At 44.7% G+C, this 121,896-nt stretch overlaps 1 protein-coding gene, 2 long non-coding RNA genes and 1 pseudogene across 6 annotated transcripts; 1 reads left to right on the forward strand and 3 right to left on the reverse strand.

Annotated features, from left to right (window-relative positions):
• Positions 1 to 7,017: 7,017 nt before the first annotated feature.
• Positions 7,018 to 13,241, reverse strand: LOC118613732. The gene is made up of 2 exons (XR_004955765.1): positions 12,994 to 13,241; positions 7,018 to 7,498 (listed from the first exon to the last, which is right to left on the reverse strand). It is a non-coding gene; the product is annotated as an uncharacterized LOC118613732 (long non-coding RNA).
• Positions 13,242 to 15,168: 1,927 nt separating this feature from the next.
• LOC118613972 lies at positions 15,169 to 15,287 on the reverse strand (annotated as a pseudogene).
• Positions 15,288 to 20,085: 4,798 nt separating this feature from the next.
• Positions 20,086 to 107,307, forward strand: MARCHF4 (membrane associated ring-CH-type finger 4). 4 transcript variants are annotated; one of them, XM_036236869.1, is made up of 5 exons: positions 20,086 to 21,588; positions 86,290 to 86,445; positions 91,614 to 91,806; positions 95,892 to 96,048; positions 96,760 to 97,806. In XM_036236869.1, the coding sequence occupies exons 1-4, from the start codon at positions 21,067 to 21,069 to the stop codon at positions 96,032 to 96,034; spliced, it is 1,014 nt and encodes a 337-aa protein (XP_036092762.1). In that variant the 5' UTR covers positions 20,086 to 21,066; the 3' UTR covers positions 96,035 to 96,048; positions 96,760 to 97,806. The 4 variants fall into 4 exon arrangements, with proteins under 4 accessions (XP_036092762.1, XP_016012316.2, XP_016012318.2 ...); XM_016156830.2 differs by lacking the exons at positions 95,892 to 96,048; positions 96,760 to 97,806 and adding an exon at positions 105,428 to 107,307; XM_016156832.2 differs by having other exon boundaries at positions 95,892 to 97,806.
• LOC107516760 lies at positions 51,277 to 88,501 on the reverse strand. The gene is made up of 3 exons (XR_001598370.2): positions 88,281 to 88,501; positions 84,314 to 84,420; positions 51,277 to 52,170 (listed from the first exon to the last, which is right to left on the reverse strand). It is a non-coding gene; the product is annotated as an uncharacterized LOC107516760 (long non-coding RNA).
• Positions 107,308 to 121,896: the final 14,589 nt, after the last annotated feature.

Consider the following 121,896-nt stretch of genomic DNA (forward strand, 5'->3'; position numbering starts at 1 on the left):
TTTTTGTGAATTTGTTCATTCTATCTTTAGGGTCTAGACTATGTCTAGCACACAGAATGCTCTCAAACACAGTTATGTGAATGAATAAATGAATCTACATAGCTTAAAAAATGAAACAGATTTTATCAGTTTCTTGTAGAAAAATTAGAAATTATGGTAAACCTTAGGAATGAAATAAAAACCACCATCCAGAAACGTCCAGTGCTGACATTTGCTATGTACCCTCTTGACAGCTTTCATCAGTGCCCTTTGAGTTGTAAGGAATGGAAATTGGCTCTGTTTGACCCAAACACAAGGATATCATCAAAGGCTGCAGTGAGCTCTGGGGAAAACTGCAGGGCTCAGGGTTTCTCTGGGCTTCAAGGGAACTAAACTCCAACAGATCCCGAAACCGCTCTTTCTGGCTCTGTGGGGCCTTGTGACCTCCCTCCCATGGCAATTCTGCTTCGTCTCTACACCTGCTCCAGTCTGTCTCTTTGAAGACCACTTACCTTTGCTCATTTTTTTGGTTCACATATGGTCCTCCTGTCTGCTCTGGAGCTTCCAAAATGTTTCAGTCTCACTGGCTCAGTCTTTCATTGTTCCATTTCCAAGCTCCAAGAAGATTGATTGTGCCAACGTGGGCCAGGCAGCTACCTTTGGTAGACAGGGTCACAGATCATGTTAGTTTGCTAGGACTCTCATAGCGAAGTACCCTAAACCGGATGGCTTACCCAATATATAGATATTCATTGTCTGACAGTTGTGGAAGCCAGAAGTTTAAGAGCAAGGTGCCAGGAGGGTCGATTCCCTTAGAGGTTTGTGCCTCTCCCTAGCTAACTGGTGGTTTGCTGGAATCCTTGGTTTTCCTTGGCTTCTGCTGCATCACCCCAATCTCTGTCTTTGTTTTTCACATGGTATTCTCTTCGTATGCATGTGTTTGTGCCAAAATTTCCTATTTTGATTAGATTAGGGCCCACCTGAAGGACCTCATCTTAAATTGATCATCTGCAAAAATCCTATTTCTAAATAACTTCACATTCATATTCACAGGTATGGGGGATGGGACTTCAATATCTTGGGGTAACACAAGTCAACCCATGACAGTCACATTGAAATAGTAGATTTTCACTGTTAAGTGGCTGTGAGTAATAGAAGCAGTGGTATTTGGTACCAACATTGTTTTCTATGTAAATACATATATTTTTCCTTGCAAAAAAAAGGAATCATAATGCATCTTTTTCCCTTAACAATATATTGTGAAAATTTTCTCATGTCAATGACATATTATACCCCGTTTTTAATGGCTGCATAGTATTACATTATGCAAATATATCATAATTTATTTAAGCAATTCTTATTGTTAGCTTTTTTAAAATTTTTTTTGTTATGTTGTACAATACTGCAAGGAATATCTCTGTATCTAAATATTTGTGCACTCTAATAATTATTTCTTTAGGATAAATTCCTAGAAGTAGAATTTTGGCTCAAAGAATATGACATTTTAAAAGCTTTTATACATATCATCGAGATGATTTCCAGGAAGTTTGTTGAGAATGCCTGTCTCCCAACATCTTTGCCATTATCCAGTAGAGTATTTTTGGTCAGTATAGTCAAAAAGATTACAAAATACCTTATAGTGGTTTTAATTTCTATTTTTGGACTGCAATTAAATTCTTTCCACATATTAATATGTACATTTTTTGTTTGGGGGAATTGCCCATTCATTTACTTTGCCTAGTTTTCCACTGGACTTTTCTTTTTCTTATTGATTTGTATCAGTTTTCTGCCTTAGAGATGTTAACCTATTATCTATCATAGCTATTTTTCCATTGCTTCAGCTTTATTTTTTATTTCATTTGCAATGTGTTTGAAGCACAGAAATTTGAATCCTTATCAAAATTTTCCTTGTTGGTTTCTTTCAATCTTCTTAAGCTTAGAGAATTTCTCCATCCATAGAGGGGATAAACAATCATGCATATTTCTTTTTATTTCCCCCATCCAATGATTTGCATTGTTTCATTAGAAATGTCGTTTTGTATGCTCTCATCGCCTCTGGTAGATTAAATATGGCAGCGAATTCTTTGCTCCTCTCACCTTTGAGAGGGCGGAGTTTAATTCTCCTCCCCTCGAATCTGGCATTAGTGACTTTCGTTGACCAGTGGAATGTGGTAAGACTGATATCCTGGGAATCCTGAAGCTAGGTTATACTACTTTTGCACAAGATAATGGAGTCTTGAGTCTCCATGTAAGAAGTCTGAATATCTTCAGCCACCATTCTGGAAAGGTTATGCTTTAGCCCTTGACCATCCCAGCTGAGCCCAGAATTTCAGCTGTTTGCATCAATGCAAGCCGAGAATCACCAAGTAACTTATGTCAACACTAAAAAGAGCAGAAAAATGAATGGAGTCTTGCCTAGGTTCTTGACCCATAAACTCATTATATGTAACATGTAAAGCTGCTATTTTAAGCCACTAATTTGTAGGGTAGTTTGTTATGCAATAGTAGATAACCGGAACATTACCCCTTGCCTAAAGTATTATAACAGAAGCTGTGAGAAACAGCAAAAAACCTGGATTTTCAGGGAAATGGAAGAGTCAAGAGCTTCACCAAGAATATTCTCATCAATTGGTAATGACTGATGATATTAAAAGTAGCAAGGTTTACAGTTGACATGTACTTTGAAGCAGAAAAAAGGCAAATCAATCCCAACGCCAGCACATTTTGAGAAAAAGGGTTTTTTTTAAAAAAAAAAATAATTGAAATCTATGGAGTATTTTTAATGTTCCATACACAGTGCTAAGCCCTTGACACAGATTTTTTTCATTTAATCCCCAACAGACACCCCGTGAGTAGCTACTATTATTGCCCCCGCTTATAGATGAGAAAATAGAGCCTGTAAGAGATTCAATAACATGCCCATGGCTGCAGATCCAGAACTAGGATTTGAATCCTTGTGTCTGAGCCTGCACACTTGGCCACAGGACTCGCCTCCTTCTTAGGATGATGGTCTTATATTACTTGCAGAAAGTGTCCCTTTGCCAAGGAATGGGTATGGATGCCCTCTTTCCCACCAGATTTTACCATTTCAATGCCGTTAAGTCTATAGAATCAGAGGGTTGAGCCAGACACTCTCCAACCTTTCTTCCAGATCTTATTAGCCTACGGTTTCAAAAATCAGACGTGGATGACAAAGAAAACGAGTGGTTCCCCCTGAGCCCAGAATTCAGATGCCTTTTCCTGCCCATCTGACCTCTGGTCCAGACACTGGAAAGGATGAACAAAGTCACTTAGGCAGAAAGGTCCCGAGGGGAGGGATCATATCTAATTCATCCCTGTGTCCCTAGAGCCCAACACAATCCCAGGCCCCTTGGGACGTGTCTGACATTATAAAAGAAAGCCCCTCAAACTTCAGCCTGAGCTGAGAACCCAGCCCTCTGAGACCCTCAGACCATTTCGGAGAGCTTCCCAGAGTGCTGCCTTACCCATGTCCAGGAACGATTCCATGAGGATGTTTTTCTCTGCCTTAACCAGGGCCATTGCCCCAGCCATTCGCCCTCATGCTGTTCCTACTGAGGAAGCTGCCCTACGACAGCCATTGGTTCTACTTCTTTAGCTTCAACAAGGGGACGCCGCTCACTGCTCTGCCGATGGGTCTCAAGCAAGTATCAGCTGCTTCTCAGCCACCACAACATTACTGAGACAAGGCTGTAAATCTTGAGGAGACTTTTCTGGAAGTCTGGGATTAACAGAAGAAATTATGAAAACAGAATTATCAAAAACTCTTGCTTCATATCAGGCTATCTTCGGATGTTTCCTTGCTTGGCTCTTGGCTTGCCTCTGTTGACAAAGGGCAGCCTTTCCCCTGCCTCAGCAGACATTCACACCAGAAATATCCTAGGGCTGTTCTTGGCTTTAAGGTGCTAGCAGAAGATACATCCTAATCCCCCAGGAGGTGAGGTGGGGGTGAGGGGAGGATACTTTTTACCTCCCAATGTAAGTCCCTCCTCTTTATATCCTTGTAGCTAGCATCCAATTAAATTTGTGCCAGGATGATTGACAATAGGAGTATCCATTTGCTTCAAGGACAAGCCCGCCCCTATCCTTGCACAGATGTGTCTGGCCCAGATAAGACAATCACAGTCCTATCCATGTGTACTTTGTTAACGAATGAATAAATTATCTGACCCAATTGAGGTATCCACTCTGATTCCAACCAATAAAGCCTACACCAAGTATCTTAAGTATTCAGAGAGCTTCCCCTTCATGCCACAGCCTATAAATTCTTAGCTCAACTCTCTCCCCTATTTGACTGTGTTATGTTGCCTGAACCCAAGATCATTAATCACTCTGCCACCTGCCAGGCTCTTCCTGTCGGCCACTGTTCCCCTCTGACCCTCCCTGTCAATCTCTCTTTCTGTCCAGCCTCTGACCGAGCAGAGCCAAGACTCACACCTGTTGGAATGGAGTAGACAGAATCAATCGACAGGGTCATGAGTCTTTCCCACTGCCCCTCCCTGCACCCCACCATTTCAAACCTTTACTCTCGAGTGCATGCCAGGACCTTTAATTTCCTTCTGGGATTGGCTAAGGGGAAGCGGGGGCAAGAAGAAATGAGAACAACAACGACAGTAATTGGAGAGCTCTGCAGAGCAGGGAAGCACTCTGATGTCTGGCTACAGCAAGCACAAAGAAAAAATTCCTCCAACTTGGACCCAGATTCCCACAGAGAAAAAAAATCTAAATAAGAGTGCAAAGGAGACAGAATGGGATGCTCCGCTTATAGTCTTCGTTTCCTTATTTTCATTAAAGCCTGCTGCCCAATTTCTTCAAGGTCCTGGTCATGTGGGCATGAATGAATCGAGTGACTAGTGTCTCAGTAGGAGGCAAAGTTGTGAAATAGGCCACTTTTGTCTTCTCTGAGCTCCTGGCAGGATTAGCTCTTTGTGCTAAAAGAAGCAGACACAAGGGCCTTCCTTCCACTCCCAGGAAACCGGCTTTCACAGTGACCTTCTGGGACACACACTCCATCCTTTGCCATCTACATCCTTCAGGAGTCCAGTGGTAGGAATTGCAGGCCTGAGAAGAAGGGAGGTTGTCCTAGCCAGGCGGGTAGAGGAGATATTTTTAGGCAACCAGAACCTCAGAGAACCCATCAAATCACAGAGGCTCACCCACTCCACCTGTGTGTCGGCTTTAAATTTGGATTTGGTTTTTGGTGGCACAAAAGATTCGGAGCCTCCTGCTACTGAGAGGGTCCATTCTCCCACTCTGCTGTCTCTGGTTTTTCTGCCCTCGAGCATCCAGCTGGCTCCGACTCAGCCTGAAGGAGAGCAGGCAAAGGGATCAGCCTTGCCAGACTGGCCATCTGTCCTAGCCGAGGGTGAGGGTCCCACCTGTCCCAGAGCTTCTCAAGGCTGCAGACACAGCTGCTCCAGGAAGAAGATTTTAAAGTGTGTGTTCTCATGGGTGCCACTAATAAGATTCAGATACCGGGAGAGTGACTTCTAGCACCTCAGGAAAGCCAGGCCAAAAACCCAATCTCTGCATATACTGATTGAGAAAATGACACCCAATGTCACAGAGGTGAGGTAGGCAAGAATAAACAAGGGTAGAAGAGTTAAGACACACGATTTCTGGTCCTGGCTCTGCCACATCGTAACTATGTGACCTTGGTAGTCATTTCTCCCCCTGGCACTCAGTTTCTTCCTCTGTAAAATGAGAAAGTGGGATAAGACGTATTCAAGTTTTCTTTTAACTCTTTCCTTTTATAGATTCAATACTGTCTAATATAATCAAATATACGTATGGAGCTTACAGGCAAAATCTACAATGAGTCAGTGGAATTTGATATTGTTGACAAGTGTTTATATTTGAAAGCCATATTTTTCTTAATTTCGTTAACATTTTAGCCAGATGTATTTTGTTATATTTGGAAAACATGGGTTGGTATAGACACAGTCAAAGTGTTCAGATTAATTTGGGTGGACTGTCACCCAAAGTATTTATATCTTTTGTCTGCTCTAAGATGACTTTCTGAAGCTGGAGGCTTTATTTCTATTCCATCTGTATCAGTTAGATCACTTATTATTGCAAAGGACAGAAAACCCAAGTCTAATGGACTAAAGGCAAGCCCCCCCCCCAAAAAAAAGTGTTGTCTCATATGTCTGAACGATTGTCACTAAAACACATTTCTTCTCTCTCCTCCAAGTTCTTCATTCTTGGTATTTTCTCAAATGTTAGATAGGATTTTCCTTTGTGATCATAATAACATCCAGAAACTCCCAGGGTTACCTATACTCATGTTGAAGTCTATGTCAGTTGAGATAATTTGAGCTGCAAACAACAGAAAATCTGACTCGAGTTAGATTTTTTAATCAATAAGGAAATTTTTCACCTCACATAGAAAGAAATCCAAAGACATAGTGAGATCCAGATTGGTTAATTAAAGACCTTAACAGTGTCAATCGAACCAAGTTTTTTCTACTTTTTCATTTTCGGTATCAAATTCTTCTTTCAGCATGGCTCCCTTCGTGACGACATATTGGCTATTGAAGTTCAGTGCTGTATCTAGACATTGCAATGTGTATGAAGAAACTAAAATGACTTCTTCCTCCAGCTCTTTCTTCAGAAAAAGGAAACGTTCCGCAGAATCTCCTAAAAGGCTTCTCGTACCCATTCCTCAACTATCCACTGAGAAATGGGATAAGACTACCGTGGTTAGCCGAGACTAGGGTTTTCAACCACGGAAGATGTTGTCTCGGAGGGGCCATTTGACAACATGTAAAGACAAATGTAGTTGGGAGTGCTACAGGCATCTAGTGGATAGAGGACAGGGATATTTGCTAAACATCTTAGTGTGCATGGGACAGCCAGCCCCCAACAACAAAGAACTATCTGGTCCAAAATGCCAGTAGTGCTGAGGTTGTGGACCCCTTGCTTAGACAATCAGTTAGGATGGAATGACTAGCTGAGAGTCAACCAATATGTTTTCTAGAATATTCTATCTAGAAAATAACAATAGTCTTTGTCAAAGTGTTTCTAGCAAAATATCACTATATTTTATTGGTCCAACTGTATCACAAGTCCATCCTTGAACCAATTACTGTGTGCAGGAAAGTGAGAGGCAATGATCGGTTTGAGCCTAGGTCACACGTTCCACCTCTGAGCCAACAATGAGTCAACTTTACTTGAAAACAGGAGCTGAGAGTGGGAAGGAAAGGGTGATATCCCAGAGAGAACTGGGAATGGTAAACAAGATGAGGTGAATAGAGGCCGGGCAGCAAAAACAGCAGATGCCCACACTCCACAGCTCTCACGAACAGACTACAGAGGTAAATCACGTTCGTGCTTGGACTCAAAATAGCAGCAGCAGCAGTGGGAGGTCGATGGACTGTCTAGGAACACTTTGGGCTGGTGCCGGCGAATTGCTCATTCCACATGGTAGGCAGAAAAGTCCTGTGGCTTTAATTACCTCTATCCAGGCAGCACTTTCCACCTAAGGAGATGCTCTGTCAACCTGGAAAGTGAAATCAGGAGGATCAGAGAAGAGGGAGTGGCGGGGGGAGGGGGTGCGGAGGTGGGGGCGGAGGGAGGGGGAGTGGTGCGGGGGTGGAGAGAGAGGGAGGGGAGAGAGATTTGGTTATTCATTCTTCCCGATTCCTCCCTGCTCTGTCATGGTTTGGACAGTATCTGTATCCTACTGTGACTAGCACTTCTTTTGGGTGGTTTGCCTTCCATAGTTCTACTTTCATTCAGGCTCCATACCACTACCTCTTGTCTTTGCCCTTTCAGGCCTAAAGCTGGCACCGATGGGTGACTCTGCATTCCCCATTGGTTCCCTTACTCTTACCTACACATCTGTATATAGTACCTTCATTAGAAAATCTCTGAGCGTGTTGTCCAGTTCCCGCAAGGATCTTGACTGATACAACAGGCAGGTGACAGGTACAAGATCCACTCCTGCCAGGCTGTCATAACAGGGTATCACGAACCTTGATCACATCCAATGTTCCATGGGCCTAAAGAATAGCCACTCACACCTGTTCCTGGGAACCTAGCCTTCTTGGAAAGTCTAAGAGTTAAAATGATGGATTCAAGGGTTATTCTCCCTCTTGCCTTCCAATCTAATTGCTGCCAACCTATTTTCTCTATTGTTTAAGCAAGTAGAAAGTATACCTACCACGCTATATTTGATAATGATGACTGCCATTTCTTGAATGCTTATAATATGCATAAATTATGCCACACACTTTATATGCTTTATTTTGTTTATCTCCACAAGAAACTTATGGTTCAGATACTATTGCTTTTCCAATTTTATAGAAGAGGAAACTGAGGCTCAGAAAGTTAAGTAATTTGCCCAACATCAAACCGCTGGTATGTCGCTATGGTGGTTAATACCAGTGGCTACCAATATTTCTGATTCTATTCTCCTCCCTAGGTACATGGAAAACTATATTTCCCATCTCTCTTTGTAATTGGAAAGAGACTTATGACTAGTGTTGCCAATGGGGTGTGACTTTAAGTGACAAGGTACTCCTGGGCTGACACATTTCAGAGCTGGCATGTGATCTTCAATGTTTGATTCCTCTATCACTGAAGTCACATGAGCATACATTAAGATGGTGGGGGAGGTGTGCCATAAAATTGAAGCAGATTGGACTGCTGAACCCCTACATGAAGGCAGCTGCCTTGCAGAGTCTCTCAGACTTGCACTGACTTGGTGGAAAGACAAAATAAACTTTTACTGTGTCAAGAAATGGAAAATGTTAAATGTTGTACTGTTTGTTGCTGCAGCATAACCTATCCTGTCTGAGATAGTGGAGGAGCTGGGATCAAAACCAAATTTTTTTGAACTAGAAGTCACTGTCCTTAACCCCTGGACAATACTGCTTCTCTATGGCTCATTACCAAGAAGACTTCTTGGATAAAATTGTGGCCCCAAAAAGATGAGAGAAAAGGAATCTAAGAAAGAAAAGTAATATGTATCAGGACTCTTATTAGAGAAATAAAAGAACTAGGAAAGAGATTGATAGAAAATCATACCTATCTTTCCTTTGGTCACCATATCAATCAATAAAAAAAAAAAGATTCTTTAGAAAACTTTATAGATAAGGCCTCCAGGACTTTTGCTCGTGGCCAAGGAATTAATTGTGGCTGCTCCTTATCAAAAATAATTTTGCAGCCCATCTCTAGGGCAACATAAATGAGAAGGCTCTCTGCTTTGGAAGAGAAGCTCCAAGCTATGACCCTTCTGCTCACAAGCAGGACAGAATCTTCACGTGGGTCACTGTCTCCCTGTGTGGCTTATCTTTTTCATGGTTCGATAAAAACAATTTGTTGGTTTAAGACTGTTTATTAATCTTAATCACCTTCTCCTTTCAGCCTTCTATCACCAATCCCTCCCAAATCCCAAGGATCGACAGGCCACGTCTTTGTAGCTAAGTTTGGAAAGAACCCAGGTAATGAGGTCAGTGTCCTTGTATCTAAAAGCACTTTGTGTAATAAATCACAGTCCCCCAAGGTTAGTAGGAAACCTGAGTTTAAAGGGATAGCATTGGAAACCAATGTGCTACAATGACCTAATTTTCTTTACTGGAGAAGATAATACTTTCTACTGAAAAAAGAAAGATAGACAACGAAGGTGGCACCTATTGCTCATACATCTGTACACCTGCGGATGAGAACAGTATCTGGTGTTACCCAGATTCCCAAGCATGTGTACATGGGTCCCCAAACCAGTAACAGCTATGAGAGAGTTTCTAATTAGCATCGTGTTTACACGTTTATTGTCCACTATAATTACTTGTTTATTAAAACAGATTTATTATAGTCCTTATGGTCTGTCATTAAGAGATAATGTTCCTGAATTTCACGAGTATGGGCGAATTGCACAAATCTTGCCCACCCTAACTAGGACCAACTCTCAATGAAAATGTTCAGACAAGATAAGTCTCAAGGAGGCATGAAGTTTTATTTCAGTTAATAAGGATTTATCCTGCCCAACAGAACTGCAGTCATTCTCCCAAGCAAGGACTCTGCAGCAAATTCCTTCTTTCTTAAACACTAGTCCATGTTTCTTTATGCGAGGGACTTGCTTGGTATGTGCATCCTCATTCCATTTTACCCACAAGGGTCTAAGGGTCTCATTTTCTAGACAAGGAAACCAAGGTTCAGAGAGGTCGGGACACTTGCATTGAGGGGTATTCCTAGGCTTCATAATCCAGGCCTTTCTTTCTACAAAGCCCCTACTTTGTTCATTCTGTACACGCACACTCACATACCCGCTTACATGTCCATCCCCGACATCAATGAATTGGAAGAGAACACTGACTGGGCTAGTTTTGGGGGAGTGCGTACCTGCAAGGGATGCTGGGAGAAACAGGACCAGGACCAGGGGGTAGAATCTGGAGTTGAGAGGAGGAGAGCAGACGTATGACAGAGTGTTGGGTGCGGACACCGGTGGTGGGAAGAGGGTGCGTTGCTTGCCGAGGAAGTTAGAAAACAACGGTGCCTAGCTGGGGATTGGGATAACCGAATTTGTTTGTTCGGCTGTCACGGATGAGGTTGGACCAGCGAGACACTGAAAACCTTTCATTCAATATAATCAAGACACAGACGTCTGATTACATATAATCTTTCTGCTTTTGCAGATGCTTTGGAGGGCGGAGTTTGTGGCATATATATGATGCTGTGGTGCATAAATGACCCTCGGCGAGGAGCTGGGCGTTGCCGTGATCACAGTGGGAACAGCCAACTATTTCTGAAAGTTGATTATGTGACAGATACCATGTATAGGGCTTTACACTAATTTTCTCATTTAATCTTTATGTCTCTCTACGAGGTTGGCTTTATTTTGTCTGCAGATGAAGAAACAGACACAGAGAGGTTCAGGAAAACGGCCGAGGTCACATAACCATGAACTGGCAGAACCAGACCTCAACGTCCCTCCCACCTTATCCCGATGAACAGAATTCTCAGACACACCCACGACTCAAGTACCCTTTTTTATCTGGGTTCCAGTTTATGGGAATACATCCCGGATTTCAAGAGGCAACTTCTTATTTTCATACGGTTTTATATTGAGGTATTTACATATATATAGTAAAGTACACAAATATTAAGTGGATAGCTTCATGGATTTTCATGCAATGACATACTTATGTATCATCCCTCTATATTCATAACCATGTGAATCTGAAAAGGTAGAAATGATAAACATTGCAGGAAAGCGTAGGCAGAAATGATAAACATTGCAGGAAGTGTAGGTACGATTTTAAAAAAATGTCTCCAGGTAATATTATTTAGAATATCATGCACCTGGGTGGCATTACGGACATCTCGTCATAATTCATAGAACCCGAGTCTCTCCTGTTTTTGAGGGTATGTGAATTTAGATCAGAGTGTATGAGATACGAGGTGGCATAAGCCGGGATGCTTTGGGGGCTTTATACCGCACACACAAATAGACTTTCATGCTTTCCACACAGGAGAGACTTGACAGATCCTGGGAATGTCCCAGGAGAAGGAAGGTATAGAAATTCAAGGTTTTATTATTGCTATGTATGTATCTCAAAATCAATATTTCTATCTGTCTGGCTATCGATCTACATGGGCACATTAGGTAGCCATTTAAAACAGGCTCTTTTTAAAGCCACGTTGCATTAAGCGGCCTCTGTTAAAATGGGTTATGTGTACATGGCTAGAGTTTGCAGGGTGTGGGTATCAATGTACGCATGTGAACTGGGGGAGTTTGTGGCATAAATAAAGATTACATTTCTCTCCTGGCTACATATGTATGTGTACAAATGGATCAGAGACACCTGTAATTCTATGATTAGTCACATTTCACTGGAAAAAGATGATTTGTTACCAAAGAGGGTTGGTCAGTGGAGGACTGTGTCCCCATGACAGACAAAAGCCCTTATCTTCTGGGACCAGATGTGGGATGAACACATCAGAGGCACATCCAGAAGAGCCTGAGGAATCCTCAGCTAACACCATCTCCCCCTGCGTCGCAGCCAGACTCTGAGCAGGCAACTGCCCTCTCAGCACACTGAGAAGCCGACTCTGTCTTTCATGTCCGCTGCTTCATTGCAGGCTTTTTGAATATTTAATAATACTATTTGCCTTCCCAGAAAAAGAGCCCGGAAAAGCCTGCGCAGTCACGGGTACAGGAGGTGGGCAGCAGGGCTGCAGCTGATGCAGGGCAAGCTGGCCAGTCATTCCCCTCTGGGAGCATCCCCCAACTGAAAACCCCAACAGATGACTTCGGGATGAGGATGTGGCTGAGAGAAGAGGACACGCAGGTGCTTTCAGGCACCAGTCAGGAGCCACAGGGAGGAAGAGGAAGTGCTGAGAGGGTATCAAGGGACCAGGGCATGTGGTGAGAGGAAAAGCAGAGACTATTTTCCATTCACATGTGAGATTTTGGCTCGAATTCAGGCAACTGCTATGTATTTTATAGAATGGTAAAGCTAGCAGGAACTACATTGCTCTTCCGATCACAAGCATTTTACAAACTGGGAAACTGACGCCCAGATTATAACAATCCCTAAAGTCATACAGCCGATTAGTGGCCAAGCTGTTTGTATAACCCAAGACTCTGTTTCTATTCTTGGAATGGTTAGGTTATGCTGCAGTAATAAATAGCACCACATTTTCAGTTTCTTAACACAGTAAAACAGAATAAAAGTTTATTTTGCCTTTCCTCACTACCTATTTCAACACGTGTGCTATTGGGTCATTTCCTATCACAGTACCCTGTTTAGTTTCTTTATAGCACTTATCACCACATGAGATTAACTTATTTATTTGCCCACTTATCTGTTTTCCACACCAGGATTTGAACCTTGTGAGGGCAAAGCCTCCATTTGTCTTGCTCCCTGCTGAATCCCTATCACCAAAAATAGTCCAGACTCCAGTGGTGACTGTACAAATCTCTCTCTGCACCTTTTCCATGTCACTATGTTGCTCTTTTCGATATTGATTTGAAACTTGCTCTTTACTCACTCATGTGTGGAGAAGAATATCAACTCGTAACACTGCTTGTGTGGTGCCTGATGACTGGAGGGTGAGGTCCTGGCTTTGAACTTTATCTTCTAAGCCAGTGTTCTCCATGGTGGAGCTCCAGTGCCACCTGTTACGAAATCGCCCAAGAAATTAGACAGAAAAACTAGATCCCAAGGCCTATGCTAGGCAAATAAGTCAGAATCTCTGGAGGTAAGAATCTATCTGGGAATCTGCACCTTTAACAAGAATCAAGGTGATCTTAAAGGTGCATTAGGCTTAAGAGGAGCTCTCCTAGGTCTTAAGTTCAGCCCAGGAGTTAAGCATAGCAGAATTCTTCTTCTTCTTCTTCTTCTTCTTCTTCTTCTTCTTCTTCTTCTTCTTCTTCTTTTTTTTTTTTTTCTGGTGAGCACTCACATTTACACTTGCATTGTCTTGTGAATGATCAAACTCTGTCTGAGGTCAGAATAGAGTATCTTGGGGCACAGAAAGCACAGACACAGTGACTGATGTTCTCAGTGCCACCAGTTGCTGGGAGTCACCAATTGCTGTGTAACAAATTGCCCCCAAACACAGTGTGCTTCTTACCTTTGGGGACACTTTTATGCTCACGAGAAATTTTTCAAGAAGGGTGAGTCAGGAGCAGAAATAAAAGAGGAATTAAAATATATTTCAAATGACTCCTTATTAGTGGCTCAGCGAAAGGCTTGTATAAAGAGGAGGCTGGGATATTCGTTAAGATAAGGCTATAAAATTCCTCTAGATTCTTTTGCTCCACTGTTGAAAGTTTATGGCTCGAAGTAATGATAACTGTGGTGATGACGGTGGTGGTCATAATCCATACAGCAAGTATGTATTGAGTACCTACTTCTCGCCATCAGTGATCTAAGTACATGGGGTCAAATGGACCAAAAGATAAAAAATCTCTGCCACATGAAAATTAAATTCTAGAAGAGAAAATAGAAGGAAATAATGCAAGTGTCTCCCTTCTCGTTTGAAACATTTTCTTCTCTAGAGTTCTTAGTCATGAGGGAACTAAGAATACATTCCCAGTTTCAATGAGAGATTCCCAAAACTTTATCCTTTCCAAGGCTTGCAGGTAGATATCTAGTTATACTGCTTATATGTTGTGTAATGGACTTTGGTTGAGATATGGGTATCTCTGTGTATGTGTGTTGGGGTCGGGGTCTATGATAATGCACAGAGTCCTTAAAACAACTGCATTTATCTCAATGTTTCTGTAGGTCAGAAATTCAGGCACAGCTTAGGTGGGTCCTCTGGCTCAGGTTCTTTCATGAGGCTGCAATCAAGATGTCAGCCAGAGATACAGTCATCTCAAAGCTCAACTGGGGAAGGATTTGCTTCCAGGCTCACTCATGTTGTTGGCAAAATTTAGTTCCTTGAGGGTTGTTGGACTAAGGGCCTTGGTTCCTCGCTGGCTGTTGGCTGGAGACTGACTGCCTTTAGTTCCTTACTACCTGGGCTTCTTTGTAGCTCACAGCATGGCATCTGATTTCCATCAGAATGAGCAAGTGAGAAGAGAGAGAGAGAGAGAGAGAGAGAGAGAGAGAGAGAGAGAGAGAGAGAGAGAGAGAGAGAGAGAGAGAGAGAAACTTAGATAACTTAGATAGAACAAGCTGGAAAGTCAGTCTTTTGTAATCCGATCTCTGAAGGGACACCCCATCCATCGCTTTTGCTGTATTCTGTTTATTAGTAGCAAGCCACTAGGGTTAGTCCACACTCAAAAGGAAGGGGTAGCACAAGAGCATGAATACCAGGAAGTGAGGATTTTAGGAGCTGCTTACCATATTTTAACCTGAATTTTGAACTATCTTTTGACATGAGACATTGTATGGCAGACAGATAATACTTGGGTATTGGTTCTATGTGGTATCTGGAAATTCAATTTAAAAGGCTGTGTTGCATGGTAAGAAGAGCATAAATTTTTGGTTGAGAGTGTTTTCTATTAGAATCTCAGCTTTGGTGTTCACCAACAATATAACCTTAGACTTAGTGTCTCTGGCCTCAGTTTGTTTAATCCAAAAAAAAAAAAAATGTGGAAAATATGTACCACCTAAGGAGTTTTTTTTTTCTTTTTAGGTGAGGCAACCCTTGGTTGACCTCACAGATCGTGAGTACCTTGTCAGTTTACAATCCCTTATTTTTTTTTATTTTTTACACCTACAGCACCTGATCTTCCTAGGTGGTCTCCCATCCAAGTACTAACCAGGCTCAACCCTGCTTAGCTTCTGAGATCAGACGGGATGACTTTTGTTCAGGGTAGCATGACCATAGACCACCTAGGGAGTTTTGAGGATCAAAAAAATCACTTGGGCAAGCCGTGCGTTAAAATGCAGATTTCCAGGTTGTTCCTCAAGAAATTCTTATTTGGTAAACTTGGGGTGGCACGTAGAATTTCTATTTTCAATAAGTGCCTAGTTGTTTCTGAGTACATATGAAAAAGGTGTGTGGCTTAGTATATGGTATATATTAACAAGATTCAGAAGAACAGTAACTCTGCAATTATTCTTGAGAAACTATGTGTTTGAAGAGTCACCTACAATTGAATGGAAAGTAAACTATAGGATTAGAAAATGTATAAGTTCTAGCTTTTGTCTGACACTTACTTTGCTGAAAGGTCTGTGGCACAGAGCCACCTAATCTTTCTGGAGTTTTTTTTTTTGGCCTCTGTAAAATGCCTTCTAGACTAAATATTTTCTGTTTACGTGAGGAAGTAGCAATAGCTGCCTGTATGGGATCTTTTTAGGGTTCCCTTGGTTGGAAAGAGAAGTGCAATGGCCTCCAAAGTAAGTCTTTTCTGAAACTCTCTGTCTCCTGATATTTCTTCCTGAAGACTTTTCCTTGGAGCCTCTCATTCCTCTACTCTTCTAATTCATGTGACCCTAGCAACTCTGTATGTAATGAAAAATGTCTGAAAACAACCTCATCGAAAAGAATAAATCTATTAAGGAGCTGAGAACTTTCTGGTGTGAAATGAAAAATATTGATTGCTTCTCACCAGTTAGCAGTGAAATCCCATCCAGCTAATTAACCTGCTCAGAGATAAAGTTTATTTCTGTCTTTCACTTTCAGCTCCAAATCTTTAAAATCATTAAAACAAATACCCGGTCAATGAATAAATCTTCTCCCAGGATGGCATTCAGAGCCTTTGGTGATCTGGCTCCAGCCTACCTTTTTGACTTCACTTCCAGCTACTTACCTTCAAGTACCTTCCACTCCAGTGAAATGGAAGAACTAAAGCATTCAGCATTCCCACTGCCAGAAATGTGCTTTCCTCCCCTGAACTCTACATACTTTAACTCAATTCAAATGTCACTTCTTGAAAAAGGTTTTCCTGCAGCTCTAGCATCTTCACTTTCCCTCATCTCTCCTAATCACTGCCAAGCCATAGCATTAATTACTATCTTATTCTGAACATTACCAAAACTTTGTATACCATGGTAGCATTTATTATTTCATACCTTCTAGGATGATTATGTACATATTTATAATACTAGACCCATAAGAATGCAATTCCAACTGATACATTATTGTGCCCCCCACATCCTCCAACACAATGCCTGGCCTGTGATTAGTGTTCAGTAAATATTTTTTGAATGCTTAAATGAAGACCTATTGATTGAACATTTGCTTTATTGTGGCATTTATTCTTGGGGCTCACAACTGCTGTTTCATCATCAGCATAAAGAGACTCTAACTCAGTGAGATGTTTTTCAGGATTTACATTGTATTTAAAATAGAACTCTCAAGTCTTTCAGTCTTTCTGATGACAATCTTGTTGTTGCTTCCCATCCTTAGCAACTTTCTGTTTCTAGATATCTTTTTGCTTTCAGTGGAAAGGTTGGGAAAGACGGTCTTCTCATGGAAATCACATCTTTTTATGATTCTGAATATAGGGTTCATATGGCTTTTCTATCTCCTATTCCCATTTACTTGCATGACACACTTGTATGGAACTAGAATTTTATAAGCACAAAACCCTGATACTCAATTTTATGTAAAGTATATATTCGATTATACATGAGACCACTCACATGTATGGGTCAAGCTTGAAGGAGAGAAATATGGTAACTTCATTGAAACAAAAAGTCCATTTATTCATTTAGTGCTCTTTTTTTTTTTTGCTCACCCACTGGATGATACAAATGTAATACTTGCCCCTGCCTTCAAGGAGCTACGAGTCTTGTAAAAGTAGATGAATGTATGATGAGATTATTGTTATCGAGTGTGATTAGCATAATGTCAGAGGCAAGCAGAGTGTATGTGGAACATAGAAAACTTTCTTCGAGAGAGGATGCATTTTTTTTTAAACAAAGGAATTCTTCTTTGCAGCACAATGATCATGCTGATATTAATTATATATATATTATTTTGTAGTTATTAACAGCATCAGTGTCAACTTCAAATCACTCACTTCGGGCCAGGTCTCAACAGCCTTGGTGGGTGCTGAGGCATGATTCAAAAAAAGCAGCCACACTGGGTTAAACAAGAGCTAGACTTAGGTCATTGTTCCTTAGGTCTTGCAAGAATGAATCATTCAAGGATATGGCAGCAAAGAGGTAGTTTTCTTATGATTCACAGTGCTGAACTTCATGCCAATAATATTTTGGTGCAGAGATTTTGTATGCTATTCCATCTATGGTTCCGCCATTTCTAAAGACATTACCACAGCTGTGTGGATGACTCATCGGAATAACTTTTCCAAGTTTGTGATCTTGGAGATAAGTTGTGCGTGTGTGTGTGTGTGTGTGTGTGTGTGTGTGTGTGTGTGTGTGTAAGAGAGGGGGGCATTTATAAGGAAAGGCAAGAAATGCTGCAAACTCTTAAAATTGTACAGACAATTTTAAGGTTTTGTTTCTTGCTCTTTGCATTTAGGCACTAATTTTCTACTAACTTCTTACTTTTCTGCTCACTAGAAGCTCCTTGAGAAGAATAGGGTAGGATGATATGAGTCAGAAGGAGAAATAAGAGAGGAAATTACCATCCATTTCAAATTGCCTCTTATCAGTGGCTCAGTGAAAGGCTAGAAATATTGTTTACGATGAGGCTGTAATATTGCTCTAGATTTTTATGGTCCACAATCGAAAAAGGTCTATGGCTTGGATTAATGATGACTGCGGTGATGGTTGTGATAGTCATAATCCATTCAGCAAGTATGTATTGAGCACCTACTACATGCCATCATTGACCTAGGCACATGGGATCGAAATGGACTCTCTGCAAATCTCTGCCATTTGGAGCTTAAATTCTAGAAGAAATTGGCAAAAATAGTGCTAGCATTACTTTCCTTGTTTGAAATATCATTTTCCTGAGTTCTTAAGTCATGAAGGACTTAGTCTCCATCAAGTCCCAGAATCCGCGTGAGAATCACAAAACTTTATCTGTTCCAAAACTTGCGGACTGACATCTGCCTAAAACGTTTATATGAGCATGGAAATGGACCCTGGTTCAGTTACAGAAGTCTGTATATGTGTGCTGAGGGAGGCGGTGATAGTGTACAGTAGAAATTCTACAACCGTACTATCCATTGATACTTTCCAGCTGGGGGAAATGCACGAGTTAGTACCTGAATTGCTCCCATCCACCCCGCTAGCCTTTCTGCCACTCTCTGCATTTTACTCCCTCCTCCCTTCCTTTCTAAACCCCTCCCTCTCCTCCCTCCTTCCCTTTCCCTTGGTCCCTCCCCATCCCCTTCCCTCGCTCAGTTCTTCTTCTCTCCTTTGGCTCCCTCTCCTTCTAGCCTCTTTTCTTCTCATCCCCATTCCCTCCTCCATCCCTCCGCGGCGTCTGCGTCAGGCCCCCACTTGCGTGACGCGCGGGGTCTGGGTGGGAGCTGTCCACTCGCCCGGGTGCTGAATGCAGCAGAGACGGCGGCGGCGGAGATAGCAGAGAGCTTTCTCCGCTCCAGGAACCTTGCTTCCAGTCCTCGGACGGTCAACTCATAGTCCGCGCCACCTCCCTTCCAGCACCACCCCTTTGGGAACTGAGCTAGGGGGGCAGCAGTTACGGCGGCGGGTGCTGAGCAACCGCGGAAGACGAGACAACACCTGGCAGCAGCCTGGAATCTGATTTGCTTCCCCTCGCCTTTTATAAGAGATACATTTACATACGGTTTTGGGGAGTCGCGAGACAGGACTAAGCCGGAACCAAGTGCTGGCTGCATCCCACCTCCGCCACACAATTTTATTTCCTCCTCCACACCTTCAGCTGGAACCGCAAACAAGCCTTACCTCGTTGCATCTGCGAGGAGAGGTAGCAACAGAGAGCCCAACCAGCCAGAGGCAGCGGAGAGGAGGGAGTGGCGGCAGCGGGGGTGGGGGCGGGGGTTGGGGGGGGGGCGCGGTGAGCCGGCCAAGGCCGCCCTTGATGGGGATTGCGGGGGCAGAGCTGCTGTGAAGACCCGGCAACCGCCCTCTTCCACCCTTACCCCTCCAGGAGCACTCTGCTGATTATTTGAGAACGAAATTCTTCTTCTACTAGTATCATTTCATTTTTTATTACCCACCCCTTCTCACTTCCCAGCCGCCCCCACCCCTACGCCTGCCTCGCCTCTGGTTGCATGGCAGCGGTGCCAGGGCGCGGGGGCTCAGGGCCAGCCCCCCGGGAAGGAGGAGAAGGAGGAGGAGGATCATGAAGGCTGGAGTCGCGGCCGCGCCGGACGGCGAGCAGCAGACAGAGGACGAGCCGGAGCAGCCCCCGCCCCGGAGACACCCGGACGCCGACCGGCAGTCGCCACCGCCTCCACAGCAGCATCGGCGGCCACAGGCAGACGCGGAGCCTGACGAGGGCGACAACCGCCCAGCGGAGGAAGAGGAGGAGAACGAGAGGCCACTCACCCGCTCGGACCTGCCCTTCACCTGGCCCTTGCCTCTCGCCGGAAGGGACCTTTGATGGAGCCGAGGGGAGCCGGCTGTGGATTTACAAACTGTCGCAGGGGTGGGCTGGGGGCTGAGATCCAGTAACTACTCCTTCTCTGGTCCCTTCCTACACGCCCCTCTCCTCTACCCCTTTTCTCTGCTCCACTGCCTCTCGCCCCCCATCACACACACACACACACACACACACACACACACACACACACACACACACACACCCCTTCTAACTAGGATCTTAATGCTCAGGAAGGAGGAGGCTCTGCAAGGATTAAAAGATCTTTTTTCCCTTTCTTTCCCCCTCCTCAGTCCCTTATTTCCCCACCCTATTCTCCTAATTGGCTTTTTTTCTCTTCTGTGTAGCCCTTTGGCTGCTGAGGCAAAGCACAAGCCCTTTGCCCAATTTCACCCACAATCCCCACCCCACCCCCATCCCAACTGCTCTCTTAAAAGCAACTCTGGTGCTTCTGGGGGTTACTTGCCTCTGTTTTCTGGCCAAGAGAATTAAAACTTCTCTCAACCTCTTCTCCTACCCACCTTACCCCACCCCCCAACCAATCTCTTGCTACCTGAGGAAAACAATCTTTTTCTCTCTTGCACATGTAGTCCTCAATTCATCATTGAGCTAGTTTGCCCTAAGCCCAGCTCAGTCCACTCCAAATTTAATTTACAATTTTCCCCACCGTTTTATATAAAATAAAATAATAATAATTAAAAAAAAAAAAAGATTTCCCACTGCCTAGGAATTTGAGAACAGCCCAATAATCCTCTCCTGGGGAACTTTCTAACAAACCTTTACCCCAAGGCCCTAACAACCTATCTCAACATTTTTATTTTCATCCCCCTGCCCCTACCGGTATACCCAGGTGGAAGGTAAAAAGGAGACACCCTGAGCAAAGCCTAAGGTTGGGGTAGAGGTGGGGGTAGGGGGCAAGAAAACCATTTTTTTAAATTGGGCTTTCCAGGATGTTTCAGAATCAGTGACTAGCCGTCCTCAGTCCTGGAAGCAATTTATTTATTTGCTACTCGGAGGGGAGATAAGAGGAACCAGTGAGAAAGCAGACACCCTGTCTAACACAGACACGCTCTGGACACCCTCCACTCTCCCCACAAAAAACCCATTCTGTCTTCTTCTGCAAAGACTCCGGTTGCCCATCCCGGGCTCTCTGCTTCCACTGGGCACATGCTAATGCCCCTGAGCGGGCTGCTGTGGTGGTGGTGCTGCTGCTACTGCTGTGCCTGGTACCGCTGTGGACTGTGCGCCCCGGATCCCCAGATGTTGCGCCACCAGGGTCTCCTCAAGTGCCGCTGCCGCATGCTCTTCAATGACCTGAAGGTTTTCCTACTGCGGCGCCCCCCTCCAGCGCCCCTGCCCATGCACGGAGACCCACAGCCCCCCGGTTTGACGGCCAACAACAATACCCTTCCGGCTCTGGGTGCCGGCGGGTGGGCAGGCTGGAGGGGCCCTCGAGAAGGAGTCGGCAGGGAGACCCCTCCTCTGCCACCCCCACCACCTTTTCCGCCTTCTTCTGTGGAAGATGACTGGGGTGGCCCAGCCACAGAGCCACCTGCCTTGCTGCTCAGCAGTGCCTCCTCAGATGACTTCTGTAAGGGGAAGGCTGAGGATCGCTGCTCGCTGGGCAGCAGCCTGGACAGTGGAATGAGGACACCGCTCTGCCGTATCTGCTTCCAGGGGCCAGAACAGGTGAGACCATTTCCTCCTTTCCTGCTTTCTTGTGGTATCTCCAGACCTTGCAGGTTGTCATTCACCCACTTGCCCTGGGGAACCGTTATGTTGTCTCTAATGTGAGGACTACAAGTTTTAAGTGATATTTCCTGTGGTTAAGTTTGCCCAAGAGGGGTCCGGTTCCTGGTGGAGCCTGTCTGGTGGCTCAGTTGTATCCCAGTTTTTCCATTTTCCTTCCAATGCTTGTATCTTCAATTCCATGCAAAAATCCCATAAGTGACCTCAAAATAGAAAATCCAGGAGACAGAAGCGATGAAATGAAGGAACTTGGTGGTACATTCATGCTCGTTGCCAAGATATCCTTTTATCTAATTTGCTATTAGTGACATTTCCCCTACCTCATCATGAGTCCCAAATTCAAACTCCCTCCTTCTCTGAGAGTGTGTGGATTGTGCGTCCTCTTTCCATATTCGCATAGAAAGAAACCAAACAAGCCTGTGCCTGTTCTTTTACTTTGAGACTCTACTCTCTCGTATTATATGGCATCTTCACAGTGTGTTTTAGTCACTGTAGAGGAAATGAAAAGAGATTCTAAGTCCAAGAAGACTATACATTTTGCTAAGACATTTCTTGGCAGACTCAAGTTTTTCCTAGGTTGAAAGCATGTAGGTAAGTGGGATAAAAGAGAGGTAGAGAAGCTAGTCGGAATCTTGTCATATCTATTCCCCTTCTCAGGCCTGAAGCACATCAACTTAGAATGTCCTTTCAACTCTCCCCATCCCGGATAGGAGATGGCAAGTACCTCATAGAAAAGTCTGAGTGTTCTCCTTGCCTCATTCATTCAGACTTTCACAGACATACTCATCCAGCCCCTTCCAGCTCCACTTCCAATCTAGTGTCTGCAGGACTGGCTAGCAGGTGCACATTCTTCTAGAGTCATGAATTGTGGCAACACTTCCCACGGAATCCCAGGTAGGAAAGGTTCACCTGAAAAGCTGATCTAGTTAGTGATGCCAGAGAAAGAACCTTCGGTTGTACTCTGGGCAGGGTTGTGTGGTCACATGAGTCACTTCTTCACTGGTTTCCCAGAAGTGAAAGGAAGACTTCCGAGTGGTCTTTTAACAAGTGGCAGTGTGGTAGGATGCCATGCTGGTGCTGCCGGGCGGCCCTGGTTCTCGTTGAGGAATTGTTCTGTGGGAGGCAGGCTTAGCTGACATTTTCATTCATTTTATTTCTGTTCTGAATAAGAAAAGTCCTTCAGGGACAGATGATGACTGGGGCCACAGCCTGGGCCATACGAGAGGGAGGTGATGTAGAGCTCTGCATGAATACATGTCTCTGAGAGGCTGGGGACTGAATTCCTCCTTCTTGTGACAAGGGTTGCCTGAAGTCCCAAATGAAATCCTGCCCAGAGTTGAGGACTCCTGTTAGGTGAGAAGGTCCAGGGTCCCTGCTCAGAGCCCTTTTCCAGCCGTTCTCTTCACTTCCAGTGTGGGGCCTGCAGTAGAGACACAAAGTAAAGCGGCTTGGCCGAGAGCAAGAGTGACGCCTCACTTTGGGGTGTGCCTGGTCAGCATCTTGCTCCAATCAGGAGGCTCACCTGTTTCAAAAGTAGCAATTATTTAGCTTCTTAACTTCTTTAGCTATTTCTTTCTTCTCCCATATGGGCTGACTCAGGTCTACATGTCACAGGGAAAGCTGGGAGTATGGCTTCTGGCAAGGACACCCTTATTCATAGAAACAGCAAGACCTGGAGCCTGTTCTGGATGGTATTTTACTTGTTGTGTGAACTTCAAATTGTTTTATGCTTCTAGGCCCCTTTTCCAACTTCCGTAATTTCGAGTCACCTTTTCTGTTCCCCTTCCTTTCTTTATATGTATTGGGAGGATCCAGGCGATATAAAAACATCTTGAAAGGGATTAATATATAACACCATGTATTTCGATCATGGAAAAGCAGTATTTTGTTGAGAAAAGGAAAAAGTATTAAATCATTAGGAATATTGTGAAACACCCTCACGTGATGTAGGGTTTAGTCAGAGGTTGGGAGCTTTTTTCCCTGTTCATTATTTTTATGATGTGTCATAAATAAAGCATTGAATAAAAAAGCTAACACCAATAAAGAAATAGGCTCTATTATTATGTGGGAGAAATAGGATATCATATCAGCATTAAGATTGGATCAAATCAAATCAAGCACTTCCCGCATTTGATTATTATATTTGTGGGGCTGGGGGGTGCTGCTTTATCTGTGCAAGAGCTAGGAGATTATAATGAGGCTGTGTTATAGAAGTAGTTAGAGTAACGTGGGTTAGATGTGAGTAACACATTTCCCCACTTTTGTTCAGTTTTCTCCACAGCATTTCAATGAGGAAGGAAGACAAAAGGGAAGTAATGGGGAAAAACTTTCCAAAGAAGGGAGAGAGGGAGAGAGGGGTGGGGGTGGGGGGCAGAGCATCTGAGATTTTAGTGTCTGAGTCTCTGTTCAGGGAGAGAGCTGTCCAGTCATTGTCTACACGTGGCCCAAAAGGAGTGCAGACAGTCCGATCTCTGGGGCTGAATGTCTTGGTCTTTTCGCTGCCCAAACAAAGGACCCGAACAGCTCCCCAGTTGTTTGCCACTGCTCTAGGGGCTAAAAGACCGTCCACAACAAAGATGTGGTCTCTTCCTGCCAAGGACTTATAATGGATGTGGTGCAAGGCCGCTGAAGCACCCAGCTAGTTCCGCACATCTGTAAAAGACTTGGCATCCGTTCATTCACATGTGCATTTAGCAAATATACCTTGAGCATCTACGCTGCGTTCCACTCAGTGTATCAGGCGGTAGGTATCCAGGAGTGAACAAAATAGATGAGATCTCTGCTCTCCTGAATCTGACGGTCTAGTGCGGATGCAGAAATAGACAAATAAAGTAGTAGATAAATAAAGTGATTTCAGTTGGTGTTGAGTGCCACGACGAAAGTAAAACAGGAAAATGAGCTAGAGAAGAATGACAGTGGGGCTTGGGAAAGATGCAGCTACATTAGCTACAGTGATCAGGGGAGAGGCTTCCTAAGCTTGTGCTGTCTGAGCCCACACCTAGCTGATGAGAAGGACCCAGTGATGGGTCTTAGGGGAGAGCATTCCGGGTGGAGGAAACAGCAGCTTCAAAGGCCTAAGTGTGAACAAACTTAGCAAGTCTGAGAAACAGAAGAAAGGACAGAAGGAGGGCAAGGGATGCGGTGTGAAAGAAACTTCGAGGGCCAACCGGGCTCCATGCTGGAAGCCGACCGATTACACACTGTCTTCTCAGCCATTCATTCAGGCCGAACGGGTGTCAAGGAGCCACGAGAGTGGGGCGAAAGCCCAGCTGGCAACCCTAGTTCACTAGTTCACTAGTTCACTCTGAGCGACCATGTCCCATGGTGGGTAAGCTGAGGTCTCCGAGGCCAGATGGCCCCAGTTTGAGGCCTACATAAGTTGCACAGCCTCGCTGTGACTCAGGTTCCAAATCTGTAAAACTGGGCTCATAATGACAGTCCACAGTCCATATGGTCATTCTGAGCATCCGAGTAGTCGATACGGTTAAAGCAGCATTGTCACAGCATGGTGTAGGAGTAGTAGTAGTAACAGTAATACTAGTAGTAGTTACTGTTGCTGTCTCAGAAGCAAGAGAATGTTTCCTGCCTTGTTTAAAAGGAAAAATGTGCCCTGGTTCCCCGGCTGGCAGGAGGGCAGCTGTGATTGTGGTCTGGCCGTGGTAGTGGATTGTTTCTTGTGCACTCAACAATGCTCTGGGCACAGAGTGCTGCTCCTCTGTTTCCATCATCAAAAGTCTTTATTACATGCCTACCTGTGCCTGCTGCTGTGTTGAGCAGAGTCTGGAGACACATGGCCGGTGTGGCCCTGCCTCCTGGGAGTTTCGCAATCTAACCCAGACATCACACGGGCTGATAGAGATCAAGGACACACAGACAGTGAGTCACTGGTGAGTTACAGTAATATCGGGTACAAGAAAGGGATGCATGTTTAAAAGCGGCTAGCGTGTGGGGTGCCTTTTCAGAGAGGCAAGTGGGAGAATTTGCTACCTTTCCCCCAATTAGTCGAAGAAGGCTTCTCTGTTGCTGCCAAAGACCAAGTGAGGTGAAATATACTGAGGCTGAGTTTAGACAGTTGGAAGCAGAAGAGATGTGAGACTCAAGGATACCTTGACGAAGAAGTGAAACCGCCTCCTAGTCTGGGTCAGCTGTGGAGCGCCTGGAGGTGGGTACAAAGATGAAATCTGCCGTGACAGTGGTGTTGGTGAGGCACCTGTTTTGGACCTAATGGGAAGCAGGAAGTGAGTCTGGAAGAAATTAACAGCCTTGGTCTGCCTCTCCCATTCTTCCTTGGGTTTGTTTCTCTGGAGCTCCATGTTCAGAAGGGACAAGAGTGGTGTGGATGGAATATTTCAGTCAGTGTTTTGGGTTGTTGAAGAGTAACAGGTGGGCTTTGCAGAACTTGAGGGAACCTGGAGACCCCAACATGCAATGAGAACCCTGGGAATGAAGATCAAGCAGAGCATTTAAGAAGAGACCCACATGGCGTATTATTTTCTTAGCACTATGGTTCAGTTTTACGTTTCTTTGTGTGATTATTCAATTAATATCTGTCTTCACAAAGAATAGACCCATCATTAACATGCATAGACCTTAGGGAAAGAGTACAGATGGAGGCTCACATACCATAGGCCAAGACATTTAAAAGTAATAAACCTAGCTAACAAACTATTAAACAAGATGCATTTTTATCCTGCTATCATGACAAATGTATCTTCAAAACATCTTGGAAGACAAGTTTGAATTTAAACTGTTTTGTGCCAGCCTGATGGGGACATCTGTCCTTTGGTATATAGGCCACTCTGATTCTCTTTCCACTGCTGGTTCCATGCTGCAGCATAATGAGCCTTGGACACATGCATGTAGACACTCCAGCTGGCTTGCCCAAGCTCTGTTCGTACTGTCCCCAAACAGCTGCCTCATGCCACTCTCCCTTTGAAACTGAAGAAAAGAAGCCTGAGGCTTCTGGCAGCAGGGGCATGGCTGGATTGGCAGGAATTCTGGAGTCCTAGATAATCAGAGCATGTTCTAAAAGGGGGTGTGGCTCCCTGACCCTGCAGACTCCTCTGCCTATGGGAAGGTTGCAGGTGAAGAAGGGCCAGAATAGAGGAGGCCTCTGCAGCAAGGGACCCTCTTTCCTGGGTCTATCAGAGGCACTACAAAGAGACCGTAAGATCCCTGGAAGCAGCAACTTGTGTATTTGCTTACCATTGGGTCATCAGCTCCAATCTAAGGCCTGGCTCCTGCTTCAGACTCTGTAAGTATTTGTTGAATAAATGAGCCTCTGGAGCTCAACCAGTGGGCAGTTCCACAGGTAGGGAACTGGGGAAAAGAATCAACAAGAGAGAAAAATACCCGCTGGTATCGAATGCTGAAGGTATGCTGTGCAGCAGAAGGGCCAGTCTGCTCTGTGGGATCACAAAGGGCAGTGCCTTGGCCAGTGGCGGAATCTCCAGAGAAGCCTGCTTGGTTCTGCATATTAGAGAGCACTTTCTGTCGAAGCTGTCCCAAGACAGTATAGGCTGCTTTAGAAGGGGGCTCAGATGGGTGACTGGGACTAGTGACCCTCAAGATCCCTTCTGAGTTTGAGAGCTGGGGTCCGTTACAATGAGATTGCTTGGTGCTTCAGAGAGATTTTCAATCTAAGCAGAAAGAAATAAGCCTGTACCCCTTTCCAATTCGAAGGGTCATTGCACCCGGGTTCTAGTCCCAGTGTATAGAGCACATGGCACATGCAAGAGCATCTTCAGCAAAGAGCACAAAGAATAGTCTCCATTCTGCGTTCATAGCGCTCCTAAATTGTTGGCAATCACGTGATTGCTGTAATCATGGATTTATGCTGTGCACATACCATGGTGGGAGAGCAAGTATTTTATGAACAATAGGCAACAGACACCGTCATGGATCTATGGATCCAGAACTATCTCAGAAAAAAGGGAAGCTGGTTACCCCACACCCAGAGTCATGAGTGGGCTATTTTCATTTTCCCATCTGGGTTTTTAAACTGCAGTTTTTCAGTTCTGACTTCAGCCAGTCCTGGTCCTATTTAACCTGGAAACTCCAAGGACCCTTTCCTTACTCAGGGTTCTCACCAGTTCTCTAATTTTGTATCAGGAGGTAGTGTAAGGATGTTCGAATGCCACCATTGGGTCCCTGGATAGTCCCCAGATTTAGCTATCTATTGTTTACATGCACACATGCACATGCAAACACACAAATAAAACATTGAGTGCATCGGTCTCACTTCCACAGACAGAACCAGGGATCGGAGGAGGGCAGACAGCTGGTCTCTGGATAGTTGTGGAGTGATTCTCACCTCAGTTGTCTAGATCCTCTACACAGTGTGCGCTTTGGAGTAATCCTTCACTTGCCAGACTGCATCTGCTTGTGGTGGGTTGGCTAATTTATTGGGTGTGGCTTCTAGCTGAGTCCCCCGTACAGAGAGTTACTTAATAAAGCTGATAGCACAGGAGTGAAATATGCGTTTCAAAAGAGCCTGGGAGAAGAAAAAAGATATATTAGAAATTTCTCAGTCATAATCAATCTCTCTCTCCCTCCTCCTCCCCCCCCTTTCTCTTCTTCCAGCTGGCATGTTGGAGAAGCCCAGCTGTGGCCTGTGAGTTGCGGGAGGGAGATTGTAGGTTTGAGGGGGAAGGGATACTCGAAGGAGCATGGGCATGAGCGAGTTGCTTCTTGTTTGCTGGGAAGGAAGCCAAGTTGGAAGTCAGCCCAGACGTAAAGGAGCTGGCAAGTGAATACTGTGTGGCCTGAGCTGCTCACCATCCCCCTCTGAGATGTATCAAACTTTAAATAGCGTCTACATGTGAACATTACGTTTAGCACACATGTGATACCTCCTTCTGCATAGGTTAAAAGTAAAAATGGGGTGCACATGGACTGGCTGTCTCATAACAAAATAGGCAAAATTAAAGCAGTTACAATTTGAGTTCCAAGTAGACGAAAACTGTCAGGGGCCAAAAAGGGATCTGCACACATGGGCTCTGTCCAACTCTGTGATCCAAGCGCACCAGGAGGACACACGGGCCCCAGTCTCGAACCCAGCTCATTGGCCTCAGGAGGACTTCTCCAGGGCCCATGCTCAGAGATGTTGAGGAGGACAGATCAGATTAACTTCCGTCTTCATGGAAAGGTTGCTTTGGAGGTGGTTGATGCGAATCAACATCAGTTTCTCCAAAGAATCCTCTCAAAGCCACCCTAGTATGTGGCGTAGGGCTCAGTATTTGTGGATTCTTTGCCCTTCCTCCTGGCACATGTTCACTCCGGAAATAATATTTGATGCTGTATTTGGTCCCCAGTGTACATATGGTGGAAAGTATTGTTGCAAGATACTCGGACAGAGAGATGGGTCACTGGGGCAACAAACAAAAAGTAGCATTAATGGTGCCGGCACCCGCTCAGCGGATTCATGGCTGAAGGCTGAGCCTCAGTCATCGCAGTGGAGATTTCCCTTTTATACACGTCTTATACTTCCTCATAGTAAAGTGTATTTTGATTGGTTGGCGAGCCATGAGGCGTGTGACCAACCAGGGCCAGCGGTCTGTGACACGTCAGCTGTGACACTGAAAAGTCCCTTACCTATTATGGGAAGGGACGTGAACAAGCTTCAACCATTATAGGAAATGGTTAGTTTGGCCTCTGCTGCCACAGTATATTTGTGTGTGTACATGTGCGCACATGCGTACGTGTCTGTATAACTGAAAATGCCAAGCAAAGGGGATATAGGGGATCCCTCGAGACAAATTCCACCCTGTCCAGCCTTATTTTCTGATTCTATAATGCCAAATAATGATGCTTCTTGTCCTAGTAATCACTGGAGACCACTTGGCCAGGACCAGAATTTTTCTCATTCTATTGCAGAATAATGGGAAGAACTGCGTCTTTGAAGTCAGAAAGACAGATTTAATTCCCAGCTGAGTGATCTTGGGCAACTTATTTAACCTCCCTGGACCTATATTTCATTGTTTATACAAGAGGAATGAAATACCATGCGTCTACTGTAGGGCATGGGCGTGCTTTATTAAAGTTCTAGGCACACGGCAGATGGGAGCCATATTTATCCTCTTTCTGTCAGCGTGGCTCAGAGACCTGGAGTGGCATCCCCAGATAACACTGCTGCATTTTTCTAGTATCTTCTCTTACAAGAGCCTTAAAAGCTCGGACACTCCAACTAGGACTGTGCTTTGACCACAGCAAGCCCCCAGCTGCCTTTGCGCCTGACGTCAGGGATGCACGGTTAGACCCAGTGTCTGTTCAGCAGATTTTGCCCCTGTACTGCCTGACTCAGCTGAACCTCAGTCCCCTCCTGCCTAGGTCTGTCTTTCCCAACATAGTTGTCTCTATTCATCTCCATCACCACTGGGGGACTGACATATCTTTAATAAGCAGCACTCTCTTCTTGGCAGAAACTGTGCAGAAAGACACTTTCCTGGGCTCCGAGTCCCCAGAGGGCAGGAGCAGACCATGCACCCCGAGGGTCATGTAGAGGAAGTGGTAGGGAAAAAATGCTTGCTCAACATGTGACAGCAAGGTGTTTGCATTCAGGGCCCTTCCTAGACTAGTGTTTCTGGAAGCCTCGGTGGGATGGATAGCCCAGACAGACGCGATGTTAAGTAAAGTTGATCTGTAAGTTAAGAACATTGTTCTCTTTTCAGTTTGCTGTCATCCTTTATGATTATGGCCAGGATAAAAAAAAAAAATTCATTGGAGTGATAACATATCGTTAACACCGTTCTAACGCTTGTCAATCTCCTTTGTAAACAAAGAGAGAAGGTGTCGGGCTCAGTAATATCGAGCTAGAATTTATCTTCTTTTGTTTGTATGTGTGCATCTATTCTTTTTGTTATGAATAGACTTTATTTTCAAAGCAGTTTTGAGTTTGAAGCAAAACTGAGCTGAAAGTGCCCGTACACTCACCTGCTCCCTCCACCCCCTTTCATCCTCTCCTCGACCATCAACATCCTGCACCAGAGTGGTGCATTTGTTACAGTGGTTGAACCAACGTCAACATGTTATCAATCAAAGTCCATAGTTTACATTGGGGTTCACTTTTGATGTTGTATATTTTAAGGATTTTGACAAATGTGTAATGGCGTGAATCTACCATTATGGTATCATACAGAGTAGTTTCATTGCCTTAAAAATGCACCCATTCATCCTTCTGCTCCTATCAGGAACTCCTGGCAATATGGCCTTTCCCAGACTGTTGATAATTGGAATCATACAGTATATAGTCTTCCAGATTGCCTTCCTTCACTTAGTAATATGCATTTACAGTTCTTCCATGTCTTTTCATGGCTTAATAGCTCATTACTTTTTAGTGCTGAATAATATTCTATAGAATAGATGAACATAGCTTATTTATTTTTTTTTTTGGTGAATGAAACTGGTTTTTTACTTGTGATAGTGACAAAAAGTCGCTTTTATAAACAAATGTATTGAAGTAAAAATGTGAGACTTTAGAGAAAAATGTTAAGTATAAAGAAAACAATAGTATAGATGGTACATGAATACGGTGAAAAGTGTGAGTGACCGAAGTTTGGGTAACACTCAGTTGGGCTGCGCACTACAACAGTTCCAAAACATTTGTGGGCAAGAAGTGCCACAGGAAGAGGAAAAATGCGGAGTTGCAGGCCATGGTCCCAGGGTGGTGCCCAGGAATCTGTGTCTGTAATTCAATCTGACAGCTCCGATGTAGATGATTACTTTAGGAGTACTGCGTGTGGGCCAGCAGTTTGAAGCGGCAGCTAAATGGGGGGCAGAAATGAATGCACTAATCCTGAGGTTCCCAGGTGTACAAGAAATGAGGGTGTGGGCACTGGGGGAGGACTTAGTTGGGAAGGCACAGGACCATGTGACTGGGAAGGAGGTGACACATGTCTGTCAGGGCAGAGGCAGGAAGGAATGCCTCTTTCATCTCTCTGTCCCTGCCTCAGTGACCCAAGAGCTCTAAGTCTCAGAGGGGATAGCTGCAAGATGGAAATGTCTAAGCCACACGGGACTGTAACATGAGGGAGAGAGATGCAAGCGTTCCTTGTGTTAGGACACGGTGATTTGGGGGTTCGTCTGTTGCCCTGCTGATGTTAATTCCTCTGGCTCAAACAACCACCAATTCCCACTCCCAAATTATGTTCAGAGGGTACTCTTGAGTGAAGTCAAATCAGCCCCCCCCCCCCCGGGAAACCGACAGAGTCCCAGAGCGGGACAATAGAGCAGGACACAGCTCGCTCTTTTACAGCTCACTGAAGACACACGATGAAGTGCTTCAGGTTAAGAATGGCATCGCTTTTGTCTACAGCACATTGGCTGGATCTAGAAAAATGGCTCTGCCTGATAGCATTAGGGGTGGGGAGAGTCATCCTCCTGGGTGCTTGGAAAGAGAGGAAATCCAGGTATGGATGAGCTCTACAAGAATTTCCCTCAACAGTATTAGCACCTCCTCTTGGGCTGGTTATAAGGGTAAAGTGAGATAACACGTGTCAAGCATTTAGAACACCGCCTGACCTACCGGAAGCAGTTCATAAACAGTAGTTTTGTTACTATTTCCTTATGTGCAAAAGAAGAAGGAATATCCTAGTCCCTTCTTGTTCCGTTGTCCTCTTTTATGCTCTCTCAAGTAGAGGAGCAGTACCTGAGACTGCTCCCACTCCTCTATCTGCTGATAAATGTCTCCCTAGAAGAATGGACTTAAACTGAACCTTAAAGATGGAATCAGAGAAGGAATTTGGAAAATAGGAAATGAAGACTGTTTCAGGCATAGGAACAATGGAAGCAGAGAATCAGAGATGCTTTTAGAGAAAATTAGCAAAGCAGATAAGAATATGGGGCTTTCGTAGCCAAGCAAATACCAATGTTGCTGTGCAATAGGTGTGTGACATTGAGAAAGTCACTTACAGACTCAGTATCGTCATTTCTTCCACTGAGGAATGGAAATGATAGTAATAATATCTGTCTTAGACGTTGCCGTGAGGCCCAAATGATATAATGCATGTAAAACTCTTGGCGTAGTATGAAATGCACACATACCATAAATTCTCAAGCATGCAATAAACATTAGCACTTATCTGACCTCACCAGGTCTTTTATCTTCAAGCTTTCTTTGAGAATGTCTGCCTCGATGTGTGTATGACCATGGGCTGCTGACCTCAGGAGGAATTGCCAATATATCACAGGGGCAGATGAAACTAAATATACCCAAGCATGGCTAGCAGACTAAATAAAAATTATCTCACAGATCTACCTACTATTTTTCAAATGTATATGGAAGCCATTGTGATGAACGAAATCAAGAGCATCCTTCACTCTAGTGTAGCGTCTTGGCAGTAAGTAGGGCATTCTCAATCAACAGATACTTAAAGTGACAATTATTGTCACATGAGGGTTTGTGAAATTTTAAAACTTAAAAGGGATCCATTGAGGGACCTTCTAAAAAAAAAAAAAAGGGCCAGTACTTTTCCGAAGAGTCAAGGTCCTAAAAGATGAAGAATAATGGCAGAAATGTCTTAGATTAGAGGAGTCTAAAGTGATATGACAACTAATTGCACTGTGTGATCTGGATTGGATTCCAGACTAAAGACCATCAATGGGACAGTTGGTGACATTTGGATAAGGTGTGTAAGTTAGTTAATAGCATTATATCAATGCTAAGTTCCTGGCGTTGGTCATCGTACTACAGTTCTGTAAGATGTTTACCTCTGGAGAAGTTAAGTCAAAAGTTTATGGGAACTCTTTGCTATTTTTACAAGTTTGTTTTTTTTAAATGAATCTGAAATTGTTGCAAAATGAGAAGTTAGAAAATAAAAAAATATATATTTAAATGGGAGGTGTGTTATACTTGGGAGATTGGGGAATTATTAGTACAGGAAAAAGAGTATATATTTGGTGGTTAGAAAACTTGGGTTAGAATCCAGGCGCTAGCACTTTTTAGGTGTGTGGTTTTGGACAAATCAGTTAAATCCTCTGAACTTAAATTCTCTGTGCCATGGAATAAATAAAGAAACAGTTATAGAATTGTCGTGAGAATTTAAGTAAACGGCACCCACTACAGAGCATGAAGGGGACTCCCGATACATCAGTTCTCTTTCTGGTCTTCCCCCTCACTCTGAGGATGGTAAGATGCCTCGCCCATTTCCCCAGGTCTAAGTACTATGTGCTAAGCGCTTTAGAATGACACCTGAGCATGAAAAGTGTCGAGTGGGCAGAAAAGTTTCCCCAACATGGGATCTTAAACACATAAACAGAGTTAATCAGCAGCAGCATAAACAGCGTTGCCATTATGCAGTGTTCCTTAACACTTTTTAACCTCACACTTCAAAAGCAGCACTTTGGCACACTGAGTGAGTGTGGGTTGTATATTTTGATTCATCCTGTGGCAATCCCTCTAGGACCCACAGATTTAAGCCTCTGGGGAGCACTGTGTTACTTTAGAAAGAAAAGCCTTCTAGTGCTGCTGGGGCCCTGAGTTCTTAGAGTTTAGAAAACAACTTCCCCAGTGAGGCAGCTGCAGGTGAATGAAGGCAAGTGTGCCTGGGAGTGCGGGGCTGTCTACTCCTGCTGTCTGTGTGTTCGGGGGTGGGAGTGAGCAGGAAGCCTGCGGGGGAAGCTAGTGGGCATGTGTCTGCACAGAATACAACTATTTAATACAGAAGAAAAGGGCGCTAGGGGGTTGCTCCTGCCTTTTGTGCATATTTGTTCCAGAGAGCGCCCAGAGGGTGTAATCTTTGCAAAGTCCGTGCTGACATTTTTGTAATATTTGCTGCTTTGTTTCTTGCTTCTGACATCCATTAAGTGTTTGTCAGCAAAAAACAAAAACATAAAACAAACAAAAACTCCCAACCAACCAAACAAACAAACAAAAACTCAAAACCAAAAACCATACAACCAAATAAAAGCAGTTTGGGCTCTGTCTGGAGGAGTACATAACATGATTTCAAAGATTCTTCCCCTCCCTCCATATAAACACATAGAGAGAGGTTCTTCATGATTTAAATTAATTTTCATCCTTCCTATGAATGCAATTCAAGTAAAAAAGTGTTTGTTTATTTGACATGATAGCTTGAATTTTCTCCCAAATAATCCAATTACAATAGATGATATAGGTCACATGTTTTAAAATGCTGAAATTATCTGATGGGTACATAGCTTATTCTATTATTTTCTCTACTTTTATATGTGTTTGAAGTTTTCATATCAAAAAGGTGTGGCATATTGGTTGGTTAATAAAAATGTTATAAAAACACAGTTATTAAGCAGATTTTACAAAAAGAGTAGATGGAGCTAGCCAAGGGTGGATGAGACAGCTTTGGGCACATTGATGCTATGTCAGAGACACAGAGGACCTGAGTGCATCCCACTAGGCACTTCGTTAGTCTTGCTCAATGAGTAAACTAAATGTGATGACCTCTTAAGGGGTGTTCCATCTCCAAAGGTCATGATTTAGAGGTGAAAATATCTTGTTGTCCATTTATTTTCTGGTCTACCTGGTCTGGTGGCAGCAAAAGAACCATGTGATCATTCTCTCAGCAGCCACTGAGTGAACACAGCTGGGTGCCAGGCCCTGGGAATATGGAGATAAGATGAGGAGTTTAGAGACTAGCGCAAGAGAGAGGTGGGTTAAGAAGCAACCAGAAGACAACACTGAGTTCCTTGGACCAGGGTCGCTGGAACATCGTACTATAGGGCCACATGATAACGTCTGGGGAAGCTGGAGAAGGATCCCCCAGAGAGGCTAACCTTTGAGTGGCCAGGTAGGAGGAATTCTCCAGGTGGAACGTGTGCCAAATGCTGCAATACAAGATCTACCTTCACTCTCATCATCAGAAACATATTCCTTTCCACCCAGCCTAATCCTCTCTCCCTCTCATAGCATTTTCAAATTGCACTGCTATGTTCTAAGACCCAGTATAGCTTTCTTCAGAGAGCTGAGAGGATTAAAATGTGGGCAGGGTGCAGAGAGGGGAGGGTGGCATTTACCCCTCTCTTCCAATTTCCCCCTCCATGCCAATCTCTCTGGGCTTGGTCCTCATGGTCTTTCTGTAATAGGAATCTCATAGTCTGGCTGTGCATGGGGGCCTTAGAACAGAAACTTCACAAAAACCCTCAGCTGACTGAACTGAGTTTTTATCTGGAAGCTTCAGGAAGGTCTGGAAAGACCCTTGTGGGTCTAGGAGCTTCCTTATCCTCCGGCACATGCAGGGGCATTAGTTCATGTTCCTCTAACAAGGAAGAATACACATTATTGTCCTAATTTTTAGAAGTGAGAAACCAGGATCCAGAGAAGTGAGGTGACATACTCGGAATGGGAGGCAAGTTGCTGTTCCCAGACTGGGAAATACCACCGAATACCTTACAGGAGGAAGACATCTGTCCTTCCTCCACTCCTTTTCCAGCCACAGAAATATTCATTCGTTCACTTCCTAGCACATTCATATATTGTAGTAAAGTGTTAATTTACCAAAGTGTTTGGAGAACAGAAGAGGTTAGGGAGGGAGTATGGGGCAGGAATGGCGTAAGCTTATAGTTAATTTAACTTTCTAGTGAGTTGGGGGATAATCTTATAATTTATCTTTCAACTTTATTGTTAAAAATTTATATAAAATATAAGTCCACTTTGCAGTGCATTTGGACGTTATCTCTAATTTCTTTTACGTCGAAAGATTGTTGTTTAAAGTGAGGGTCTGTGGTTATAAAAGGCAAAAGGAAATGAATTTCTAGTTCACAGACCACAAAAGATCTTGTAGAAGTTGTAGGTGGCATATTAGAATTATATGGGAGCATTCTACAGATGCCCAGCCACAAACCCAGACTAATTAAGTCAGTCTCTAGGGGTGGGACCAGGCATTAATATTTTTAGCTCTCCCCAGGCAATTCCAATGTGAAGACAGGATTGTGAATCCTAGGGAGGAAATGAGAGAAAAATACCACTTGATGATAGGGGTGGATTGATTGGTCCAGATGGGCTAGGCTGTGCTGTCAAGAGATTTATTGGAATTGGAATCAGAAACCCAAAAGAAGGAGCTTATTTTGGAAAGCCTAGAGGCAAGATTCTTAAAAAAAAAAAAAAATCAGGACATAATGGTTTGCATTCTTTGGCAGTTTAGTAGGCAATCAACAACATCCCTTGAGCCCTCAGGGTTGTGGAACCCAGTGCTCAATTTTGGGGAGAGAAGGGAGTCGCTGCTGTGGAAGAGTCTTCTAGAAAAGAGCAGAGGTCTTCTGAAACTAGCAAATCTCAGGGTTCACAGGCTGAATCATTTAGATTGATCCCCCAACTACTCAGAATTTCTCTTAACTTCCTTGCTCCTTGATGCTTCCTAGCAGATGTTCAAAACATTTCTCATTCCCATCAAGTACCAACCTCATTCTCAACAGATGACCTTGCCTCTAACTTAACTGAGAAAATTGGGATAAGCCCTTCACGTTCCATCATCTCCCCCCTTCCACCCGACATCATTCCCTCTGCACTTCTGCAAATGTCTGTCTGTACCTAGTCTCTCCCTTCCCTCCTTCCTATTTGTCTCCTTCCCATAGTGACCACACCAGTGCTTTGCAATGGTTCATTTTCCCTAGCATCTTCCATCTCCATGGGAACTTCACTTTGTCCACCTGCACCCATACATATCACTCTCGGACACGTTCCATCATTTCCTCTTTACTGACTCCCTCTCCTCTGCAGACATGTTCAGGTCTTCAAAACACCCTTGAAGGTGCAGTGCTGTCATTCATTGCTGTCTTCTGTTGCGCTGTCTGATTTTCACCTCCACCGCTGACTGAAAATATTCCCTGGGAGGTCCTCGATGACCGAATTTTAGAGACGAGTGGCGTTTTAGAAGCCTGTCCTCCTTGATTCCTCTGCATAGGAGACATACTTGATTCTCCTCTTCTTGCTTGTATGATTTCCTCGCTTGGCTGTGTTTGTGTGAATGTCCATGTGCAGTGAGTATGAGGGCTGGCTGGCTGCTCGAATTCTGTTCTATTTGCTTCCTGTCCCAACTTGGGGGTCATGAAATCAATTGCATGATTGGGTTGCAACCAGCCTTCCCTTTCTCCAGCCCTTGCCTCACCACAAAATATACTAGAATAGAATAGAAAAAAATTTGAGTACATTACATGTCAGAAGGGTAAGTATTGTTAAGTGTGTATTTTTGCTATGGATTAGTAGAAATTCCTGTTCTAGTCCACCTTTCAGTACTGCCAAGCTGGAAAGTGAACACGACATTTCCCATATCGCTGCATTTCCTCTTGCTTCATTTGCAGTTAAGGATATTAGTATTGATACCCAGAGTATTACAACAGGCTCCTAACTAACTGCATGACCTCAGGAATGTTGTTTGACATTTCTGAGCTTCAATATCATTACCTGCAAAGTGGAAATAGTTAATACTTTTCTCAGAGGGCTGTTTTTAAGATTAGTTAAAAGATACATAAAGAACATATATAAAGCTGGACAAAGGGTATATAAAGGGGCTGGTACAACTTAGGAACTCGGATATTAACTTCTAGCCTCCTAATTCATCAGACACCCTGCTACCAAACCTTCTATGGCTCCCTATTGTCAACCGAATAAAATAGCTCAGCTCTGGTTTCAGTGCCCGGAAGGTCCTTCAACTTGGCCACAGCCTTTCACTTAAGCCTCCACTTTCCACCAGTCCCTGCCCTCTGGACAGTGGAGTGACTTGCTGTTTCTCCCTGAAACATGCACATGCCCGTCTCGATCCTCTTTGCCGAGCCAATCCTTCTGCTTGGCTGGTCCTTCTCCTCCATGCCGCCTCTCTTCTAACTTTGCCATTACAGTACAGTCTTGTAAAAGGGGAACACAAGAGTCCATCCACCACCTGGTGGGCCCACCGGAGACCTGTGGAAGCAGACTGGGTTCAAGCCCAGGTGCAGCAAGTATATTCAAGGGTGGGGTGTACTGCTGCGTGTGGTAACCAGCATACACCTCAGATCCACTGCAGAGAAGATGGTGGCATTGGACCTTTACTGCAGGCATGTAGAAAATAAAACGTCAGTCTACCCCCTGACTCCCTTTGCAAGGTCCCTGACTTCCCCTCCATGACCCAAATTTGCTCTTTCCTCTGTCTAGAATACACCCCAGGATCTCTAGAACACTCGCCCCATTTCTACTTCCTCATATAGATTTATACCCCCTTCCTCACAAATCCCATAGCCATTCTAGGCCAGTCATGGCCACCTCCAGCTCCTTTGCTGGTCCCTCTGTAGGGTCTGCCCTGAGCCTTGGCCCATCCATTAACAGGACGGGTCGCTGAATGGAACACCAGGACATTTTTGCATCCAAGGATGTTTTTCCCCTCTTGGAGAAGGCAGTTTTGGTTTCAACCGGCCATATTCTCTTATATCAGACAGGTGCCCTTGTGGGTTCCTGCCACCCCATCGAAAACTCATCTTCGATTTTTCTCATCTGTCAACTGGAGGGAAAAGCATGAACCTTATGGGTGGTTGTGAAGATTCTTAACTGCTGTTTAACCTGTAATGTGCACTGCAGTTCCTGGTATCATAAGGGTAGAGGGCTTAAAACGTGGGCTCTTGGGATTATGGGCAGAGATACTTTTTTTTTTTTGACCCAGTCTGGGTATACAATTTATTTTTAATCAAAAGAGTTCACACATACACACTCCAGAACGGAGTCTTGAAAAACTGGAAGATCCAGGATCTTTGGGCCCTTTCGTCCCATGAGACAGTTATGGGCTCTTGCCAAGTAGTGGTTGGCTCCCTGACTATGTGCAGTTTGCTAAGTCCCTCTCCAACCCCCTAACCTGACCCTCTGTGTATATGGCTGACATTCAATTTTGCTGTAATATTGCAATTCTTCTGTACCAGTGGGCAAGCATCTGCTGTCTGGGCTCTACTTCTCTGAACTCACCATGATCTAGCAATAGAGAAAGGGCTCTGGGATCCTTCTCAGGGATACAGGGCAGCTGATTGGTTGCCATCTGTGCAGCTCCAGTTGTTAAATGTTTTGAATAACATCAATGCCCAGATGTATGGGAATTTGTGTTGTTTGTTGACTGACTGACTGATGACTCTATCTTATGCCTTCAGAAATGTTAGCTTCCTCTCTTTCCCCTTATTCTCTCTACCCTTTGAGGCTAACAGGAAACTGACCCACCCTTTTACTCAGTTCTCCCCCAACTCCTCAATCCACACCCAGTCACTGGGAGCGGGGTAGGATCTGGCGTCCCTGGGCCCAAGCCCCTCAGCAGAAAGGAGGCCTCTTGCAGAAACCAGTGGCAGAGGAATACAGATGGTGCCTTCTGCCTGATGGGCAGCCAAAAGCAGTCATGCATAAAAGACCGTGGGTGTAATCAAAACCATTTTATTTCTCAGACAATAGAAACAAACAGAACAGCAATCTCAGTCAGGACATAGAAGGACCAGCAGGGAGCAGGCAGATTGGAGGAGCTTCCAAATGGTATAAATTAATGAAAATGATTCTGCTGGCACTCCTCACCACCTGCCTATCTCCTTGGAAATGTTCTAGCAACTGCTTTCCTGGGCCCTGGGCTCTTGAGGACCCGACACTGGAGGAGGACAAAGTTGTGGGGATTTGATAGCAGGAGTGTCCTTAGTTCTTTGAGAAAACTAAATGATTCAGAGGTTAATGAGGAGGAGGAAGAGGGAACTGATGACTGTGGAACTGTCCACAGCCTGGAAAGAAATGCGCAGACGTCCAATTCGACGAACCAGGAGGCCTCAAAGTGAGTCCTTGGCTGCTCCTGGCTGCGTGACCTTGGGCAAGCTGTTTCACTTCTCTGGGCCTCACTTTTCATATCACTGGGCAGGCTGGGCTAGCGTAGCTTCCAAGTTCGCGCCAGCCCCAGTATTCGGTGGCTCCAAAAACTCTTTCATGCATCCCCTTTCCTCTGTTGAAATTTGAATTATATATTTCTGTCCTACAGCCAAGAGCTGCTCCTCAAGGCCAAGAATCATTTTCTTTCTCTTTATGGCCACGTGTTCTTCAGAACATTGTAAGTGCAGAGTGTGTGCTGGAGTGATGGAATGTGGGTGGGACCCAGGGATGGCTAAGCCGTGGGGATGGCTCAGGCTGGTGCAGGCAGCAGCCACGTGGCCCGCTTGCAAAAGAAGGGTCAGGGGTATCAGTTGAAATCACTGGCTTTGACCGGATCCGGGTGGAGATTCAGGAGGGGAGGCCCCTCTGCCTCTTTCTCTTCCCTCCCCCAAGACACTGTCAGAGTGAAGGCCGAGGAGGGCATCACGTGCGAGTTCCTGGTCGAAACTGAACGGCCAGCCCTTCAAAATAATTTTGGGTTTTATATTCATGTGTCATCCTACATTAAAACAAACAACGCAGATGGGAAAGATTTCCCCCCAGCCCACCCAGAGGCCCCTCATTTGGGCTGTGAAAACGAAGCATGGTTCCCAGAGCCCAGGCTGCAAAACCGATCTGGCAGCCGGCTTGGTGATGATGCTCTGGGGAAAGATAGATCTGAACAGCCGGCCCCACCCTCTGCACTTCCTGTTTCCTTTGTTTGGGGCGCGGGGTCTGAGGGAAGGCGCTGGAGAAGTGCGGGAAAGAAGGAGGCAGCTTTGGCTGAAAATTCAGCTTCTCCCATCCAAGCGACTCTGAGGGAAAGCGGGAGGATGCTGGGGGCGGAGCCGGCGGCAGCGAGCCAGCTGCGGCCTGATTTAAGGAATTGTTTTCCAATCACTCCAGCAGGAGCCCAGAGAGAGGGTGGAAATTAAATGCACAACTCCCCTCGGGTTCTGTGGTTCCCTGTCGCCCCGGTAGAGTCCTGGGTGATAATGGGGTCTCCTGGAGGGTCTCCATGGGATCCCTCCTGATGCCAGCTTTGTACTTGAGAGGCCCCAATAAAACCCAATTCCCCAGTCAGTGCCCACCCCATAGTGGGCAAATGAATGAACGAATGTGCAGATGGATGAATGACCAGGAGGGCAGGTGAGGGTTTGAAAAGGATTGTAAAACTGCCAGGCTCCCTGTGTTAATGCCACTTTCCCTCTTTTTGAAGAAAAACAAATCTCAGCTGAGCAGCTAAGAGAAAAAAGTGTCCTTAAAAAGGAGGGGGTGGGGTGGGGTGAAAGAATGAATGGATTTTGTGTTTTGACGTATTTACTAAGCTATGTGGAAACTGCTTAGTACCTGCTAATTAGAGTCAGAGCAACCTGAAGTCTCTGCTAGATGTGCAAATGGCAAGGGCACCGGAGCCAGAGGATGGGTGGGTGTTCCGAAGTGGATCATGGGCTTTTCCCAGTTGAAGATGGAGGGCAGGAGAAAGGGAAAGCAGAGGTGAGGAGCTGAGAGAGGTGCTGAGAAGGGTTGAGGAACACTGCACCTTAGATTTCTTGGCATCTTTTCTTCTGTCGGAGGCCGAGCACTTTCTTCTCCCACAGATGATGGAGCTCTTACTGGGGGGCAGGCGGTGGGGGGGGGGCGGGGGGATCGTCAGGGCGGGGTCTTGGTGACTAAGTCTGTCCTTTCAAACTGTAGCTTAGAAACTGCAGCAATGAAGGTCAGAAACTGGTCCAAGGTCACCCTTGTGTTCTTTCTCTGTGCTTAACTCTCACCTTTCTTGAGACTCTCTCCCACCTCCCTACTCTCTGCTGTCCAACCTGGGGTCAGCAGAGAGGTTAGGAACACAAACTCTGGACCCAAACTACCTGAGTCCACCTCTACTGTGTCTTTGGGAGAGTTACTTTACTTTCTATGCCTCAACTTCTTCTCTTGTAAATGGGAGATAAAAATAGCACCCACTTTATAGGGTTGTGAGGATTAAATAGATGATCCATTTAAAGACCTTGGCACTTAGTAGGTACCCAGTGGATGTGGACTATCATCTTTGCAGACTTTGGAGTCTGCGAGCCCTAAGAGTCCTAGCTCAGCCAATGATTAGCTCTGTGGCTATATGGATGAGGGTCTGTTTACGAAAGCAGAGTCCACGCCCTATAGCTCATGGGGGAATTAGTTACAAAGGTTTCAGTGGAGCTGTAAGTCCAAGCAAGAGAAGTTGAGGTAAAACAAAGAAGCAACGTAGTAAGGTGGTGCCATCTCAAAACTAGAGAAACAGAGAAAGGAGGTGGATTATTGCAGCCCGGGAATCCAGGCTTCCTGGTGGGATCTGGGACCACTGAGGTGGGTGGGCTGAAACTAAGAAAGCTAAACAGCTACTGCTGGAGTTGCTACCTGAAGCTGGGAAGGACTGAGGAACTACCCTGGCTTCTCCCTACTTCCCACCCTCCAGCCTTCCACTTCTCTAAACCAACTGGCAATGGAGCCTGGGAATTGTAGTTTTCAAGGGTCATTGTCCTGAGACATGATGCAGAACAGGGCAAGGCAGGAAGTGAACCACCCAGGGACCTGGGGAACATTATTTACACTCTTAAATTGTAGTGTTCTCAACTGCTTAAGAAAACATGAAGAAAGGGAGTGGATGCCTGATGATCGACTGGGTGTGATTGTTGCGAGGTTGATATGAGATAAGGTGCTTAGTTGTAGTAAACATTCCATATCATGGCAAGCCCATGCTGTTCCTCCTGTCAGAGTCTCACCTCTTCTGGAAGTTACCACTGACCTCTGTGAACTTACACCACCTTGCTCATACTTTTAGTAGAGTGTTTATCAATTGCAGTTAAGAGGTCCTAGGAGCATTTCCTCCTCTTGTGTCCTTTGCTCACGAGTGCCTGTCACTTAACAATGATTGGATGAAAGTTCTGTAAGTCAACATGCAACATATAACTGTTCAAAACAGTCTCCAAGCAATGCCAGAGTTCATGAGATATGGATTCCTGGAAGTAGTGACTCACTAACAGAATCTTAGTGAAGGGAAAGGAAAGACCAGGAGAGAGGTGTGAAGTACAAGGAAAAGAAGTGTGAAGGTTTGGAGAGAAGTGTAGGGGCTTTTTCAAGGTTACATACATAGTGAGGACTGTCAGACCTTCTGGCTTCTAAGCTAGGGGATGAATACAAATTTTAACTTTTTCTTTTTATAAAAAGAACACATATTCAGTGTGGAAAATTTAGAAAATTCAGGTAAGCAAAAAAAAAAAAAAAAAAAAAGAAAAAGAAAAAGAAAAATTATCCATCATGCCAACTCCCAAAATAACCACGGTAAATATTTTGGAGTTTATCCACTCACTCATACACATATGGCATTTTTTTTTTTTTCTTACTAGGGTAGTATCAGTCTGTTTCATAACCTATTTTTTTAAACTTAACAATGATTCTTGAACAACTTTCTAAGACATTAAATACTCTTTATAGCGCAAATTATAAAGCTTTATAATAGTCCACTGTATACATTCACTTGATTTATTTAATTAACCCCCTATCGTTTAAATTTCTAGCTTGTCTTTAATATTTACTACACTAGAATATTTTATTATGAAACCCGTGTAACCTAATTGTTTTTGCACATTGTCATTATTTCTTTAGAATAATGTCCTAGAAGTGGAATTACTGGTCAATGAACATGCACATTTTATAGCTTTTAACAAGGATTGCCAAATTGCTTTCTAGAAAGCTTTTTTTAAAAAAAAAATCATGTGCAGTTCCCATTTGCTATAGAGGAAATGGCTCTTACCAACACTGAACTAATCTAATGCTATTTTGCTGAAAATCAATTCATCAAATGACCAATTCATGTAATGGACAGTTAGGAAAATAGATTAGATGGATAGATGCTAGATAGACAGATAGATAGATAGATAGATAGATAGATAGATAGATAGATAATAGATAGATAGATAGAGCCAAAGCCAATTCATTAAATGACCAATTAATAGAATAAATAATTTAACAAATGTCCTGACTAGCACTGCTGTAAAGCAATTTCTGCAGGGAAAGATTTTCTCATGGCTTTTGGAGATGGCAATAGAATTTGAATGGACTGGTTTTTGTTTCATCTTTACAGCAGCAGTTTAAGAATTACTCAGTTGGTTGAAATGTTGGAGTTTTGTGTGAGAGAGTATCATTAGAAACCGAAATGTTGGCATTTTAATGGGAATCCTATTTTTTACTAATTTCTTCGGAATTCTTTTTTACATCATTTTCTGTTGTCACACTTTTAACATTTTAATGAGATTTTAGCTAATTTCTCAATAGTCCCTTTAATTTATTTCTAGCAATTACTAAACAAAATTTAACACGTGATAGGGGTACTATTGTTACTTCTAAGTTTTCCACTTAGATTAAAAACGTTGAGCATTTTTAGAATTAGCAACAAATTTACTTTTCATCCTTCCTCAGTAATTTTATATTGAGGGTTAACGTCCATCAAATCGGAGGCACTCATGATACTGTTCATCATAGTAATCTCTTCTGGATTCTTGTATTCTTTTTCTGCTGCATGCTCCTCCATGTCAAGACTTCTACAAACTTCCACTAAATTATTGTATCCCAATTACTTCTTGTTAGAAACCAAAATGTCAAGATTTCATAAAGATGGGATTGTTTCTTCCGATTTCTTTAGTATGCTGGAGAATATCTTTCATATTTTTTTAATTATATGCATTTGTAGTATTCATTTGCTAATTCCCCAAATTGCATATCAGACTTCATGCATTTCTAGCAGTTAAATTTTTAAATTTCAGCATTTCTCCCATGATAGGTTTATTTTGGACTTTTGTATGTAATTTTATTTATCTGATCTTTAATCATTTGGGGCATTTTTTTTTTATCAGCTCCTCAAATGGCATATCGGCTTTAATTTTGAATTTCCAGAATTAATTGATGTGATTGTTTCTGCTTTTTTCATGCTTAGCCCATCTTCTGGAGCTTATAAAATGTGGTGTCAATTAATGTTTGGGTCTCTCATCAATTATTTCATATGTATGGCTAATGTGTGGCAGATCTCATGATTCTGTTCTGTCGTTGATATCTTTTTTTTTTCTGTTTTGACCAGTTTTACCATTTTTAATATAATAGTTTAAGCTATAAGTAGTAAAACCAAGTTGATATTACTATTTATTTTTCCAACATATAAATCATATATATTACTAGAAGTTCCATCTCCATAACAATCTCCACAGCACTCAGGATCTATAGGTTATTTTCAGGGTGAATTTTGTCAATGTGCTGACTTATTGAATTAACTGGCTATTTGGAAAATCCATGTTTTAGTAGATCCTTTTCTGATAAAACACCTTGCCTCCTTGTGAAAGTCCTGTTTCCTTACATCCTTGCCACTACCCTAGTTTTCAATTGCTGCTGGAACAAATTACCACATATGTAGTAAAAAATAGCACAAATTAATTGTCTTACAGTTATCTATGTGTGAAGTCACCAGACTCAAATCAGGATGTTGGCACTCTGTGATCCTTTCTGGATGCCTGAAGGGAGAATTCGTTTCTGCTCACTCAGGTTGTTGGCAAAAGTCAATTCCTTGTAATTACAGGATGGAAGTCCTTGTTTTCTTGCTGCCTGTCAACTGAGGGCCTTCTTGGCTTCCAGAGGCCAGCACAGTCCTTGGCTTATCACCCCCTTTCTCCACCTTTAAGCCAGCCACAGCAGTCAGTCCTTCTCACACTCTCTCTGATCTGCTCCTCTGCCTTTCTCTTCCACTTTTAAGGGCCTGTGTGATTAGGTGGGGCCCACTTGGATCATCTAGGCTACTCCCTCTAATTTCAGGCCAACTGATTAGGAATCTTAGTTCTCTTTTGTCATGTAATATATTCATGGGCTCTCTAGGATATGGATATGGATATCTTTGGGGTCCGTAGTCTGCCTACCATGCCAACATCAGCTGTTGTTAAAAAAGAAAATCGTTTCAGCAAGGATATTTTAGGCCTAGATTTAGGGGAGTGAGGTAGGGGACCCAATGGAACTGCATCACAGATATGGTCCTACAGTCCTTGTGGGAGTGACTCCAGGTTCAGGTCTGTTCCTGAGGGTGTGGGGAACCCTCTTTACAATTAGCTGGGGAGATGTTCTAGGGACAGGTGTCTCCCAAAGGCCTGCACAAGATAACACGTAGGAGAATGGAAGCTCCCTTCATGGCCCTGTGGGAGAACAGGTGAGAAGAAAGTTAGGGGCTTTTAGAGAAAATGGGGTCCAAAGAATTGATTTTAGAGCAGAAAGAAATGAGTAAAGTGGGAGCAACTGAGGATTTTAGGATTCATGCACCCAGTAATTGCTGGGAAAAGGGGTGTGCATGTTCCACTTGAGCAGAGAATGCCAAGCAAATTTCTATATTTGGTGTACGGATTTATACCCTGCCCCCTGCAGTGCGGATGCTCCATGGCTTCTCCCATACCTGGTCTTTTACAGTTTTAATTTTAACCAATCCAGTGGAGTTACATGGTATCTCACTGTAGCTTCAAATCGATTTTTTTAATGATCACTGAAGCTGAGCATTTTTTCATAAATTTATTGGCCCTTAGGCCATCTTCTTTTGTGAAATACTTGTTCAAGACTTTTACCCATTTTTCTATTAAATTATCTGTCTCTTTCTTTTGGATTTGGAAGAGTTCTTTATGAATTCTGGATTGAAGTCCTTTGTCATATACATGTTGTGCAAATATCTTCTATTCTGGGGCTTGCCTTTTTACTCTCTAAATTAAGTCTCTGGATGAATTAGAGTTCTTAATTTTACCAGTTTTTTTTTTTTTTTTCCGTCTATGGTTAGTGCTCTTTGTGTGTTTTGTCAAAAAAAAGTTCTCCTATCCCAAAGAGCATGAATATATTTGTTTTCTTATAGAAGCTTTATAGATTTTATTTTCACACTTAGAACTATAATGCATCTAGAATTGATTTTTGTGTATTCAAGATTTATTTTTTTTCATATTGATATGCAATCGACACAACACCACTTATTGAGAAGACAGGCTTTCCCCCACTGCCCTACAAATTCATATGTGTCTAGTAATCATGGAATTGTATATATGGGCCTGTTTCTGAGTGCTCTACTCTGTTCCACTAGTTTCGGAATTTGTTCAGTACTAAACTGAATTAAGAACGGTGGCTCTATCCTCTATCATTAGTCTTGATATCAGGTATGCAAACAGCTTTGTTCTTCTTCGAGATTGTATTGGTTCTTCTTGGCTCACATAAATTTTAGAATTGACATGTCAGTTTCCATAGAAAAATGAGATTTTGATTGGTATTGCATTGACTCCATAGATGCATGTAAGGAAATGAACATCTTTCATAAATTTATTTTTAAGTATTAGAAATTCTTGATACTATTCTAAATAATTCCATTTAAAATTAAAATTTACTTTTTGTTTGCCACTAACATATAAATTGGTATTCTATTAGTCATAAAAAAATCAAGAAATTTTGCAAAATCCATTTTTAATTATAATAATCTGTAGATTATTTTGTCCTATGTAAATAATTATATTGACTACAAATAATGGCAATTTTCTTTCCAATTCTTATAAAATTTATATTTTTTCTTGATTTATTGAAGTAGCTAAGACTTCTAGGATGGTTTGAATAGAAATAGATAGTGAGCATCTTTGTCTCATTTCTGATTTTAGAGGTAAATCTTTCAATATTTCTCCAATAAGTATTATTTTTTGCTTTAGATTTTTTATAGTCCATAAAAGATTTGGAAATTCTCTTCCATTTGAACTTCACTGAAAGTTTTAATCATGAATGGGTCTTAAGTTTTATTAAACATTTTTTTCTTCATCTATTAAGATAGTCATGTGATTTTTCTCCTTTATAAATAAACATATTTATTATATTTATGAGGTGAACTACATTGACTGGTTTTTACTTGTTAAATAGTCCCTGCATTTCTGAATACACTTATTTGGCTCTGATGTATTATCCTTTTTAGGTATCACTGAATTTAATTTGCTGATATTTTATTTAGGATTTTTGTGTAATGTTCATAGAAGAATTGGACAGAAATTTTCTTTTTTTAAGAGTCCATGTCAGGTTTTGGTGTCAAAGTTATACTGGCTTTATAGAATGTATTATTCTCTCTCTCTTTTTTTTTTTTTTTGGTGGAGTGATATTGATACTATATATTTCTAACATATTTGGGATAATTTACCAGTGAAGCCATTGGAGCCTGTAGTTTTCTTTGTGTAAAGATTTTTTATTACAAATTTCATCTATTTAGTAGATACAGAGACATTCAGATTTTCTATTTCTTTTATGTTAATTTTGTAAGTTATACTTTTCTAGAGAGTTGTCTATTTCACCTAAATTTTCTAAAAATTTTAGCACAGAGATTTATAATACTCCGTTATCAGTTTTTTAATGTCTTAAAAGTCTATGGTGAATTTTATACATGATATAGGTAATTTGTGTTTTTCCTCTTTTTGTCTTGACATGTCTTGCTAGAGATCTATCAATTTTATTATTCTTTACAAAGATTCAGTTTTTGGCTTTGTTGGTTTTCTCTAATGTGCATTTGTTTTCTACTTCATTAATTTCTGATCTTATTTTCATGATTCCCTTCCTTCTACTTATTTTGGGTCTCATTTGCTGTTATACTTCTAAATTATTCAGATAAATGCTTTGATTGCTGATTTTTTTAGCATTTCTTTTTTGTGATATAAATGTATAAGGCTCTAAGTAAAGCTTTAGTTGCATTACCCTTTTCAATACCTTATTTTTATTATTAAAAGTTGAAATTTCCATTGTGATTTCTTCTTTGACTTGTGGATTATTTAGAAGCTTATTACTTAATCTCAAAAATTTGGTTATAGTCTAGTCATTTTTAAAATTGATTTCTATTCTTATTTGACATATTCAGAGAAAATTCTGATTGATTTCGGTTCTTTACATTTTCTTAGCACTTTCTATTAAACTATAATATACATTCAAATTTGGGAAAGTTCTCATGTATACTTTAAAACAATGTATATTTTATCATCAGTATGAGCAGTGTTTTACCTATATCTGTAAGTGAAATTGGTTTGTCAATTTTGTTTTTCAGATCTTTCGTATCCTTATGGATTTTCTTTTATCTGCTTATTCTATCAATTACTAAGGGAAATCTGTTAAAGTTTTCCTCTGTGATTTTAGCTTTTCCCCTCTTCCTTTAATTCTGTCCATTTTTGCTTTATATTTTTTGAGTTATGTGTAAGTCATATATAAATTAAGAATTATTGTATATTCCTGATAGATTGACCATATTATCATTATAAAATGTCCCTTCTGTCTCTAGTAGTGCTTTATGCTCTAAAGTGTACTTCAACTGATATCAGTATAGCTACATAGTTTTCTTCTGGTTATTGCCTACAAGGTCTATCTTTTTCTATCCTTTACGTTCAATCTTTTATGTCCTTATATTTAAAGAACATATAATTGGATTTTGAAATTTTATCTAATCTGACAATGTTTATATTTTAATTGCAGGATTTAGTCTATTTATATTTAATATAATTACTAATATGATTGGGTTTAGAGCTACCATTTTTCCATTGTTTTCTGTTTGTCCTATCTGATTTACATTTTTTCTCCTTTCTTGCCTTCATTTGTATTAAACCAGTATATTCCCCCTCTATCAGCTTTTTGTATATATTTTTTATTTTCCTAGTGGTCACATTTACATACCATAGACTAATATAAATTGGTAATTTTCCCATTTTTGAGACAATGCTAAGAATTGTTAGACCTTAAAGCATTTAAATTTCTAAACCACTATCTTAATTTGGGCTGCTATAGCAAAGTACCATAAACTGGGTGGCTTATACATGATATAAATTTATTCCTCAAAGTTCTGGAGGCTGAGAGTCTGAGATGGGGTACCCACACAGTCAGATTCTGGTGAGAACCCACTTCTGGGTCACAGACTGCTATCTTCTCATTGATCCTCACATGGCAGAAAGAGGACAAGGGAACTCCTTAGGGTCTCTTTCATAAGGGCATTAATTCCATCCATGAGGGGTCCACTCTCATACCTAATTATCTCCCAAGGCTCCATCCCCTGATATCATCACATTGAGGATTTCAACAGATGAATTTGAAAGGGATACAATCATTCAGTTCGTGGCAACCACTTTTGGCTGTTTTTGTTATTTTTATTATGGATTTAAATTCTATAAGTATCTAAAACCTTGCAAAATATCATCATTATTGTTTTGTGCAATTTTCAGTTCTAGTCACACATCTATTCTCTTAGTTGTTCCTCATTTCTTCATGCATTTTCCGTAAACGACTGATAAACTGTGGGTGATGATGGCCTTCAACCCCTGAGATGTGAACAAGGGCTGCGACGTCCGCGGAACCCACGCTGGGACGTGGCGGGAGAAAGAGTGAAGCGGAACAATCAGAGCCGGGTTCCGCCAGCTGTGTAGCTTGAACAGCTACTCCAGTATTTCTGAGCCCCAGTTTCTTTAGCTCTTAAAAACTGGCTTGTATACCCGCTTGCTTTACTTGTCTTATAGGCACATTCAAGGTTAAATGAGATAGTAAATGTGCAAACACTGTAAATTCTAAAACAGAGATTATAAAGGGCTGCATGCAGGCAGCGAGATATATATATATATATATATATATATATATGCATATGCCTACAGAGTGCTTTCTTTTTTTTCAACCAAGTGAGTATTTTTCAAAAAAAAAATATTTCATATAAAAATACAGATTTCTGCCTTTCCCTCTAAAAAAAAAAAATCCAAAGATGTGGCGGCTGTAGACCTGGCTTCACACACGTGACCCGAGGTGCTGGAGCTGAGCGGTGCTCACTCTCTGCAGCATCACAGCCCAGGTGTGTCCCACATGCTCATTCTCAACGCATACACACGTGCACGCACGTTACCGAGTTTATACATCTCTGCCCATCTCTTATCTATCTGTGGCCCTTCCTAAAGCATGATGTCGATATTAGTTATTATTACTCATTTAAAAATCATAGACACACAAGGGCAGAAATCTCTAGTGTTAAGGGTTGCTAAGCAGTGAAACAGGTGATGAGGGAGGTTGTAGACACAATTTCCCTGGAAACCCCAAAATAAAACAGCCTCTCCTGGATGCAGGAGAAGGGAAAAATGACTGCACCTGAGTTCATTCCAGGTTTCAAACTGAGCTGGGGATGGGGAGGAGCTATCTTAGAGTCTGTATGTCAGAGGGAGAGAGGGTGGAGATTTTATAGATAAATTAGAAATTAATATAATTCAACATTTGGGAACAAAAAAAGTTTCACAATATAGACAGCAGAAAAAGCATGTCACTTTTATCAAAAAGATGCATGAGTTTGTCAAAACTTATTGAACTGTCCACTTAAAGTCTGTGAATTCCACTGTATATAAGTTTTGCCTCAAGTTAAAAAAAAACACAAAGTAAAAATAAAATTTAAAAAGGGAGGCATGAGGTAAATTATAATTCTAACCTGCACTTACATGGATCAGTTGGATTATTTTATCTTCACAGTACCTTCTAAGGTAGGTAATATTATTATTGCCATTTTTGCCAGGTGTTGAAACCAGAATTCAGGGTGATGATACGACCTACCAGTTTCTCCAGCTGGTACCTGGAATTGCCAAATCTTGAACTCAAGATTGAAGGACTTCAGTGCCAAGATTCTCATCCACTGCATTCAATATTCTAATCATCTGGATGATTGCAAAGGAGGAAATTAATTATTATAAACTTGAGGAGGCAGAAATGATATAAATGTAACCTACTGAAGTACCAGTTTAAATATCTGTTGATGAACACACTTTGCTTATTCAGTTTTAGGTACCCTCATTCAGAAAACAAGCCACAGAGAGATTCCATTGGGTTCTTATGGGCAGGATGGGCAAATTCCATCCAAGACCGAAAGACTGAAGCCCCTGTAACTCCTTCTCATGGAAAATTACGGCTTCCTGGCCTTACTAGTAAATAGCTTTGTTTTCTGAAAAGACATCTCATGGCAAGATGTTTCTATCTTTACAGAATACACTCTGGTCCATCCAGACAGGTCAAATGTATATCTTGAAACCAGCAGTTCTTTTTTTTCTTTTTTCCTTCCCCCACCCCCCCCTTTAGTCTCCCAACCCCAAACTTCTACCTCTGTCCTATGGATATTGCCGCTTTCCTTTTTAAGGACTGGATCTCTGAAGGCAGGGCATCTCCTCCCACAAGCTTGCAGCGTGCACCCGGGGCCTGGTCTGTGGCTACACCTGGGGCCTGGTCTGTGGCTACACCTGGGGCGCGAACCCAGGACCTTCTGTGTGTATAGCAGACGTGCTAACCACTACACTATGGAGCCACCTCCATAACAGTAGTTCTTAATTTGAGCATCTGATGCTCAAATCCAAATGCTAAGAACACTCCCCACAGAAAAAATGTTCAGAAACACAGATGTGCTCAATAATACTATAATTCACGAGGTTCAGAGATGCCCTCATCCACGGACCCCACGTTAAAACACTTTGCTCTAAACGAGGATTGGGTCAGATGCCAGGGACCCCAAGCCAAGCTTAACTTCTCTGATTATTCCCGGCACCTCATCATCAGCTACCTATCATCTGGTTTTAGTTTTCTTCTCTCCTAATGTTTTCTTCCTTTTTACTTGTTTCTTGATAAGTTAGTCCTGGGAAACACCTTGCAGGAGAAGCTGGTTCTCATTTCTGCTACTTCCTTTGGACTTCTCTAGCCACTTTTGGTAATTTACACTTATTCACCAGGATACACACACACGCGCGTGCACACACACACATGCACCCCTGAGTACGCATCATTGTGCACAAGATTTTTGATCAGTCTAGTCTTCCTTTTACAGCTCTCAGTTACAGAGACTGTAACAGAGGTCTGTTCACGGGCTCGTCATGTATGGATGTGACAGCTGTCATTGGACACGAGTACCTGGTTTGGGTTGGGGGAGCTGGTTCCTAGGGGTGGAAATCTAGCTCATGCTTTAGTCCTGAAGCCAGGTGTCCTGGCTCAAGGCTGGATCTTCCTGGACAAATGGGCATCTTTTTCCAGCTCACACAAATGCAGTGTATGGGACAGTGGGAGTCCTGCCTGATTAGCAGTGTCACCAAGCAGTCCAGAAGACATAGATCAGAGGACAAAATACCAATGTCCTGATCTTGGTTTTGTATCACTAGTCACCTCATCTCTTCTTTCTCCTCACTGAATAAAACTTTCAGTGTTCCCAGGGCTATATTCTCTTAGAAGAATGAGACCTGAAGGATCTATTTCCTATACTGCCCCATCTCTATTTCACGGGATTCAGGTTTCTGCTATGGCAAGCTGAGAGGGATGGAGGATGGGAATGGCTGGGTAATTCTATTAGTGTTTGCCCTCCTCTCCTTGATTACTTAATTCTTATCCATCATTCATATCTTGGCTCCAGCATCTCTTCTTCAAGGACAGACTAATCCCCTCTTACATTCTCTTAAAGCTCCGCATAGCTCTCTTTTATTGGACTTACCGCCATTGTAATTTAATGTGTATTTTGGATATTGTTGGATGGGTATGTAACATATATAATTGAATATATATTATTAAATATATGTATCCCCCAGAAAACCATAAGCGTCATGAGAGTGGGAAGCATTCCACTAGTACTTATTGTATTCCTATCGCCTGGAACTTGGCAGGTTTTTAACTAAATATTTGTTCGAATGAATGAATGAATGAATAGGAGGTAGGTAGTCCAGATTGCCATTGGCAGGAAGCCTTAGAGTTTTGAATGAGGAGTTAAGGCCCTTCTATGACCAGTAGCAAGCCTATTTCCTAGGCTAAATGACCTTCTTGTCTTACTCCAATCTTTTGTGTTTGAAGTGTATATTACAACTCTGATATTCCAACATAATCATTCCTCTCCAGTCCTACTTAACTTCAGAGGAATTTTTAAAAATCTTATTCAAAAGAAAGATTTCTTACCTGCCCCAAAAGGCTATATAGTGTTAAAAATATGGACTTTGGAATCAGGTTGAATTAGGTTTTAAACCTGGGTTGCCCACTTGCTGGCTATGTGATTTTGAGCAAAAGATTTAACGTCTCTTAGTCTCAGTCACATCAACTTGTAAGCTAGGGGTAATAATATCTTTTTCATAGGATTAAGTGAATTAAGCTATGTGACATGTTTATCAGAGAACCTGACCTATGGTAGATGTTCAATAAATAGACATTGTCTTATTAACTAAGGTGAATGTTCATAGGAAAGGTGGAGCATTAAGCACTCATAAGAAGTGGGCCAAAAAGAGTTAGCAGTGACATCTGCCCTTCTTATATATTTTTCAGAAAATATGAAAGGACGAATACCTTAACAGCTGATAAAATTTAAGGATTAGTTTAACATTGAGTTCTTTGTCCTTCCTGAATCTACCTTTGTGTCTTAATGGTTCTGGGTTCTAAGCAGATTTGTCACCCTCCCTTTGACGGCACCCAGAACCACTGGGGAGATGAAGAAGAACTTGAACAAGGAGTTGTCAGTTTATACACTCATATGGGCTTCCGGATTGGTGCAGCACGTCAGGGGGCAACCAGGCAACAAGCTTGCTGTGATTCCCACAAGGCCAATAAAAGGTCTCGAGCCTCTTAGCTCAAAATCATAGTGCTTCTCTAGCCATCACACTCTCTGCAAAGCATGGCTAATTTGAAAAGCACAAAACTCCGAGGATGAAGTACAGAAACTAAGATTATATTGAGTTGATTCAGGCAGAGCCTGCAGAGGTTCTTATTCTCCTGCTACAGGGAGAACACGTGACCCACATCGAGGGGTTCCATTCGTTGAGTCCACCGGCATCTAAGCATGTCTGACATGCACTAGGTGTAACTCTAAGTACTAAGGACACAGAAGCACCACCTGCCCCTGAGGTGGTGGGTTCATTTTTATAAAAGCATATCCTAGAAGCATTGCAGCAATTGCAAATTCATTTTTTTTTTTAAAAAAAGAAAGTCCATAATCCCACCTCTCTAACATAGACTACACACATTTTTCTGTGTTCCTTTTCCAACATCTCTGTTTTCAACAATCTCTAAAGCAGTAGTAGTAGTAATGATTTTTCCTTAGTCATATCATTAAAGTTTTGGGGAGAAAATTTCTTAAGCTGTAAATTCTTCCCCAGTAGCTATTCCAAGGTCCCACCTGTGATCGACAAGACCCTGCGTGTGGAGCCCCTGGCTGACTCTCTGATTTCATTGCCTGCCGTTCCCCACATTCATGATGACATTCCTGCAGTTTTTGCCCACACCTGCCGGCTCCATCCTCAGGACCTGTGAACTTGCACTCCTCTGTCTGGGACAGTGTTTCCCTTGACAGTCGCACGGCTCACTCCCTCACCTCATTCCTATTGCTGCTCAGATTTCATCTTCTGCGAGGGGCCTTCTTTGATCAGCCTCCAGTAGCTTCTATTGCTCTCTACCCCTTTATCCAGCTTTATTTTCACAGCATCTATTAACCCCTGCCATACATATTTAAAATACTCATTTGTGCTCTCTCTGCTCCCATTGGACTGAATGACTGGGAAGCATGGGTTTTTTCTGGTCTGTTTGCTGCTGCATTTCCAGCACCCAGAGCCGTGGCTGGCCTGAGAGACACTCATCTGACTCCTGAATGATGCTTCTGCTTTGGCTCCTTTCCCCTTACGTTTTGCTCAGTGGAGGTGGTGAGGAGGTAGCCTGCCCCCTTGGTATAACATTCCTTTAGGGATGTGCTGTGCACAGGTGAGAAACCTCAACTGTAAGCCTGCAGAGCCTAGAGATGAAGAACATGGAAACTGCTTGCTTTCTGTGGGTGACTTGTAACGAGCTTCCTGCTGCAAGAAGGAAAGATGTTCCCGTGAGCAACACCCCATCATTTCCACAGCTCCACAGCTTGCCTCTAAGGTCAGCTTGGAAGGGCTGGTTGCATTCGCTCGACAAGAACTCTCCTTTTTCCTGGTAATCATTTTTTTTTTTTTTTGGATTGTAGTAAGAACACTTGACATGAGGTCTGCATTCTTAAATTTTTAAAGGAACAGTGCATTATTGTTAACTACGGGTGCTATGTTGTAGAGCAGATCTCTAAAACTTATTAGTCTTGCATAACTGAAACTATACCCATTGAACAGCAACTCCTCATTTCCCCCTCCTTCTAGCCTGATGACCACCATTCTACTGTCTATTTCTATGGTTTCGACTATTTTAAATATCCTCACATAAGTGGGATCATGCACCATTTGTCCTTCTGTGACTGGCTTATTTCACCTAGCATAATGTCCTCCAGGTTCATCCAGGTTGTCACATATGGCAGGATTTCCTTCTTTTTAAAAGTTGAATAACATCCTACTGTATGTATATATCACGCTTGCTTTATACGTTCATATACATTAGGTGGTTTCCATATCTTGGCTATTGCAAATAATATTGCAACTACTTGACAGTGTCAGAGGCCAGTTCTGGGCTAGCTTGGCCTCAAGAAGCTAGAGGGTTATATAGCCACATCCCTTCCCCTTTCTTAAGACAATCTTCCTCTCCCGCCCCATCGCATCCTTCACTCACTATCCTCTTAGATTCCCCTGATGCGCCAGCAACCAGTCTCCCAAGCGTACCCATCCTTATCCTATTCTTTAGGCTAGGATTCTCAAAGGAGGGTACACAGACAATCTGGCTGCTTCTGGAATGCAGATTTCTGGGCCGCACTCCTGACATGCAGAATTGGTATTTCCGGGCCTGGGGCCAGAAGCACAGAGCTGTTTGAGAACTTCTGCCTTGGGGGTCTTCAGAGTTCATGCTTTATGGCTTTGTGTACTTCTCTATTAGTCCCTTGCTCTAAGGATGTGACTTTGAGGTGTGTCTATTTTTTCTCCTCTGTTCCTCTGACCCCTCTTCTCCCCAGTCCCCACATGCTCCCCAGGGCTGCATATTTCTTTTCTCTACAGATTGTTTCCTTCTTCTACCGTGCAAGGCCCTTTCCTAGAATTTCACCTTTTATCTTTTTCTTGAATCAGAGAGCTGTTCTGATTTGCAGGGTTTTGTAATGCTTGGCATGTTTTTCCCGTGTCTGAGAAGGACTTGGGGGAGGATAGGGCCTCCTTTATTCTATGGGGAGTGAGCAGGCAGGACCCCACAACAGGAAGCACAATTAAGAACGTTCCCAGCGGGAAGCCTGCTCTGCTCGCTAGGAAGCAAAGAGAGTTGTCAGGACAAGTGACCTTTCTAATCACTCTTGACATTTCACAGCCTTGAGGGCGGAAGGGCTGCCCTTATATTGGAGGCGTTGTGTCACACTGTGTCACCCCAGACACCTGCGTCTGAGGTCCGCGTCTGAGTAACTTGGCCTCCAACTGGGCGATGAATCAGAGCACGCAAAGGGCTTTGTTTCTCAGCAAAAGAGAAAACATTGAGCAGAGGGCTTATGTGGATGGGGTGACTGTGTCTAAACCGGGGATGGAAAGGGATTGGAGGAGGATGTTCCCTCCTGGGGGCATTAGTCCTGCTCCTGAGGGCTCAGGCGATGCTGATCCAATAGGTCCACTCCCAGGAAGGGAAATAGCCAGGATCATCTTCTAGTCTCTCTGGCCCAAGGGGACTGTGATGACTCACTTTTTTACCCACCTCAATTTGAAAACAGCTTTATTTTTTATTATAAAAAATAATTTGTGTTCATTCTAAAAAGGTCATACAACATATAAAGGTATAAAGAAGAAAGTAAAAATTACATGTAATGCCATCACTCAGAGATACCTATTAACATGTTAAGGGCGTTTCTATGCACATGCATGATATTTAAAAAAAAAAATACAATCCTATCATAAGTGCCGTTTTGTAACCTGCGTCTTCCACTTACCATCTTGAACACATTTTCATGTCAATAAAACATAAATGTAACGAATCATTCCTAATGATTTCACTGTTGTATTCCATTGTATAATGAAGCTCTTGAGGCCGCCTCCTGGTTTTTCATCATGGTAGAATATATTATAACAAACAGTCTCATAGTTAAACCCTTCTGCAGAACGGGGAGTGTTTCCTTATGATAAATTCCTAGAAGTGGAATTGCAGACTTGAAGAGTGTGCGCATCCTTAAGACTTGCTCTCGGTCCTCTAGAGAAGTTACACCAGCGTCCATTGCGACTAGTGGGGCTGAGAACACCTACTTCTCCTTGTCCTCCTCGATTCTGGGGATTAGAGTCTTCAGTCTTTGCCATTTTCATGAGGGAGCAATGGTTCCTTACAGTTGTTTCAATGAACATTCCTCTATTGACTAGAGGAGTTTAACCATTCTGTTTATTGGCATTTGTATTTCTTAGTTTGTGAATTCCCTCGACCTTCCCCTCTCCCCTCTTGGGAGTGCCAACCTTTCTGATATTTAGTTAGAAGTATTTTCTATACAGTAACATGTTGTCATATAATAAGATGTTGCCATACAAATTATAACGATTTCGCCTACGTTTTCATGTGTCTTTATGTGGTTTCTGTCATGAAGAAGAATTCTGACACAAACAAACTTCCGTGGTTCAAGCTTTTTTGGAACCACATTTAGAAAGAAAGCCCTTCTCTAGTCCATGGAGGAAATATTTATCTGTATTTTCTTCTTGAGTGTTCCAGCTCTCTCAACTCTCATGGTCTTCTGCTTCCTCTGCCTGGGATGCTCCTCCTCCATCCGCAGCTGGGTGGTTGCTTCTCATTCCTCAGGTCTAGCTTAACTACTATCTCCTCAGGGAAGTCTTTCCTGGTTATTTAACCTAAAGAAAATTCTCCCAACCCCTATTTTTCTTTCTCTTAGCACCTTATCATTTTATTTCGTAAGTTTTATCACATAGTAGATAGATGAAAGATATTTGTTAAAAGTTGTTAAATGTTAAATTCATCTAGAATTTGTTTTGGTATGAGGTGTGAACTAGGGATATAATTTAAGTATCTTGTCATTACAACACATAACTATAATGCAGATTAGTTCTCTTATGATCCTCATTTTGCTTGGAACTAACAAATGAAACCTGGGACGTGGGAGGGGGACAGAATCGATGGTTTTCCAGCCCCATCGGTTCCTCCTTCTACCATGACTTCCCTTTCTCTGTTATTGCTTTAGCACTAAGTGCTTCCCATAATGCTTGCTTCAGGGCTTAGCCTAGAGTGGATCCCTAATTAATGGCTGATTCAAATCATTTAAATGGCAGGGGAATCAAATATCTTTGATGTGTTTCATACAATATCCATATCCGCCTTCGGAAGCTTTGAAAAATCGATGCTCCCTCCATAACCCTCAGAAAGTGGATTCCTCTCCATCCTTCCCATATTTAGGGGTCATGTGTACCAGCTATGAATGAAGACCACAGAGATGGAGAGTTAGTCACAGACAGTCAGAAAGAGGAAGATGGCGACAATTGCTTACACGTGCTTTTAATGTCTTCGAGTGCTGCCTTATGCCTCATGCCTTTTGCTTCTTTAGAACAGACCAGTGGAGACCATAACTCTTAGCCTTTAAGATCTGTTATGAAAGTAACGTATAAAATAATAGAGGTCAGAAAAGAATTGATTTTACTCTATTTAAAAACTATTGTAATGAACCTAAAAATGTTCAATTCTATTAATAATCAAGGGAATGCAACTTAAAGGAGCAATTAGATTTCATTTATCTCTAAAAAAAAAAAAGGAAGAAGTTGCAAAAAAGGAACTAATGTTACTCCATTTAAAAAAGAATTTCAACTCTACCAATAATATAACTTAAGACCACAATTAGATACCATTTGCTCCTAATAAATTCATTGTAATATAAGAAATTATAATACATAATGCAGAGCAGCATGTGGTAAAACAAGTGCTTCATACTCTATAGATGGGAGAATAAGTGGATGACATTTCTGGAATGGACTTTGTCAGGAAGAAGCAAGAAACTGACAAATGTACATCCTCCACTGGCTTCTACTCTCACTTCTGGAAATCTCTACTAAAAATACTCATCAGTGGTTCATTAAAGTAAAAATGTAAGAAAACCTTCATGTTTTACAGTAAGAACATGAAAAAATTTAGAATCCAGCCATAGCATGGAGTATTAGGAAATCATTACCAATAACATTTCCATGGATTAATTAATGATGTGGAATGCGCTCCTGAAACTAAGTATTGATTGATTTCAAATTTTAAGATCATATTTATATTTTTATAGAAAAAAGATGAGTTTGATTTTAAATTTTAAGATCATATTTATATTTTTATAGGAAAAATATTAGAAAAGAGATCACAAAGTATTAACAGTGCTTACCTCTAGCTGGTAGGATTATAAGTAATATTTTGTTTCCTACTTAATATTTTCCAAATTCTTTACAATCTGTAATGTTACTGCTTTTATTTAAAAAGTCTTCCTCCCCTCCCCTTCTCCCTTCCCATTCCTTGGTGGTGTTAGTATGGCCTTTGGCTACATTCACTGAAGTTTGCAGCCCAGAAAAGGGAAGCAAGAGCCCTCCTGTATGTTTCTCTTGCCAGCCTAAACCTGTTATGTGCAGGATGAAGCCCTTAAAAGCATATACCTCCAGAAGTGGGTTTAAAAAAAGCGTTACATGATAAAGGCACATAAAACAATGGGGCATGAAAAATGCCTAAAATATACAGGTGAAGCCAGATTGGCTGTTCTTAAGTACCTTAGGTTATTATGAAGCAAAGAGAGCAAGATGTTCTGTTATCCCAGAAAGCAAGACCAGTGGCTGGAAATGACAGAACTTTATTTGGGCTTGTGATGAGAAAGAACGGTCTAATGATTGGACCTGTCCCAAAGTGAAAGGGCAGCCTCAGCGAGGAGGGATACTCATTGCTAAGGTCATGACTAGGTGATGACTTGGTGAAAACTTGAGAGGGGTCTGGCATCACTTGAGTGGCTGTACTGGTTAGGTGCCCTCCAGGGTCTCACGTAGGCCAGCGATTTTATGCTTTGCTCACCATAAAATGAGAGGGGGTGGTTCTGGAGTTATCACTTAGTCATTCTCCCCTCTGCCTACTAGTTCCTCAGTTCTAAGCAGGAAGGCACCAAAGCCATTTGAATCAAGTGGTGTGTGATTGTGGATGGGGTAGGATGGGATGGGATAGGGCTTGGAGATCAAGGAAATGGAGCCGTATCGGTTTGCACACTTGGTGTAAGTGACGGAAAGCCAGCTGAAACTGTATCAAGCAAAATAGAAAGTTTATTAGCCAAAAAACAGGGAAGCCAAAGTGAACGGAACTGGGTGCAATGGGGCTGGAACCAATGGTGCTTATCGCCAGCAATTTCAATTTCAATTAATCTTTAAAATTGCATACAAGTCTCCAATTTCAATTGGTATTCATGGGCTAATTCAAATCATTTAAAGGGCAAGGGGATCAGATTTTAAATTCCATCTCTTGATCCATGTAATGGAGTCTGGCTGCATTACATTAGCCTCTTCATATGAAGCAAGTAGGTCTCTGACAGCCTTGAGTTTATGTTGTACTTATAGCTCATGAACTCAGACTAAGACAGTGTCTTCCTCTAAAACTTAAAATCCTTAGGGCAGATCCCCTTAGATGGTTTGGGTCAAGTGACCCATTCCTAAACCAATCATTGTGTCCTAGGGTAGTTGTCCACTGATTGGTTAGGCTGGGTCATGTACATATACCTGGAACCTGAGTGTGGTGAAGGCGAGTTAGCCTTACACGGACTTTCCTACTTGAGAAGGATATGAAAAGGAAGGTGTCCTCTGTTCACTATTGGGAGTTCTCCCCTATTTAAAAAATATTTTGGAAAAAGAGATGTACCAGCTGCCATAGAAATCTATTTCATGTCCATACCATCTGGTAATTCTGCCTCTCTTCTAACTTGAATTCCTTTTGCTATAATTTCCACCCATTTTGTTCTGTTCCATCTTCAGGGTAGATTTAGATCAAAACCTCTCTCCTCACAGACACACTGTGAGGATTAATTAGGTTTGCCAGAAACCATCTGTAAAGTGCCATGGGATCTTCAGAACCAGATGCTTTGTAAAGATATGTTGCCATTAGAATTGACTCTTCATTTTTTTATGCTCATCGGGGATGAGTGTGAGGATGGATCAAAAGGCCGGGAAATGGAAGTCTACGAATAGTCTTAGGGCTTCATTTTGGCCATGAGAACTACTCTCTTTCCTCTCCAAATATTTTGCCTCTGCTCCTCACAAGGAGAAAACATGAAGAACAGCCCTGGTAGGTTTGAATGTCCACACCCTTCTTCAAAAGGAGTAGGAGAAGTTGGGAGCAGGGTCCAAGAGTGACTAAGCAGGTTGTATAGTCTGAGCCAAACCCGGATCAGGGTCCTGAGGATTGGCAGCCTGATATATTGAGTGGCTTTCATTTTTTAGCTCAGGTTAATGAGCTATGAATGATATATAACTTTCTGGGCAGTATGCAAACCTCATAGTCTGGGCTGCTTTGTCGACCTGTAAGCCCTCTTTCTAAGGACTGTCCGGGACAAAGGCTGGGAAGTGCAGTGTTTGGTGGGAGGGTTGAAAACAGGTTTCAGGAAGCAAAGTGTAGGCCTGGCTCACAAGCCACACCTCGGGGAGGACCAGGCACCCTGTAGGGCTCTCTGGCCCTGTCTGCTTACTTTGCTTCTGTGGGCCCACAATCAGCCCTCAGGGAACTGGTGTCCATGGCTGTCCTAGGTAGTGAGGCCTGGAGTCCAGAACAGGAGCTCTACGTGCCTGACTTCTTGTTCTGAACTTCTAATTTTAGAAACATTCAAACATCCAGAAAAGTTAAAGAATAATACAACAAACACCTGTATATTCTTAATCCAGATTCATCATTTTGACACATTGTGTGCTACCTATCTAGATATGGTGTGTATAGTGTGCGTGTGTGTAGTGTATACATGTATATGCACATATATACTCTATCTATCTATCTATCTATCCATCCATCTATCCATCCATCCATCATCTGTCTATCTTTCTATCTTTCTATACATATACATACATATTGTGTATGCATATATATAATATGTGTATATATGTTTATGTATGGATTTGTGCCTACACACACACACACACACACACACACACACACACACACACATCTGTCTGTCTATCTATCCATCTAGCTAGCTATCGAAAATTTCCCCTAAGCCATTTACGAGTGAGTTGCAGACATAACGATACTTTATCCCTAAATACTTCTTTATGACCCTCCTAAGAGCAAGCATATTTTCCTATATAAGCACAATACGATTATCACCTCCAAGAAATTAGAATTTATACAGTGCTAAAAGCTAACATACAATCTATATTCAAATATCCCCTATTGTAGCCACACTGTCCTTTAGGTTGATTTTTTTTTTTTTTCTATCTAGCACTATTTACTGTTCAGGACATTGACATTTTTGAAGAGTGAAGAGTCCAGCCCAGTTATTTTGCAGACTGTCCCTCAATTTAAATTTATGTGATCACTGCCTCACGATTAGATTTAAGTTCAGTGCATGAATTCTTAGCTGTGTGACCTTTGGCGAGTTAGTCAGTGACACAGAACCTCAATTTACTGATAATATTACATACCTTGTAGGGTCACTGTGAAAACAGTGACCCTACAAGGAGAGAGATATTATCTAAAGTTCTTAGCACAGGAATTGACAAAAATAAGCACCTAAAAACTGTTTGCTCTACGATCAGCACTATCATGGATATCACAGAGCCTGCTAGACTCTCTTCCCAAATAAGTTTTTATCTTTCTTGGAATCTGCTGGAGCCCCTAACCCCATTCTCCTATTTACAAATGAGAAATTGCTCTGAATAACTCACTGGGCTATTGTGAGAATCAAATGAGAAGTGTGATCAACCACACAGTGCAAAGTGGAATGTAATAGGGAAACATAGGGAAGCATCGTTACTATTTTCTGTGCATAGTTTTAAATTGCCCTCTGGCGTAACAGAAAAACCCAAAGTGGGGGTTAAAATGAATTTAGCATCTAACAAAAACCTAATTCCTGTATTTAACTAATGGCAATCGTTTTCAAACTTTTTTTTTTTTATCAGCAGAACTTAATGTTCGTAGGAAATTCACAGAACCCCAATACAAAACGCAGATTAAAACGGAGCTACTCTGAGTGAAGTCTGGGTGGAGATGGAGTACCCAGGGCTCTTGGGTCACTCATGCAGAGCCCCCAGGCTCTGAGGAGCAATATTAGGACACCGAAGACAGGCCCTGGGTACCATGATGGTAGGGCCTTCTCAGGGTTGCCTCAGTTTCCCTATTGGCATGAGCTCGTAAAGCCATGGCATCATTTCTCTTCTCATTCCTGGCCCATGTCTGCCGGGAATGGTAATATCTATCAGCTCCAGTGATGATTTACTCAGTTCATTATTAATCATCATTAATTGCTTATAAACATCCTTTCCTGGAAACTGTGCTAAATGTCTTGCACTCAGAGACAGATCACATAATGAGGCGCCCATGATGTCTTTGACAGAGCAGCCGCTGCTGGGAGCCTCTTGGCATGTCGCATGCACCTGCATGATTCACCCCTGAGCTGGGGCCTCAACATTCCTGTGGCCCTGCCTTGTCTGCAAACCACCAAACCTCACTCTTCAGGGGTAGGACTTGGGTGACAATCCTCTCGGCATTACTTACGTCAGAGCAGGGCCACACAGTAGGACAGAAAAGTGACATAAATGCAGTTCCTGCTGGGTGCCAGCCAAGTCACCTACTTCCCTTTTAACCTTCACAATCAATCCTCCTAGGCAGACAACAAAACCCTCACTTAGGTAAGTTGTCCAAGGTTGCGCTGCTGTGAAAGAGTAGAATTCAAGCCAGGTCCTTCAGACTTTGAAGACTAGGCACTCCTATCCTGAGGGCTGTAGACTGACCTGTTTTCTCAGGACTTCTGGAAACACTGTCTGGACCACACGATATCGATGATTTACTGCTACCGACACCTCCTTTCATCCTTCTAATATCATGTGAGCCAAAGCATTAATAATATTAGCTGATGTTTATTTGTGACCTGCTATGTGCCACGTACTTTCTGTACATTAACTCCTGTAATCCTCCCTATGATCCAATGAGGTAGGTGCCATTTATTTTGAGGGGCTGTGATCCCATCTTTTGGTCAGTCTAAACTCTTAAGACTTGCAGGGTCCAGAATTGCAGTTAACCACACTGGGAGTTGGGGCCACATTTGGAAGTCATCGTCTGATTCTGATCAAGCCTGAATCTGCATGGGGAGGGCAACATGTGGGGCACTGGCGGGACTTCTGGAGGAGGAGGGTCAGCTGGACAGAGAGGATGGCTGCTGGGGCGTCTGGAATTTTCACCAGGCTGGTGAGGGAGACCTTGCTTTTTTTGGTCCTTCTTCCTCAAGTGGCCATCCTTTTAATTGAGACATATATAAGAATGTTTGAAGGAACCCCAAACTAGAATCAGTCCAAATTTTCATCAACTGTAGAGCGGCTACAACATTCTACAGCAATGAGAAAGTTCAAATGACTTGCTGTGTGTAAGAACCTGAGCCCACTGGTGACCATGTTCTGCTAAGTCCCCAACAGGGGCTGGGGTGGGGTGTGGCCAGGAGTGCACCAAGTTGAAGCTGAGTGAGAGGCTGGACCCAGGTGAGAATCAAGCCTGTCAGAACAGAAGCAATCCCTGAGCCAGAAAGGAAAGGCTGACAGGCAAAATCTGGTTAGAGCTATAAAGTCAGGGTGGAATCCAGAGTGGGTGTACAAGGGCCTGACCAGTAGACAAATTGGAACAGATCAAGGCGTCGGCACTGGAGGGACAGAGCAGAGCAGGCAGGGCAGAATGCCTTTGCCACTGACCACTTAGGGAGGTTCGGACAAGACAAGCCCTTTGCAGAGTGTCTGGGGTGAGCACAGGTGGGCAGGGGGGCAGGGTTGCTTTTATAACGGAGCAAATGTGACCTTTAATAATATCCCTAGCTTCCGTCTTAGTCCATTCAGGCTGCTATAACAGAAAACCATAGACCAGGTGGCTTATAAACGATGAACGTTTATTTCTCACAGTTCTAGGGGCTGGAAAGTCCAAGACCAAGAAGCTGACCGATTCAGTGTCTGATGAGAACCTGCTTCCCAGATAACTGTCTCCTTGTCGGGCCCCCACATAGTGGGAGGAGCAGGGGAATTCTCTGGGGTCTCTTTTATAAGGGTGCTAATCCCATTCTTGAGGGTTTTACCCTCATGACCTAATCACCTTCCAAAGCCCCATCTCCAAATACCCCACACTAGGTGGTTAGGACTTCGACATATAAATTTGGGGACACACAGACGTTCAGTGTGCAAGCCGACAGTCTCGGCTAAGTCCAGCTCCTAGGCATTCACGCCAAGGCCCCAGACACGTGAGTGAAGCCATTTTGAACCTTCCAGATGAGCATACCGACAAGTGGCCTCAGGCAATGCCACATGGAGCAGAAGTTCCCAGCCAAGCATTGTCCACGTTTCTGACCCACAAAATCATGAGATTAGTAAACATGGTGGCTGTTTTAAGCCACTGAGTTTAGGAATGGGTGGTTAGGCAGGAACTGATAACAAAAGCCCTTGCTGTGCCCTCTCTTACCACAGGACCCCAGAATTTGCTGTTCTCACATTCCAAAACGCCCTTCCCTCCCCTCTCCATCCAATTAGTGCCTGCTTTCCAGTCCTCAGCTTACATACGGCTTCCTCAGGGCGGCCTCCTGTCAGGCCTTCATGCCCTCTTTTTCACAGCATTTGTCAAAGCTGCAGTTTTACATTTGTTTGCATGGTTGTTTCATAAACGTATGTCTCTACCTTACTAGACCATAGCAGGGACCAGGCTCTGTTTCATCTCCCACAATATCCTGTAGCACATTGCATGGCACTTGGCGCATAATACGCATCGACAAGTATTTCATGAATTAGTGAATGAATGAATGAATGAATACACCCTACTTGACACGTGGGTTCAGCTTATTTCAGTAGCGCTATCACAGTGCAGCTATGTGCATAGCGAAAGGTCAAATGGGTGGGGATCTGGAATCTCCCACCTGTGTCCGTGAACACAGAGCCCCTTTTGTTTGTTTTGACGGTTGGCATTCTTAATGGGATACATTTGAAGAAAAGGTTCCAGCTACCTACAAAGTATGCTTGAAACCCACTCTCCTAGTCCTGCCCCTCCCGTCAGCTACCCTTGCTCCCCATCCTCCTGTCCCTTATTTCTAAACAGAAATTTCCATAGAACTAATGCCTGGCAAGGGTTTAAAAATAAAAACTCCTCTCCCTCCCACCATTTCCTTTCCTTCCCATCCCCCTATAATTTGTTGTAAAAAAAGGAAACTGTCTGGATGTGCTCCATTGAAAAGATTTGCTCTTCTTGACTAAATAAAACACACTGATGTGTTCCCCCTGCCTGGAGGTTGAGCCCCTGTGAGTCACTGTGAGTGGCTGGGCTGAGAGCTCTGGCTTCCTGGGCAGCAGCCTGCTCCCCTGCCCTGGGGGGAGGGGGGGCGGTGCTATTTGCTCACACACCCACATGCATGCACCTGCACATGCACGCACACATGGCCACTTCATTCAGGTCTCCCCTGGAACTTGGAACCTGTGAGGCCCCACCTGAGATGCTGCCAATGGGAGCTGCTCCCAAGAGGTCCCCTGAGACAGAATGTACCAGAGAGGGAGGAGAAAGTGAGTCATGCTGCTCCAGGGTGAGACCTAGCATCAGATGGGAGTCTGGCACACTTTGTCAGAAGTACAAGGGGTGTGTGTGAGTGAGAATGTGTGTGTGTGTGCGTGTGTGTGTGTGTGTGTGTGTGAGAGAGAGAGAGAGAGAGAGAGAACTGGAAATTTATAAGAGCAAGGTAAAAGGTGTCATGAGTTGTGTGTGCAGCCAGTGGATGTAGTATAATTATGAATGAAGAGAGAGACACTGGTACAGTAGAAAAAATGAACGCTTTTAACACTCGGCAGCTTAGTTTTTGATTCCCAGGTCCACCACATAGTCATTGTATGACATTGGGCAAGTGGCGTCACTTCTCTTAGCCTCAGTTCACTTATCTGTAAAATGGGGGTACCACTCACCTCTCGGCACTGTGGCAGACTTAAATGAGGTGATGTGTATTTGATGCCCGCATGCACAAGGCAGCTAATAAAATATCCTTGCTTATGTGCTGGGGCATCTTCACTCTGGTGATGTTTAGAAACATTCAATACAAGAAAACTAATAGTGGCTACCCTCAGCAAAATTTAAATGTATTAAAATGTGACAGAAGACTCATAGCTTCTTGACAGAATTCAGATCTGTAAATTTTAATCCAGAAAAAAATAAAGGCTAGGAAATAAAATTTTCAGTGGCGGAAGTTATAATTAGGGAATTTTAATGCACATTTTATTTATGCACATATTTTATTTATAAAATGATTTAGCCCAATGAAAAGTTTCAATAACATTAAATGAGAAATAGAAAAAAATAGAAACAGTTTAACTCTATATTTAAAGAGATTGATCAAAAGCTAAATTGGCTTAATGAAATTCTCTTTGGAAAATACATTCTCAAGGAGAGTTCATCAATGCTTATGTAATTCCCATTAAAACTTTGCACTTGTAAAACAAGAATAAAAATGCCCTTGAGGTCCAAATGGTGAAATCAAAACAATCTCTACTAGGATGACAATGAGGACAATGACTACTGTAAAAAAAGTTTAGGTAAAAGAAGGGTAGGGTATAGATAGGCAGAGGTCCTGATAAGAAAGTAGAGTGTTTACATATAGGGGATACCAGATAAGATGTGTGCAGCCCCCCTCTGCCTCTTTATTCTTTAGGGTTTATACTGCCTCATTCCTTTATGGGGTGCAGGCTGACAGGAAATGGATGAGTACAGGCAGATGGTTCGCAAGGACCAGACCTTGATTCCTTCCACATGACTGGTCCATCTAGGACAGTCCCCAGCACAAGCTGCTCAGTTTCCTCATGGGCCTCTGATAACTCTGGGCTGAGAGGTCTAAAGATTCATGAGCTAGGAGCCCTTTGCCATAGAGCCTGAGTCTGTATGTGCGGACGTCTGCCAGCTTGGCTGGGGCCATGAGGGGCCTGCCCACCCATCCATTCCACTAGTTTTCCTGGAGAGTCTTTAAACAGCTTTTAAGCACCCCAGTTTGGCTCTTTTAGCCCATGCTCCTTTCATCGTCTTGGCCTATCCTCCATTCTCGCTTCTGACATTTTTGTCTGAGGGTTAGAGTCAAGGCGAGAAAGGTGATGTTCATGGTGAATAGGGATAGGAATTTATTCTAGAGGAGGGAGGTGGGGCAGGCGATGGGATAGACAGTTGCAGAGGTGATGGGAAAGGGCACGCAGGCTATGTACCATGACCACACGAACATTCAGACAAACACGAAATGTACAGCCTTGAACTTACATCTGCCTGTCTTCTTTTCCGGCTCCACATGTATACCATTTTACCAATACGGGTGCACATCATCATATATCTTAATCATCTTCCAATCTTTTGTAGCGCTTCTTCACCATGGATTGCATGCAGCCCTGCTCTCTACAGCTTGCAATCTAATATTAATCATTCCTTCAGCAAGCATTTGCTGATTGAAACTATCTAAAAAGGCAATGGGTAGACAGGTAGTGAGATCCCTGTCACCGACAGGCTGGTGAATGATTAGGAATGGCACCCATGGAATGCTTGCTTGCTGATTTAAATGGTTTCCATGGAATCTTGGAATGTTTTCCACACTGTTCTGGAGTCTAAGACAGATGTGGATTTAAAGATCAAAGACAAAGAAAGAATAAAAACAACAATAAATAGTATTGACTTCACATTATGTATATGTCAGGGGTAATTCATTTCCTTTATTGGATGAGGGTGCATGGAGCAGGAGGAGGAGGGAAAGGGCAATGAACCCGAGAAGGAACTTGCCCCCCACTTTCCTGTAAAGCTGGGTTAAAAGAAGCCATTGTATTTGCCCTTGGTCATTACGTCTCCTTCCTCCACAGCAGAATCTAGGTATTGGATTTGCAAGTCTGGAACCTGGATTTAATGACCTTTTACTCTGAGTGATCATATTCTGAAAAGACATAATTCAGGTTGAGAAAACTTGTAAGAAACCAAGACACAGATCAGAAAGCTGATTTATGTTTATAGTGGAGGACACATCTTTTCAATACCTAGAGTGTTGATATCCCCATGCAAAGGGAGATCATTCTAGGATCTTACATAGATGAGAAGCCAAACAAAAGATAAAAAGCTTGCTTAGTGACATGGGGGCACAAGGAAGTGAATCAGATGTTCTTTAAAAGCAATTTGTGGCAAGCAATAGAAACTTACCCTTCTCCACTCTAGGGAGCAAATCTTTCCAGTACCCTGAGGACTCCTGTGGCTACTTAGCTTTCTTTCTGCTGTGTTGCAGAAGTATAGATCTAAATCGCGTTCTATGGTGCCCTTGCTTCAGGGTTCTGGGATGGACAGGGGTTTCCAGTTAGTGATGCCACTTCCAGTAGACCTCTTCTTCTTCCCATGGAGTGTGCTCGCTTCAGTCACAAAGAGCTCCTGCTTCTATGCTGGCCTAGTTAACCTTCAAACAATTCCTGGAATCGTGTGTTGAGTTGTTTTGCATCTACATCTACAGAACCTTTTTTAATTTGTAGAATCTTAAAAAGCCCCAAACTTTCAGGAATGGGTAGAGATTATTTAATCCAATGCCCTCATTTAAATAATGCAAAAACAGAGGTCTAGAAAGAGATATAGACGTGCCCAAGTGGCAAATGGTGGAGCCAGGGTTCAAAATCAAGCTTTCATCCAATCTGCTCCAAGAGCTTTTACTTTATCCCTGACACCATTAGGACTGCATCCACTCCGGGCATTGCTACTCTCTGGGGGCAATGGCACCGTCACCTGCAGCCTCAACCCCAGTCAAGTGGCCCAGCCATGCTTGTCAGTACCTTGGACAGTAGATAAAAACAAAAACAAAAACAGGATCTGCCACTAGTTGCCCAGCCAATTGATTACAGACACAGGAAAAGTAAGAAAAATCACCCCTTGAAAGAGTGAGCTGATTTGTGTAATCAATTACTTCTCTAAATGGCTGTCCTGTTAATTTCCCAAACATTGATGATCCCAGTTGGGAGAGATTAGCTAGAAAAGACTGCGCAGCCAAGTGTGACCTGGGGATCAAATTTGCAGGGGCAAAGGGCTATTTCCAATAGTGAGAGGACTTTCTGTCTTCTAAGGGTATGAATCAATGCCATCTTTCTTGGGCTCCTTTTCCCAATGGTCAAAGACTTCCCTCTGCTTTTTTTAGGAGATAAAGTTTTCACATTTCAGAGCGGATGCTATGTGTTGGTCACTTCTTTTGTTCTATTTTCATTCCTATGTTCTGAGCTTACACCAGAAAGACATCTTATTCTTAAGTGAGGAGACAGGAGGTATGAATAGACATCTTATTCTTAAGTGAGGAGACAGGAGGTAAGTGAGGAGACAGGAGGTATGAATAGTGAGAGTGGAAGTGGAATTAAGTTGTTTTGTTTTTGTTTTAGAAGCTTGTCTTCATATCTTGATAAATTATAAAATTCCATTTTCGACAGTCTCCTTCAATGCATCTCCCTTTCCCTTACTAAATTTATGATAAACTTCCAATAAAAATTTGATATTAAACATCAAAATCCATAATAAAAACAATACCGTTTAATAGTTACAAGTGATGGTTTATCACTTTAGGTTTTAAAGTATTAATGAAGTAGCATTTCCTTGAAAATTCTGAATTCTTATCAAGTTATAATCTCACGAATTAGTTTTCTGGAAAGCATTGATTTTACTCGTATATTTTTTTGCTTTCTGCTTTGCTTTTGGCCAACAGGTTCATTATACTACGAGGACGACAGAGTACAGTGGGTCAATGACCAGGTCCACCTCCTCTCCACTAGAAGTAATCATGAAAACACATTTATCAAGTCTCTGCATTAGTCTAAGCTCTTTACATCTTATTATTCTTTCCAACAGTCCTATTACCATTGCCCTCATCTTATTGAGGAGGAATCTAAGGTACACAGAGGCTAAATAACTTGCCCAATGGTCTTCAAAAACCACAACATGTATTGTTGTATGTTTATGCTAATAAGCTTACATTGTCTTATTTTTCATAGTCATATCTTATGTGACCTACACATGTCATCCCATGTTATATGTGTGTTCCAGGAATTGCCATTGCAGAAAGAGCACATGCATTGCCACGAGAACATATATTTCCCAAACATTATCACATTAAGTGAAAAAATATTAACATTGCTCCAAAACAAACAGCACAGGAATGCTGTGCCATTGCTTCAAACCACACAAATGGACAAATGGACACATAAACACACACGTATACATACGCGTGCACACTGGTGGTGGGGGGTAACGTTGAGCTTATATTTAGAGAACTCTCTGAGGTAGGGGATACTGTTCTTGGCTATCCAAGTGATAGTAATTACATAGTGCTTTCCTCATAAAAGTCAGAGGAAGCCCAGAGGTAGGAAGGTTCACAGGCTCATAACTCCTGTGCTGACCCCTCTAAGTGCACTGTGTGAGAGGGTCCTTGACCTTGGCTGGAGTCCAGCCCTGGAACTGGAACTGTGGCGTTGCAGCTGGGACAGCCCCTGAATGTGGCCAGTCTTTACTGCCCTGTGCCTCCTCAGGACCTCTCCCTTGAAACTGCTCTCACCTGCTTCAGGGGAGAGGACCAACTCTTTCATGAACCTCCTGCCATTATGCTTTCACAGCTAATTAAAATTCTATTCCATTCTCCGCAAGGGAGCTGGCAGCCTTGGGTTTCCCCAGCAGGATGAACTGGCTGCAATTAATGTCTCTTCTGGAGCCTGATTAGCTAAGGAGAGGCCAGGATACTTATTTTACTCCCAAAGCCACCTTTAAATTCAGAAATGGAGGTTTCCCATCTTGTTGCCTCTATTCGGTCATCAGTTAATGCAAACGTGTTAACCCTTTTTATTTCACTCTCGGTAGTGGAGCTTGATCACAGAGCCCAGAGATTATCTCTCAACTGGACAGTCCCAGGAAGAAAGGGACAAGAGACCCTTTGATTCACTTAGCGTTCAAATTTTAGATTATTAGAATGAATTGAGGGCCTACTCTATTAGGCTTGGAGTTGGGGATTCAAAAGAAGCCACAGGCATAATATATATTGTTATTATGTTGAAGCTTTGAATGTAGAAGATAATGCATAGGAATAATACATTTAAGAAAAAAGGGAAAATCCACAATGATGGAAAAGGAGAAGGAAATGAACACATATGGAATACTTACTATGTGCCAGACAGTCTATATACATTATAGAAAGGAATCCTACAAAAACTCTACATGTTTACAGAGGATGGAATTAAGACTCAGAGAGGTTAAGGAAAGTGTCCAAGGTCATCAGGCTAATGTGATAGATGGACTGTACTAACAGTCCTAGATCTGTATGCTTCTCTATAGTCATTTCCTTTTGATAATGCCTACTCACACTGACTTTGGAATAGCCTACATGTCTTGCTTTGACCAATAGGGTATCAGCAAACTATGTGAAGAGAGGCTTGAAAAGTGCTTGTGATCAGGGTTTGCCCTCTCTTGCTGGTGAGAACTCTTCCACTATGATGTGAACAAGCCTGGGCGAGTCCACTGGATGATAAAAGAGATATGAGCAGAGGTGGACCATCCCATCCTAGATTGGCCAGCTTCTAGCTAGCTAATTCACAGAAACACAACCAAAACCAGCCAATACCAGTTAAATCAGATCAGCAGAATCATTCAGCCAACTTGTAGACCTGTGAAAATAAATGCTTGTTAGTTGAAGCCACTGATTTGGGGGGTACATATGCATGAGCATAGTTCACAGCTAGAACTAATCGATGTAGCTAGTCGATGACAGAGACAGAAGTTGAAGTTGTTTGATCTTAAAGCCTGTGCAATGTCCATTTGTCATGAAAAGACAGAAAAAGGTTGAAATTGTAGTAGGAAAATACAGGTTAGAGTATGATGTTTTTCACAACAAAGTTGCCCAGTCATACAAGGTTATTACTGGGGAAAATGTGGTATTCCATATCTATCTTTAAGAGTAGTGGTGGGCAACTGGCCAGGTCCAGGATGTTTAATGTGGGACCCTTCAGTCCCAGTTGTCTGAGCCAGGTAGTTTGCCATCTCAGAGACTAGGTTATGCTGAGACTCTTGAAGAGAATATTCTGAAACATCCCTTTCATTTATCAGTTCTCTGGGGGAAGAATAAGCCCCCACAGCACTCAGACTAAGATTCTGCAGCCTCTGGCTGGCTAGGTGCCTCCTGGTTCTCTTTCAAAGCTGAGACTCTCCCTCAAGATGGCCTGGGTTGCATTGCTGCAAGTTCCTGACTTAACTCTGCCCTGATTCTACAGCCACCACCTGCTCCTTCTTCACAGTGAAAAGAAAGGTAGAAAGCATCAGACAGCCTACACGTTCTGAGCCTTCCTTCTCAGGATCACAGCTGTGGTACTATTGACAATTGCCCATGAGAATGTAAAGAAAGGGTAAGGCCTTGACTATGGGGGGACAGCAGCAGATATTGACACACTGTAATGATATAGATGGAAACTGGTGTCCTCTTTCTGCGGATCAATTTGGCAACATGTGTATACAGCCCTAAAAATATCCATGCCCATTTGAATGAGTAATTCTATTCTTGGACTGTCTTCTAAGGAAGTAATCATGGCTATGATCCATGAAATCATGGATCACCATGAGAAAATTTTCATGACATAGTATGAATGCAAAAACACAAGTTAAAAATGAGCTGTATATTATATTTCTGATTTAGGAGAAACTGTGTATGTGTGGAGGGGCTACAGTTCTGAGGAAAATTTTGATTTAAAATAAATCTCTGCATATTTTTAAGATATGGTCTTTCCCCCTCAGACTCTGGACATGTAGATTCTTGGCTATCTTGGACAGAGCAGGAAATCTTACCATAAAAATCTAAGAGATTGGTGAAGGTCTAGAAATAAGTGATCGAAATGATGCATGACATGAGAATAGAACCTAAAAATAGGACTTTTCAGTGTGGATAGATGACTGCTGAGGGGAAGATGAATAAATTTTTAAACAATGAAGTATATAAGTGGTTAGAGAACATGGTCTTGGGTTGCCAAATCCCAGAAAATGCTTGAAAACAGCATCTCAATTGCTTGCTTAACCACCTTGTCCTGTGAAAAAGGTTGAAGGCAAATAAAAGGAAGTAATATTTTACATACCAGCCACTAATTAAGTGAAATGCATACCTAAAAACCATGGCACAAGCTGGGAATTGGAAGCGTGTCCTAGCGTGTGAGGGTCTCCTGGCCAGGCACCATCTTGAGTTCTCAACACCAGGGCTGAGAGCCAGTGCTCACCCAAGGGTGCTGAATGGCTGCTAACAGGACACTGTGGGCACCGAACGAAACAGTGCTGGTTCACAAATATCCCCCAATCCTTGAGTGTAGAGGCTCGGGAGGTTCTATGAGCTTTGGCCTTATAGTGCATTGGTTTTCATATATTGATCTGAAAAGGTGAGCATGGGAGCCTATGGGGGCCCCTTTTCCAGCATTATCTCTGTACAAGAGCACCCCATCTGACCAGAGGCTGAGGGATGCAGAAGTGGGCCCTCCTTCGCAGCTCCAGAAGTAAGGAATATGGAATCCTTTCAAACAAAAAATAGAATTGCCAAGATGACAGAAGCTACACTACTTGGAGCAGCTTAGCAGAAGCTTGGAGTCAACAGACCGGAGTCTATTCACATGCCATAGTAATTCACATTCTACTTAGCATGCTTATTCCTGGCAGGGAGTGGAGCCAAGACTTCAGGAATAGTTTGCCTCCTTGAGAGGTGTGAAAAGCACTGGGCTGAGTTTTCAGCAGGTTCTGGGATGGGTATCACCTGGTGAGAGGCATCGGCCCTGCCAGGATGTGTGAGGGACTCTTGGAAGCTCAGAACCCAGAGTGGGTGGGGCCTGTAGTTTTTACCTGTTTCTGCGTTGCCCCACACACTGCTGCACCCTGGGAAAGGCCACTGTGCTCTCGGAGCTTCAGGTTTTCAGCCTAAATGGAGCATAACCTGAACGACGCTCATCATAAGGACGAAATACAAGACCCATACGAAGAAGGAATCGAAAACCATTTCGATGTTTACTGCAATCTTTTCATAAAGCAGAGGAAATTATAGGGAAAGATCTCTTTCTCCCCCTCTTACTTCCCTTTCCTGGCTAAGCTCTTCATTATGAATGTCGTTTTGGCCTCTCTGCCCTCCTTTCTCCTCCCCTCCTTTCTCTCGTACTTTGAAGGGCATCACAAAGCCCTCAGCTGCCCCCCACCCCCGAACACACAAGGTCACAGCCTCACCTGAAAGGGGGAGGTGGAAAGAGTGATGGCCATAAACCCTCACAGCGTGATACCTTTTCATTTACCCCATCACAGGAGAGAGAAAGACATGCATGTGAGAAAAGTAGCCTCGTGGAGGGCGGTTCCTAAGAGGCCGCGAGGCAGCCAGGTCGGTGGCATCTGGGGCATCTGTTTTGTTTGTTTTTTTTCTCCCACTGAAATAACAGGCAGTGAACAGCACACGGAGGCTCCTGGAATTCATCACACACTGTTATCACCTGTACTCATTATCCAGGCGCCCAGGCAGCTTAAGTACTCACAGGCTTCAGACGGATGGGCTTCATTACAAGGTGGTAAAGTGAGGTGCTCGGGAAGACAGCAAACTGCAGAGACCTCTCATTCACAGTGCAAGAGAGCCGCAACCTCTGCCCACCTCCTCTTGACAGGATGTGAAGAGACTCACATCCTATCAAGGGATAGGCGGGCACATGAGAGACGATCAATAATGATCTAAAATGAGTACTCACTATGCGTCAGGCAGGGTTCTAAGAGCTCCTCACTGTGTGTTATCTCATCGAAGCCTCATGAGAACCTGAGGAGGCAGGAAGTATCTCTGGTCCCACTTTACCTCTAAGCAAACTTGCCAAGGTCACAAAGACCCAAGCCAGCCAGTATGGGTCCACTGGCCCCAGCAGCCATGCTATACCACTTGATGCATGCCAAGTGCTTAGAACGACATCTGGTCCCCAGCACATGCTCAGTAGGTGTGAACCCGTAGGGGCCGCCACAGAAGCAGCAACTTTGTAAAACAATCTAGATGCAGATGATGGGGCTGACTCCGAGTGGGTGAGTAACTTGTGCAGTGTTTCTCACTGGGTAAGTGGAAGAACCAGGATTTGAACCCAGCAGTCAAAGCTTGCATGCACAGCCTGGCACATAGTAAGCACTCAATAAGTTTTAGCTATTGGCATTTATTTTTATCTTTGTGTACACAAGAGTCTTAAAGCGAAGTAGGTGATGGAAGGTTTGCTAAAGAGTATCTGGCCCAGAGCTTCACAAAATTAGTTTTAGCCAACCTTGCTTCAAGAGAGGAATAGCGGGTCTACATGGAATCAGAATCTCTGGATCTGAATTCCTAACAAGTTTCCCAGGTGATTCTTATGTATAATAAATCCTGAGAACCAAGAAATCAAGGCTTAGCCTAAACCCAAGGTCACCAGCATGTGGCAGAGCAGGGACTGACACCCAGGAAAAACCCTGCTTTTTTTTTGTTTTGTACGAGTCAGCCGTACATAAAGTTCTAAGTGTCTAGGGCCCTGATTCAGAACATTTGTGAAGTTTAACATGCAATCATAGCTCATTTACACTTGTAACATCTGCTGTATCCCCTAAACACACTGAATGATATATTAATTACAGTGACTGAAAGTTCATTTTTGTAGAATTTCACCGCAGCCCCTTCGAATAACATAAAGGTTTGTTTACACAACCGAAGCTGGGCATTGCTCTGCCAGTGCAAAGGGACTGTGGGGGGCTGACTCAAGGGGGTGACTGAGTATTTGCCCTTAACTTGCCCTTATACCGTTGGCTCGGCCTGACCTGTGGGAAAGAAAGGACACAGTGACCTGGAATCTCTGAAATTTCGCCTGCTGGCCTGAAACCTTGGAAGCAGGCCCAGCCGGCTGCTGTATGCAAATAGCCCAATTCTGGCCAGTCAAGGTTTATTGAAATTATGTTTTTCTATTGAGTCAGGCAGAGGTCTGAGGGCAGAGCAGCCTTTAATTTTAGTTCTTTGGTAATGATGACGATGGTAATGATGAGTAATATAGAAAGACAAACGGACAGTATATTGCATATTTAGGTCATTAGAAATACAGATATGATTATAAATATACACATACAATATGACCTTTCTTTCCACCAGCCCTCAGATCGCTCGGTTTACTTATTATGCAGATCATGTTTGACTTTATGGAATTGAATGTTATTTAAATTCAATTATCGTGAGGTTAAGTTCTTCTTTCTAGTACCAGTTGAGTAAATTTAGAGGCAGTTAGAGAGAATAGGTACATTTGTCTTACACCAGTTAAATTATAGGGAGAAAAACACTGCAGGAAAAAAATAATTATCATGAAAATGAGAAAAACATGGTTTGGTGGGTTTGGTTGGCAACTGTGTGTGCGTTTTTCTTGTCTTTTTACGTATTCCTTTTTAAAAATCTGATGAATAGGAAGGCTGAAAATTTTTCCATGAAGAGGGAAGCAGATTATAGGGGTGTGTGTGTGTGTGTGTGTGTGTGTGTGTGAGAGAGAGAGAGAGAGAGAGAGAGAGAGAGAGAGAGAGAGAGAGAGTGTGAGTGTAAGCTGCTGGTACGAGAGTGAAACTAGAAATAATTATGTAGTTAATTGGATTTAGTGTAGATAACCACAGCTCATTAAGGTCTTAAATCTTTTTTTTTTTTCCTACTTAGTAATAGAGTTCTCTCTTTTTAAAATGAAATTATCCTGCAACAATTCCTTATTTCCTTCTGCCAGTGTTGACACAGTTAGTCTCCTAAGCCAACGTTTGGCCTTGGTACCACAGAGAAGGGAAGTAAGAAGCCTGGCCATGACCTGGCTGGGAAGGGAGCGTGTTAAATGCTATGAATAGATTGGCCTGAAGGTGCTCCAGGCGGAAAACAAAGGCCTGCCCGTGCACTGCCTGACACAATATGCAGAGAAGTGAGAATGTCTTGAGTATAATAACTGATTCTCCAGCCATGGGTATCTTGGAAGGTCATCTTGCCAATCAGCCTGCCTCCCATAGATAAGGGGAAACTTGCTTTCTCATCCTTCATCTCTATATCACAACCTTTGCTGTAAGAAGGTCTTCATGATAGGTCATTTTTCTTGATCCTATTACCAGTATACATTGACCTCTTACGGGTCTGTGGAATCAAGAAGTCATTGCCTGGTATTCTGGAGGAAGAAGACATTTGGAATCTTCTAGGTTTCCTTCAGTTTGCTGGACGCATCTATGCTCCCCCTTTGTCTCCTTCCTCTCCAACTCTCCCCCACCAAACCAGATTCCAGCTACACAAATAGCTGGTCAATGTCATGGATGAGTTTGGTTGTGCCCATAAACTCAGGAGGAAGCGTCACTCATAATCCTTACTGTTAGCCGGTCCCCCAAATATGTGGAGTTCAGAGAGTGATATAAAACAGTTCTTCACGTTCTCTATCAAATCGACTATGCGTCCTCAGAGAGACTACCTGGAATGCACACTGGGGAGTCTTTAGCCTCCTTCTTTATTCTTCTCTACAATCTCAGTGAACTTTTCCTACCCCTCTGCCCATTTTCCCCACTCTAATACACACACAGTTCTGGGTGCACCCAGGAGACATTCTGATTTTAAGGCTTTAGATCCTCTGAATCTTCACAGTAAAAAACCCACAAGGCAACAAGAATCTTCCTTATTAATCTAGACTGCATCTCAAAGAAAACTTTAATGTATTACTATGCTTCCGAAAATCTCTATCTCTTAATTTTGACTTAACAAATGTCTCCCCCCCCACCAAGGGTGGGGGGTGTGAGGAGGGCACAAGGGGAAAGTTGAACCCCATCTTGTTCCCCCCTCCCCCACCAGTACATCAAATTGATACCCAAAGAACACCACCTGGACTTGGGTTCAGAGGAGAGGGGCAAGGGGGAAAAGGGTTTCTGCCTTTGTGTTCATATGTTACTAGGGGAGCTAGCGAGGCCACCCCTCTTATCGTAGCTGGACAGGTAAGGATCTGATGGACAGGTCTGCCGGGGATTGAAGAGACGAAAGGCAGGTGACAGTGGAGAGGGCAGAGATGCTTTGAGCTTAGGCAGCATGACGGATAGAACTGGTTTCAGACCCTTACTCTGCCTTTCTCTTGAGCAAATAACAACCTCTCCAAGTGCGTATCACATACATCGAACAGGAAAATAATTATTAGCCTCACTTAACTATCGAAGCAGTAGATGATAGAACGTCTATAACAGTATTTTTTAGAACTGTGGAATGTTTACAACATTAAGATTATTAATAAAAAGAGAACGTCACGTAAAGGAGGAAGAAAGGAAAGAAGCACATCGACCAGTGTTTGAAGCAGGTGAGAAGGCAGAGGCTAGAGACGAGATCTGCTACAGTGCCTTACATGTCAACCGGCATTGACTGAGAGCTCACTGTGTGCCAGGCATGGTACTGAACACATTCCCTTACTACCCTCCTCCCCTAGGTTCACAGAGAAGCCATTTTATTTTAACAGAAAGAACCCCTAGTGCTGCCAGCAACCACACTTTATTGCTCTAATCACTTAAACTCTCTTGGATGACTATTTCATACCAATTATCAGACCTCCAATACCCCCTCCACCACCTTCGCTTTCGGCCCAAGACTTTACTTCATATTTCCCCTGGAAAATGGAAGAAATCAAAGGAGAACTTGCCAAAGCCACAATTAATTCCCAGTCCACATCCGACTTGACCCACCAGGAGCATTTGACAGGGCAGATCGCTCCCTTTTTTGAAGCACTTCATCTTCCTCTTTAGCTTTTGGAATACCACGTTCCCTTGTCGTCTTAGTGACCTTCCCTCTCGGTCTTTTCTACTGGTTCTTTCCCATCTCCCACGCTCTCACTGACACCTCGGTGTCTGCCAGGGAGCGTCCCTGGTCCCTATCCTCTTTCCCACGTACACTCACTCCTTCGGCGATTTCGCCCAAGCTCATGGCTTTAAACATTGTCTGTATGCCAATGACTCTCAAATTCATAGCTTAGCCTGGACCCCTCCCCTAAGCTCCAGGCTAATAGATACTGCAGTCTCTATTTAATGTCTCCACATAGACATTTAATAGGCATCTCGAAGTTGACATAGCCACACTGAGCTCCCAATCTACCCTCTAAATCCTGCCCTTCGCTCAGTCTTTCCCATCTCAGTGAAGGCAACGCTCTATGCTTCTCATGGCTCAGGCCAAAATCAGCAGCACTCTTGATTTTTTCCTCATTCACCACATCTAATCCATCAGCAAATCCTAACATGTGTATCTTAGAAATATATTCAGAAACTGACCATTTCTCAGAACTTCTACTGTTACTACTCTGGTCCCCAATAGCATCATTGCTTGCCTGGATTACTGCAACGGCCGGCTGTCTCCCTACTCATTCCTTACTTCCCTCTAGTCTACTTTCAACACAGCAGCCATAGAGATCCTGTCAGATGGTACCCATTATGTCTCTGACCTCATCTCCTAGTCCCCTTCCCGTCATTCACTCTACCCCAGTAACGCCAGCCTCTGTGGTGTCTCTAGCATGTGTCGGGCATGTTTTTGCCTCAGGGCCATTGCAGCTTAGAGTGCTCAGTCCCCGGATAGCTGCAAATATTGCTCCCTTACCTTCCTGGGGTCTTCACTCAGATGTCTCTGCGTGGTGAACCCTCCATAGTCGCCCTATTTAGAATTTCAACCTGCCCCCTCCCTGGCATTCCATTTTCCTTTTCCCTGCTCATTTTCCTCCAGAGCATGTGACGGTCCCTGAGGTGCTTATAGTTTACTGATTCATCTTTTTTATTGTGTCTTTTTAATTTAGTTTTGCTTAGTTCCAGTCATTGCTATATTCCTATGACCTAGAACAGAATTTGGAACATATGAGATAAATATTTCATGAATAAAGGAATGATTGAAATAGGCCCAGAGAAGTTAAGCAACTTGCCCAGGGTCACACAGCTTGTAAGGACCCAGCTATACCTGAGTCTGTCTGGGATTAGAGTCCAAGCTCTTATTCCCCATATCAGTCTCAGTAAAGGAAGAGGCTTCTCGACTGCACCCCAAGGCTGATGTTTCTATTGCTCCCTTTGTTTTGATCTCCAGAGCTGTGCACTGCCGGAGGGCTGGGGCTGTTTTGGTTTCATTCGATGGTATTTGTTTCTTTCTGCTCAGTTGCGAGGGTGCCTGATACCTGTGTGATTGAAAGGGGAAGCCTTTGTCTTACCTGCCACTGCCATGGCAACCAGGTAACCTAAGGACTCCAGAGTGAGTCCATTGAGATTGAGGGGAGGAAAAATATAAAGCAAGCTCAGATAAACAGAGAATAACCTGTGAATGGAGAAATGACTGGAGTCTTGTGCCAGCAGCTCGCTGTGCAGCAAGGAGAACCCTTCCTGTTCTCTTCCTACCCACCAGCTCAGCTATAGCCAAGGACAGTGGATCACCTTGTCCAGCCTCCTGCCTCTAGCACGGCCCTGCTAAACCCATCCAGGAGCCCGTGCCCCTCTGTTCAGCATCCCCAGGGAAGGGGGGCCCCCAAATACTTTCAGTGTCCTCATGATATCCCAGAAGATGGCCCTGGGCTCAAAGTCAGGAGACCCATGTTCTGATCTTTTATCCACCTCAGACATACTTTTAGGTAGTTCTTTAATCTCAACCTTTCTCTGGGGCTCAGTTGACCCTTTACATAAGGCATGGCTCCCTTCCTTACCTATCTGATAGTAGGAAGATTAAGTAGAGCTGTAGCAGAAAAAACTATGACATTAAAGTCCTTGTGGGAATGTGAGTTAGAATTGTAATATTTTCCCAAGAGGACTTACATGTGCCGGGCACCGTGTCCAGCATTTTGGGTGCCCAACCTCCCTCAATCCTTATGGCCACCCTTGAAGAAGTGATTGTTGCTCACAATGGAGAGATGAAGAAACAGAGCCTAAGAGAGGTTCAGACACTTGCCCAAGTTTGCACAGCCGATAAATGGCAAGGAGGCATTGAAACCTAAGAAGTCTATTTCCAAAAACCATGTTTCTCTCCCCTCCCCCACACCGTGTCGCGTGGGGGCTGAGGCTTAGAGAAGAGCCTGTTTTTCTCACATTAGTTATTCCCAGGGCAGTCTCTGTGCCCCAAAGATCTAAGCAGATCATTGAGGAAGTGTCTGGTGCCCTTTGCATTTAATAAGCCCCTTTGAACTGTGTAGTTTGCTCAGCTCTCTAGACAAGATCATAATCACCTCCCAGCCCAAAGACTGGAGCCTGGGAGCTGGGTCAGAGGGGTTCAGCCTCTCCCAGACCCCGGTGCCTGTCCAGTCAGTAAATGCACCTTTATTGTGCACCCACAATGTGGCCAGTTCTACGGGGTATGCAGGAGCAGCTCACACCCCAGAACAAATGAAAAATGATTAGGTGCCAAACCATGGACGACGATGCTGGGGACAAGACAGGTCTGTATCTTGGTGGAGGGGCCTGAGCTGGGCCAGGGATGGGGTGGAGTCTAGAAAGGGGAGACAGAGAAGAGACCCCTGGGCACGGGTGTGGGCAGGACATTGGGCACAAGGGTGAGCAGGGGGATGAGCAGAGTGGTGTGGTGAGAAGGCCTGGCTTTGTATTCTGGCCCTGCCACTGGCTGGCCGAGTGACCTTGAGTTGGTCCTTTGACCTTTTTCTTCGATAGAGGTCTCATTATAATCTGAGAGGTGTTTAGCACCTCAGTCTGCGTGTTCCACCATTTTAGCTTTTATCAGCATTTCCTGCAAAGAAAATCAAGTCTAACCTGAATCTGTCCGGCTGCTGGCTCATTTCCTTTCTCTCGTTCTTGAAGAAGCGCAGGTCTGACCAGTCGAAATGGTGAAGTCTTCAGGTGAAGGCCCCTCAGAAACCCTAAACACACAGAAAAATAGTATGGCCTTCCTCCCAAGGTACATAAAAATATACTAACCCATAAAGTATAAAACTTGCATGAATGCCAAGGTTAAAATAGCTCCTTTGTGGATTTATTATTATTGTTGTTGTTTTTTTTTAAGTCTGGTTTGGTTCCTTGATTAAACTTTCTAACAGGACGGTGTCCTTGCTTCCTAATATTTGTGACACCTGAAGAAAGTCCCTATTCCGCCTTGTGGGTTGTCCAGTCTTAAGGGAAAGAGTGAGGGACCAGGAGCTCCGGGGGAGGCGGCACACCGTTGACCTCTTGGCCCCACAGCCGCGCACTGGAACCAGGCCAGGTCATGCTCCCCTTTCTCAGATAAGCATGTTGAGGCTGGGAGCGGGGGCTCCAGTGAGCCCTGATGGTCCCACATCCAGAGGCACGATGGTGGCCCCAGGTCTTGGTATCGGTTGTGCCCCAGCCCTTCTGGCCCTGTCTCGTGGCCGCCGCTTGGGAAGCAAGGAGCACAGCTTTTACTGTCACTTGGCACTATTGTCAGGGGCCAGGAGTAGTGTCTTTTACCTGATTGGTGATTTGACATGGCTGCTTAACAACTCGATTAATCAGACCCAGCTCGTCCTGCTAGAATTAATGAGCCCAGGAAATGCTGCCGTGAATAATGAAGGTTTTTGCCTCTCCCCTAGCACCTCTCCCCACACACCTTTCTATTTCTTTCTCAGAGACACGCAGCAGGTACTCACTGCTGAGGGCCTTTAGGCCTTCATAGAAGGGGTGAGTACCCAATGAGGTGGGCATCTCCTGCCTTCTCTACTCCTCTTCCAGGAGCCACAGCTGCCCACCTGAGCAGGAGGCTGGCCAGGTCCTAAAGGAACAAAACCTCTTGCTCATCAAACAGATATGCATGCATTCCACTGCCAAAGCTGGGTGGAGTGTCTAACTGTTTCAGGTACTATACCAGGTGCTAAGGATGCAAAGATGAATAGGATATTGTCCCTCTGATGTGTCACAGTGTGGGGACCAAAGGACGAATGGGGGAAATGCTATAATGGGGGTACAGAAGGGCCTAGAGCCACCTTGAAGATGGCCTGTCAGTATTGGAGAAGCAGAGTGGGTCCTTTGCCTCCCTGCTTCCAATTCCCCCAGACTGGGCTTCCCAGCCACTCCCAGCAAGGCCCAAGGCTGCCAGGTGGGACCCGGGCTCAACCTCCTAGGTCCCTGCCATTCTTTTTGCCACTTTGGGACCCAGGTGGAGAGGCTTCATAAAGGACACCTGGGTCTCTACATGTTGGCCTGCAGAAGAATGCAAAGGCTCAAGATCAGAGCTCTAAACTTGGGCAAAATGACCTTCACACTGTACTTTTAAACTTGCGCTAGCTGTTAACATTGGACTTGGAGCATTTACATCAAAACTGCCACCCAGAAACCCGCATGTACAGCTGGTTGGAGCTGATGGTAGCTCTCCCTTTAACCCGAGTTTGGCGCCTCCAATTTGCCCTATTCCCTACCATGTGATTTCTGTCACTTGTGTTGCCTGTCTGGCCCTGAGGGCATTTGAGTTTGAGACTTCCAGCTAAGTCTTTAAAGAGAAACCAGTAAGAAGCTCATTTGGATGGCAGAGGGCGTCCACAAAAGTGCATCCCCTCATTTTCACAGAAACCCTAGGACTTGGGCAGCACCGAGTGGGAACCGGGGCTCAGAACTGGTAGTTGAGTTCATTGAAGTTGTTTGGCAGCCACAGTAGGGGTGGGTCTGGTGCCTCCCAACAAAGCCTGTGGCCTCGTTTAAGCGGTGTGGTCTGCCCCACGCAGCCACCTGACTGCCCCCCAGACTCTGGGCTTCACCATCCTCTCCCTCTCTCCCTGCAGGGGGAGCTGCTGAGCCCGTGCCGCTGTGATGGCTCGGTCAAGTGCACGCACCAGCCTTGCCTCATCAAGTGGATCAGTGAGCGGGGCTGCTGGAGCTGTGAGCTGTGCTACTACAAGTACCACGTCATTGCCATAAGCACAAAGAATCCTCTGCAGGTACAGCTGGGGGCTGCATGCTGGCCGGGGGCACTGGGGCCGCTGGGGATGCTGGGGGCACTCGGGCTTGGGTGCTCCCACACCTCTCTCTTTCCTGCTGGAGGATGATTTTACCTAAGAGTCAGGGCAGTTTGGAGAAAAGGAATGGGAGGGGCTAGGTGGAGAAGACCATGACTTGAAGGCAGGAGGGAATGAGATAACTTTTGTGTTTTCTCTTAAGTCTCGGCAAGAAGAGGAGGAAGGGGCGGGGCAAATAGAGAGAGAAATAGATATGGATGTACAATGAGTCAGATGGAAGAGAGAATAAAAGGGTTAATGGATGGATGGCTGGATCGATGGATGGCAGGAAGAAGAAAGGGAGGGACAGGAAGAGGAAAAGGGGAAAAGAAGGTAAGGAAGGAAAGAAAAAAAGAAAGACCAGAGGTCAGAAGAGAGCAGAATGATACAAAGACAGAGGGTGGGAGGGGTGAGGAGAAAGACTGAGATAAAGCTAAGCTTGGGGAAAGAAAAAGTAAGGAGTGAGGAGAGTCAGGGACACTTCCCACAATTGAACGTGCGAGCAGTTCATCTAGAATCTTGTCAAAATGTAGACAATGATTCAGGAGTCCAGGAAGAGGCCTGGGAGTCTGCATTTCTAACTAGCTATCAGGTGATATGGATGTTGCTGGTCCACAGACTGCACTTCTTGTGACAAGGGGTCAGAAAAAAAAAAACAACAAGAAGAAGAAACAGGAGACAGAGTCAGAAGAAAAGAGAACAGGCAATAAGAAGGAAAAGAGGAGAAATCACGAAGAAGCTTACTGTAAAGGGCAAGGGCAGGGAGGGCCAGGGCTGGGGGTGGGGTCTCCCCAGCAGATTCGGACAGAGCTGGACCTGTTAGAGCTGAGGGATCTCCCCTCCCCCCTTCCGCTCTGCCCTGACACATCCATCATCCCAGAGGAACTGGCAGGCCCTGCGTCACCTCATAAATCCCCCCAACTCAATCCTCCCAAGCTTTCCCTGGGAAGCACATCCACATGCAGAGAGTGCTTGGCTTCTGAAAATACCTCCACGTATGCATGGTCAGTCAATTAAGTTGCCACATAATCAATTAGCCAGCAGGCTGTTGAGGTTGGGAGCCTCAGTGGCCTACACCATTGTTTCAGGCCTCCTCCCTGAGGGCGGGGGGGGGGGGTGCGGGGAAGGTCGATCCTGCGAGCCCAGGAGGGCCGTGGTCTGGTAGTGATGGCGAAGTCTCTGCATGGACGGGCGGCTGAAACCTGGAGCTGCAGTGTCTAGGGTGCTTTATTTTAGACGCCATGCAGTTTTACATGGGGAGCTGCCAGGTATGAGTGTGTGTGTGTGGCGGGGCACAGTACCTACATGTGGACTAGGGGGTTATATTTTTCCGGAAGGAGGCATTAAAACCTCCAGGCGCCTCAGTCATCCTGATGGTGTACCAAGGGGTCAGAACAAGAGGCGCCTCTCCCTGCGCTGGCTCCGTCTTTAATCATTCATTTCAAATTTTGCAGTGTCTTAAAATAGCAGCGTCGTGAGACAGCTGATTCCACGCTCTGGGTACATTAACTCTCTCCTTCTTTCTCAGCTGATTCAAAACTCGGAGAAGGGTCAGAGTCCATGCAGGCCCCATCCCAAAGTTCCCCCTTGGCTCATAAACAGGTGTAAGCCTTTGACTCGTAAAATAAAATTAAAAAAAACATTTAGGGATAACTTTTTCCTGGGATTAAAAAAAAAATGTTACTCATCTCAAAAAAAAAAGTTACTCTAATCTCATAAGTACAGTAAGCAAATAGCAGTATAGACAAAATTGGTCTATGAATTTGTTGTTAACTTACTACCATGATTCTGTTGCTCCTGGAGATGCAATGGTGTGTGTGCTCAGTCAGCGCCATTTCACTCTCCGGATAGCACCAGAGGCAGGAAGTAGTTTGCACCCGCAGCAGCCTTGTGTGGTTGTTGCCCACATTGTCCCAATTGTGTGTCCGGGGCTCCTCGGGCCGGCAGAACGTGAGACAGCTGCCCGCTCAGCCACAGCGGGGCTGCTCTACTCCGCAGCGCAGCCCGCCCGCCCGCAGGACAGGATGGAGCAGGCGGCCCCGCCGCCAGTGGGCGGAGCAGCAACGGATGGGGTGCGGGGCTACCTCCACTCCGGACCGGGAAGTTTCTTCCAGGGCTCGGGTCTCTCACCTCTTGGTTCATGCCCCATACAGAGTTGTGAGAAACAATGGTCACCACAGCACATTAGCTCAGGGCCTCGGCAAACTCTGGTTCTCGCAGAAGAGCCACTGAGAAAGGAAGGATTTCAGGCCCTGCGATCTCAAGGCTCCGTGGCTGCTTCTAACCCTCCTGCTCCACCTGAACTGCAATTATCTTAATAACTGTTTAGTTGGTGCATATCAGGAACCTGGCAGTATTCTAAATATTCACATATATTATCTCATTTAACACCCAAAACAACGCAGTGCGTTCTGTTTTATTCCCAATTTACAGATGAGACGATGAAGGCACAGAGAGGTCAGCAACTTGCCACGGTTACCCTGGAGGAGCAGTTGCATCCCAGGGGTCTGCTCCTGAGTCTGCCCTTAATCTCTACCCTATAGTGCCTGGCACAGAGTTTGCTGAGTACACTTAGGAAGCCCCCACCCCGACATGCATGATAACTGTATTTCTGCTAAAACATAATGCGGAATAGGAATGATGATGGCCCATACCCTTCAAAGCACTGATTGAAGAGTTATTTCATTTAACCCTCACAACACTCGAGGAAGTGAGGAGGACTAAATATTTTCATTTTTATAAAAAGGAAACTCGATAGTGTTTAGGATTCATTGACTTCGCCCAGGTCACGTTCCAAAAGTTGGAGCAGACCTTGGAGGAACTGGGTCCCCTGGCCCCGTGCTCAGGGCCCCTTGCTGTTGTTATAAGGGAGGAGGCAGCCAGGCTTGGGCTGTTCCTCCTTTGTCTTTGCAGTCACTGGTGCTACAGACAGGTCAGGGCATGGAGAAGTCTCATGATACTGTGATCAGAATCTCACTTGGAAAGAAGCTCCAGGTGTCTGGCGGTGGCAGAGCCTGGCACCTCTGAAGCCCTTCTGCCCTTCCCAGCCTCCTTCTGAGATGTCAGAGTCTTGTTCCCTGCTTTCTCCTCACAGTCCTGCTCCTGACGCCTCTCATGGAGCCTCACATGGGACAGACAGGACAGCCTTGTCCGTAGCACATCCACATCATTCCATCATGCTTCGAATCGTAGCTGGGGCTCTGTTTAGTTTCCACAGGTGGATTGCGGGGTGGTACGAAGGGGCTTTAGGGATTAAGGAGACCTTTCTGTGCCTCTCTATTTGGGATTTTCAAAGTCTGGAGAAGGAGATGAGCGTTATTGATGACTCGATGGTAGAAACGAAAACCTCAGTCAGGAGCCTTTTTCACAGACAATGGGGCAGGCTCTGGAAAAAAGCATTTGTTGTATATGAGCAAAGTCTGTAGGATCAGGCTATCTTCTGGAAAACTCCCTTGTTTTGTGTAACCCTAGGCTGGAGGAAGCAGTGGAAAATTTAAAGGCCCAATTACCTGGAAGGGGATGCTATCTGTATAATTAAATGTAAAGGCTGATGTCCTACATCCAGACTAGCAAGTGAAATGTTTTCCAATGGTTACAATTCCTTAGGGGCCATTGGTCAGACCAGCTGGAGCCAGAATCAGTGCTCTCATCCAGGCCATTTAACACATGGGGAGGGCTCACCGTTGGCAGCTGGAAGGTAGTCCGCCTTTCCTCCACTTCCTTTCCTCCGCTTCCGGCTGATGGCCTTCTGGGGGTGTTCTCTGCGAGGTGTTATGCAAATTCCTACGTTCAGGAGAGGGTTCTTCCCTCCACCTTTCCAAATCTTATCCTGGTAAAACTGTTCACCTTCCCTGATTAAAAGTGTTCAATACCATCATGTTTACTCTTAGGACGAGGTAAAAAATCCGTGTTTATTCTTCAAGATTCCACAGGGTCTGCCCTTCTTACACTCCCAGCCGTCTCGTCCCACACTCCTTTTTGCTCTTTCTGCTCTACCCACTCTAGTCTTCTTCCAGGTTTTCATACTCGCCGTGCTTTCTTCTGTCACAGGGCCTTTGGACATGCTCTTTCCTCTTCCTAGAGCGCTCTTTCCTCCTCTCTTTCCCTAGTAAACTCTTACTCAACTCAAGCATCACTTCCTCTAGGAAGTCAAATCCCCCTACCATAGGCTTTCACAGTGCCCTGTACCTCCCCTTCTTACTCCTGATGAATTGCAGTTGTAAATAATTATTTGGTTGTCTGTGTTTCTTAGATTGTAAAGTCCATGAGAGCAGAAATCTTGTATGTTTTTGCTTACTACTTCATTGTTGGCACCTAGCCAAGTGGCTGGCCCATGGAGAATATTCACCACATATGTGTTGAATGATAGCATGAATAAATCCCAAACTAAAATCCAACTCTAGGCTCATATAGGCCTCTGCTACCTAGACCAGAATAGTAGAATATCAGAATTGAAACTCACCCACACCTTAACCTTCAACCCATCCATCATTACTGCTATTAGTATAATATTTTTTTCTGTTAAAAAAATGAAATCTCAGTGTTCCTATATAGTCAGTAAATTATTCTGTTCTTATTTCTCCCCAATGTCCTGTGTTTCCTCCTTGTCTGCTGAATTGGTAATCTCCGGCATGTATATTAAATGGCATGCCAGGTGTTGTAAAAAACAAGTACAAAAAAAAAAAAAAAAAAAAAAGGCCTCTGCCCTCTCGCCAGTGTGAAAATAAACAGTGTTGCTCTGAAAAGAATATTCTGGGCCCTGGAACACCACCCACACTAGCTCTGCATTTTCCCTTCTTTCTTCTCATTTCTCTGTCTGTATCATAACGGACCAAAAAGGCCTTCCTTCCGGGCCATGCCCACCCAGAATCCCCTCCTTACAATGGCTTTTGATCACTTGGAGCAATATAGATTTCCTCCACACCAAAGGTACAATGTGAAACACAGAAACTTGCAAGCACGTCCATTGTATTACTGGTTGGAAAGCCCTGGTCTAAATCCTAACCCAGAGGTGAGAGGTTGGGACGACAGAAGGAAGCGGGATGGGAACGGCATGGAAACAAGGTGAGGGCACCTGAGCGACAGCTAACCTACTGTTCTCTCCTCTGCAGTGGCAGGCCATCTCTCTGACCGTCATCGAGAAGGTTCAGATTGCGGCTGCCATCCTGGGTTCCCTGTTCCTCATCGCCAGCATCTCTTGGCTCATCTGGTCGACCTTCAGTCCCTCGGCAAAATGGCAGCGCCAAGACCTCCTCTTCCAGATCTGCTATGGGATGTACGGATTCATGGATGTGGTGTGCATAGGTGGGTCTAGGGGCTTGTTTCTATGGGAAGTGGGGAGCCACATGCAGGTGCGTTAGACAAATCCCTTAGGATCCCACCCTCCGGAAGATCAAAGCAGAGAAGGCACCAGCCTTGGAACCTGTGAGATCGGAGGGGCCAGTGCCTTAGTTTTGAGGGGTGAGTGGCGGGGGCGCGGGGAGGGTGGGAAGGAGGAGCAGGGAAAAGAAGGAAGATCTAATTCGTTCCCAAGCAAATCTGTCTCGCCTGGTTGAAAAGAAGGATAAGGAGGCTTGCCACTAAGAAGATCTGAGAGAGGTCAGTTGGTCCGGCTATCTGCCTCAAGCAGGAGGTGGAAAGCTTCTCTGTTGTGTACCGTGGCTGCCGAGCCAACAAGGGATGCCTGGACACTTCGTGTCATTCTCTTCACAGCAAAATGCCCAGAAACAGCATTGATGTTGCCTGCCCACCCCCCTTTTTTTTCAGCTTTCCATAAGCCAATTCCAATGCCCAAGATTTCTCTAGTCTAATGGTTTTCCAACTGTATGTGGCCCTGGGGTTCCATGCATGGCTACAGGAGCCACCTTTTGCGGGGCGGGGAGGGGATGCTGCCCAGGGAGACTCTGCCTCTTCGTCCCTGCTACTCCCTGAGCTTCCGTACTTTTATCTCTTTATGTATATTTGCATTCTAGGTAAGATTCTGTTTAAAAGGCATCGGTGTTTTAGGAAAAAGTTGGAAATCCATCATTTGAGTTCTTCCGTATCTCATTCCAAAACCTATGTTCCCCTCTCTTCCATCATGTTAGGTTGGTCGATGGAGGGTTGAGTCTTTTTGTTTTTCCCAAGTAACCGAGGAGGTGGGGGGTGGTCCTGGCTTTCTTGGGGTGGCATGAAGCATGCTTAAGCACTGGTTGCACATCCTGCGGGGAACTGTCAGATGACTGCTCCCCACCCCAAGCCATAGTGCTGACGTCATTAGAGTTCCATAGTTGTCCTGTTTGGACATTCATTTGTGTATTATATCAAATATGCTATACTACTCCATTTGGCAGGAAAACCTCCATTAGCTAGAATTTGATTGGGATGATATTAACGTGCGTTTCTCTGGGATCCTTTAATATTAGAATCAGAGATGCTGTAGATTACAGTAGCCAGAGACCGGTGATAGTGGAACTGGTATTCTTGTCTGCATCTTGCTGCATCTCCATGCTAGCTAAACCAATACGTCAGCCCCCAGTTTAAGAGACTTCTAATGTGGCACGCAGGCACTGAAAGGAAGACCGCCCAGGTGTGGAGGGCCGTGGAAGAGAGAAGACTGTTAATGGGAGGAATTTGACTTTGAGGCATTCTAATTTAGTTCCCTCTCCCACAAAACTTGTTTCCTACTCCTGCTGAGGCTTGAGTTGTTGATGCCAGAAACCAGGTGTGTCTCCATATGGAGGCACAGGGCTCTGGCATGGAAGGGGAGGAGGTGCAGGGCCTTCCTGTAGGGGCCCCTCCAGCTGCCCTTCATTCTCCTTCAGGCAAGTTTTTGATCTGTCCCTGATGTGAGCTCCTATGAGACATGCTTTCCTGTCACATGGTATATTACTCCGCTTTGGCTGCAGTAACAGTAACAAACAACTCCAAAATTGCAGGGCCTTATAACAACAAGCATTAATTTCCCATTCATGGGTCTGTGAGATGGCTGTGGCTCTGCCAGGCTTGGCCGGGCTTAGCTTCTGACTGTGTACTGGGTTTGAGCTTGCTGAGTGTCTCTTCGTGCTTTAACCAAGGCTAAGGAAGCAGAGGGTGTACTCTTCTCCTAGCCCAGTGCAGGAGCACAAGAGGGCTGGTTGAAGCTTGAGAAGCTTCTCAAAGCTTCTGGTCAGGACAGGCACACTGCTGCTTCTGCCCACAGGCGTTGGCCAGTGCGAGTCACCAGCAAGCCCCACATCAAAGAGGTGATGGGCAGGGAGGTATACTCCTCCTCCCCTGGTGGGAGCACAGGTGGGAGCATAAATACTATCTATCATTCAGGGCTCCATAGAGTTGAAGACGGAGAGAACCGAACACAGAAGAAATCATCCAATCGAGCAGTACAACTTCCTTGTTTTGCAGTTGAGAGAACTGGGTCCCAGAAAAGGGAAGTCATCTGCTCAAGGTTGCCCAGCTGGGATTAGAAGCAAGTTCTCATTCCATCAGTCAAGTGCTCTTTCCCTGAGCCCTCTGGCATCGGCTAGCAGAAGTCCCGCAGTGTCACTTGTGGGATACCTACAGATGCCACCTGTGACTGGCACACCTGGGCCCACTTACAGGAGGGGCCCTCACAAACAGGCCTAACCCCTGTGGCTCTCGGCCCCTAGCAGCCCTGCTCCGGCCTGCCTGCTGCTCTGGCATCTGCTCACAGTGTCTCCTCCTGAGTAGGGCTCCATGGCACCGTCTACTCCAACGTCTCTTCCTTTGCTCCTCTCTTTCTGCCTGCTTCCCCTTGGCCCACGTCCGTCTCTCTGATTCTTTCTCTTCTATATACATGTGGCATGCAGTCACTCAATTTCCGGGACAAGGAGAGTGAGCTAAACATTGAGAGTTTTCACACTGGTTTCCTTATTTCTAAGCTTTTACAAGAACGATTTCCCAGATGCACGACTACTCCATGATTTATCCATTCTGCTCTGACAAGCCAGTGGCTCCTTGGAGACAGCCACTGGATGGGAGAGGACTGCATAAAGACCCCAATTGCTCTTTGGTGCCACCCAAAAGTGGTCAGATATATTTATATTTAGACTATCTAATCTTTAAAGAGTTTAGATTGCTCTATATCATTTTGTTGATTGTAAATGAAGCTGATTCAGTTCCGGAGTATGCCCCGGGGTCAAGGAAGAGTCTTTTCATTTTTCAGATGGTAAAACTCTGAGACCGAAGGATCTGTCTTCGGCTGGCTCAGGCAGCCGAGTAGAACTCCCGATTCAGCGTTTTCCCAGGAGAGGCTGTGCACTGGCGAAAATGCTGGGAGACAAAACTAAAAAGGGAGCTACCTGTGGTCAAGAGAAGGGAGAGGGAGGTAACAGGCAGGTGTTGGGAGGCACAAGCAGATTGTTGTGGTGGATGTGATAATGGTGATTTTGATGGTGGTGATAATGCTCAGTTGTGACGATAGTGGTTTTAAGGGTGAAGTTCAAGCGTACATCACTTTTTCAGTGCAGTGTTCTGCCTCGTTGAGAAAAAACGCACACTGCACAAGTGGTTGTAAAGTGTCAGCTTTCGAAGGGTTCTCTGGACGGGAGAATCAGGCGCCACCTCCCATGTCTACCCGGGATATCTTTATTTTTAGGCTCAACTAGACATTCAGATTCTCAGAACTACTAGAGGGCACACTTGGTACCAGATTCACTTAGAAGGATGTAGGGCAGGAATCACATCCTCCACCAGGCAGATCTCTGGCTTACCTGTGCAGGTGAGTCCTTGCCACACTCCATTGTCTAGTCCAAGGCTAGTCTCCTGGTCCCCAAATGATAGCTCATGAGGAAGGGGGCGAGACCCACAACAGTGGGTGTAGAGTTCGCCTTCGTGTAGTTTCCAGGGTCCCAGCAAAAGTATCTGATTCCCTTTCCTTATCTGTGAAAATAGGATAATAACACCATCTTCAGAGCGTTATTGACAGGACTGAATATAATGGCGTACATAAAGAAGCAGGCGGTCATAAATATCAGTGACCAGGCTAGGAGGCGCTTGAGCAGGGTAGATTCTGCTTGTACTAGGCCCTCAAAAAAGGTTCGCCGGGGCTGTTAAAACCTGACTCCAGTCACAGCCTGGAGACCCTGACCCTGTGTCCTCACATAATTGGACGTCTGCTGTTACTTGGAGTGGCGCTTCTTCTTGAAGCTTTTGGGTTCCCTCGCTCGTGTCCCCTCAGTGAGAAGGTCGGATTACATCGAATGTTCTCCTTCCACCTGCCTCCTCGTCCACCATCTCTCATGACGTCGTCTGCCCCAGCAGAGAAACTGACAGAGCCTCACGGAAAACAAATGGGACATTCTCTGCTCCAGTAGGTCAAATTATTAGATTTTAACAAGAGCAAATTAATTAAGGTCTCTAGCACCAAACACATTTTTTTTTTCACTCCGCAGAACCACGAGATTGGCCACCAAAAAAAGTCAACTCTGCAAAAATGAGGACCTCATCCTTATCATATTTGTTTTTTACTTGTGAGAGCAGTGGGGCCAAAGGAAGGCAAGGGAGCAACATTTCTGAGATGGCTCCAAATCTTTAAAACACTCGAATATGGTAATGAACAAGATTATAGAAAATTTTTTTTTGTTTACGCTTCCTCTGTGTGCTGTCCATTCGGGTTCTTTCCTAGGATTTAGAGATACCTGGTATCTTTCCTCTGAGATAAGGGGATTCAAATCCTGATTTATAGCAAGTAGGAAGGATGTAGGGGCAGCAGCACTATAAAAACGTTATTTTTGAAATGTGGTTTCAATTCATATTAGCTAAGATTCCTTCCTTTTTTCTCTCCTTTGGGCTAGACATGACTCTGTCTGCCAACCCTCTTCATTCTTGATTAGGAAACTGAAGATTTGGAGGAGGCGGCCTGGTGTAGTAGAAGAGACTAGGAAGGTGAGGATCTAGGCCTGAAAACCAGATTAGCCACCAGCTGCCTCTCTGACCTTGGGCAAGCTACTTCTCTTTCTACAACTCAGCTCACTCATCTGTAAAATGAGAGGGTTGAACCGAGGTCCTCTAGGTCTGACATTCTAGGGTTCTGAAGTTATTTCCATTGTGAGAAGGTACCATAGCTCTCAGGGGTTGGCAACGGCGTCTGTAGGGGATTCTCAGGGATGTCAGCCCAGGCCAAACAGCTGATGAGCATCAACCGTGTAAATGAGCGAGTGATGCTCAGTCCCTGTTCCCTCAGCTGCGTGTGACTTGCCCGATTACTTACCTGGATTAATTGTTAACTCATACCCCATGCACCCCCTTCCTCGCCCCCAGGGCTTTCCACGCCCGGCCACCTCTCTCCACGGCTGAGCTGCTGGGTGCCTGGAGGATGAAGATGACTGACGCAGAAGCAGGCACAGCGAGCGAGCACTGTCCCCCTCAGAGAGACCCCTTGGGAGGCAACTCACTTCATCCAGTTGTGCTGACAGGGCTCGGAATATTTTAGGATCCCCTTTTGAGAGCTGTCTTCAGTGCCTGCAGCACAGTCTTTAGAACAGATTCAGGGGTGGCATGTCTGTCCATTGACAGTGGGTTTGTGGCTAGAAATAGCCTAATCTGGTAAATAAGGTAGATACTCGGGCCAACTAATACGTTTCGGGGACCTCATGAAACACGCCCAAATCTGCTTTTCTCCTGTGGCCTCTAACCTAGCGCCGATGTTATTTTAGTTTGGATAACTCCAGCAGATGTATAAAAACACAAGGCCCCAGACTGCAGTGGTTTCGTGCAATAGAAGTTCCTGATCGCGGGGGGTTCTCCACACAGCGATGCAGGGGCCCAAGTCCCGTCCGCCTTGTGGCTCCACGGTCCCCTTGGGCTTTTGAATCTTTTATCTCCAGCTAATCGAAAATAAAAAGAGAACATGGATAAGGGACACACGGACACAGACGCACATGCTTTCTCCCTCAACGCGCATTTCCGCAACCTTGGCCTGACTCGTGCTTAGGTTCACTGCCGGCCACCTGGCTCCACCTGGGCTGAAGGGGCTGAAAACGCAATTTCTTCTCCGTGGCAGCTCTGTATTAAGGAAGGGAAGTATGACTTTTTGGTGGACTATTAGCCATTTCTGTCACAAAAACGCCTATCTCACTGAGGGATTTCTAGAAATGTTCTAAACTAGGATAGCCTAAGAGAAAAATATTACAGTTCCCAAAGGTAATCTTTTAATAGTCTAAGAGTTTTAAGGTAAAACTCTTTTTGAATGTAGAAGTTGGGCATGTTTGCATAAATAAACTACTTCTGTACCTTTACAATAACTCCTTTAAAATAAAGTTTTGTGATATTTAATAATAATGATAATAAAATAATAAGTAATATTTATTATTCATTATGTACCAAGCACTGTGAAAGTGCTTTATGTGCATTATCTTATTTATTCTCTACAACCCTTTGATATAGTTACGACTCTAACGCCCATTTTTCTGATGTGAAAACTGAGGCTAAGAGGTAAATCAGCTAAGGTTACACAATCAGAACCCAGTTTTATCTGATTCCAAAGCCCACATCCTTAGCGGCTCTGCTATAACAATGTAACATGAATTAAAACATATTGTGAATCCAAATAGAAACTACATACACATACACATACATAGTTCCCCCCAAAATTATTTCCTCCACAGCTGTGCTCTCTGGGGTGAGCACCTGACCTTGAGCACAGAGGAGGAAGCAGCCCAGACACATGGCATTGTCCTGTTTCTGGTAAACACAGATTTATGTCCCACTTCACGTACAAGCTGTGTCTTCAGGCAAGACAATTAGCTTCTCTGATCTCAGTTTCTTCTCCTGTAAAGTAGAGATAATATCAGCTATCAAACAGGGTTTCTATGAAAAGTAGACTATATTTTCAAAGCCCTTTTAGAGTGACAGAACAAAGTAATCATTCAATAAATATTGCGTCGTCACCATCACCACCACCACCACCATAATCATCATCACCACAGACCATGACCTTCATCATCACCATCCAGAAAGGCTGAGAAATCCAATTCTGCTGTATCTATCCAGACAGTGAGAGCTCTAAGCTTCATAAAGAACCCCCACGGAAAAAATCTACACTATCTCAGGGCATAACTTCACACGCACTTCCCGGAATAAACCTCTCAGTTATACCCATGCAAGGCTCTTTGGTGCTCCAGGATATTTCTCTCTCCTACGCGGTCCTACTGAGTTAAGCTCACTTCATTCTGAAGTCTCAGCCCTCAGTGATTTTCCAGCAGAGTGACTGGAATGTTCTCAGTTTGATGCATTGAGAAACACTGTACAGCTTCACCAAGGTCACCTGGCCCAGCAGAGGCCCTCCTAGGAAGGGAACTCTTTCAGAAGTCACTTCCAAGGGGACAACTTCTCCATGGGCACCGACAAGTCACCGAGAGATGCAAACAGGAGGAGGTAGCTTTGATTCACCCTAATTGAGTGCTTTCGGCATCCTCTGTTGGTTGAGTCTTTGTTGCTGGAAGATTTGGGTGACTCAAAGCATCTATCAAACTCAGAGCATTAGAGTCAAGGTGAGCCTGTCCAAATGGGGCCCCTGGATCCAGCTCTCACCACCTCCTCAGGGAGGTGTCCAAAGTACAGCCAGGCTACACTTGTGAGAAGCATGAAGCTGTACCCTTGGAGAACATTGGGCTGGTGGCCTTGTCAGACTGGCCTCTCCCAGCAGCACCTTGCGAACCCGCCCAAGAGAGCTGGTTCTATTGGTTTCTCTTTCACGCTTGCTTTTAGTGCAGGTTCTGATGGGGCTTGCTAGCCCCTCGAGGGGGAGCATCTAGAAGGTGAGTGCTTCGCAATGGCGGGGCTTCGGGCGAAGGCTTGCCCCACAGTTGTCTACAGTGGGTAATTCTTCAGGGGTGGGGAGCACCCTTCACTGGCATTTGGTGGTGGGAGAGACGACACGGGTATGAGGCTCACCTCCACCTCAGGAGAATCGGTCTCTGGAGCTCCTTTCAGTTCTAGCATGTTATTCATCGATAAAGGATGACTCAGACCAAGGACCGGGAAGGACAGTAAGGAGACAGAAGAACGGGTGTTTATATTTGGGGGTGGGGTTGGCAATGAAGGAGGAGGAAGAGGTTTGAGTGGGCTTCTTCTGTTCTGCGATCTCCCCCAGCCCAACAACGATACTGGACGGCACCGACTTTTAAATGTGTGCCCAGGACCGGGCCAGCCGTCTGCAGCACATAGATTACCTCATTTAATCTCATAACAACCCTGTATCAGGAAGGAGCATCAGCCCCGATTTACTGATAAGAAAACTGAGGCTCAGAAAGAGGAAGCAACTTACCTAAGGCCACAAGGCTAGTAAGTGGCAGGTGCTCTGAATGGTCAATACATATTCATCAGTGAGTTGACTCTGAATTGTGGGGTCCCGAGGTGCTTGGGTCCAGGGGAGGAGGTAGCCTTTCCTCCAGTGGCCTTACATTTTCATGTCTGTCACATCTGGAAGTAGAGTATTTCTTTTATTTATAGTTTTTTTTTTTTTGGTCAGTTTAGAGCCTTTTGCAGGGCAGCAGGCCAGGATAAGGACCACGTTCTAGGCGGTGCTACTCCAGTACAGTCCACACCTGGCAGCATCGGCCTTACCTGGGAGTGCCTTAGAAATGCAAAGTCTTAGGCTTCACCCCAGATCCACCGAGTCAGACTTTCTGGGAATGGGCCTGGTAATCTGTATTTTAACAAGCTCCCTGGTTGATTCTGATGCATGCTAAAGTTTGAGAAGCACTCTTGTTAAATTAATTAGAAAACCCCAGAAAAGGGCTCAATCAAAACTTACTGGGTTTCTGCTATTACCATGGCTTCTGATTTTCCATTTTATTCTGCTATTTCTCTGCCTCCTTCCACCAATAGCCTTCTTTCCTCCTATTCTAATTTCAGTCTCAGTCTCTCTCTCTCTCCTCTCCATTCTCTGTGCCACTTCCCACCCATCTTCTTTCTCTTCCATCCCTTCAACCTTGCCCACTTTACCTCTCTCTATCAGATGAGCCCCACCCATCTTCCTCCATTAAAAAACAATTCTGCCACCCAAGGAATCAACAAGTGCTTCATAGAGCAGGAAGCAGAGGAAGGGCTGGGGAGTAGATGTGAATGAGGTAGTTTGTGCTTTTCCAACTTTTGCCAAACAAGCATAATCTACACAAACAGGTGCACCTTCCTCTTCTTCAGCCACCCATCTATTAAAATGGTTTAATTACTTTCTAAAAATGAGACAGTGAGTAATTAGAAGGCAGCATTCAGACCAAAAATTTAAGCCACCCTCTTCAATCAGGGTAAAATTGTTTGATCGAGAAGCTAATTAAGAATCAAGTGTAATGGCTCTGGTTGGAAAGAGTTAGTTTGGGGCTTCGAAAGATGCTGCTTCTCTCTCCCTGAGGCCCCCATCTTCTCTGTTGCCACCGCGGCTTCATTAGTGCCTAGGACCATGTTAGCTTCCCAAGCCTCACCCTTACCTGTCCTCTCGAGGCTTATGATTTAGGGGAAAGAGTATAGCAGTGTTCAAACAAGGCTTATGGAATAAATGTGCCCCGGGTGCATAGGCATGTATTCGAAAGGATGAAAACAGTGATGGGAGTTGGCACATTGGGAAAGAGTGAGAGAGAGGGCAAAGAGGAAGTCTCCTTGTCCAGAATCAGGCGGGCCAGATCAAGGGGTCCGCAGGTTGTTTGCAGAAGACATAAACTCCCTATAATTATAAATTGGTATATCTGGTCTTTTCCCAGGGAGGTAGTTCTTAGTTTTCATCAGATCTTCAAGGAGCACATACCCAGCAGATTAAGAAACTATTGTCTCTCCTTTGATGAACGCTTGAAGACTTGTTGCACAAAGTGCGATTTCAGAAGCTGTTCGAATAGTGGAGGAAAGAATGGCAGCGGGTAGCTGTCTTGCCTCCTGGAATCAGTGTGCTGGAGGTTGGAGAGGCTTTGAGGTGTTCCCCTCCACCCTCTTTGCTTGACACTGAGGAGGCCGGAGTGACTCACTGCTATTTGCTCCTGGGAGTCAGCTCCTGCCCCCAGGGTCCACGCCAGCAGCCCCTAGATTTACAGTTGCTGTAAATCTCATCATGCTTCGCCTCTGATCATGTCACTCATCGTCACAGGTCTCAGCCTCCGAGACCACGCTTATGACACAAACCACCACTTTCCTGTTTTGCTCTTCCCTTAACCAGCCTCATCTCCCCAGCCCTTCCACTGTGTTCTCTGGACCTCACGGTCCATCACTGGCATCCACTCCTCCGAGGGTTGCTTTCACCTGCCTTTCACTGCAACACATGTCTCCTGAGGACATCGTTTCTTGTATAGCTGCTACTAAGCCGCCTTTCTTCCTTTCTCCCTCGGGAGCTCCGGCCCCTTTGCAGCGCATGTTATCATAGTTCCCACCACTTTTCCCTTCCCGATGCTGTTGGCTGCTGACCACCTACTAACCTTCCTTGATGCACCTGGCTAACGGGCTCCCTCCCACCATTCCTGACTTACGTGCCTCTGTCGATCCGTGGTTCTCAGCTGAGGTGGTCCATCCCCTCAGGGGCATTTGGAAATGTATGAGGTCTTTAATTTCTTTTTAAATGTAGTTGTGTCCCAGAATCTATATGGAAATTTACACTGTCTTTATAAATGACTCCTCTTCGTTTTTCTTTATTTGTTCGGGCGTTATACTCACTTAAAAAAAAATAAATAAACCCTAGTGGCTTATATTATCTTATGAATTTCATTTCAGGATAAGAGAGGAGGTATTAAAATACATTTGTTATAAAAAGGGGGGTACTTGGTCTGATAGCACTGAGGATGGCTGATGCAGAGAATCCATCCAATTCTTCATTCCTCCAAGTCCCTCTCTCTAGTGGTCACACCCTTGGCCTTACCATCACCAAGAACCATAGCACTTCCAAAATCTGGATTTAAACATCCCATTCTCTGAATATTGCCCCTATCTTTGTAGTTTACTGATTTGTTGACAGCTGCAAGGAAAAGGCAAGGAATGCAGGTGACTTCTTGAAGCTGAAAAAGGCAATTCTCCAACGTCATAGAAACCTCTCGTCGTCGATCCTATAACCTTCCATTTTTCTGTTATTCCTTATCCCCCATCACTTCCCTCCTACCCAGCCTAGAGTCCATGGTCCAGTGTAATAACTTCTCTCTTGCAAACATCCATCATTCTCATGCTCTCTCCTGTCTTACGTGCCTGGAGAAACAGTCTACACTAACTAAATCCAACTCTTCTCACTCCACGGATGCACGTAGCAAGCAGTTGAAGGTGAGAAAAACAGAAGCAATGACTAGACTTACTTCAAGGTTAAGGTCATACATTTCAAATGGACACCCGACACCATCAGAGAATGCTACCGCCTCTCCTTTGTAACTTCACCTTCCCACTTTCCGAGATAATTATTCCCCACCTTCTCTCTTCACCACTTTCTCTCGGGTCCCTTTCACCACACCTGTTGACTTCATGGAAGAAAAAGATGCACTTGGATGAGACTACCTCATTTTCCCACTATCATGTCTATCATCTGACCTCCACCTGTGCCTCCGAGCCAAGGGTCACTCCTCGTTTCCCCTGGGCTAACCTCTCAACAATATTTCACAGTTGCCACATTCTCTTTCTCTGAAAGATATCCTTCTCTAGACTTCTGGGTCTCCACACTTGCTAGTCTTGTCTCTACACCATTGGTTGCTCCTTCAGAGCCTCCTTAGCTGGTTCTACTTCCACCAAATTGCCACAAAACCTCTATACGAGAAGCCCCCAGGCTGTCATTGGCCTTCTCTCATCTGCCTACCTTCTCTCCTCAGGAGATCTGGACTAATACTAAGGCTTTGAATTCCACACCAGCACTGATGACTTCTAGCTCCAGGCCAGACCTCTCCCTAAGTTTCAGACTCATATGTCCAATTGCCTATCTGGCCCTTCTAGTGAGTTTCTCATCAGACATCTTAAATTTACCATGATCAAAATATCACCATCACTGTGGTCCTTGGCCCCCAAGGACACCCAGATCCTAATCTCTGGAGCTTGTTGATGTGACCTTACATGGCAAAAGGGACTTTGCAGATATGAGTAATTTAAGAATCTTGAAATGGGGAGATTATCCTGGAAGATCCAGATTATCCTGGGCCAAATGTAATCATAAGTGTCTTAATAAGGGAAGCAGAAGGAAACTTGATGACACAAAGTAGTAGATGTGACTTTGGAAAAAAAAGGTGGAGTGATATAAAGAAGAGGCAGGGAATGCAGGTGACTTCTAGAAGTTTAAAAAGGCAAGGAAATGGCTTCTCCCCTCAAAGCCACGAGAAAGAACCAGCCCTGCTAACGCCCTCGCTTTAGCCTAGTGAGACTGATTTTATAGAGACTTCTGATCTCCAGAACCGTAAGAAAATACATTTGTGTTGTTTTAAACCACTAAACGCGTGGTAATTTGTTGGAGCCCCAATAGGGAAAAATACAGTCCCTGCCGCCACCACGCAAACCCGCGCCCCCTACAGGCGTGCTGTCCACACCTTGGTACCTGGCCCCGCCGCTCGCTGCGGAAGCCCGGAGCTGCTGAGCCGCCCAGATTTTCCTCTTGACTCACACCTCACCCGTCGGCCGCGTGTCAGCTCTACCTCTAGCAAACATCCTGACTCCGGTGACTGCTCCCTGTCTCCACTGCCGTCACCTGTGTCTGGGCCACCAGCATTTCCCGCCCGAATCATTCATTCCATCACTTCCTGCTCGGGCTCCTGCTTCTGCTCTTGTCCCTCTTCAGTTCGTTGTTTCACGGGAGCCAGAAGGAACCTCAGGAGGGTGAATCGGATTGCAAGGTTACCTCTGTTAAACCCTTCGAAGGCTTCCCGTTCTACTCGGGATAAAATGTAAATTCCTCGCCACGGCCTACGAGGCCCCACCGCAGATTGGCTTCTGGCGCCCGTCATCCCCCTGCACGTCCCTGCTCATTCGCTGCGCCCCGGCCAGATCGACCTTCTCCCTGGCAGTTTGCAATCATTCTCACGGCCTGGCCTTTGCACCAGGCCCTATCACTAAAATGCTCTCTTTCCACATCTTCGCATGGATCCCTCCTTCTCATCGTTTAAGTCTCGACGCAAACGTCACCTCCCGCAGAAGGCCTTTCCCACCACACTTTCGCCAAAACGGAGCCCTCAGTGTCTGCAGCTGGTGGCTGTTTAACCCCGTTTTATTTCCCTGACAGCATTTTCAGCACCCTAAATAGTCTCGCTGGTTTGTTTATGCGTCTGCTGTGTGTCTCTCCGCTAGAATGTAAGTTCTCTGAGGACAGGGCTCTGCATTTCCTGCTCACTGCAGCATCCCTAAGGTTTGGCACATAGTAGGCACATAATTAATATTTATTTGCCTCATTGTCTGACATGGCTTGTTTTGGACTTTACCTTCCCACCGGCCAATATAACTGCATCACGGTTCTTTCTCCCAGAGGCATATGTGTTTCAGTAGCACTGGGCTATTTGGGCAAAGAATTGACCAGTAGCATTTCAGACATCATTCAGCAGGTATGGAACGACCATGCTGTTTCTTTTATGGTGCCTTTGAAAGCATATGATTCATTAAACATCTGCTAAATACTGGGTGCCATGGATACATGGTAGAGGGAGGAAAAGATATTTATATTATACCTCAATGGATGAGAGATTTAAAGTTTGTCCAGCCAAGAAGTGAGCATGTGGAGTCAAGTAGGCAAAGGCAAAGGCATCACTGTAGGCGCTCAGCTACTTCATGGGTCTGGCATGGCGGCCCTGCGCCTCCTGCCTACCTGACTTGCTGAGCCCAGGGATGTAGGGATGGAGCCATGCGGCACAGAGACGGAAGGTAGGTTTGAAAAGAACGAATCAAACCGTCCGAATCCAGCTTCCCCCAGCATCTACGTCTGTTTATAAATAAAGAGAGACTGTGATGTACTTTCCCTTACTTGGCTTTTGTTCTTCTCTTCTCCCTGATGCGTCAGGTCTCATCATCCACGAGGGACCCTCCGTGTACCGCATCTTTAAACGGTGGCAGGCTGTCAACCAGCAGTGGAAAGTGCTGAACTATGATAAGACAAAAGACCTGGAGGATCAAAAATCGGGAGGCAGGACAAACCCCCGGACCTCCTCATCCACCCAGGCCAATGCCCCCTCCTCCTCCTCAGAGGAGGCTGCAGCCACCCCGGCGCCTGAGGAAGGCCCCGCCCGGGGAGCCAGCCACCCCTCAGGCCCCCTGTCTGACCACCACTGTGCTTACACCATCCTGCACATCTTGAGTCACTTACGACCTCATGAACAGCGGAGCCCGCAGGGCAGCAGCCGAGAGCTCGTCATGAGGGTCACGACCGTGTGAAGGGAGAGACCTGGAAGGGAGGCTGTGACTGTGCGCGGGAGGGGAGGGTGGGATAGACGCTGGTCTGGGGGGCAGGTGTGGGGAGGTAAGGCGTCACCCCAGGGGCCAGAGCAGAGGGCAAGCAGAGGACGGGGGCCTGCGGGGCCTGGGCGCAGGATTGGAGCTGGAGTGAGTGAGCCTGGTACCATGAGCAGTTTGGCGATTTCCAATCAGTCAATACCATTCTCCAACAAGAGCAAGAAAAACCAACACCAACTCAACAAGTTAAGTGCAATACAGACTGAACCTAACAACACGCGATGACAAAATCGCCCAGTTGTGCCCATGCGCGAAACACCTGGAAGAGGTGGATGCCTCGGGGTAAAGCGGCCTGTCTGGTGGCGGTGCCCACCTGTGGACGTGCGGAGGGAGAAAAAATGCAAAGGGTGCATTGTTTTACCCTCGAGCTTGTTTGGTTTTCTCCCCGGGCCGTGATCCGCGGGCAGTGGGTGGGAGGGAGCGGGACAGGTGTGGGCTGGCAGGGAGGACACAGAGGTTCGCAGCGCCTGGGCTCCCCTGAGTGGGCAGACTTTCTAACTCGTGACTTTCGTGACTCTGGGGTGGATGGTGGAGGGAGGGAGATGTTGGTATGAGTGGCCAGAGGGAAGGGAGTCCTCCTCCTGTATAAACCTTCCGCGCCTTCAGAACCGGAACTCCCAACTTCAGGTGGGCTCAAAGAGGGCTTGGCTTTGGAAATGGATGTCTTTTTGTGCCCTTGTTACTTTATTTTATGGTGATTTGGCTCAAAGATGTTTACAGGACACACAGACACACAGACAGACACACAGACAGACACACAGACAGACACACACACACACACACACACACACACACACACATACACTAGAGAAAAGTACAAATTTCCCATGAGTATCTCAAGCACAGTCCTGCTGCTGTGGCGTCAGCCTTCAAAGCTGTCAATCCAGGAGTGACTTTCCCCAACTACTCAAACCCACCATGGCCAGGACGCACTCAGCGCCGTGCCCGCTCCTGCTTCGGCACGTGCTGAAGCCCAGGGACCCCACTGCAGGGCACCTCCTGCCCAGGGTCTCCAGGGAGAGCCGCTGCAGTGAATGGGGTGAAGTGGGCTGGAGGCACCGTGGGTGTGGGGTGGAGGGGAGAGCAGAGGAAGCATCCCTTGTTGCTGGGGACGCTCCCCCGAGGGCAGTGTGCTAATCTCTCAGCGCCAGTGCTCCCTGGTCCTTCCTGAGCAAGGAGGCGGGTCCAGGGACCCTGGCAGGGAGCACTGTCCCTTGACCCTGCCTGCTGGTTCCCAGGACCCCGCCAGGGAAGGCCACTGGGTGGTCACTTGCAGTTTCTCATTGTCATTGCACAATGGCTGCATCATCCATGGGTATTCAAGGGACACTGTCAAGTACTTTTTTAAACTAGTTTTTAGGGTTTTTTAAAACTCTCTGTTGTTTGTATTATTCTCTTAAAAGCTTGAAAATAAAATTTCTTTCCCTACCACTAGTGTCCTTTTCCGTATGTGAGTTTTCCTTCCCCTGTCCTGTTCTCGCTCGGTGGTATCATCCTGCCTCTCTGCTCCCCTGTCTGCTCCACCCCTAAGTCTCCTCTACAGCAAGGAATCAAGAGTGTTTTATTTCTCCTTTAAGGGTGCAGACGGGGTGGGGCAGGTGTGTGTGTGTGTTCCAGCCACGAAGCACTGGCACTCCTGGCCTCTCCCTGGCCTCCCAGCAGACGAAGTCCTTGAAGTCGAAAAGAAGAACAGCTCCCAAACTCTCCCTGCTTTCTGCCCGGCAAACCTGGAAACGGAGACCAGAGTGTTGGGAGGAAATGCGGAGACCTTCCATCCCATCGGGTCACTTCACAGAAGACCAGAGAACAGCAAGAGAGAGGGGTGGTAGGGCCTCATTCCCCTGACAGTTTTCCTTTGAACATCAGAACACAGTATGCAGGGCAGGGTCCCAAGAGAAGGCTTGGACATGTCATGAGGCTGCAGACAAGATCCTTCCTCCTTTCCACTTGAACTGGCCCTCCTTTCTTGGGGCCAGCAGTCATCAGGCAATGTCATCAGTGGGGTGTGCACAGGCTTAGGAAGTCTCCTCCCCTTATGAAGCCCACAGTCCAGTGGGTCAGAAAAGACATAATAGTCGGTGAGAGACCAAAGGATGCATACAAGCAAAATATAGAAACGAGCGAAACCCAACAAAATCAGAAAAATATTTCCTATAGAGTAAAGGAATGTATTTTTCTATGTGGTCTCAGAACAGGCCATTCAGTTTAATTAAATATTTATGGAAAGTATAGATGTGTTACATGGACTATCTACTTAAAAAAAAAAGTATTAGAATGCAACAAAATGTGCACGTCACATCTATTGTGGTCCTCATGTCATCTTTGGTGATTCATGGGGCACTTCAGAATTGTGTGGTCATTCTTGGTTATCTTTTAGAATATGCTACTGAAAAAAAGAGGCGATTAATGAAAAATTCTAATAGAATATAGGAGTTTGTTGGATCTTGATGATGTAAGCTCCAAGAGAGCAAAGGCCTCGTCTGTCTTGTTTATTGCTATCTATTTGGGATGTACAACAGTGCCTGGCAGACTGTACATACTTGATAAATATTTTTGAATGAATAAGGCACTCCTGGAAGAGGATGGGAATATGTTCAGCATGCAGGGGACATGCCTCTTCTTTCAATTTATACTCCAGCTCTCAAGTTCAATCACAGACTAGAAATGGAAGGTCAGTTTTTGACTTCTCTATCCAACAGGATGGTAGATCTGATCACCTGTGCCTTGGGAAATGAAGCTCATGGTTCCAAAAATGAATGAATCGGGGTTTTATATTTCATACGCATCTCTGGGGAGTGAGGTAGATAGACATGCACCCTGATCACCAGAGACCACCTTCCTCTTCCAGGTGTGCAAGTCATTCTTCATCCTACTAGAAAAATGTCCAAATTTCCTGTGGCGTTATCTACGCAAAGCGATGAGCAGTAGCCCTAAGAATTCACTTGCATGTCATTGGCAAGTATGGCCCATGCATGGGACAAGATGCTAGCTAATGCCTAAAGCTCTTACTGTGTGCCAGGCACCAAATTAAATACTTTTACGTACCAACATGCTTAGTATTCCAACAACTGATAAAATAGGTACCATTGCTACCTTCATTTTACAGATGTGGACACTGAGGTCAAGAGATCAAGCAGCTAGCCCACAGTCGGCAGCCAGGACTCCACCTCCAGACACCTGGCTTGGATCGTAACCATTTCACTCCACTCCTACAGGACAATTGACAGCGGTTTAAGGGAAATCTGGGTCAGGCCAATGCACAGAGGTCATCATAGTAGAGGTCTAGAGAAAAATTCTGGAAAGCTTGAGGAAATGAGGGTTAAATAATTATAAACTATTTATGTCCCCTGCCAAAAATAAAAACCCCTGAGTTTACCTAACAATTGATTATTGATGTTGTCCAGATATCCTGGCTAAATGAAAGCCTGTATAATACACAAAGTGGGCTATATCTGGACATTAGGAATTCCTAAAAGACATCGGACATTATTCAATCACATTCTTATGGACCAAGGGCAAGGTTCCACGAGGGATCACAGAGTCGTCTCCTCCTAGGGGGGCAAAAAAAAAAAAACAGTAAAAAATTATCCTATTTATCAGGACTAGACTTTGGGTTCTAAGTGAGTGGTCCAGAGTGGCAGGTTGGGAGTTTTAGTCACAGCCACCCACAAAATTTAGGAGGACCCCACAATTCTGAGGCCTTGTCCCTTCCTACCTATCAGGAGAATCACATCTGCCACCATGTTAGAGCACAGACCCGCCAAAGTCATAGAGGTTTTTAGTGTCTATGAGCTAATTTACTGTTGTTTGCTGCCTGTGAGACACAAAATGTCCAGCAGAGGACATGGTCTGGGTATAAGAGTTCACGGAGTAACGCTGTGCTTTGCAAGCAGAACTCATCATATTGTGGAGGCGACATGGGGGAGGAGCCAGGACACACTATGCATCAGTCTTCACTACCTTTTTTCAAATTACCCTGTTTATCCATTAGTAAGAAGCAGTCAAGGGTGACTTTTATCTGTAAGGGTCTAATCCAGTAGCAGCGATGCAAGGATCCTAAGACTCCTCCCCACACATCTCCCTCCACCCTCATTGGCAGAATCATGTGGAAACTGGGAAGTGCTTGGAGTGCCATAGACAATCGGGTGATGCTTCAAGATGACTTTAAGTGGTGAGGACCTAGGGCTGGCTTCACCCTGGATCTGGGCTGCCTTGGGTTGGTGGCCAGCTGGTTGGGTAAGTATCCAACTGTTCCACCAAAGGGCTTTCCTCATGCCGCCTCGCCCCTGCTCCAGCAGACCCTATCCAGTCCTCTCTCAGCCCACCATGGGAGCAAGAATCCACAGGGTAAAGGCTTTCTTCTTGCCCAGGCCCCAACTTGATACGAACTGAAGCCCTCAGTGTGCCCCTGGCCCCTGCCACTGCGTACTGGGATGAGTCCCTCCCCTTTAAATGGGTGACCCATAACCATGTACCAAACACCTCACCGTCACACTCAGCTCTGATCCCAAAGTAGATGTGCAGGGAAGAGGAGGAGGCACGGCTGAGGAGCGTGTGGGAAAGAAAAGAGAAGCAGACTCACCCTCCCTGTGCTCTGCCCTCTCAATGTCTGAGAGGGGCAAGTCCTGCAGAGAGAGCAGCCTCAGCGCCTTCGCGCTGTTTGGAGTCTGGGGCTCTGCTGCCCAGCGAAGGCTCAGCTAGCGAGGAAGGGCGCAGCACGGCACAGGGCACCCCCAGGGCGTCCGCGTTCCGGGGGACCCTCTCTGAGGGGACAATCTGCTTCTGCATCTGTCAAATAAGAAGGTGAGTGCTCGGGTGCTGCCTAATAATACTGTCCTTTTCCCCACTTTGGGGAAATAATAAATATAGCTAAACCTATAGTACTTTCCATATGCCAAGCCTCGTCTCACACTTCTTATGCATATGAACTCATTTAACTCCTCAAAACAAGGCCACATAGTTGGAGACAACTATTATCCCCATTTTTCAGGTGAGGAAAGTGAGGCACAGAGAGGTTGAGCATGTTGCCCAAGGTCACGCGGCCATATGTGGCAGTGCTCGAATTTACACCGCAGCAACCCGGAACCACACGTCGAGCTGTTAACCACTACGTTATGCTACAGAAAAGTGGAAACGCTCTTAATTCTTTAATCCTGATTTGAGAGGCATTGGATGAACACGGAACATACCACAGCGTGTCCGCTGCTCCTCAGCGTCGGCTAAGTTTGGCCCGTACCTCTCCATCCCTCATCCCTCAGAGAGGCTGATGCCCTCATCAAGATTTTTCATAATTCAGAACCGAAAATTTGTTCCGGGTGCTTCCCACTCCAATCTCTAGACTCACCTGAAATCAGGGTTTTCATCTTCCGTTGTACAGCGATTCTTTTCAGTTGAAGCTCGAATGCTGGGCATGCATGACTCCTCCTTCATTCTCTCTTCCACCCAAAATATCACCACTGACAGTTGTGTGTAATATCACGTTACTGGAAATTTGGAGTTAACTCGAAGATTATGCATCTAAAATTTTACCTTTAGTGAGAAACTGCCACGTGGGAGGTTCTTGCCAGGTATCTCAAATATAAATAAGATATGACTACCTTCAAGGATCTCACTGCCTGCTTATTAGTAAGAGGCTCAGCATTTCTCACCAAAAGATATTTTCATGAAAGAGTCTGATGAGCTCACTCTTTCTTACTAACCGTAAATTAGAAAATTTAACAATGGAAAGGCAGTTCTTCCCTATTGTTCTTCTTTCCCGAGTCTCCTTTACTACTTGCACGAAACACTGTATTTCTGCCACTCTGGTCACCAAATGTGTGTAAGTTTTTCCCCACATGAAGCAATTCTCTGTGAACACAACTGGGTGTCTTACAATTTAAGTCAATTCTAAAGCTACCTACCCGGAGGTAGGGTCGGACCCCACAGGTTAAAGGCTCAGTCCTATAAGATTGCTCCCCTGCAGCCACCACCACAGACACACTTCAGGTGCCAGGTGCGAGCTCAGGTTGTCACTTGTGCTTCTGACCAACCGGCTATAGTGCAGAGGTTCTAATGACCCCCTCCTTGGGTTCAATTGATTTGCTTGAGTGACTCCCAGAACGCAAGAAAACACTGACTTGTGGTTAGCAATTCATTAGGATATGATAAAGAATACATGTGAAGAGATACATAGACACAGGACCTTCTGTCTCTGTGGAATTGGGGTGTGTCACACTCTTGGTATAGATGAGTTCACTAACCTGGAAGCTCTCTAAACGGTGTAGTGCTATGGGGATTTTATGGAAGCCTCCTCACGTAGGCATGATCGGTGAACTATTTCCAGACCCTCAATTCACTCATGAGGGATGAGGCTGAGAATTCTAAGCTTCTAATCACAGCTTGGTCTTTCTGGTGACCACCCCACATCCAGGAGCCACCCAGGAGCCCATCCAGAATGGCTTCATTAGAAAAAAAGGTGCTCCTAGTGCTCTTATCATTTAGGCATTTACAAGACTTTGAGGAGTCCTGTGTCAGGAACGGGGTCAAAGACCAAGTATTAGAACAAGAGATACTCATGCTCTTATCATTTAGGAAATTACAAGGGTTTTAGGAGATTCGTGACAAAATCCAGAAGCAGAGATCAATATGTATTTTCTATTATCTCACAGCAATCTTCTCTCTCCTGAGTAATTAGAGGAGATAATCCTTAAGCAAGAGCAGCAACTCTGTAAGTGTGGTAGAAACGCAATCATCACTGAGCAGGTAGAAGGTCATGTTGTGTTCTTTTGGCCAGGAAGACCACGGCTGTGTGTGTGCTTTTGACACACAAACATAGGAACACAGAGGATGAATGACAGATGCGTTCCGTAAAGAGTGACACTGCGTCAAGGCCTGGTGACCGAGCAGCCCTTCGACTCTCCTCGGGACCATGACATCCGGGCAGCAGGCGGAGGGGTCAGAAGACTTCTGCCACTCTCAGGACCTCTGAACTCTGTCATGTTACCTGGTTTGAGCAGCCTTTGTCTAGAGGTTAGATTTAGGATATCACCTCTTTTGTTCCAGCCAGTGACTGTGCCAAGGGTGACTTGTCAAGAGAGGACCCTCTGTACCCTCTGACACAGGCTGCCGAGTCTCTTCAATGACGAGGTGACAGTTCTGGAGCTGCATCCACCCCGTGCATGCTGAGAAGCCACGCCTGCCTGTTGGGGCACAGAAACATTACTGGAAGCCTCAGCCCCTTCCTTAAAGCCTCCAGGCTGAGGCGTTGCCTCAGGTCGGCCATAACGCCTCAGGTCACTTTGGCACACATCTGATGCTTTTGTCCATCCAGGAGAATCCCACAGCATGTGGTTTCGGTAGGGCTGAACCCCTAAAACCACTCCAGCCATAGTGGTGGGACCGTGACGCAGGCTCAGATAACCAAACTGTCTTATTTCTGTCCGTGGGGACAGGTTCAGAAATGGGCACATGATTGACGCCAATCCAAGTCATTCAAGGGATTTTCTTATCAGAGCTGGTGGAAAACACTGTTTTTCTCCACTATAGTTGTTAGGAGCCTGGGAAATGAAGGCCCCATTTTCTGCCATGTCGAAAATGCCCATCTGCAGAGTAAGGTCAAGGTGAGACTTGCAAAGCCAAGAGCGGGGAAGAGACAATCCTGACTCTCCTGGATCCATGACCGCCAGTTCCTCCACTAGATTTCCCTGGACATTTGCCAATAGGTTCCGTTTTGGTTTATGTTAGTCTGAGCTGAATTTATATCACTTGCGACCACAAAAAAAATCATTAGAAATACAAAGATTTCCATGTATCCTATGACAAAGCTTTGGGGTAACTCCCTGGCATGTTGGTTGGGGACCAAAGGTATTGGAATGCATTGCCTCCCTTTCCTATTAGTCAGGGGCCCGAGTCTGTACAATGTCAACACTTGAGACTATTAATCTCCCATAATGATCTTCATGAACTTGTTCGAGGTTTAACGAACGATTAAATAGAAAGATAATTTGCACAGACATACACGCAAAGAGTGGTCTTTCAACAGTGTCTTTTAAAACATTTCTTCAGATTGCATTGGGAGAGACGGCGAAAGGACGTAGAGTGAAAAGCGGACAGATTTATAGTCAGAGCGCTCATTTAAGGCTTCGGAATGGGCAAGATCCAGTCGTAACGACACAGGGCAGAGCCAGAGGGCCCGAATTCAGAGCAGAAGATAGGAGGCCGAGCTAACAGCAAGACCTCGACCCACTGGTCAAAGCCAGCGGGGCTCCCACTATCCTTGGCATCACCACGTAAATGGCACGGTCCATACACACGTGCCACCTTACTGCTGCTACTATTGTTCTTGTAGGATTAAGTAAGTCACCTGGGCTCCCGACTCTAGAATGGAACCCACAGAAGCAGCTAGAACTCGGTCGGAATGCTTTGTGAATGAGGAGAAGGAACTCAGCTTTATTGGTCTCTGGTTTCTTTGCCTTTGAAATAAAGACAATTAATTTGTATCTCGGGTTTTTTTGTGATATTAGATAATGTATGCAAAGTGAGCAGTGAATAAATTATTGCTATTGTCATTTTACTACTCAACAGAGTAATAGGAAAGTTGTACTGTTACCATAGTGTATAAACAGCAAGGTTAAATCAAAGTAAAAATGCGTACCTGGCACTAAAAGTCTGTCTCATTTAGGTTTTCATGCAGCTACAAGTAACAGACACTCAACTAGCAGAAGCTTAAACAACTGAGGGTTTATTTTTCTTCCGTAATAAGACATCCAGTTTAGGTGGCTGCTGGCATCCGTCCAACTGCTCCGCGATACCACTAGCAATGCAGACTCTGTCATTCTGCCCTGGCATCCTTAGCGGGTTGATTTGTGACCTGTGGCTGTACTCTCCTTGTCTCAAGTGGTCTACCATAGCTTAAAGCAGGAAAGAAAGAAAGGAGAAGGGGGGGGGGCACTCACATCCTTATTTTATATTGGGAAAAGCAAAAGCTTCTCCAGAACCATGTTTCTACTCCTAGATGCTTCCATATGTATCTTTTTTTTTTTTTTTTTTTTTGGCTAGAAATGTGTCACTTCGCTACTCTTGGCTGCAGGAGAGGCCGGGAAAGGGATCATTTGTTCTTTTCAGCTCCTGCTATGGAATGCACCAAGGGAAACAGATGAGAATGGATGCTGAGTGGGCCAGGCAGCGGCCTGTGCCCCACCCTGAGGGCGGGCGGGGAAATTCATGCGCCGCATTTGAGGGCCGTTTGGTGGCATTCTATTCGATTTAAAATGCACATACCCTTCCGCCCAGGCTCTCTCCTGGAGAGACTGTAGCAGATGTTGCCTTCTCAGAGAGCTTGCGAAACGAGTATCAGAGAGGTATCACGGTAATACTGAAGCAAATTGGAAAGGCACCTAAATGTTTGTCAACATGGGAGTGATGAAGCACGAGCTCCTGAAAGCGTGGGATACGGCCCGCGCGGAAGAGAATGTCAAACCCCTGGACAGATCTCAAAGTCACGTCCTGAACGGAAAAACATAATCTGCAGGACGATATGCACAGTGGTCACATGTGTGTAGAAGAACCAAAGAAGAACCCCTACTCGCACGTCGATTTTAAATGCCACATTCCAAAAGAATAATGAAGGGTACCACCACCAAACTGATGAGAGCTCTTTATTTCTGGGAGAGGGCGAGGTTGGGGAATGTGCAGTGGAAACATCTGTTTATGTCGTTTGCATTTTAATAAGAATGAATTCATGTAATATTTATGTAATTAAAAAATTACATATATAGACTAGAATATTGAGTAACCATTGAAAAAGATTAAAATCTTTTCAGAAAATAGGTACTTTGTGCTTGGAGGAAGTCCCTGCTCATCTTTCCTGAGAATTTTGCTTTGGGGGAGGGGCTGCCCTGTGGGGCAAGGACTAGAAGGCTCCTGGGGGCTTTTAAATGTCCGGGCTTATGGTTTTGTAATAAGAAAAGTTTGAGAGCAAGCAAATTTACAACTGAGTGTCTATTTGCTTGTCTAATGGAGGGCAAGGGCAGGAAGGAGGAGGGCCTCGAGCTGTAATGCAGATGTGGGTTCCCCCACCCTCCACCCTTCCTTCACCTCCCCACCTCCCCCCACACCTGCACTTTGGCCATGGGCCTCCAGGCAAGTTTTCTACAGCAGCCCCTGGAGCTACCAGAAATCTTGATTTTTTTTTTTTTTTTTTTTTTGCTACCAGCACACGTCTGAGAGAAGAGGCTGCCAGACTGAGGCACTGAGTGCATCTGTAGCCAGGCGTCTTTGAGGATGCTGCCTGCGAGCCCAGCTCTGCGGGTGCCCCAAACAAGCTGCAGGCGAAGCTGGCCAGCCCTGATCCAGCAGCATCTGGGCCGCAGGCAGTTTTGTCCCTCCTTATCTCTCATACCTCCCTGCTCTCACCCTCTACGTCCTCCCTAGGCTAGGGTTTTCAAGCAGTAGTCAGTCGATGCCTCCCAATGGCGGATGATGCCAGACAGAGTATATGATGCCAACGTCCCCTCCTCATGCCCACGCCGGCTCAGGAGTCACGGGACTGTGATAACAGAAGCCATTCAGTCAGTGCCCTGCCCAGGACTTGTCAGATGGAAATAGTCATCGAAGGCTCCCGCCTGTCCAGCCAAATGCCTGAAGCCACCCGGGCGCCATCCTGGCCTCGGAGCCTGCCAGATGTGATCTGGAAAGTCAGTCAAGGAGACTGACAATGTGGAGAAACTCAAAACACACAAGGTGAGGGCTGCTTTCTGGGCTCTGAGGCAGATGGAGACACTAGGGAATCAGGCAGAGTAAACAAGCATCAAATAAACAAAGCCTTCTTTACAGCAACAACAAACAAGAAGGTAAAACGAGGGAGGCACTATCTTCTTCTGTGAGTACTAGAAAACGTTCACAATAAAATTAACAAAATAGCCCTCCTCGTGTCCCATGTTTACGCAATCTCCCTGGCCTGGAAGGCCCCTCCTCTCCTACTGTCTTAGTATAAATCCTACAGATCCCACACGGCCCAATCCAAACGCTGCTTGCTCTAGGAAGCCTTCCATGGTGATGACTCCTTCCTCCGCCATCCACTGAGAATCAATTATGACTTCCTCTAGGATCTTATTTCATGTCACCTGCACCATTTTGATAGCAGCTATTCCATTCTTGCTTATACAATAGTTATCTGCATGCTAATCCCGTCAGCCAGCCTTAAAGGGCCTTAGAGGCATGGATTCACTTTCATTATTTTCTCTATCCTCTGTACTTAACATGTGGTCTAGGACAATAGCACTTGATAAATAGAAGAATAGATCATTCATTTCATAAATTTTTATGGTGCTCCTGATTATAACAGGTACTATACAAGGCAGTGATGTTAATGAGATAAATAAGGCAGTGACCTCATTGGCCTAATGGAGTCTACGGTCTGGGAGATGGAGGCATAGATAACTACAGTAAAGAGTTATTGGTGTAATCATGAAAAGTATGTACAACGTAGAGGAGAGGGTATAAAGGAGAGAGGGTTCAATTTTACAAGGGAGGTGAGGAAAGTTTTTAAGAAAGAGGTGATGCTAACTTGGCCCATCAGTTCAGGTCCGTGGAAAAGCAGGTGCAAAGAGAAGATTAGACATGCAAGAAATGCATTGGTGAAGGAGCAGGAGAGGGCAGGAAGGGCTCCAGAGCACAGTGCAGGCCTGATACCTGTGGGAAGAGAAGGATGGAGTAGATAGAGTCTCAGACTACTGGACACTTCCAAGAAAGGTTTGGTCAGACCAGTGGAGAGTCCTTAGACCAAAGGTACCCACTGGGGGGATCTCATATCTTTCGATGGGGCTGCCTTAGTGCTCCACCATGCTCAGTCATTGGCTGGGAGCAGCCCACAGGAATCATGGCCTTGACAGGAAGATGGTGGCAGACCCAGCCAAGCAGCAGCTGGGGGCGTCATCAACTATGCTCCTCACAGCACGATTTTCATAGCTGTCACACTTGGTCTTCATATTCAAGTAATACCAGCAGGCATACAGGTGAGGGAATGTGGGAGAAGACAACAAGGATGTCCCAGCATGAGGGGCCTAGGTAAGCAAAGACACCAAATTAAGAAACAATGTGGCTCATCAGTGGCTTGTCACAGTTGGGCACAAATGCGTGTAGGCTGCGGTGAGTGGGAGGGATGATATAGCCAGAGGGGAGGCGAGGTCAGCTGGTTGGAGCTGTTCCGTCATTGGGGGTACCACATATGAGCAGTGGGGAGGCACTGAAGATCATGGGGGATAAAAGCAGATCCAGGCTTAAAAAGAGGCTCTGGTAGCCATGTGGAAGAGGGCTCAAGGCCAGGCAGACTGGCCAGACAGGAGGCCCTGGCAATGGACTAAAGCAGTAGTGGTGAAAGGAGAGGAAGAGGGGGATGAACGAATGGAAGGATGGATGCACGCAGGACCAAATGAGTGAATGCAAGCTGTCAGATGCAAACCAGTGGCGCCTCTCACGGACAGCTCCGCTGTATTCAAATCCTTGAATTCTGCTCTGCGTGGAGGTAGACATGAAGCAGCCACCGTAACTCCTTTCTGCTGGAGAGTTTCCATTAGGTGAAACTATGCCCTGATATATTATCAAGAGAAGAAGTCTCTCCCCAGCTTCCTGCTCTACAAACACATCAACCCTTGCCCCACAACCCGGGGTAGTCTCAGGCAGGCATGAAGCGACTCTGCACCCAGTTGCACTGCGAATCCCTTGAAGGGAGGCCGTCCGTTTCTGCTCCATCCATTTTCAGGGCCAGATGGTGTTTGCCTCGTCGACTTGCACTGCTGAAGTAGTCTTGTTTGCTGGTTTTTTCACAGGTTGCTTCATTTCCTTTCTTTCAATTCATTCTTCCACTTGCCCCACTTTCGCTCTCTGTGCCATGTTCATCACGATGGCAGGGAGACAACTGGGGCTCTCAGCAGGTGGACGTTTGCAGGGAGCCAGCCAAACCTAGTTCCCACAGCTCAGCTCTCCCAGCTCTGGGAAAACATCACAGTGGGAGCCTTGAGATCAAATAGGAAACTCAGTGTTATTGAAAAACTGTTGATTAAGCAAGATGGCAAGGCTACCAATAACAACCGTGACCAAAAGAATGATTTCTGGTCCAAACTACTTCTTTCTCCCCAGGCTCTGTTACCACCTTGCATAAAGACTCAGTCCGAAAAGCAACTTCAAGGACATTGCTTATCCGAGTGTTCTGTGTGGTCACCAGCAAGGACAATTCTGCTGATCCACCTGCTCTCACCACGCCTCAAGGCTTCAAGTGCCTGCCACCGAATCAAAGGCTCCATTCTTCCCTTTTAGTCAAAACAAAGTCCTCATCCACCTTTACGATTTCGTTTTACTTTCTGCTAGTATTAGTACTCTCAGCAGTCCGTTACTTATGTCTATAGCCTGTCTAGTTGCTGACTTGATTTGGTCTGAGATGCCCTGAACATCAGGCACATCTGTTCTGTCTTCTTCACCAGATTCTCAGATTCTCAAGATGAGAATGAAGCTTCGTTCCTCCTTTTGGGCCTCCAAGCGTCTGGGGAACGGCCTGTTGGGTGTCTACGACCTGTGAGGCCCGGCTTCTAGTTCTGCTTTAGCTATGCTGTGGGTTCTCAGGCCAGCACCTGTGCCTGTCCATTCAACGGAAAGACCGGCTTCTGCTCACCTCAGGGTTTGGGTACAATGAGGGTGACCTGTAAAGTACTCTGAGATCCTATGAAGAAATAGGACAGAGAGACTCACAGCCATTTCCAGAAAGTGATCGACGCTGCGAGAAACAAAACGCTCGTCCTACATCTTTCTTATATTTCACCACTCTGGTATGCCCTGGGCCTTCGCATTTGGATCTGCCATTTGTTTTTCTCGGCTCTCCTCCCTGTATTTATGGCATTATGTAATTGTCTCACATTTGGAGAGAATTGACTCTGTGTGAATTGTTCCAAAATGTTTTACTGACGAGCACATGGCTCCCTGGGCCCAGACTCTGCACTTTGGTGGTGGTGGTGGTGGTGGTGGTGGTAGTGTGTGTGCACGCGCGTGTGTGCATGCATGTGCATGTGTGTGTATACTAGTGGAACTGAGACAAAGAAGCAACCCGGCAAGTGCCAACTGGCAGCCTCTCTGGATCAATAATATTAATGATTTCGGAGACTTTCAAAGAGCCATTGCCAACTCTTCGGCTTTTTTCAATCCTGTTATCACCATCGCAAGGACACCCCAAGGCCCTTTTACTTAAACACATGACAGAATGCCCCGAACGAGAGTACTGCTGATTTTGTCTTCAAGGGCTGCAGTCGCAACGCTTTGCAGAGGGGTAGGTGGTCAGGCCTAGGTTTGACCTTAATTGGGGGGGTCAAGATTTCAGAGGGAGGGATAGCATGGTCTCCTGAGAGCCCTTTTTGCGCTAATAACCATGTGACCACTCACTGTGCCTTACCCCGAGAATTCCCACCTGCCTCATAAGGATGTGTTTATAAAAACCTAGGGCTTCACTGGCAAAACACGGTAGTGTTTGTGTCTACGCTCTGGCACAGACATTCTGGTTCCACTCTCGGCTCTGGCATATACTGGCTGTGTGTCCTTCTCGCTGTCCTCCATTGCTCAGGGCCTCTGTCCCCTGTGACTTGGGTGTGGAGGGGGGTTGTCTAACGGTGAATGATTGCTGATAGTCTATGGTGGTCATTCATTGTAAGAGTAGGGGAGTCAGAGAAGAGGCATATGGCTCAAGGGAGAAGACAAAGGCCCGAAAAACCTACGAAAATCATTCACTCAACATCTGTTTCCTGAAGGCCCACCTTGTGTCCGGCATTATTCTTGGTTGCAGACCAATGCTGGCCAATAGAAGTTTAATGTGAGTCACATATGTAATTTATAACTTTCTAGTGGCCACATTGAAAAAAGGTGAAAAACCAGTAAAATTAATTTTAATGATGTTTTAGTTAACCCAATATATCCAAGGTATTATCATTTCCACATGTGACCAATATATAAAGTATTAACGAGATATTTTCTGTTTTCGTTTTCACCCTATGACTTCGAAATCCAGTGTACATTTGACACTTCTGGCACATCTCGAATAACGGCTATGTGGGCTGTGACATCTGACAACCTGGACTTGGAAACAGTAGTGGCAGCTAACATTTATTGAGGTCTCGTTAGGAGAGAGGCATTGTGCTAAGCGCTTTCCACACATGAAACAATTCCATCCTATAACACGGCTACTGGGTACCGCTTCATAGTTGCTTTACAGAGATGCGGAAATCGAGGCAGAGATACCCTAAGTTGCTCCAAACCATACGGCTGCTGAGCGGCGAGCCAAGGAACCCGGCCCGTCTGATTCCATGTGCTCGACATGCGTTTACTATCCCATCCGCCGTGGCCCTTTAAGCCTGCTAGCCCATCTGAATCAGTTAACATGTGGCTGTGTCTTAGCTCTCAGGGCTGTGGTGGGAGATAAAACCGAATGGCTGTAAGTGGTATGAATGGCTTTCTCGCTCTCGCTTAGCATGCCAAGAATGGTCACATCCCTTGGAATCCTTCGATTCAGATTAAAGCTACCCATAAGCTAATCAGTAGGGTCACCTTTCTGGGTTCTCAAAGGATGTCAGCCTGGCTCCACAGCCACTGTTCCTGTGTGCCATGCAGGGCCTGCGGAGTGCTGGGCCCTCCCGACCAGAGCTGTTGGTTCACACTGAAGTTGGTCGTAGGTAACACCAAGGGACACCACAGCGGGTTCTTCAAACCACAGTTCGGGGGCAAGTGAACTTATAATTTCAAACTTTTGAGCTGACACACAAAAAAAATTCAAGATATTTCACATAAAAATCTATATTTATAGATTGTCTATAAGATAAACAACACAGTGACACTCAATCCATATTCCTGCATAGCTATGGCTAAGAGGCAGCTGTCCCTTTTAGGGGGGGCATGTGCTACAGTTGGCCACAGTCCTCACCACTCCCTACCGTCGCTGGCACTGAAGATTAGCGTTTTCATTTATCATCACGTTTGCCATTGCTTTTAGCTGTGGAGACCTATCTC

The sequence above is a fragment of the Rousettus aegyptiacus genome, unplaced genomic scaffold (assembly GCF_014176215.1).
Source record: "Rousettus aegyptiacus isolate mRouAeg1 unplaced genomic scaffold, mRouAeg1.p scaffold_m13_p_2, whole genome shotgun sequence".
Lineage (NCBI taxonomy): Eukaryota > Metazoa > Chordata > Mammalia > Chiroptera > Pteropodidae > Rousettus > Rousettus aegyptiacus.

Excerpts from the sequence above, each read along its gene's own strand:
- MARCHF4 (XM_016156830.2), top strand. The coding sequence starts at position 21,067 with ATGCTAATGCCCCTGAGCGGGCTGCTGTGGTGGTGGTGCTGCTGCTAC. Across the intron at positions 86,446-91,613 it reads GCACAAAGAATCCTCTGCAG|TGGCAGGCCATCTCTCTGAC; the intron begins GTACAGCTGGGG and ends TCTCCTCTGCAG. Across the intron at positions 91,807-105,427 it reads CATGGATGTGGTGTGCATAG|GTCTCATCATCCACGAGGGA; the intron begins GTGGGTCTAGGG and ends CTGATGCGTCAG.